The 144,179-nt window shown below is 37.9% G+C and overlaps 3 protein-coding genes and 1 long non-coding RNA gene across 7 annotated transcripts; 3 read left to right on the forward strand and 1 right to left on the reverse strand.

The window, feature by feature from the left end:
- Nucleotides 1–3,196: 3,196 nt before the first annotated feature.
- Nucleotides 3,197–75,888, forward strand: LOC132141101 (PDZ domain-containing protein 2-like). Of its 4 annotated transcripts, none has more exons than XM_059550335.1 (25): nucleotides 3,197–3,414; nucleotides 13,270–14,167; nucleotides 34,754–35,243; nucleotides 42,752–42,897; nucleotides 47,197–47,329; nucleotides 47,631–47,801; nucleotides 52,402–52,501; nucleotides 52,799–52,947; nucleotides 54,321–54,440; nucleotides 54,674–54,788; nucleotides 54,950–55,023; nucleotides 55,209–55,425; nucleotides 56,505–56,622; nucleotides 58,244–58,376; nucleotides 60,498–60,570; nucleotides 62,922–63,025; nucleotides 63,736–63,910; nucleotides 64,017–64,876; nucleotides 66,270–66,414; nucleotides 68,813–71,591; nucleotides 72,257–72,374; nucleotides 72,754–72,855; nucleotides 73,037–73,310; nucleotides 73,445–73,606; nucleotides 74,409–74,540. In XM_059550335.1, exons 2-25 carry the CDS (start codon nucleotides 13,662–13,664, stop codon nucleotides 74,417–74,419), a joined length of 7,275 nt encoding a protein of 2,424 aa, XP_059406318.1. In that variant the 5' UTR covers nucleotides 3,197–3,414; nucleotides 13,270–13,661; the 3' UTR covers nucleotides 74,420–74,540. The 4 variants fall into 4 exon arrangements, with proteins under 4 accessions (XP_059406318.1, XP_059406317.1, XP_059406319.1 ...); XM_059550334.1 differs by having other exon boundaries at nucleotides 3,198–3,414; nucleotides 73,445–73,579; nucleotides 74,517–75,888; XM_059550336.1 differs by lacking the exons at nucleotides 3,197–3,414; nucleotides 13,270–14,167 and adding an exon at nucleotides 24,145–24,630 and having other exon boundaries at nucleotides 73,445–73,579; nucleotides 74,517–75,888.
- Nucleotides 75,889–82,978: 7,090 nt separating this feature from the next.
- Nucleotides 82,979–116,596, forward strand: LOC132141102 (protein mono-ADP-ribosyltransferase PARP8-like). The gene is made up of 26 exons (XM_059550338.1): nucleotides 82,979–83,570; nucleotides 84,114–84,168; nucleotides 91,024–91,061; nucleotides 93,235–93,324; nucleotides 94,782–94,852; nucleotides 95,022–95,090; nucleotides 97,813–97,907; nucleotides 99,923–99,983; nucleotides 100,095–100,185; nucleotides 101,048–101,114; nucleotides 101,201–101,329; nucleotides 102,460–103,030; nucleotides 105,136–105,189; nucleotides 105,604–105,699; nucleotides 105,805–105,897; nucleotides 106,008–106,133; nucleotides 106,240–106,305; nucleotides 106,637–106,704; nucleotides 106,947–106,995; nucleotides 108,649–108,761; nucleotides 113,939–114,011; nucleotides 114,774–114,843; nucleotides 114,953–115,026; nucleotides 115,170–115,239; nucleotides 115,326–115,410; nucleotides 115,587–116,596. The coding sequence occupies exons 1-26, from the start codon at nucleotides 83,480–83,482 to the stop codon at nucleotides 115,687–115,689; spliced, it is 2,568 nt and encodes an 855-aa protein (XP_059406321.1). The 5' UTR covers nucleotides 82,979–83,479; the 3' UTR covers nucleotides 115,690–116,596.
- Nucleotides 116,597–119,536: 2,940 nt separating this feature from the next.
- On the reverse strand, nucleotides 119,537–121,668 carry LOC132141103 (E3 ubiquitin-protein ligase DTX3L-like). Its single transcript, XM_059550339.1, has 4 exons — nucleotides 121,336–121,668; nucleotides 120,166–121,113; nucleotides 119,835–120,052; nucleotides 119,537–119,702 (listed from the first exon to the last, which is right to left on the reverse strand). The coding sequence occupies exons 1-4, from the start codon at nucleotides 121,351–121,353 to the stop codon at nucleotides 119,633–119,635; spliced, it is 1,254 nt and encodes a 417-aa protein (XP_059406322.1). The 5' UTR covers nucleotides 121,354–121,668; the 3' UTR covers nucleotides 119,537–119,632.
- A 1,487-nt stretch (nucleotides 121,669–123,155) lies between these two features.
- On the forward strand, nucleotides 123,156–141,091 carry LOC132140377 (uncharacterized). The gene is made up of 3 exons (XR_009433786.1): nucleotides 123,156–123,598; nucleotides 140,399–140,684; nucleotides 140,798–141,091. It is a non-coding gene; the product is annotated as an uncharacterized LOC132140377 (long non-coding RNA).
- The last annotated feature ends 3,088 nt before the right edge of the window (nucleotides 141,092–144,179 follow it).

The raw sequence follows: 144,179 nt of genomic DNA on the forward strand, positions 1-144,179 counted from the left end.
CCAAAACGGTAGCATTGTGAAATATTAGTACAATTTACATTGCTTTCCTATTTAAGTCTCACATGACCCTTCAGAAATCACTCTAATATGCTGATTTGGTGCAACATGCATTAATTAATAAGCATTAATTTCTTAAAAAAATAATAATAATAAAATTACAAAGCATTTGCAGCCCATCTTCATCCAGAATGTTGGAATGTTGCATTTTCCGAAGCACAGAGGTATATACTTCCAAAGTTAAGCATTTGAAGTTATGCAAACTTATACAACCACTAATGAGCATTTCAGCTATGGAAATGAATGTATGTTGGCTTCTAGATTGCTGACTATCCATTTGTATGTATACATCATTGCTGTAATTCTAGATGGAAAAACCCCAGATCCAAAAAACAAATTGAGAATAGGTTTGTGTTTACCCTGTTGAGAGTTTTTATTCCACATTAGTTGGTGAACAGAGTTTCTCTTATGTCAGGGTTCTTGTATTCACACGCTCTTCTTTTTTGGTCATTTTACATTGTCTTCTCCCAAAGCAGTGGATGCTTGTTTACCACCAACATAAAGTGTTGAGTGTCCAGTCTATTCTTGTGTCTGGCCTGGTGTGCTGTCTGGTTTCTGCAGACGTTTGGCCATCTGGGCAGCTGTGGTGGAAGGTTGTATTATGTCTGCTTGTGCAATAGCCTCACTGCACTAATATTTCAGCTTAGCTCATCTCTTAACACTGAAAGAAAATGCTCAGCCAAGGGGTCAGAAGCGAGCATAACACCTTCATCCTTCGATATGGTTGAAACATGTTGCTCTGGCATTGTCAATGATGACTCATAGTTATGTAAAATTCTGTCTTTTCCTTAAAGGGAAAGTGTTTGACATGCATATTCCCGTCGGGAAATGTTGAGGCTTGGAAGCTTGTGATTACGTTGACTTATCCAACGTCTTTGCTGATTTAAAACACAGTCCACCCTGCTAGCTGACAGAATTCTGCTATACTTGGTGTCTTTCTCAGAAAATTAACTCGTAAGTTCATGAAAGTGTGGTCGATATGATCTATAGATTAGCAAGAACTGCTTATTATCAAGCGAGCTGCAAATGTGATGCTGGCTCCCGTTCGCATCACAGATAAGAATCTAGGCAGTGTTATGAAATATGTGCTGTGAAGATTCGATACACAGTAACCTCTTATTTGCTGTAGCCTACCAACACTGGAAATATTTATGATTTGTTTATCTGTTTTGGCAAAGTTCTTAAGCAGACCTAACAGTTATGTGTTCAACTCCTTGACTGCAAAAATAAATATCAGTGTTAGTTTCATAACTAACAACAGATCAGAATATACTTTTGTAGTCCCCTTTATATACATTTTATTTTAAAAAGCATGAACATAAATAAAAAGATTTATGTTTATGATTTAGATTTGTTTTTCAATATCAAGTGACAACATTAGATATAAATGGCATGTCACTACTAAGACACAAATTTTTTATTATTATTGAGTATTTACAGTCATTAATGCCATAAATAAATTAAATAATTCCTTAATTTTACCAATGAAACTCAATAGTGATGATTTAAAAAATAAACCTATGTATATAACCTCTGAAATGTAATGGTGATGATTACTTTGTGAAAAAAAAATACAATCAGGAATGGTTCAGTCTGTGCTGAGACATTCATCCAATTGAATATTTTTGGTATGACCTGAACACTGCTGCAAGCCAACACTTTCTAATTTGGCAGAGATTGGAAGGAATGTTTTGAAAAACTGAAATGTGGAAATTTCATGCAGACATAACTGAGAATACTGTAGTTGCAACTTGAGGAGTAGGTCTACAGCATGAACTCATGGGGGTGATTGCTTTGTGTTAAATTAATTATTTCAATACAATCTGGAAGTAAAACAAAATGTAGACATAAAATCAAGGGGAGAGTACTCTCTCAAGGTGTGATGTCATTTTTCTTTTGCATTAATGTCTATTCTATTTCTATAATTTTGCTTTGTGATTGTTACGTCTTCCAAAATGTGTCTGCTCGACTTGGCATGACCTGTGGTCAATCTGTGGGTGTCCAGCAGTCTGAAAGTGCAACATTGTCTTCATTGTTAATTTCACTTCCCTTGAAATAATAAATGACCTAAAGGCACATAAGCGCCTCCCAAATCAAAACCACCTGGGCCCAAGAATGCCTGTGTACCCCATTGATTCTATGGATTCCTGCAGTTGAAGAGTACAGTATTTCATCTGCAGAACAGCCTTCTGAATATTACATTTAAAAAAAATCCACGGTTTGTAAAACAATGATTTTATGATTCTCCACCTCCAATCAGTGGTATTACATAAAAGTGAATAATAAATGAATAATAATGAATATTATATGCTGATATAAGACATAACTGTAATCAAGTCAAATCAAAGCTAACAAATCTACAGCCCCTGTCCCATTTCTAATCAGGATTTCAATCATAAACAGAGATGTTCGCATGCTTTGCATTGTTTTTGAGAGCAAACGAAAATATTGCAGCAGTTTTTTGGAACATACAGTTCCTCACAAAAAAGTTGCTGCTTTTAACAAGGTATTTTGTTTATTTAAGCTTCGAGGCATTGATTCTGTTTGTGAGGACACTGCATGAGACTAAAGGCAGGACAAGTCTGGTCCGAAAAGGAGTTGGGAGTCTTAAATCTTGGTTTTTATGATCTAATTTGCCATGCCCTGACAAATCTCATCTGGGGATTTCCAGAGGTTATGATTCATACTTTTAGTAATTGTAGATTATATTGACAGAAACATACTTATATTTAAGTTTATTCACTTATATAAGTAGGCCTACTTGAATCGAATGAATTGGAGCAATTAATTTTTACAAATAAATCTCCGTAGCTAATTACTGCTGTTATGATAAAACCAAAATATAACAGATTAATATAAATTTTGTAAAATAACTGTTTAAAAGTTATTACCTCTTAACATTACACAGTGGTCTCTCAGTTTGAAGTCATTTTTAAACCTTAAAACTGCCAAATATGGCTCTAAAAGATCAATTTACCTCGAGGCATTTAACAACTGCTCTGTGTTTATAGACTGATCCAGCAGCAGCTAATTAAACAGCAGCAGCAGCAGCAGCGGTGTTGCTCCGCCCACTCCCTGCGTCATTCCCCACTGCGAATCGCGTGTATGTGTTAAAACTGAGCCTTTACTGTTACTGCTGCATCCTTTGTGAAAGAGTTGTCAAAGTTGACCAAAAGGGAGGCGGATTTCCACAATAACACTCAGACGAAAAAAGTTCAGCTGTTCGGTGTGCATGTGGAAGGCTCCTCTTTCCCAGATCACTCGACTTGTGAATCGGATTTCATTGATTTGGATTAAAATTTCTTCTAGTAATGGAAATGCAGTCTGCCAACACTGTTTAATGCAGTTGTACGGATGGTAAGTTTTAGTTTATATAGTTTATAGCTTCACTGAGTCTCCCTTGACTAAATTCCTTTCGCATTTTTGCCTTGTGGCTGGCTGTGCCAAGACATTCATGGACAAATGTTGTCTAACGGACATCTACAGTATGCTGATTTATACATAATGGGTTATTAGCCTACTACTAAACAACAGTGTTACTGTATTTGTCATTATAACTGAAAAAAAAATCACTGCCTTTCCTCTGTTAAGTTATTAACCTTACATTTGTGAAACTAACTACTTTTAAAAATGAGTAAGTTAGCATTCATAGGTTTCAGCACTGGTTAGTTAATTTGGGTACTGATTTTTAGCTAATTTGTGCACTCAGTGTACATTTATTTATTTATTAAATAAATAAAACGAAACGCTTGAGAAATTGGTTAAAAATTATATACATTGTGTACATTTACATTATTCATAATATTAGAGAAAAAAAGTTCTCTATGGAATGGGTCACCCCCATGCCATGTTGACATCAAATATCATTGAATTGACTACTATTACTAGTGCTACTAATAATAATTATACACGTTATTTAACAATAAAGCATATGAAAGAGTGCCATTAAAGAGATTAGTCTTATTATTGTCCTTGAATCCAAAACCTGCAGCCTTGGCATACTGTAAGTTGATTTATATATATAATAAATTAATGCACAATTTTGTTAGCTACTTATGGACATAGTGATATGCCTGTCTGTGTTGTGTACACATAGTTCTCATCCATTCACCTGAAGTGTGAGTATGCATTACCTGTGTTTTAATGCATCTCTTTACATCCGTGTATGTGCATTAGGTGACTGTTTGGCTGACAGTTATGTGCTCCATCTGATGCGTTCACTTATGTAGGTCTCCTCCCTTTGTTTGTGTCTGTTTCTGCTGAGGAGGGAGAATTTCACTCTGTTGTCAGTCATGGCAGTCAGCGTTTAGACCTCACATTACCATTATACCATTGTTCCTATACCTCTGGGAAAAGCAAAAATATCCAGTCATTTAATGTGATCTAATGACCTGTTTCTTATTGTGTACTTTAAATGCAACATGCACTTGCATGCAGATCATGATGGTCAAACTTCTGAACAAGATCCATCTTGACTCCTTTTTTCGTGTAATATTCTCAAATTCCCAGTTATGTTCATATAAAAATATATATATATATCCAAGCCAGAAGCCTTAACTAATAGTGCCAGTCTGCATTATGACATTGTAAATTTGGAGGCATTTATTCATCATCCATCTTAAAAGTTATCAGCTATCATGTGATCATTTTTTAATTTGCATAGTTTCAAATTCATATGACAATAATTATTTTGTGCCCTGTAAAGTCCACAATGCATTAGAATGCTACTGACCTGCTTGTTTTCTCCATAGTCACTTCATGGTAGTAAGCTATAGATCATGAAAATACCAATTCTTTTTCTTCTTAATGCGTCATACATTAAATATCTTTTCACGCATGAACCCTCAGCAGCATCCTAGTGCACTGAAGCAGAGTGGTCATCCTGGAAAAAGTGAACAGCAGTGTGTATAGTCTAAAAAAAGACCGTAATGGTGCGTCTCAGAGAGAATGGGGAGACTGGAAGCAGGGGAGTGTCAGTGGGTTGTGGTATAGTTGTTGTTTTTGGTTTAAGCTGCACGGCATCTGGCACACCGCCCAACAGCAATACATGGCACATCCAGTGGGGAGACCACAGGACTGAACCAACCCGCCCCCTCTAGATCAAATTCTCTTCTGGAGGATTACATCTGTACATCTCATACTGCACCATTAAACAAAGAGTAAGGAAGGACAGCCCATCTCATAGAGAAGATTGCAGCTTCTGGATGTGATGTAGAGCATCCAAATATTTGTCTTTGTATGGTTGACATTAGGTGGTTTACATAAATTTTGCCTGTGTGGTTATCTGTTAAAGGAATGATGGCCAAAGTTCAGAGATGAATGGGGACACATTTGAATGGATCTCTGCTTGTATGAAATAATCTTATAGAAATAGATTAAACCAAAGCAGACTATTAACATTTCCTACACTTAGAGCAGTGTTGGCATCGCTAAAGTCATTTTTTTCTGTATATTTATGAATTTCTAGTTTGTATAATATTCAAAAGTGATGTGACATACAGCCAAGTATGGTGACCCATACTCAGAATTCGTGCTCTGCATTTAACCCATGTGAATTTTGTGCACACACACAGCAGTGAACACACACCCGGAGCAGTAGGCAGCCATTTATGCTGTGGCACCTGGGGAGCAGTTGGGGGTTCAGTGCCTTGCTCAAGGGCATCTCAGTCGTAGTATTGCCGGCCCGAGACTCGAACTCAAAAGCCAAACTCTCTAACCACTAGGCCACGACTTCCCCCTGTGATGGCAAAATCCCATAACACCCAAAATCCTATTACACGACTTCCCCCAATTGCTGTGATGTGTTGTGGTTAACTTATTTACACTGTAAATTCTTGGCATTTCAGCAATCCTGTTGTGTTTTCCATGAGTTTTTTTAGGATCAGAACTTCAGCGATGCCAGATCACTACCGATCCAAACAAGTTTGCAGAAAGGTCTGAAAGTGATTGTCATTCAGTTTGATTCATTTGGACAGTTCATTCATGCACTGAATCATTTGTAGTGGTTTACCTACAATCCATTGTTAACAACATAATTCACATCTACTTGTATCGTTCAGTATTACATTAGAGTTTCAAAATATGGGGACACATTGTTTAATTGGGCTGCCTGTACCCCAGTTTGAAAGGCTAGAAACTCAGCGGGTTTCCAGTGTTACCTTATGTTAAAATGGCAAGTAAATGAATTGCTTTTTCTTTTTTTGGATGTTTGAATGTTTTATCTGAAGTGAAAAACCTAAACTTAACACTGCCAATATCCAGCAATATATGTTTTTTTTTTTTTTTTTTTTTTTTAGAACTGATCAAAGACTAAAACAACCTAAAAAAATCTCTTAAAACCAGATGCATTACCAATAAAGGGCCCAAAAATAATCAGATTTAGAGCTTCCATTGAAAATCCTTCCATTCATTACTGCCCTATTTCAGTCCGTATTGGCATCATTGTAAATCACATTGAAAACAGCCATTCATTTGTGGTTGGCCATCACTATATTGGTCTTTATGGCAAGTATGGGTACTTGATGAATTGTACCCTGTCTAGGGTTTCATTTACATATTAGAGCCCCCTGTAAGTGCATTTCATTGTCTTCAATGAGAACGGAGAGTGCATGAATGAATCTGAATGAGGGGGTCTCACTCCTACAGTGGCTCACCTCTGACATCTGCGTAAATTGCACTGCCACTGTGCCCACCCCCCACGGCCTTCTCTCACATTCGGCTGGGAAGTGCCCCCTCCTGTTTTAGTTCCTTCACTTTTTTCGCACCGTAAGTGTTTCACAACATTTGAATACTTTAAGTATTCAAGTTTGTTTGTATTGATGCTTAAAGTCAATCCTTTAAGTGCCAAAATCTTTGTTGAATCCTTCCCTAGAGGTGACCTCATTAAAACCTGAAAACCATATGCTCAGCTAGACTACAAATATGGCCCTGCTAACTAAAAATATTATGTTGGCAAGCAGGTAAAAGGTTTTGTATGTTTAGGTAAAAAAGCAGTTATCAAAGCATTTGAGTAGGATATTATGATCTTGAAGTCAAAATCTTTCCTTGAATGGCTCAGATTTTCTGTAGGTTACTGTAAGCGTACCCTTCTGAACAACTGGCAAAGGCACATTTTGAAAACACCTGTCAAGTCTTTCTGGAAAAATCCAAAGATGTTTGTGTTAGTTGAGACTGAATTGCTATTTTGGGCTGTAAACCACAAAGTGCTTGTTGACTCGTGAGACGTGAGGATCATTTCTTACACTGTTTTGTAGCTGAGAGTCAGACAGGCGTTCTCCATGTGTTCGCTGAAAGGACTGAAAGAGCGGGCAGGTGTGTGGAAGGTTCCAGACTGTATGACTCCAGATACTGCTACCTTATGTTAAAATATGAGTACAACCAATGAACACAGACAGTAGCACAGCATGGTGCCTGATGCATAACATTATTCTGATGCAGCTGTATTCTATTAGTGTTTTATTAGTCATTAAAAAGGCAAATAGTGGGCTACCAGTTAGAATGGGTTAGTGTTTATTTTTATAAGCCCTTACCGTTTTAATATAGTCCTGTTTAGTTTGATAATGAAAAATGAATTTAATCCAAAAACAATTCAAAGTCATTCTTGATATTTAAAGCAATCATTATAACATGCTTAATAGAGAATGAATAGGTCTTTTACAGAATTTTTAATTAAACGTTAGTTGTTGTTGTTATTATTTTTTAAAATATATTTTCTATTTAGTATATTTTTAAAATGTAATTTATTCCTATGATGTCAATGCTGAATTTTCAGCAGCTTTTACTCAGGGGTGTGATTCTTTTGGGGGTTTTGGGGGGGTCGGGGTGTAGGCGGTTGCGATGGGTCGGGTATTGGTAAACGTAGATCGCTCACCGCTGTTAACGTTTTTTGTGCCTTTGAATCATGTCGTCATGTCACTCCGCAAGTAGTCCAATAATTTGTCACGATTGAAGTTCAAAGTGTACGCGCACCGTTCTGAATGCCACACACCCAACCATCCACTCACGTGAAAAGCTTCAGTTGATTGACGAAGACTGTGAACACGGGTGATTCATGTAAGCAAATCCAATATATTGTCTTTCATTTTTATATGCAGGTCTAGTAAAATTTGACCAATCAATTGATCACTTTTGTCATGATTCCATAACATTAATGTAAAACGATTCTGGGCTAACTTAGCAAAGTAATGCCATGTTGGTTATTGCTTACTTCTAGCTAGAAAGTTTAGCAGCTTCTACAAGGCTTGAAATTGGCAACATTTTTGTCGCATATGCTCCTGAAATTTAATCTGTGCGACCTAAAAATATATTTGGGAGTAACGTTTTATGCGCGGAGCATATGAGCATATCTGTCCACTAACGACTCGTCCGATTTGCGAACTAATGACTCCTTTGAACCGATTCACTAATGAATGCTTAAATCTGATCTGGGTCGAGTTTCCCGATAACAATGTATCTTAGCTCTGAAGAGCGCTCTCAACGTGCAAGGTTATAAACGCTCGCCGCAATTCCACGCGCTTTTCCCAAAAACTTTACTTGACATGAACGCGTTCTACGTGCTACTAAAGAGTCGCTGTCCATTCGCGAAATTCATGCTGAAATATAACCTATGGAATCGTATTCTGAACGTTCAACCTAATAATCGTCTTCTGTTGTGAATTAGCAATCCTAGAAGTCTATAATAAAGCACTGACAAAATGGCTGAACAAAAACACAAGAAAAGATACCTATAATAAAAAATATTTTTATCATCATCAATTTTGTAATCATTTGTGCTGCTGAATATTTTAAATGAAACCATAATACTTATGTTTAAAAAAATTAACATATTTTAGTATGTGAAATTAAATTTGACCCTGGACCACAAAAAGTCGCACAGGTATATTTGTAGCAATAGCCAACAATACATTATATGGGTCAAAATTATCGATTTTTCTTTTATGGCAAAAATCATTAGGATATTAAGTAAAGGTCATATTCTCTGAAGATATTTTGTAAATTTTCTACCATAAATATATAAAAACGTAATTTTTGATTAGTAATATGCATAGCTAAGGACTGCATTTGGACAACTTTAAAGCCGATTTTCTCAATTTTTTTTTTTTTTTACATTTTTTATGCACCCTCAGATTCCAGATTTTCTAGTAGTTGTATCTCAGCCAAATATTGTCCGATCCTAACAAAGCATACATCAATGGAAAGCTTATTTATTCAGGATTCAGTATTTTGTGGATTTTGGTTTTGTGGATTTTGTGGAGGTCGACTGATACCGATAGTTAGGTTGGACCACAATGGTCAATATACAGATTAATCAGCCAGTAGTCTTTAAAATAGATATTAGCATCCATTTCTTTTCTCAGTCTAACAGTATACAGTATGATTGTATCCACAAGGCTTTAGGATGAGTTAAAATGGGGGTTCAGTAATCTGTAGCCATATGGCCTGGAGGAAGAAGGGGAGGTGTTTGATACTTGGGAAATGGAAATAAAGGTTGGTAAACAAATACTTCCAACGCTCATCAGACAGTTACAGTGGCCATTATGTATGCCAGGACAGTAGTTGGTGCTGTCACCTTGTAAGTAAACAGTACCAGTAGGGAAGTGACGATTATATGTTGTACTGTATATTATGCATCTCTGCTGTTGATAGTAATACTGGTGAAGTAAATCCACACTTTGCTGAAGAAGCATTAGCAAACTCTTGAGAAGCAACAACAGTACCCTGTACTCCACCATTGTTGTGTGTGTTTGTTAGCGCTTGCCTTTAAAATCGACACGTACTGCTAATGTCTACATACCTAACACGTACTACAAAAAATGAATAAATAAATAACATGTACTACACACACGCATGACGTCACTGTTTTCAAAGATCCCTGTATTGGGTGTTTACACGGAAATGACAACAGTGGCGTTTTATCGATCCCGTTTTTAAAAATATGCATTTTCAGTCCCCAAAAATGCCGTTGTAGTGTAACCGAAGAGACAAAATGCATAAAAAGTTTCCCGTTTTTGGCTGAAAACATTGCCGTGTAAATGGCCCCTTAGTAGATTGCCCTAATTGATATCCATCTGCATTCACATTATTAACAAGCAGCAGTGGACAGATTTCTTCTAGAATCAAACTGCTTCCCTTTCAATGTGCTACATTTTCTCAAATAAGGATTTATAAAACGAGTGGTTAGTTACTGAATCAGTTTCTTATAGACACATTAAAGCTCCAATTTGTTGCTCTATTAACCAGTCTTTGTTGGCAATCTGACAGTAGCCTTTGTGAACTAGGGTACAATAATACAGCCACACTGTATCCTGTACTTCTAGTGCCTCATTAACTTGAAAAAAAAACATACTTTTTAGCATTTCAAAAAGTTCAGTCCCATGAATAGATGTTGTTGAGCAAGATCTATTTATTTTGGCAACTCAAATATTTTTGTCAATAGTGATACCCATTACTTAAGTTATAAAGAATCACATTTGTCAGATCAAAGAAGAGATGAAGTCCACCACATAATCGATGGCTGTAGATTATAAAGCACTGTCGTGGGCCTGAGGGCAGAACCTCATGCTGGAGTGAACCCGTTTACGGCTGCTCTCAGCAAGACCTCTATGATTAGTGGCAGTACAGCGCTTCTTTAGAAAACTCAAGTTAATTCATGTTTCCACAGTTGGCATCCAACTTTATTATTTGTCAGTCAGTGTTCTCCGACCGCAGCATTCATTTCTTAAGATATTCCTATTTTTTTTTCAGGAATCACTTCATGGCGTGAGCTCGTTTGATTTGTATGTCAAGTGTGCGTATGCGAATTAAAGTAAAGGAAAGTTTCAGGATGAACACATCCATGTCCATGATAAACACTTCTATTAAATGACGAGAGAGCTCAGTAATGTGATCCTAATGGATAAAACAAAGAGGAGTTGAAAGAACACCCTCACAGAGTGACAATTTCTGTTGGACTCTGGAGTTGGAATGCTTCTCTTTGAAATATTCTCTCATTTCTTTTTTTATTATGAATGTATTTACAGAGCTCTGAACTCATTGTTTGGCTAAGCTGGAGAAGTGTTTTGTTCTAGTATAATCAAAACAAAATTACTGTTTTAATTAATCTAAGGGACCCAAGCACAGAGTTTAATGGTCATTATTAGCCATATAAGACATCTTTAATCTTTTTTTATTGTTCTTTTTAAAACCTATGCCTGACAGGCCTGATTTTGATGATGGTAAATCTTGTTTGTTTTAATATGAAAGGATGTTTTATTCTAGCAATATGGAACTTTTTTACTGTGATAATAATCCAGTGTTGATCGCATTTTTTCGATTTAACTAGTGCCACATGGTTTTCCCGTCACACTATCAAATGCAGTGCTTTTATTATTGTGTCTCTGCTGTGGATAAAGCCAAGTACGCCTGTAAGTGTGCCTATTTAATAAATATCAAAGAAAAATGGTCCTCTATAGCTTTAATCCCTCTCTATGGGTCTTTAATATGGGTCAATTCAATGAAGAACACAGCAGCTTTCTTTCTTTATCATGAGGCTGTTCATGGGGATGTTGTCATTGGCTCTTCTCAGTGTCAATGGCTTAAGAATGTTTGCAGACACTTTTCTGCCACTGGACTGGGGGAAGTAGCTCCTGATGATTAACATTCATTTTAAAGACACATTTCCCTCCAAACATGACATTTCTCAAAATTCGGGTTCATCAAGGATGTAAATTAGCACCAAAATTTAGCATATTAACAAACATCTTATTTAATGTGTGCAAGTGTTTTATATATCTGCATTTGCTTTGTTAAAGAAGTTCTTAAGTGAGGAAGGAAAACATCAATAATCATGAATGACACGATGGCAGAAATATAAACACTTGAACTGGCCATTCAGCGACTCAACCAAAGAGAATATGGGAGGTCATTGTGTTTGTAAGTGGCACAAAGGAGGGGTGAGACTAATCCTATTACATGTGGGTCTTTTCAGAGGGTAAGTCTGGGGTCTGCAGACCTTCTGTGTCACTGTGACAGCACACCACGGGGAGGGTCATAGCCTATATGTGCTTAAATGGAGTAAGGAATAAATCCCATAAAATGTGAAAAGGTAGGAGAAATATCTTGATACATTGTGATATTTTTCATTTTTCATTTTGATGCAATCTAGTAAATTGTAGGAAACTGTTGTAGTGTATGTAAGGACATCTCTTAACAGACAAATAAGTGTGTCACATTCCTGTGGAAGGCAAAGCTTCCCTGTAAGCATGTTTTCATATGCAATATTGTCATTTTGCTTTCGTTACTCATATTTTCACTGACATGATTGCATATTGCATGTCTGGTTGTTGATAGAAATGTTTTAGAATTGCCATTTATAAATTACATGTGACTTATTGAGGTTAAACTTTTGAAAGGGGTGGGTGGCTTCTGTATTCTGGTATTGGCTGTCATTTACTCTTCTAGTCTGATCCATATGACTTCAGCTGACAGATGGTTATATTGTTTAAATAGTTTAGTGGTTATATTTGTTTAAATAGTAGCGCTAAGTGATCTTCTCACAGTTTAATAATTTTTTCCCTCATAATGGACATTAATGTAATGTTGATATATTGTTACACATAAATGATCCATTATCTCGCTGAAAGATTTTGCTCACATATGAAAGCCCTAGTAGATTGTGTGACGCTCATAGAAGCCAAAATCGTGTTATTTTGAGCAAAACCCCAGAGTAGCAATTTGCTTGTGGTCTTTGTCTACAACATGTACTTAAATAAGCCAGAAATATGGTCTGCAAGTCCAATAGTTTGAGCTACACCATCACAACATCTTGCTGGCAGCTCCAATGTTTATTGTCAGGTTGCATTCCACAAGGTTAAGGTGAATAAGAACTGAAAGCAAGTTTGCTTTTCCTTCCTATCTACTCGCCGTGCATTGAATAATCTCAACCGCAGTGATTCTGCCCCAACTGAATGTCTATATAAACAGCCAAATAACACATCTGTAAAAGGCCCATAAGGCTATTATTAGAACCGTTTCCAGTTCATGAATTCTGTCAGTCAAATAAAATGGCTGGTATATATAGGAAGCTTTCTTTGTTGCCATACTTAACGCCAATTTCTGTTCCTGTCCGTACTGTGGCTGAGTAGCAAATGATCCATGACTGCAGTACTTTAACATGAGTTCATGCCTGCTGATTTGCTTTGTAATGGCATTTCTATTTATTTTCTTTTTGATTAGGTGGACGTCTGTGGCGCCTGTGAGTCAGGATAGATCTCGACTCCCAGCTATCCACTATTCTCCACTTTAATGGTATTGGAAATCAGATTTGGCACACACCAAGACGACCCGCTAATGGCACACGTTCTCTTGTTACCCCTCAAAGCATAAACGTGCCCTACTTCCTCAATCTCTGCGCTTTCCTTTTGTTTCTGCGGATGACATCATGGAGCTCTGTGGGCTAAGTGTATTATCGATGGACGGCAGCGCTCTGGATCTGAAGTCTGTGAGGTCACCGTGTCATTTCGAGAGGAATGTGAAGCCATTTTAATGCGTCTGATTACAGCCACCACTGGAGAGCCTTGACTCAACATGCAGGGGCGGCCCAGGCAGGCCCAGCAGCAACAGCTAGGATGCCTATCACCCAAGAAAATGCCCTGAGCCATCTACCTCTGCTGGAGAACTGGCTTTGGGCACGAGAAAAGGACAGAGATGAGGGCAGTGAGCCTCAGATGAGCACAGGCTGTGTTTGCAAGGCTGCCATCCGCAAGCTTGTGGAATACATCCAGCTAAATTTTGCTGAATTTGAAAGTCCTCTGTACGCTAGCAGGCAATTCAGAGAGGAAATCGATGTTGAGGTGAGAGCAGTCTACCTGAACAAGTCTGAGGAAGATGGACCAGAGTTTGGACTCAGCTTTGGAAATATTCCCATTTTTGGAGACCCCGAGGGGAAGAAGAAAGGGGTCAGGAGGAGGCGCAGGAAGAGCGATAAAGGTCCTGTCTTGGACGTCGGGTGCATTTGGGTGACTGAAGTGAAAAAGAACAGCCCAGCGGCCCGTTGTGGAGAAATCAAACTGCGGGATGAGCTTCTGTCACTAAACGGACAGTTGATGGTTGGGGTCAATGTCACCGGAGCCAGGTAAGATGTCTGGATTTGTTTACAGTCCCGTATAAAGACGTGAGCTATATGTCATATTCGGGCTTTTAAAAGATAATTCACCCAAAAATTATAAATCTGTCACTAGTTACTTATGCTCATGTTGTTCCAAACCCATAATACCTATGTTCATCTTCAGAACACAAATTAAGATATTTTTTGATGAAATCCGAGAGCTTTCTGACCTTTCATAAACAGCAACGCAACTGACACATTCAAGTCCCAGAAAGGTGGTAAGGACATTGTTAAAATAGTCCATGTGACAGCAGTGGATCACTACAGGAATACTTTTTGTGTGCAAAGAAAACAAAAATAATGACTTTATTCAACAATTCTTCCATTTTCTTTGTGCACAAAAAGTTTTCTCGTAGCTTCATAACATTAAGTTTGAACCACTGATGTCAGATGGACTATTTTAACGATGTCCTTACTACCATTCTGGGTCTTTAATGTGCTAGTTGCATTGCTGTCTATGCAGGGTCAGAAAGCTCTCGGATTTCATCAAAAATATCTTAATTTTGAAGATGAATGAAGGACTGACTTGTATGAAATGACATGAGGGTAATGAGTAATTTAATGACAGAATTTTCATTTTTGGGTGAACTATACCTTTAACACTTGGTTTGGTTCATTGTTCATTGGTTCAAGTAAGCATATGGCTTTTTCTGATTTACAAGACATACTGATTTATTCAGTTTTTCCTGTCATTGAATCTCTCAGTTTTATATGGGAAAAACTGTGCAGTCACTGCACTGAAAGCATCCCTTATTAATCATGTGATGTGAGTGTGCTCTGACATATTAAATGAGAACTCCAGGTTATTTGCAACTTAACATCTATTGACATTATATGTGGCATATCTACAGTTCTGTATATGTACATTTTCTCTCAGTTTGTAAAAACGGATGGGAAATGTATGGAGCCAAAAGAGTCTCAATAAAGATAAATGCACACACTACATTCACATATGCACACATAGGATTCATACATGCACACACATAATTCATAAATACACACACAGGATACACAAATGCGCACAAAATTCACAAATGCACACACAAAATTTAAAAAGCACAGAAGATTCACAAATGCATACAAAATTCAGAAATGCACACAAAATTCAGAAATACACACACAATTCAGAAATGCAAACAACATTTACAAATGCGCTCAAGATTCACAAATGCACAGGACAAGATTCAGAAATGTATTTCTGATGCACACACACATATATCTTGATTTACAAACTGCCTGCGGTCTGTGAACTTCACTGCATTTGTGTGTGAATTTTGAGACTCCCCTGACTTGGCTCGACACACAAATGCCTTTTTTTAAACAGGGAATGATCTGCAACCAATCAGATATCTCCCTTGTTTTAGCCAATCACAAGAATGCACCCCACGTGGGGGATTGTTTACTTATAAGCCAATCAGCGAACGACTCACTTTCCTCAGCGAACGATTCACTTACCTCACGAGTCATGCAGCGAACGACTCACTTTCCTCTCGCAGCGAACGACTCATTTTCCTCACGCAAAGAACGATTCACTTTCCTCACGAGTCACGCAGCGAACGACTCACTTTCCTCACGCAGAGAGCAACTCACTTTCCTCAGTGAACGATTCACTTTCCTCACGCAGCGATCAACTCACTTTCCTAAGCGAACGACTCACTTTCCTTACGCAGCCGGAGACCCACTTTTCGCAGTCAGAGAGTCACTTTCCTCTCGCAGCGGACCACTGACTCTCTCTTCATGTAGGGACCGAATATTATAATTAAAGTGACTTCTATATTGCATCCAAAAGAATATTTAGATATATTTTAATATTCAAAAAGGTGTACTTTTTTTTTTTACTTTCATTAAAATTTATCAATAAAATGAAATAATTGCCTATTGCAAATTTATGAATCCATGGTTAACTTTTTTTCTGCAGTCACTGGGCTATATGTATTGAGACATTTTTAAATTTATATTTTGTAAAAAAGAATAAAAAATAAACCTGAATTGTAATCTAAACATCTGTATTTTCATACAATTTCATAAATAAGTAGGCTATAATATGCCGCACCACAGGCATATCGCGCTGTGTGAACGCGTTCATGTGATTGGCTTATAAGTAAACAATCCCCCACGTGGAGTGCGTTCTTGTGATTGGCTAAAAGAACGGAGATATCTGATTGGTTGCAGATCATTCCCTGTTTAAAAAAAGGCATTTGTGTGTCGAGCCAAGTCAGGGGAGTCTCAAAATTCACACACAAATGCAGTGAAGTTCACAGACCGCAGGCAGTTTGTAAATCAAGATATATGTGTGTGTGCATCAGAAATACATTTCTGAATCTTGTCCTGTGCATTTGTGAATCTTGAGCGCATTTGTAAATGTTGTTTGCATTTCTGAATTGTGTGTGTATTTCTGAATTTTGTATGCATTTGTGAATCTTCTGTGCTTTTTACATTTTGTGTGTGCATTTGTGAATTTTGTGCGCATTTGTGTATCCTGTGTTTGTATTTATGAATCATGTGTGTCGAATAAGTGAATGTAGTGTGTGCATTTATCTTTATTGAGACTCTTTTGGCTCCATAGAAATGAGCCTGCTAAGCTTCCATTGTAAAAGTATTTCTGAAAATGTTTCTACAAAGTGCATAAATGTTGGTGGTAACTGAACTTAACCACAGATGAGAGCCTGTTTGTGTCTGAACTTGTGTGAAAGACATGGTGACGGTGACAGCATTGTACATTGCTATATCAAGATCGCATCTCTTGAGGATGTCAAGGTTTTACAGTAGTTTTCAAAAAGTTGACATCAAGTTTCAGAAAATCTGACTTCAAGCCATACTTCAATGAAATATTTTAGGTCAAAGGGGTTCAGCTGACAAAAAAATAAACAAACAAAATTGTTTAAGGCACACTTAGTAATGATGTCACTGTTCTCCAAACAAAGGAAGAAATGTCAGACAGACATTTTATTCTGGGAAGTTTAGACAATTGAGTGAAATTAGTAAACATCTACATTGTACAAGGTTAATCAGTGGGATAAATGTATAGTATATAAAACCTTTTTTGGAACAGCTCCACATCTGACTAGGTGGCAGTTTCTTGTTTAAGTATCCGGGAGATTCACAGCTGGTCAGCAAGAACAGAGTCTCCTGTGTGTTAGTGTTCTCCGTGTCCATGTACAGCATGTCAGCATGTGTCCTGCAGTTGACTGTTTTCTGCCCCAGAGCATGGTACTTGGATTTTGGCCAGCGGGTCTTTCCTTGTTTGTTTCCTCATGTTGACAGCTCTGACAGACGGCTGCATACTGTATGTCAGTGGTGTGGACAGTCTAGTGTCTGTCCGTGTTTGGCCTCCATCTGGACCAGCTGACACACTCAGATTTCCCTGAGTCCTCCAAATGTCTGCGTATAACCAAAACAAAGGATGGACCTGCTTTCTGAAGTTCACCATTCTGCAGTGCCGTGCCTTTTTTGCCTTTTCCTTTCTTGGCAAACAGAACCTTGGAAAAATGTGTGACATTACCAGTACTTCTCTCTCCCGTGTCGCCAGTAAGTTTAAAAAACATGTTGGAATGTTTTTGGACCATTTTTCTTCATTTTAAAATACTCTCTGGCTCCCTAAAAAGAACAATTTTAGCTGCTTGTTGTTATTTCCAGACTTCTAATTCAGTTTGCAAGCCTTTTTGATTCAGAATGAGAGTATAATAACATTACAGACAAATTATATTTTCTGTACAACCCTGATTGAATCTTGTACAGCTTTGATAATCCGGAAAATCAGTCACTGGCACCATTGACCAGACAGATATAAATGTGCTCCCAAACAACAGTATGGTGGAATCCAGATTTTTTAAAGGGATATTTCACCCAAAAATTTGATTTAGGCATCATTTACTCACCCTGCTGTTGTTTCCAACCTTTATGTCTTTCTTTCTTCTGTGGAACATAAAAGGAGATATTTTGATGAATGTTGGGAACCAAACTGTTTTGGTGAAACTTCCAATGAAAACAACAAACACTAAGACTATTTTTCTTAATTTCTTCTTTTGCATTCACAGGAGAAATAAAGTCATATAGCTTTGGAGCAATGTATGGTGAGTAAATGATGAAAGAATTGTACATTTTGGGTGAACTATCCCTTTAAAGCTCTGTGAGCAAATTTTAGGGATTTGAAGAAAATTGAAACCAAAACAACGGGCATAAATATTTTAACTGGTTAAACTAATATAGCACACATATTTATCCATATCCAAAAAATCACAGTGTGATTAGTATATTCTTCATATTTCTAGAGTAGAAGTCACATATCCTATAAAATCCTATATATAACCAAGATGAAGACTGCTTCCTTTGAATGTTCTGTGAATGTTGTGGTCTGTAAGAGTTGAATCCATCGCTGTAACTTGAGCTCTATAATTAGGAGTTGTATTGTGTGACAGATAAATGATAGGAAGTTTTACAGGGTTCACACAGAATCTGCTTTGGGACAACTGATTCCCGTATGGATGGACGGCAGGATACAGACGGGGAGGAGGTTCCTGGGAGTGGCACATGGTTTTGATTAAGAACTGAAGTTGTCTTCACAGACATATCATTTTCTCAAGCTAAAGAAAAGCTGTTGATGTCAAGACGTCTCGGGAGATAACTGCTATATTTCTTCTAGTTATTCTGATATGGGAGCTCAGTCTGTTTCCTGTTGGTATAAGCTGCTTAGCCTGTGTAAGACCTGCAAAAGAAATGAATGCCTGTGGTTCTTTATTTGTAGTTTTTTGTTATGCTAATATATCTGTCTGGGATGATTTGAGATCAGGATAACTTTACTGCTAATTACTGAGGAAAAACTGTCAGGAAAGAATAATGTAAGCTGCTCTGCCTCGGTGTGGACAGAATAGCTTACATCTGGGCTAATTCTGTCCTTTCAAACACAGGCTTGAAGTTTAAAATTTTGAGCAAATCTCTGAGATAAGTGTGTCTTTGTAAGATTTGTGACAATACTGGTTGGTGAGGTAAGATCTTCAATTCAAGTAATATTCCAGAAGAATTCATTTTTAGACATTAAGGTATAGTTTGCCCGAAAAATACAATTCTGTCATCATTTACTTATTCATGTTGTTCCAAAGCCATAAGCCTTTCTTTCTTCAATGACATGTAAAAGAACATCTTTTTGACCAGTGAAAATCTTTGGGTGAACTGTACCTTTAAAGCTAAACTAACAAAGATTTTGTCAGTTAAAATAGAGTAAATGTCTTTATTGAGATGATAAGGAATTATTATTATTCTAACCCCAACCTCAGTATTCATTAATGAAGTTTTTAACATTTGGGGTTGAATTTAGCAGGAAATTTCAGATTTGTTTTTTTTGTTTTTTAATGCATCCTTGTCGAAAAAAGTATGGATTCTTTCAACAACAACAACAAAAACCATACGGAATGAAAACCTTATTGAATGAGAGTGTGATTCTGATTTGTACACAGGCCACTAGGCTTTATCAGATCTTTACTGAAGACACCACAGACAATTTGTTTTTCTAGAAGTCTAGCTGTGCATTAGATGTTTTCCTCTTCTCCTCACACAAACCTTTGGTTAAACATCAGTTTAAGGGAGTTTTATGAGTGTACCTCGGGGTTATGTTTGCTCATTACTGCATTACTCTTGTTTCCTGAATCTGTAAGAGTGAAAACACTGAGAACGGTTTCAGTGGAAGGTCTGCTGTGGAGTGGAGTGGAGAGAAAAGGCTTGGACACGGTTCAAAAAGCAATGGACCGAAGCTTTCAAACACAAAAAAAGAGATACATGATGGAAACTTTATTTTTCATCAAGTGCTTTTTATGTTAATGATTTCAGTGCAGAATTTCTGGGCCCGAATGCAGCTCACCACAAAAAGCCTTGTCGGTTTAATGTGTCTTCTTGTAATTTTGGTCCCGCTGTATTTTTTTTTTCTTCCTTTAACAGCCTGGCCCCAGCATCTGTCTGTGGGGAGCATGGAAAAAAGCTCAGTGGCACTGCTCCAACCGGCCCATGCAAAGTGTTCTCCACGTGGTCGATGAGAGCGTATCTGAGAAAACAAGGTTAAGAACGATACACTTCCCTTGGATTCAGTGCAACAAGGATAGCTGTTCATCTTAAAAAGCTAAAATCAGCTGATCTGTTTTAATATTAGCTGTATAAATTAATTGAACAGATTTTTCCAGAGATTTAGCGATCCAGAAGCCACAAGAATCTGGGAGTCTATAGAACTGAGGTGTGAAGAAATAAAGGATTGCACAGAATGAACATTTTCCCTCCACAACTGTTTTTACAGACATATACTGTGTCAAAGTGATTAACTGTAGTAGACTCTCCATCTGTCCTATCAAAACCACAATGAAACATTACACATTTGAGTTTAAAAGGCTGCCTAGTCGCTGTCAGTATAAAGATCAAAGCTTTTTAGTCTGTGTTTGCTTTGAATTGATTCTCAGAGTCCTGAACCGGCCGGCCAGCTCTTTGTGGTTGGTTAACTTGCTGCTTGGATGAATGAGAAAAAAGACTGCCATCTTTTCCCTGGCATTAGCTATGTCTGAGTTTGCAGTTTTCTCATAGGCAAAAGAAAGCTTTGGCTCTTTCGTTTTTTAGCAAAGAGATTGGTGCCATGTTCCCACAGTAATGGATATGAGCCTCTCAAATCAGGCACTGTGGTCTGGTTAAGACACACAGTACAAGAATGTTCCTTGATTGAAAATAGCTTGTAATCATCAGATCAAATGTTTTGTTCACAGTTGTTTCTTAATTATGACCAGAGGAAATCCTAGATTGTGAGCGTGTGAATAAAATATGCATAACCATTTAAAATCCAAAGGAAAAGAATTTAGCCAGACATTTGGATGAGTCAAACAGCATAAAACTGACAGCTGTGGTTGCCGTATAAATGTATAGTTATATAGTTGGGATCAGTAAGATTTGTAATGTTTTACAAAGACGTTTCTTGTGCTCATTATGCTTATGCTCATATTTTGAGTGAAATGCTGTTCTTTTAAACTTTTTATTCATCAAAGAATCAAAGATAAAGGTATTACAGGTTCCAAAAAATATTAAGCGGCACAACAGTTTCAACACTGATAATAAATCAGCATATTAGAATGATTTCTGAAGAATCATGTGAGTAATGGCTGATGACAAGAAATAAATGATATTTGAAAGTATATTAAAATAGGAAATCAATATTAGATATTTCAAAATAGTATATACAGTTGTGCTCATAAATATACATGCCCCTTGCAGAATATGCATATTTGTTGACCTAATCTTATGAGCACAACTGTGTGTGTGTGTGTGTGTGTGTGAGTGTATATATATATATATATATATATATATATATATATATATATATATATGCTGTTTGCCATATAACACAACTTAATTTACCATGATTGGCTTTCTATCAATTTTTATATAATGATAGCCACCAAAATTACACTAAATTAATGCAATAAATATTAACTAACCAACATAAATTGCAACACAAAAACATTACTGATAAAAATACGAAGAAACAAAACAATTTAAATAAGATTTAATCATGTGTTATTATGCAGGGACTTACTGTTTTTCACCATGATATTTGGTAATTCATAGTTTTAACCTCCAAAAAGCATAAACGTGACAGTATAAAATTACATATAATGTGACGTTTAGATTTCAGAGTATGATAAGGTAACTTTAGTTTTAACTGCAGCGTTTTTATATTTTTTTTTCTGTTAAAAAAAAATAAATAAATAAAGTGTACAATTGTTAAACAGATGTTGAGATGAAAGATGATATTACTCAGATATCATGTTTATTTGTCTCAAATTCCTAAGTGCACTTGCTTCACTGTAAAAATGAACGTCCATGTATAAACCCTGTGCCATGAGAATAACCCCCCAGATTTCTGTGGTCACAGATGGGCCTGAGGATTAGCTCTGTGCAATCCGGATATTCAGGTAATACTGTCTGGTTTGTGGAACATAGCAGTTTGAAGCCCCACAAATTACATTCCACCATGTCTGGCTCTGAGATTTTCAGTCATACACATTGGGGCTTTTTTGTGGAAAGCGGTGGTTTGTGATTTGTGAACACACAGACCCATGCACATACACATGACAGTGCCTTTTTTATGAATTTAATATCTTAGCTTAGTCTGTGGAATAACACAATTGAATTGAAAGTAAGTGAATATATAAGCAGGTCACACATGTCCTATTAAAGTTATTACAACACAAGGTTTCAGTTTTTCAGATACAATCATGCTTTAATTTTATTTGAAATCCTTTTTTTATTTTCAAGTTTAACACTCCTGAGGTGTGATTTCTCAGGACACGTATAACAGGGATTTTATGTCTGGTGAGAAAAAGGCTGTGCAATTGTTGCTTTGTCCACTAGAGTGCAGTAGAACAAAACGTTCCAGTTATTCCAGATGGGAATCTTTTTCCTTGCACTAAACTAAATTGTGCTTAAAGTCTGCTGTTATTTACATAAGCATGTAGCTGTACTGTCCTTTAATGCAAGTCTCTGTTTTAGTAAAACATAATCAATTTGAACCATATTCCAGCCATAGCTTTGTATTTACTTTTACTGTTGTCGATTCAGAAATAAAAATCAGTTTTTTATGTGTTTAAAATAAATTTGAGCACTATGCAGGAGCTACGTTTTTAACATTTGTATGTGTGTGACAGTAAGAGATAAAAGTTGTCATATTTCTGCATTTTCTAGATAAATATAGTCAGAGCAGCAGCAGCCAAAGATGCGGTGGATTGAATGTTCAAGTCTCTGAATATTGTGGAAGGCTATAGAGTGCAGTGAATGATGCTACTGTCTTCTGGATGTTTCCCCACAAACCCCTCAGAGTTATGTTAAGAATGTGTGCCAGACTGCTGCCCGCGACCGGATGTCTTTCATAATGAAAACAGGCTTCAGGAGGAAACGCCCGGCTAGTGCAGACTCAGGTGCACTCTGTTACAATTTATGCTATTTATTTGTTCATTTGATTTATTCATAACCTGGTGGAGACACCTTTCCCCTCAGCAGTGGATGAAGTGATTTTTCCATCTGTTTTGTTGGAATATTATGATCCTGCCAGGAAGGAGGACAGAAAAAATTTGGTTTCTTTTCCAAATCTCTCCGAATCTATGATCAAAACATTTAAAACTAGTGAGTTAATCATGAGGCTCAAGGCAAATGCTCACCTCCTTCAGAATAACTGACACTGCTCAAGGTCGGTCAAAACTGTCCCCAAACCAGAAAAAGTTTCAATATGGATTATCATTTGAAATCTACACAAAACCTAAATTCTCTGTTTAATAACTTTCCGCATTAGTAAACTATACTATCATTACACAAACCAGGTGAGATGAAATAGAGCACTTGAACAAAAATACCATAAATATTGTACTGTAAGTAGACAAGTGGTCAAGTGCAAAGACCACAAGTGTGGGTATTTGGACAAGGCCTAAGTTTCCTGTAGTAAGCACCACTACTGACTGAATCTACAGTTAGACGAGGCTTATTCTGTAATGAAAGACTCTTGTGAGCCGGTTCTCTTTGTGATTCACCAACACTTGTGAATCATTCAAAGGAGTGATGAACTTTTGTGAAAACTAAAGGGAAACTAAACTGAATTTAACGTTATTTTTGTCTCCGACATGATTAACCGTGTTATGTTGAACCTTATGCTCCTGAGAGTACAATCGACATTAAGTCATACTTGCTGTTCATATTTCTAATATAGTTGTTTTGCAATCAGTGGTCATTTATAGGAATGAATGTATAAATCTTATAATTTGGCAACAGTTGATTGTGTGAATTGCACTTAAGATATTTCTTCCTCAATTTTTTTTACTAAAAAAGGCTATAATGGGACCCATACAGTAATGTTAACATTAATCAGGACCGTTTATAGCGCTATCCAAATGTAGGCAGCTGACTAGACTTTGAAACACCGCCGCTGTGGTAGTTAGCTATTCCTTCTTGTGGCAATGTATCCGAGATTGACTGTGAGCGTCTCTCTTCAATTGGGAGTTTGAAGAAGGGGCGGGGCGATCTGAATAATCTCACAAACGCTGATGTACAAGACGCTGGATGGTGTATAATGCATCCCAGACGCGCGTGCAAAGTTTGCGAGCCCCGAACCGAGACGTATTTTCATTTGACAACCTCAGAGCAACGGACACTGTCCGTGTCTACGACAGGCTGTCCTGTGGAAAAACAGCAGCCATGGACTTTAATCTAGCGCTGAGTAGATCACATGAAAGGGGCGAGTCGCTGGAGCTGTTAGAAACATTTTCATGAACACACAGTGAGTCGCTCAGGGACTTTATACGGATGATTGCAATGATTATTGAACTCACGGGAGCCCAAACAGCGCGTGCCAGCTGTCTGGAACTGACCTTGCTGCAATAATGATGATGATGAAGGGGTGCAAGTGAACGTTTCAGGTACAAAACACGAATTTTCAAATTAGAATTACTGTATTATGCCTGTATTAGTCTATGCCTATTAAGCTACTTAAATGTTAGTTACATGTTTAAGTGAAGATTTGTAAACTACAAGTGTTTTAACGTTTGGAGGAGTAAGAAATACAAATCTTACAGATTATATAAAATCTGTAAGAATATATTCAATGATACACTTTTTGTTGCATTGGCTAATAGGTATCAGATAATAATGGCTAATGATGTCAGTGGGGTAAAGTGTCAACAACAGCTTTTCATGCTTCTTATTTTGATTGATTTGTTGCAGAAATGCACGTGTAAGTTAAAAAATAAGTATGCTTATCTCTACCTTAACCCATTAAATCTGATTGAATCACTGCCAATAGCATTAATTTATGTACTTAATCATGTGTTGCTCTTTATTGGCAAAAATAATAAATAAATAAACATTTCTGTTTGGAATTTGGTTTGCTCCTAAAATGGCCCTCTACTACAGTTGTTATGTGTTTAATGTGTTTCCTAATTTCATTTTTTTCAACATTCAAGCTGGCCGGTATTATCTACATGTCGACTTGTGGTATTATCTGAACTCATAGTGGATGAAATCAAAAGGAGACCATCTACTGCAAATGCTGCTGTGTGAATGGAAGTGTTCTATTTCTGAGGAAGCACTGTGTAAATGGAGACTATAAATCTACTTATCTCTGAGTCACATAAGCTCCCCAGCAACACTACACAAAGAGGGATACTCTATATCCTCGCATTTCTTAAACTGCTTTCTGAAACCCATTTGACAGGCACAAATTTATGAATGAACAAAAGTGCTTTGGTCAACTTATTGCACTGAATGTTTCCTCCACAAAATGTGCTGCTGCATTTCTGCATCTTAAGATTTGAGTAATGTTTACAGAAGGGAATAGGGTTGTTTATGCCATATTCTTTGGAAAAATCTGACACTTTTCTTCTTTGTTGATGTTGTGTATGAATTATTTTTGCACTGCTTTGAAAGTCAGAATCCCCATGCTGTTTTAGAGCACATTGTCAGGATTTGGCGAAGAGTGTCTCCCTGAATTCCTTTAAGCCCCCAAAGGGAATAATAGATTTGAGCAACCAATTGGAACAGGTTTTGTGGTAACTAAGATCTATTTAAAGCACCGGGTCATGTTTGGGTTGTTTGACTGTCCCAAACAAACAATTTGGTTTTGCTTTCCATGATCATGGTTTAGAGATAGATAACCATCTGTCTCTATGATAATCTGAGTGAGGGGATATGGTTCCCCATTTCATTATTTTGTATAATCTGCTGTTCAGAAGTAAGAGATTTCTTTCAAAAACATCTATAAAAAAATCTTACTGACCTCAAACTATTAAATGATATACATCTTTGTTTTTATGGGCTGTTGAAGACATTTGACTAGAGATTGACCTTACATAATGGTGATCAAATCAATATTCAGAGCTACCAGTATATTAAACTGTTTTGAAAACCTGTGTCCCAACAAACTAAATCACACATTCCCAATTACACAATATGCAAGAAAAACTGCACACACAGAAGATATAAGAAGCTGACATCTGTCTCTCCATCTGAGAGCATTCAAATACAGAGCCGCTTGTGGTGGGCTCTGTTTCCCCTCTGCAGGCTTGTTCATGGGGAGATTGCTGACTGAGGTTATTACTACAGCTCTCCACCACACTGAGGAATGTATTTACTACAGTATGTGTGTAGGACTGCCATCTTGTCTCCATTTGCAACTTATGAGGCTTAACTTGTTTAAAATGAAATCAGGAATTGGAGTTATTTTAATGTAGAAGCATAAAATATGATGGCAACAGGTGGATCCTCAAATAAGGATTCCTTGGTACCTTTTTTTTTTATTTTTTTTTTAGAATCGATCCAATCTTGATACCAACTGGACTAATCGAATGCAGAGTTTGCCTTTTGTGGGGCATAAGAATAACACAGAATAGGGTGACCATATGAGCCGTTCATACGGGACACGTCCCAGCCAGGATTTTAATAATGCCTAAAACATCCAGAGCAGTTTGACTAATAACATGCAGGTATTGTACATAATCGACCAATCGTGGGGCTGTGTGTGAGAAGGTGAGATCTAGAGGGAACGATCAAAGTGATGCAAATATCCGCACGTGTTTGTTTGTTCATTTGATTGACTTGAACTTGAGCGTCGCTGCGCACAAATCCCCCCCAAAAAAGTGCGCCACAATGCTTCAAGTCAAACGAAAGAACAAACACGTGAAAGCGATTCGAAAGCATACGGAGCCGTCTGCTCTGCTCTTTATAGCTCTCATGAATGTTACACAATGATCAACCTGCACAGTGCAAATAGCCAAAACCTGGATATTTTAGGCAATATTAAAATCCTGGCTTGTTAGCTGGGGACTGTTTTCAGGTGCTGCATAATATCATTGCTAATAGTCTAATCAGATTCATTGATCTATGCTAAACTAAGCTAAAAGTGCTACCGTGAGACCCGGAGATATGTTGAATGGATTCAAAATCTCAACTATTTAACTCCTAGGGGAGTTGGAAAATGAGCCTATTTTCAAAAATAGTGGAGTGTTCCCTTTTAACATTTCAGTCTGTTTAAATGCTCTGATGTTTCTATTTCCATGTATTTCCTTTTAGAAGTTGGTCACATATTGAACTCTTCTAATCCACATCATTAGCTAATCAGCCCAGCGAGAGCATGATTTTCTTAAATTTCTGGCCAGCATTAGCTCTTAGATTTTCAGTAAAGACCTTTTTTCAGTTGCCCCGGATGAAGCAAGAGGGAAGGAATTTCACACAGTGTTTAAAAGATTATTGTGAATATGGGAAATTTGGGGTCATGCGGAATGAGAGTGGTTTACGATGTCTAAGCCAGAGTTCATTCAGGCTTTGTTTGTGAATGACATGAATATATTTGACACATTTGCAACACATTTGAAATTCAGATTATGTAAAATGTTTACTGTGGTCCATCAAACACTCTGTATTGCATTTAACCATTAAGTTTTAGTTTTTTATTTTATTTTTTATTTTTTAATACAGTGACTGCTTAATAACTATGCTAACAAAATATCTAGGACTGCTTTTCAGACAAATGTCACAAAAACACGCTTGTTGGGTTTTCTGTTTAAAACAGTACTTCAACATATTTTTTTTAACATTTTGGTTATATTATGCATTCAGACATTTATGTTCAAATAATTTTAGGGCCACTGTATGTGACCTAATATGATTTATTACAAGAATCACATGATACTGCACAATGTCTTCCCCGTGTCTTCACAAATAAGACTTTGGAATAAGATTGTTTGTTAATCTAATTGTTTTTTCAATATCATTAGCTTATTGTAATATCCGTTTCTTGTGGTAATTTTAAGGCACTGAGCCTAATCTTAATCCTGTTTTTCTAGTGCTTGTTATTAATGTGAATGCTCATTCACATGTTGTTCCCTTCAAGTTCGTCACATGATGCTCTGACAGTTTCTTGTGTTGGTCACCACTTTGTGTCCAATGTAAAATCTGGATCCCGAAGCAAAACCAACCAAGAACCACTAACGTAGATGCAGTTGGACAGATACTTTCAAAATAGCTTTTGAAGAAATGTCAGTGTTTTGGTTTTGAGTATGTGCTGAGTCAGACTTTTCTGACCTTAGATGGTTTTTGATGTGTCTTTTGCACTGAGCAGTGGTCTGTGAAAAGTTTCAAAAGAGTTTTGGAGCATTATATAGATCTCAGCTTGGACATAGAACTACATGAATCCGAGTTTTTGTTAGGAGCCTGAGCAATCTTCATCAGACCCTACAAATACATGAAAATGTGGAGTTGAATCAGCATCTGGATAGAAGCGCTTATATAATAATACTTTCAGTCATTGCATAATAATCATTGATATCAGATGTCCATAAACCAGAAATCAGTTTATAAAAACTGTCTCTTAGCTTGACTCTTCTTCTCTTTTATGTGGTCACCAATCTATTTATTGTGTCGCCATATCTCATCTTTTGGTTTCATTACACAAATCATGACAAACACTAGACTGTGGGTGTGAAGTGGTAGAACAGTTTTCTCCTTTCTTCTCTCCACCAGACTGATGGAATTCAACCCGTTTGCCAGGAATTCCTAAGTGCATCTGTTTAAAGACTAAAAGCATTATCCTGTCATGGAGCCATTGCTTTACTCCTGTCCTGATGATGACCATGATCAGGGTTCTTTGCATTCCTCTCTTGCCCCCTGTAATCCAATATGGTAATGTGACAAAATATCTTGCGCCTAATCCTTAATGGTATTTCTGTGCGAGTCGTTATGGTTATGGCAAATAAGATGGAAAAGTATCTAAATCTAACCCAAGAAATGGGATTTCCTTACTTGGCCTGTCACAGTATTGGTTTATTCTTGTGAGTATGCAGGATCCATTGCAACATATGATTTCCAGGTCCACAATTTTATGCACATCTGCAGTTGCTTGGCTTACAGCCATGGGAAAAGATTTTTAAGAGGTTTCAGCAGTGCATATAAATGGGCGTCTTCCCAACCTGACGTCTGCACCTTCGATATGATTCCCACGTATGCGCTACTTTGAGATGTCTACCAAATCCAAGATTGCAGAAAAGCAAACATAGTGCTTATTTAGCCAACACTGTATGGGAAAGGTCTTTGGCATCCCCCAATCCACGACAACAAATCACTCCATGTACTGTAGCTCAGAGAGACTTTGAGGACTTCAAGATCATTTCAGCCAGTCTGTGTTGGTCGCCGTTCTGCTTAAATTGTGCTTGGCTGGAATAGATGGATTTCCCTACTGCAGCTGTGGTTTAGTCTGAGAGAGGCAATGTATGCCTGTTGCTGGGTTTCTCTGAGACCCATTAGCTTTTACGGCAGCTTAAATTCCTTGTCGATGTGCCAGAGCTGAGATCATGGCTTGTTTTTCTTCTTGTTTGGTCTTTATCAGATGCTGATTTGCTTGACAGGTCTTCAGAATGGCAGGTTTTTATCTCATTTTTCACTTCGGTTGTTTCTCTTGGGTGTAATAACAAACACGTGTCTGCTTCGGTGGGACACTGATGTGGGCGATCTCTTGAAAGTGCTCCATCAGTGCATGGCACACACCTGCTGTGAAAAACCACGGCTGCAGAGCTGGATGAGTTTATTTATTTTTTTGTAATCATTCATCTGCATCCACGTTTCTTCTTTCCTTCAATACCTCCAATGATATACTTTTTTTCCATCCCCTGCATTTTGTGCTGTGGTTTTCATCCATCATTCTAGTTCTGAGACGCAGATGGTAGTTGGCTGAATGTTTGGCTTTTGATTGATATGAGGTTGATGAGCACCATTGTCTTGTTATATCACTTTATTGTGTGGTAATGTAATGTTTATGTTGCCTTGTGCTTATGATCCAGCATGTGTGGGTTGGCAAAGCTTGAGTTAAATGGTCTAGCAAAAGTAAGTAATGGCATGAACAGTAATGACTGAACTTACATCATGACATCATGTACATAAATCACGTTTGGAGCTGCAGACTCATTCACTGCAGACTTAAGACACTCCTTCTCTTTTATTAAAGAGGCAGTTCACTCAAGAATTAAATATTTAATTATTTATCCTCATGTGGTTCCAAACCCTATTGACATTCTTCCTGGAACACAAACTGTGAAATTTACAATTTTGTTTTCTATATAATGAAAGTCAAATTTAAAATTGAAAAAGCACCATTAAAGGCTCAAACGCCAAAAATTCAATTTGTTATCCATTGAAAATATCTCGGCTGTATCCTACAAATCGAATATTTTATTATAGATTTTATTTCAGTTTGTTCCTCCACACTTATTTTTCAGTCTGGTCTGGGATTTCCATTGTTGGGTGAACAGGCATGACATCAAAAATGTACCTCATTTATTTTCTAAATCATGTTCTCTTAATCTTGTTAACACTGTATCCATGCATATGTTTGATTTATAGTTTTGAATCAAAATGTCTGGAAACGACAAACTTCTCTCTGGTGATGTCTGTTGAACTTTTAGTCCTCTTAAACCCCATGCTCAATCAAAAACAAACAAGCATTGAAATGAGCCTGCATTTTTGAGTGCACCGATGGAAATAACGAAGTCCCTGCCCAACATTTTTTCTTTTTCAAATCCATTACTGCCGTTATTTCCGTTTCATTGCAACTTCCGATATTGTAAAGAAAACAAACAGCTTAACCTCAAAAGATTTCACCTTGTTTTTTCTGTTTTGGCACAATGTAATTGCAGTTACACAGGGTGCAGTTGTTGGGACATGCACACCAATTGTACACATGTGACATTTATACCATCATTTGCATTGTGAAGGTTTTAAGGGCTACAAGGAAGACAATAGTGCTGCAGTGTGCAATAAGGTTTTTACGCAGCCGACAAAGTGTCATTTATCGGAATCATTTGGAATGCAGTGTAACTTTTCCAGACTGCCTTGAGATTGGGACTGTCATCAGAATCCAGGAAAGCAGATCTGGATTTTGCTGTGGCAGATTTGTGCCAAGATAGATTCGGTTGAGTTATGTTGAGACATTTCTCCTTTTTCCATTGATTTTCATGTGGGATGATTTTTGTCTCGAGTCCCACAACATTACAAACTTTGTTCTTATCAAAAAGGGAAGCTCATGGAAAACAGATCATGACAGAAATGGGTCAGACACTTTCCATTATCAGCTAGATGACGGGGAAAGAAACACCACAATAAAGGAACACTAGAAGCCTGAAATCCATTGTCTCCAATTGAATGAAAATGAGACCACAGCTGCTTTAATGCTTCAGACAGTGTGTCAAACCAACAAATTCCAGAGATTTGCTTTTTTTACCTGAAAATATCTGAAACATCCAAGCTGTCAGAAACTGCATAAAACTACCATCTTCTTCAGGGAATTGTGATCTTCATTGACATTTCCTGAACATTCCTCACTTTGTTGTATTTTTAACTTGCCAGTACTTTCTGTCCTTGCATCTTTTAGTTCCAGAAGATCTAATATGACTGCATTTGCATACCGCATTGATCCTGATCTCCAGAGAGGATCAGACCTGAAGCTATCATGCATGTCGTTTATTTTAAAAACAGCTCATGCTAATTTTAAGGATGAATTAATGTGGTATGTTTGCATGCCCATGCTCTGCAATCATGTAAAGAATGGGTTGACCTCGCTCTGTCATTAGCAGCTGCCCAGAGTGCAGAATGCATAATTTTTGACACATGATTTGAGCTGAAACTTAAATTTTCTCATATACATGACTACTACTTTAAGAGAGGCATGTCTCGAAACAAGTATTAGGAGGTCAATAATAGCAACATATACTGATAACATTGGATGCACTGTACGTAAAGATGTCAACAAGCAAAAAACAACTGTGTCATTGGACTTATTTTGTAATTGCTCTGTGTCTAAGTATGAGTGTGTTTAGAAAATCTTTTGATGAACAAACTGGAAACATCAGCATGTACTTATGATATTCCATTCATGACACATTTAATCACGGTCTTTCTCTCTAAAACAATTAGTCTCTCTTTCGTTTCTTTCATCTCCTCCATTGTCTGGCTTGCTGTTTAGGGGATGTAAGCAAATGCTTTGTTTTGGACTGACAGTATGGCTAGTCACTGTCATAGAAAGTCCACTCCCCCATGCTATTGTACAGCTGAAAGCTTGGAAAACTAGGGAAACAAATCACTCAGCCACAGTTCATTAGATCTGTGTGCAGCATTGGATGTAGTGTTTTCATTATATTGAAGGACATTCATTTGACCCTGGGACCCTGACATCAGTTAAACTCAAGGTGTGTGTGCTCTTTTGACTTAATATAACATTTCTTAAGGCTAGATGGTTGTTCAACAGTTTGTCTCTGTCTTTATTTGGTCTGCTTTAAAAGGATTGTACATCCAAAAATGAAGTTCTGTTGTTATATATTCATTGCCATGTCATTTCAAACCTGTAATTTCTTCTACTCCATTATGCTCTATAGTCATACTGGTTTGAAATGATGTGTGGGTGACAATATTATGAGAGAATTACCTGTTAACTGTTCCTTTAAGGATACGTAGATGTGATCCAGCATTTAAAAACTTGATTTAAGATACATAAATCCTTGGTGCTTTGTGCTTTTTGGTCACCTTTCATATGGCACCATTAAAACCAAACTTAGCAATACAAGCAGCGCAAATGATTAACTTTGATCATTTTAACTTGTTAATGTATAATAATGTTTCAGGTCTCAACCAGCTGAGATAGTCAGACATGTTCAGTATACAGCTAAATATGTCAGTCTAAGCTCTCTTTATGAGAATCACATGAGAGAAGAGCTAAAATGGTGGTCATATAAGATAAGTCTGTGAAAGTATTTTCTGCTGCTAGCAGTTAAAATTCTGAGTGTTTTTGGGACATGTCCCTGAGGTGCCATATATCACTATATCAGTATATCAGTTTCTTCTGTCATGACTCTGTTTTTGCACTTGTCTGGACATGGTGTAAAACATGCTCTGCACTTTTTTTTGCATCAATGCCCTTCCTTATTTCCAAAGCTCAGATAATTTCAAAACTACTACTACAGATTTAAAAACTCCTTTGTTTGCTTTCTGAATTAGACAGGCATTGTTCACACAAAATGATCCCTCCATAAATCACAAAAGGTGCAGTATATACACTGTGGTTAAAAAGGGCTGGTAAAAATGTTAATGTTTTTGAAAAAAGTCTCACCAAGGCTGTATTTATTTGATCAAAAATACAATAAGAACTGTAATATTGTTATATTAATAAACAAATATTAACATATTAATAAATATTCATATAGATTTAATATATTTTATAGCCATTACCTCAAGCTTCAGTGTCACATGATCTTTCAGAAATCGTTCTAGTATGTGACCCTGGACCATAAAACCAGTCTTAAGTGTAAATTTTTCGAAATTGAGATTTATACATCATCTGAAAGCTGAATAAATAAGCCTTCCATTGATGTTTGTTAGGATCAGTCAATATTGGCGGTGATACAACTATTTCAATATCTGTAATCTGAGGGTGCAAAACAAAAAAATTACAAAGAAAATCACCTTTTGAAGTTGTCCAAGTAAATTCTTAACAATGCATATTACTAATCAAATATTATACGTTTTGATATATTTACGGTAGGAAATTAAAAAAATATCTCATGGAACATGATATTTACTTAATATGCTAATGATTTTTAATAAAAGAAAAATCTTTAATTTTGACCCATACAATGTTTTGCTAAATACAGTATTGCTAAAAATATACCCCAGTGACTTAAGATTGGTTTTGTGGTCCAGGGTCACATATGCTGAATTGATTCTCAAGAAACATGTATTATTATTATTTTTAACAGTTGTGCTGCTGATTTTTTTTTTTTTTTTTTTATAGATTAAAATAAAATATCCAGTGTATGCTTGTTAGTATAAAGACTGGGGCTGTCAAACACTAAAATGACAATAAAGCACCATAAATATGTCATTCAACTGGAACAAGTGTGTTATATTCTATCTCTACCAAAGTCATACAATAACCTTATCTGAAAAACAGAACAAAATTTATGTTGTTAATCTTCCTGTGGGTCAGTGTAGCCAGATCACTGAGTCATTGTTTGAACTCAAGAACCAGATCAGATTTATAAACAAGAATTTGGATTGGTTTTGTGAACCGCATGAAAAGATTTTAACAGTTTAACAGAACCCCAGTACCTCTCACATGATCTCTCTTGAATGCACAAAGAAGAGCAACAGTGGATGTCAGAATTTGTAAATAAAGGCTTCGTAAGACTTTGAATATAGTGTGCAGGTCATTTAGTTTACTTGTATGAACAAAAATGTATATATGTGTATATATAGTGGACAATATATTATTTAAAAAGAATAATCTTTGGTGTTCCACAGAGAAAATAGGTCACCTGGGTGTGATCTGTAAATATGTATCTGACTGTAGGGCAGTGTATTCAGTGTGACTGTAAATCTTTGATTTAATGGACAGCTCTGTAATCCTCAGTATTGAAGGAGAAATGTGTTTATTTTGGTATCAATCTGGTTGATTTACATGCATTGTGATCATTAGCAGTTGGATAATTGTTTTTTCTTATTTTTCAGTTACTTGGCGGACCAGTGCTGGAATGGAGGCTGCATCTACTTGATCATGTTGCGAAGAATTAAACGCAAGGCTCCTCTCCCTCCATGCAATGGCAGTGGGGGCAACTCTGTGGACGGCTCTATTGACCACCGGCGCAATGTCTCTTCTGAGCCTGCAGGCAGCCCCACACAGAATGGACAGAACGGCAAACGAACCCGCAAATTTGGTGTCATTTCCCGCTCCTCCTTCACTCGCGACAGCAAAGACAGTAAAGATAGCCAGGACTTTGAGCATGAGAATGGCTACAGCTCCATGGAGGCAGAGGTCACGTCCCCAGAGAGCAGCACTCCTCAGGACACACCTACCGATGATAGTCCAGTCATTGGCTCCTCAGTGCTGATGTCCAGTCACATGAAGGTGGGAAGCACAGCCACCCTACCCAGCCGCTCCCACTCTCGCCTGTCTGAAAGCTACAAAACTGAGTCAATAAGCAGTGAACCTGCCAGTCAGGTAAGAAATATAACAGCGCAAAAATATTAGATTAAGATATCTTATAAAATGTAAAATAGCCTTAATTCTAATACAGTCCACATTATGATATATTATATATCATAAAGCCAAACTGTTTGAAATCTGATGTGTCTGGGGAATAGTTGCATAGATTATGGGCTAAAGGTGTAAAAACGGTGAGCGACGGTCGGGCTACTTTGTGTGTTCCACTCATTGGCTCCCGTCGGGCTCACATCTGCGGCAGTTTGCGCGCCAGGGACGTCAGCACGAGTGAGGGCTTTGATCGGATGTTCAGTTTATCAAACGAGTCATTAGCCCAGAATTAAAGTGAAAGTGATGAAAACAAATACGTAAATGAAGGCGGTACAGACAGAAGGCTCTTTAAATGTTACATGATCTTTCCCAATCATTCTAATATGCGAATGTTTTCATTACAACATGAGCCGCTTAAAATTATTAAAGTTATCAACGTTACCGATATTCAAAATGGTAAGCAAGTGCTGCTTTGTTTATGTTTCGTATATCTGCGTTTATTTCGTATATCTTTGTTTTGGTTTCCCCTTTTGATTGATGAATATTAATAGCCGCTGATATGGACAGCTCAGTCATCTCACGCAAGCGCAGAACGCGCATGTTAGTTTTCCGTCAGCTGCAATGTGTTCAAGCGCAGCTTTTTTGTCCAACGCTGCTGATGCGAGGCGACAACACCGTCGGCTTTCGTCGCCACTAGTTCTTTGAAGTCGGCTTGGTGTTTCCCGGCCTTAAAATGTCTCTGCAAAAAACTAAGCAAACAAACTTTGAAAGTCTTTGGAAACGCCCTTTAAGTGCACATATTTGAACATTTGCTCACTATGCTGTTAACTTTGCTTTGAGGTTGAATGAGTGGTTGGTTGATGCTCATCATCTAATTAGAAGTTTGGACCCCACAGTGTGGCTAACTGCATATGTTTCCCATTTGATTCTCCATTGGGACCGCTAGTGTTCCTTGGAGCATGTAAGCCTTGTGACATCAAACTGAGGGGCTCACTCAAAATAACCATAAAGGTTCTTCTAGATGTATCCATGTGTCAGTGGTTAGAAGAACTGCTTGGAGGGGTCATCCCAAAAAGATGCATGGGTTTGATTTTGAACAATCACATGGGATTTCGAAGGCAGACAAGGTGCGGCTTCCATGAGTTCTGCAACAAGCTATATTTGTAAAGCCACATGAGAGGATGACAGACTGAATCCATATGCTTAATTGTATAACTGTGTCCTTAACTAACATTTGAAATAAAATGTAAAAACGTTTTCCCACACAGATATATTTTGATGTTATATTTAATAGGGATGTATAATATATTGGTACTATATTGGAGTTTATTTACTTGATATATTATTATTATTATTATATATTTAATTTAGCAATTTAATTTCTGCTATTAAAATTTGACTTTTAAACATAATTTAATAAAATAAATTACAATTAAATGTAGCCTAATCTTAAAATTAAATGTAATCTTTATCAAATTTTAAAATTAATATTCTTTTTTTTTTGTACTGTACTTTATTATATTATCATGTTTAAATTCATGCCAATTGATTTTAGTTATTTGTTTTGTTTTTTATTTATTTTAAACCAGAATTTTATTCCTTGTCCATTTACTGTATTGGCTAAATTTAAATATCGGTGCATGTCACTTATTAAAGACAAAAATATTATTTTAAATGACTAAATCAACTTGACTAAATTAGGTTACACAAATTAAAGTTGTTTTTAAAGGTCAAGGAATTAAAAAAAAAAATGTTTTCACTAATTTCATCGGATTATCTAAATGATTGAAAGCATGTAAAATATTGGCACTTTTACAAGCAAATTAAAAATCATTTTAAAATCAACATTATCTCATTGAGCCACTGAAATGAGTCATATTAACTTGTCACCAGTGTTGTAGCTCACCAACCACAATATCAAAGAACAATTCATTGTGTATTTTTCTTAAAAAAAATATTACTCATGCAAACACACTGATGACTAATCAGTTATGACTTCACAATCCAGATGACAGAAAATATAATCTATGTCTAACATTAATGATGTGCTCTATCTTTTAAGTACACTTATCCAATGTGATAAAATACATTTTCTGTACAGTCCTACAGAGTAATGTTAATTTCGTAAATGAAGACTATGAAGAAAAATGTTCGTTGATGAGCTTTTTTGCCATGACAAAGACAAGATGACAAATAATCTTGATAAACGATAACTAAGACTATATCGATCATATAGCTTTACTATAGCTTTCATGAGTGCAGTTGCCAGATATCAAGGGTTCTAATCCCCGAATCAGAGCTTCTCTGTTACATGAGCCCCTTTCATGCTGCACGTTGGACCCGGAAAATTGCCAGAACATTGCCAGGTCGCCTTCTGTGTGGATGCAAACATGTCCCAGGATTGATTCCAGGATTTATTCTGGGTTGGGGACCTACTAACATTGCCGGGTTCAGTCCTGGAACGAGTGCTGTGTGAACAAAAGCCAGAACTAATGCCATAAAGGGTGTGTCGTAGTGATGACGCACGTTATCGCGCAACTCTTTTACCAGGTGTTTTGAAGGCAGATCTACGTTCACGACAAAAATATGTGCAAACTGTAATAAAGCAGAGATCAGTTAGTTCCTCACTTTCCACGCTGAAGATGAGATCGTTTGCCAGCTTAAGTGAAATTTAACGTACCTAGTGTTTTCGACATTATTTCGTACAGTATACGTTACATCCAAAGGATCAATTGCCAGGACACATTACCCATGTATATTACCCGGATACATTTTCTTCATTTTCTTGAAACTAAATAGGATAATTTTGACTAAATATGATCAAATCTAACAAGGACACTTTAACACGAGACTAAGACAAAGACTAAGACTAAAATGAAAATAGCTGACAAAATTAACACTACTACAGAGATTACCAGGCAAGTAATTAGTAGGATTAATGTGTCTGTGCAAGCGTTGGGTAGGAACATGTCAGTGGGAGGATGTGCAAGCTTAATCTGACAGTGACAGAGGTGGGTAGAGCACCCAAAAACTGTACTCAAGTAAAAGTAAAAGTACTTCTAGAAATATTTACTCAAGTAAAAGTAAAAGTACTAGTCTTGAATAGTTACTTGAGTAAGAGTAAAAGAGTATCGGATAAAAAATCTACTCAAGTAGTTAGTTACTAGTTACTTTGGGTCATATATACTGAGCCTATTTTTATTTAGATATATAGATAAAATGTATGTAATGTATGTGTGTGTGTATAAATGTATATATTTCATCAGCCTTTACTCCAATTTATGTAATTTATTATAAAACCCTGTCTGTTTACTTAAGTAACAGATATAGGTGTCATGCCATAACATATTTTTAATACGACTGACTTTATATTAAATGTGAATTTAACATTAAAAGTTAATGTGATATAAATATTGCTACTAATCTTTCATTGTTCAGAAAGAGAGCAAATAACACTTACATTATTAAAGATAATTTTAACTGACAGTCTAGATTTCAATCACTCTCAGAAACTCCCATTAAAATCACTGAAACTGTTAACACTGTGAAATCAATATCTTAATTAAAGATTCGTACACACATCTGCACTTTGTTGTTTCTGCGAGAGAATTCGCCAGAAAGAGGTATTCAGTCAGTGAGCGAGTGAAGGAAGCACCGGCATTTTAGCGGTGACTCATCTGAACGCCTCTGATTGGCCAATGCTTTAATAAGCTCAAAAGAATCATGTGTGATTGTTGATGATTGTTATAATGCGCAGCGCTGTATAAACGCATCTATCTCTGGCTAGCGCCAGCAAGCAATCACAGATCTGAATTTAGCAGCTGATGTTATGACTTGCTGAACGTACTTGCACCAGTGTGATTGTATTAAAATTAATAAAATCTTAATCGGCTATTTTTTGTCTTTTGGAAGCTGCATTCAACTTGACTCCCCTCTGTTATAAGCCACACGTACAACAAACTAATGTCACAGTGGTATCGTGTACTGTAATCGAATGTAGCCCAAGTTATTACCTGTTAAACAGTAGACAGCACACGCGGTGATCATCTAATAAGGATCTCCATCGCTAGCAAATAATAACCTTTGCAGATTTGCTTTCAATTCAGTGCAGTTCCAGCCACGTTTTCAACGCTGCTGCTGTTCTTAAACGTTACAACTCCGAGTGAACCACTTCAGACGCTCAGCGCGTGCGGCAGGGAACTGAACGACTCATTCAAACTGATTCATGAACCAATTCACTCGTTTGCCAATTGGTTTGATCAAGCCTTTGAACAGAATTGACTCAGAATAATGAATCATTCGCGAATGGGCATCGCTCATTGTCCAAAGAAAAGTAGACGGCGCGTTTGGAATAAACTGAAGCATTATAACATTTATTGCATTAAGATAAAGTAACGAGAGGAGCGTCGCCCACAGTAACGAAGTAAAAGTACAGATTTTTCCCCAAAAATTTACTCAAGTAAGAGTATAAAGTACCCATCTTTAAATATACTCCGAAAAGTATTCGTTACCCCAAAAAATTACTCAAGTAAATGTAACGAAGTAAATGTAACTCGTTACTACCCACCTCTGGACAGTGAGCAGGAAAAGCGTGAGAACCTGAGAAGAGAGGCAGCAGACCATCTCAGTCAGATATTTTGTTTCAGTGATTCACTCAGCCGACAGGCTTTCCTTGAGAACATGCCCCTCTTCTAGACAGATTTCAAATAAATAATGAACAAGTGGCAGCATGTTTGTAGTTTTGAGGTGTGTGCTAACTCAACTGTCATGTTGGGAAGGAGTTATAAAGGTAAAGTGTGTTTCTGCACCACAAGAGGCACCAAGCAGAAATGCAAAAATAATGAGCTCTTCTAAGCAGGTTATTCAGAAACCTCAAGCACCTTCTGTCTAGGCTGAATAGTCAGATATATGCAACCACTCAATAGTTTGTGGTCAAAACCTTTTTTCCATGATCCTTTGATGCATCGAAAGTTGAAAGGATCCATAGTAAATACTAGCAAAGACTTAAATTGTTACAAAAACATCACATTTAATCAAATTAATGCACCTTTACTGAATAGAAGTAATCATAAAAAAAAACGAAATCTGATATTTTATATAGTAGAATATTTAGCTAATATGTAAAAAAAAAAAAATTGGCAAGTCTGGAAAAAAATCCCTTTTTTTTGTTTTGTTTTTTATCTTCCACCATGTTAACATCTTGCCAGTGTTTAACCATTTTAACATTGAAAATCCCAATATTTCCTTTAACTGTGTACGTACAGACAAAAACAGAGCTTTGAATGACAAAATGGTAACTGATGATAGAATTAACAATATGAACAGTAGTGTAAAATCAAATTAGTATGCTAAGGGAATAATTGTCAGAATATTGTTTAAAAATATATTTTAAGGCAAAGTCATGACACGTCTTTGAAATGGTTTTTGAAAATTCATGGGCTTATGTAATAGTGTAACTTTTAGAAAAGCTTTGATGTCAGTCACAATAGCTATAAATGGCTCGGTGGCTGAAATGAATTCATGCATTTGAAGAACGCTGCCTTTCGAGTAAGACTGCTACAGTAGTCCTGCAATTTTACAGATGATGAAAACAGTATGGATTCATCATGTTTGTATAATTAATTGCTATTTGTGTTTCTCAAATCTAGTAGCATATTTAACTGCAATTTTGTGTCTAGTCTTCTTATTTAATAATATAAATATTATTTTTAAATCACTTTTTCCATTGCCTAAGTTGATTATGTAAAGCCTGACTTTAAAAAAATAAATGAACACTGAATGCCATGACGTTATGATATATTATGGCCTTATGTTATATATTAAGTTCAGTCAAGAAGACGGCTGTTTTTCCTGCAACTGGAGTAACAAGAGAAACAAGATTACATCCATTTAACCTCATTTTGAAGCTGTTATTTATTTTGCTGTCAGTTATTCATTCAACATTCATTCACATTTATTGTTAAAAGCTATTTATCCATCATAACAGACAAAAAAATCACAAAAAGTTCACCTCATTGTTTTTTTTTTCAGTTAATGCCAGAGCAGACAGAAAGAAAAAACAGTAAATGTCACTTGATGAACCTGAATTCATATTTTAGACCGAACGTAATCATTTATCAAAGGACAAGAACATTAATGACAGTAATGGCAATGTTGATGCCGTCATCAGTAGAAGTGGCTGTTGAATCTGTCAGAAACAGGTAGGGTGACCACCTGGCTATTGCTCTGTTGCAGGTCAGCAGACCTGATTTTGCGGGACAATGCGGGACACGAGGGAGAGAAATTACTATTATTATACTAGGTGAATAAATATTGATTTTTTTTATTAGATATCTTTTTGCAGTGATGTTAACATGTTTTAAACTGCTAAAAGGGTTTATAAAAATGTTAATGACGGTGCAGGTGCTGACCGGCGCTGTGAACATCACTAATAATATTTAATAGTAATATCAGTAAAAAATTATTTTAACAGCACGTGTCTATTCAATCCAAATAATTAAGTGAAAATAATAATCCAATCGCTACAAAGCACATTTCCAAATAAGCACATAAATTCCATTAGGAAAGACTAGAAAGATTAAATGCGTTCTTACGGGATTCAGTGAGAAAAAAATTGTCATGCTAGCGTTAGCATTTTTTTGTTGTGCATTTCTCTTGTGACTTTCCTCATCTCCGTGCCTCCTTACATCCCCCTCACCTCCATGTGTGATGGTGAAACTTCGGTGACATACACTGCAATCTCCTTTCTTAGGGTCACCTGTAACTGGTTTTAACTATGTATATTTTTTCTCCCATTCCTTATTATACGAACAAAGACGCTTTTTCTTCTCGGGAGCTCTGGATAGATCCATTTTTCCGGTCCTTTTTTTTTTTTTTTTTTTTTTTTTGTCTGTGTGGGGTTTTTTTTCTCAGTGTTTATTTTCCCGCTCTGGCTAGAACCAATAATAACGGCTGCGCTGCGCATGTTCAGTGTTTTCTTATTAACATTTTTTTTTATTGTAGAATTGTAATTTAAAGGACGATGAAATAAAATGACGAAGACAAAATTAAAATGCGGGACACTGCTTATGACTTGCGGGACAAAGCTTCAAATTTCGGGTGGTCACCCTAGAAACAGGTGCTCCTAAAGTTTATCTTCTTTTGATTCATGTACTCTCCAGAGGAAGTGAGTCTGAGTTAAAAAAAAAACAACAACATGGAAAATACATCAGTTCTTCCACATAACCTTTTTAATTGTTTGCAGGAAAATACTCTGAAATTGTATAAACAATGTTTCCTAATTTGCTGAAACTACAGAGATGATTAGTTATTCTTGAAAGAAATGCTGCATGAAATGGAAACCATTTTGAAGACTGTAATGTAAGTTAAAACCACAAAACAGCTGCTGCAGGACTTGCAGTTTATTTAGTGTTATATAGTGAAGAATGTTCCTGATTGTTCCACCATACGGATAAATACCCCCCTCTTCTTTGCAGCCCCATGAGGGCAGCCGGATCTGGAAGATGCACATGGTGAAGGGTCAGGATGGACTGGGTATCCAGATCACGGGCGGGCGAGGGTCCAAGCGCTCTCCTCATGGTATCATTGTGGCCCACGTGGAGGAGGGAGGAGCTGCACAGAGGTAAATGGCTTTCATTTGCCTTTTTATTTACGGCTTTCAAAAGGTTTTGATTTGCTGCCGTGGCAACAGTAGGTGCTGTGGTGACACTGCTCAATCAGCATCTCATGCATATGCGAGCGCCAGGGAGTCTTGAGTGCCCTCCACGATACTCATTAATCTTCAAAGCCATTGCGACACCCTTACATGGGTGCACAGAATATATCCAGCCACGCTGCCATATATACAGTAATGACCGTCAGGTATCAGAAGTTTATTAATTATTATATTAATATGGTATTGGTAATCAATTTAATTATGAGCATGCATAATTAAATATTTAATTTGTGAATTACTGAATTTGTCTTTGAATTATCGAATTATTAAATACTGAATTATTTGTGAATACTGAATATTTAATTGAAATGATTTACCTTTTTTATCATATTGTCATATGATGAAATACCATATCCAGATATCAATGAAATACCATATATCTGGCTTTCTGACGATTTCCGCATCTACCAATCTGCAGTTCCGTGGTATGTGAGCAAATAACAGTAATTTTCCTAAGCTGGACAGACCTAGCATATGACTCTTACATATATAATATTCCTTAACTTGTACAAACACTGATTAATAATAAAATTCTATAAAAAAATATATATATTTTTTTATATATATAAATATATATATTTTTTACGCTCACATGCGAATGGTAGCTGAGAGAGCTCAACACGCTGCAACTTAAAAAAACAAATGCAAATTAAGAAAACATCTAAATATACAAATACAAATACAAATACAACACAACCAAACACAGAAACGCACTGCAAATACTCACAACACAACCAAACACAGAAATGCACTGCAAATACTCACATCACAACCAAACACAGAAACGCACTTCAATTACTCACAACACAACCAAACACAGAAATGCACTGCAAATACTCACAACACATTCGAACACAGAAACGCACTTCAAATACTCACATCACAACCAAACACAGAAATGCACTGCAAATACTCACAACACATTCGAACACAGAAACGCACTTCAAATACTCACATCACAACCAAACACAGAAATGCACTGCAAATACTCACAACACATTCGAACACAGAAACGCACTTCAAATACTCACATCACAACCAAACACAGAAACGCACTTCAATTACTCACAACGCAACCAAACACAGAAATGCACTGCAAATACTCACAACACATTCAAACACAGAAACGCACTTCAAATACTCACATCACAACCAAACACAGAAATGCACTGCAAATACTCGCATCACAACCAAACACAGAAATGCACTGCAAATACTCGCATCACAACCAAACACAGAAACCCTCTTCAAATACTCAACAGAAATACTGCAAATAATCACAACAACCTTTCTGTATTTGCAGTGCATTTCTGTGTTTGGTTGTGCTGTGAGTATTTGCAGTGTGTTTCTATTTTGCAGTGCATTTCTGTATTTGTTTGTTGTTTTTGCAGTGTGTTTCTGTTTTGCAGCATATTTCTGTATTTGGCTGTGTTGCGAGTATTTGCAGTGCGTTTTTGTTTTGCAGCATGTTTCTGTATTTGGTTGTGTTGTGAGTATTTGCAGTGCGTTTCTGAATTTGGTTGTGTTGTGACTATTTGCTAAAGCTGGGACGATACGCTAACCTGATGATACAGTACTATCCCAATACGTGTGTATCCCGATTCCCGATTCAATATATATTGCAATAATTTTGTTTTTGTGTGATTCGGTATTACAATTTATTGTGATTATTGTTTGCTTATTAAAGGTTAGAAAACGTAAATATACTTAATCATACCCTTAAAGAGACTGTATATGATGAGTCATATTAACAAAAACAATGCGTCACATCTTTCTTAACTTTTATTTCAGGAGCATACGCATACACAGTGTATTTTTTTACGTACCTTGAACCATGAAACTTTCAAGTACCAAAACCCTGAACTGGCACATGAATATAATAGTCAAAAGTTTCATTAAAATGAGTAGAAAAAATATTTTCTATAATAAAATAAAGTTTCATCTTTTTATTATTTATTTATAAAAATTTTGTCATGTTTTCATGGCAGTGTGTAAAATCCAAAGTGTTTCCGCACTTGGGATTCAAAACGTGAAGGTGCAGAAAGAGTTCTTGAATGCCTCCGCCATGGATTTGCTTTCTCACACCGGCTTGAAATGTATACGACGTCATCTAATACAGTAGCGCTGCAAAGACCGATCATTGTATGATGTCATTAAAGCACCGGTACGTGATGCTTCAAGTCGAACACACCTATACACTTCGCCCTCTGTTGGAATAAAATCTTTAACTTCTCCACACCACCTCTTAGGAAAAGTAAAATTATTACATATAAATAGATTCTGAGATAAACCAGTCGATTTTTAAATCATTTTAAAAAGATCCACTATAGTAAGGTGAATCGTAATATTTTTATTGGGTTGTATTGGGAGTATTTGCAGCGTGTTTCTGTGTTTGATTTGCAACACTTGTTGTTATGCTGATGTTTTTCATCTGCAGCGTGTTGAGATCTCTCAGCCACTGTACATGTGTATTGCCCCTCAAACTCCATATAAGCTGCAATATGTTGAGGAATTTGCTGACTTGCTTCCCTTTGTGATTCATTAAAACACACTTTAAACAAAGTTTGGAGAAAACACAACAACCTGAGGGTAATGAGCCAAAAGCTGAAATGAAAACTTTGTTGCCTCAACAAATTTGAATTAATCCCTCCAGTTTATGTGCTAAGTTAAATAGACGTGTTCAGGGAAAATAGGCCCTTGTGGCTTTGCCTTGGGACCCAAAAAATGAACTGATTTCAGATATACAAATTCATGAGATGTTGCACATCTGTTGGAAAACACATACTCGGCTCCCCCACATGACCTACAGTCAGAGACTGCTATTTTTGCTACTGTATGACCGGCACTAGGGTTATGGTTATAATTTAGCAGTACAACATTTTCTCCCACACAGTTTTAATGGGGGGCCATTTCTGAGAAACCTGTAGACATGAATCATGTGTATTGGTCAAACTGGATGCTTTCCAAATCTTTCTTTCTAGTGAGGTGCAAGTGACATGGTTTTCCATGGTGGTCAGATCAGGGCCATCAATACAGCATGATGTGGGTAGTTATGACGTTTGCTGCTCTTATATAAGAACTAACACTGAGATAACCTCAGATTCCTTCATCTGTGACTGAAGCCCTGAGGATTTTGACCAGAGGCTTTAAGATTTTGAATCTTTCTCTCTTCACTGCACACTGTTCATCGTAATGAAACTTCAGTTCAGTGGTCAGGATCCAGACTGTCTTAGGAAATTTGGAAATAGAAGAATGCAACTGAGACAGACTTTGTCTTTGTGGGATATTATGACTGTAATTAAAATTGTTTTCTTGATAAAATCATGATGAAACTGTTGTCCTTTTGCTCTGAGCTCAATGGTTGTTGCATCCTTTGCACCTTCTAGATGGATAAATAGTTAAAATGAATGTGGATCACCCAGAAATAATATTTGAACCTCTAAATGTAGATAATTCCTTCTCTTGTCCCATGACAGACGGTCATCAAGGACATCAAATATAAAAATAGTTTGAAATGTGTTTTTGTTCTCTCAGTTCAAATAGGTTTTATTAATTTTATTTACTTTTTTAATAAATATTCCTGGTATAATTGCAAATTATTTATTGGTCCACATTATCAGGGACATCGCTAAAAATCACTGCTTCTTGAAAAAGGCTTGTGAGTAGGCAGAACCATTGAGCATTTTTTCCAGAAATTGTGATAGTAGTAATATTTATGGTTTTATTAATTTTATTAATCATAATCACATAGATTTCAGTATTTTAAAATATTTTTTACAATTTTATACTTCAACTTACACCTGTTTCAACATTTCAGATTTTCTTTAACTATATATAAATGTGTGTGTCTATAATATTATATTATGTGTGTGTGTGTGTGTGTGTGTGTGTGTGTGTGTATAGTATGTGTGTGTGTGTGTGTGTGTGTGTTTGTGTGTGCGTATTTGCATATATTGATTAAATTATGTTTTAATCCTTTCCTGCCATAAAGGATTCATCACAGGTTGTTGCTGTCTCTGGCTGACATTACTTACACCAAACTGTCATATTGAAACCACTTGACATAATCCAACCAATTCTTGATTAACATTCATTAACATCCCATTACCATTTCACTTTAATAGCTGCAATGTGACTTCAGGAGTGTCTGCTGCTTGTTACGCAAGGACCTGATTATGCTTTCTCTGGTTGTTTTTTTTATTTCAGAGATGGCCGTCTGAAAGCAGGGGATGAGTTACTGATGATAAACGGTCACTCCCTGGTAGGACTCTCACACCAGGAGGCTGTAGCTGTCCTCCGGTCCACTGCTGGACTCGTACAGCTGGTAGTGGCCAGCAGGGTGAGTTTGAGTTTGCTGGCAAATCAGCTTCATACTAAATCAATAATTGTCTGTCATTGTATTGGGAAGCATCTTCATGCTCAAATAATGAGCAGTTCTTGCTGTGGTCCTTGTATAAAGTGTGTCAGCCGTTCAAGCACATAAAGATGTCATAAGCAGATGCTTGTAGCAGTTAAAAAATTGAACAGTGAAGCACTGATGGGTTCGCCGCTAGGCTTTCTGAGATAAAGTTAAAAATACTCGCAGGCTGCTCAGCGGCACACAACATGCTTTCTCCAGCTGCTCTTCCTTCCTTCCCCAGGATGAATCTGAAGTGGACTTCCACAAGTACCCGTCCACCAGCTTGCCCGACCTAGTGAGCACGTGCTCTGGTCCGGACGCCTCTCCCTGCCCTGGGGAGGAGAAGGAGAACATGGAGCCGGATGTGGAGGACGTGAGGGCCAGCAGCCTTTCACTGCCCACCCAGGACTTGGTACGTACGTTTGCTATCACCTATCTGCCTGATTATCTGCCGCTTTCATCTGGTGCTGCCTCAGCTGCACTCAGATCGAGCTAGAACAGACTGTTTTCTGTTTTTGGTAGCGTTTGTGATTAAAAGTTTGCTTCGGGGAGAAATGTCCAATGCTTTTATAATCATAATCTGTTTTTTTGTGCGAGTATGTGTTGTCTTCCCTTAAACATTGAAAGGAGCCTCGATGAGGTGTTTGATAAAAAGCAAACACACTTCCAGGGTTTGTCTGATAAGAATAAACAAGACTTTCCTGCTATTTTTTTGAAAAATCTAAATACCTGCAGCGTGTTGTGATTTAAGATACAGCATTTCCTTTTAAGGAAAGCACAGTTGCTTTATCTGTTTGCCTCGTTTGATCTGTGTGCCAGGGCCCCATTTATGTTCTTCAGGTTTTTATCTGTTGTTTTGCCAGAAAAATATTAGTGCCACGGTTTACCAAGCCATTGGCTCAGCATTTGTTCGTTTCATCACAGAAAACAAATTATTCATTTGCTCTGCGCAAGCAGGCGTACATCAAATCGCTAATGCCACACAGCATTAATGCTTAATCACACAAAATGAGACATTGCACTGGTTTGGTGATCAGTAATGACAACATAGCTAATGCAAGTCAGTAGGACACTGGCAGGACCACACAACTCAACATATTAGGATTAAACTCTTGCTTGGCTGTTTCAGAGAACAGCGCCCATGATGCTTTGCTTGAGATGTTCTGCGGTGTGGAGTAAAGTGGGTCATTCCACCCCCCGACTGTGTCTATACTGCGCACACATTATTGCTTTCAGGACAAAAAAAAAAAATGGAAAAGAGCAACCATCCCACCTTCTGTCTAATTACATTAGCATTCCATGGCTCCTGCTGGTCGTGGATGTGAATTTGGGGAAGTTAAGACTGGATTTGTCTCCCTGAAATTCTAACAGATGCTATTTTGTCATCCTCTAGTCCTTATCAATAATTTACTCATAGTGATCATAGTGACACCGTTCCAGCTTAAAAATAGCAAACAAGGTACTGTATGGTATATGGTTCTGTGTGTGTGTGTGTGTGTGTGTGTGTGTGTATATCACTGAATGATTGGATGGGTTGGAAAGACAAAAAAGGTACAAAGCTGTCAACTGGGCAGAACATTTGTACCTCATTTACCCATTACGGGTGCATATCAGTACCTTAAAGGTACATATTAATATCTAAAAGGTACATATTAGTTGGTACATATTGTACAAGCCCCAATGACAGCTTTTATACCTTTTTTCCTGAGAGTGTAGATAGATGGATAGGTGTGTAGATGCATGGATAGAACTCTAGATATATAGATAGATTTCTTTATTCTTTATATATAATTTAAAAAGTTGTTTCTGAGAATCTTTGCATTGTTAGACAAAGACGATCTTAACCTAGTTAAACATCAGTTGGATTCACTTCGTCACTGCATAGATGAACACGTGTAAGTAAAGGCTTCTGAGACATGATGAGGTTTGAGGAGCCTGTGGAGCTTCCTCTCATCCTGTGTTCTCTCGTCTCCCTCCAGGCTTTAGTCTCTAATGAATGACAGAGTGGGAGCTCTTACAGGGTGATGGGGGCTGGAAGAGGATTGAACAATATAGTTTGCTCTCATTCTAATTTCCCGTGATTTACTGTCCTGGTCACATGCTGTTTTTGTTTTTAGTATTACTTTCTCAGAATGTTTTTTTTTATCATAGGTCCTGCGATATTGAAATGACAAACTGTGGCGTTCTATTGGGTTTTCACTTTATAGGCATCACATCGAAAAAATGTTGAAAAATAAATCTTAAGAAGAATTTTAAAATTGTGGTTTTTTTTTTTTTCAGTCTTGGGAAAAAAAAGTGATGGGAAATTCTGATTCGGAAAATTGCATCATCTACACTAAAACCAACTTTTTTCCTTCCTATAATTACGGCATATTGCTTTTTTTTTGAGGTGTTTAGGCAAATTAACTTTCCCCCCTTTTTTAAATAATAGTATTCATTAACAGTCAGTAAACAACTATGACAAATTGCACTGAATGCTCATCTTTTGCAGGTTTGTGCTGGAGCTCAGCAACATTGACACTAGTGTTGCGCCGTGCGGGTCATCTCATAACTCGGGTTGTGGGGGGGTAAAGAAATTGTCACTTTATTTGTGGGGCAGGTCATTAAAAACAAAACAAAAAAAATCCATATATGTTGTAGTGTTGGGCGATATGGTCATTTTTCAAATCAGATCAGATCGACGATACACAATATTATCGTGCATGGGTGGAGCAAGAGAGAAACTCTTTGTTCTTGTCATAGCATAACTATTTGGTGTTTTAAACAGCCAAGAGAGAGTAATCAGTAATCGAAAAAATATACTTCCAAACATACTGATAAACTAACGTTAAATATAAAAATACTGTATTTAAAAGAGCTTGTTCATATATAGTCGGACGCAACTGTCAAATCGCGCGTCCTGTGACAAATTTGCAGCATCTGCACTCGGAAGTTATCAGCCTAAAGTTATCAGTTCTGCAAAGTCAGTCAACGGGGAAAACAATAGTAGATTTAATTTAAAGTCCAAAGGTTTAACACTAATCTTCGACATAAACAAACACGTTTAATATAAAGTATTCAAAAAAGGTAAGTTCATATAATTGGAGAAAAGTTGAATTGAACTGATTTTATTTTATTTGCGGGGCAGGCCAAATCATTTCATAAAAGCAGGACCCGCAGGTTGGGAGAAAATCAATTCACACCCATATAGCTTTCATTCATAGCTCTTGAATGTGCTATGCAAGAATCATGGTCCATCAGCAAATCATTTTTCCCCTCTACTCTGGTCTGCTTTAAAATATTTCACCAGTTAGAAATGTTTTGGGAGCTCAGTCTCTATAAAAAGATTTTTCAAATTCTTTCTCCAGAAATTATGAATGACTGTAAAAGTCATGAAAGTTCTTTGGTCTGAAAGTGTGAGAACCCTATCATTAAGTTAAGTAGAAAATGAAATGGAGAGTGTAATTGGGCCAATTAATTTTTTTAGTGTGCCATATGTTTTTTCCCCTTTCACTCTTCCAAACACCTGTCCAGACTGTTCTTACACTCCCTTTCAGTGCCCTGCCACAGCAGAAGAGGGCGATTATGCTATTATGTGGCTGTCCAGTGTTGGATGTGTCTTCAGATCTGTTCTGAAGAGTTAGGCTCTGTGGCTTTGATGAGACAAAATGGAGGGACGGAAAAGCACGTGAGGACATTTAAAAAAAAAGAAGAAAAAAGAGAAGGGAAGGATCTGGAAGAAGGATGCAGCAGTTACTGTCACGTTGAGTCCTGTGAGGCACAGAGGTATTGGGTTTGAGGAAGCCCATGGGCTCACCTGCAACAGTGTAACGTACCATAGCTTGTTCATGCAGGAGACAGATCTCATTTCTGACAACGGAGGGAAGGGCTTCCTGTCTGCATGCCTGAAAAGAGAGCAGTGGATCTTCCCTTACATGTTGCTGTTTGAACTTGTTTCAGGATGCATGATCTGTGTGATAAACCGAAGCTCATTCTTTAAGCTGAGACGGTTAGAAGGGGGAAAACACTGCAGTATTTTTTTTTTTTCAAAGCAGACGAGGAAGAGTAGTATTAATGTGGTGCCATGAAGTAGGAGGTTTTCTGACTTCAAAATGCCATTGGCAATTATTACAAACACAATCCAGTACTATAGACACATACAATGAATATTTAAAGAACCTTTAAATCAACTTAATATCAATGAGTATTATGCAGGATTTTCCTCTGTGATAGCTTACGTACAAAGACTTCTGCATATTTAAAGTTGACTACATAATTGCAGTTAATTAACATAATGACTTAATTGCATTTTATGTTTATAGTTTTTAGTGATCATTTAAGCATGTGTTACCTTTTAAATTTGACCCAGAATTTTCTGCTTGAAAGAGCTGTGACGAGTCAAGCTAACTTAACACCTTATTTAGCACGTTTTGTGGTTACCATATAAAAGCAGTGAGCACAAGAGAGTAATCACAATAAATTGTACTGACTCCAAAAATTTGTAATGGTAAAGTAGGATAAGTTTTTAAATTTTTGAATTAAATTACATTTTTGTTCTATTAAACCGAAGAAACTAAGCAAAAATCAATTGTAATATTCTAATAATAATAATAAAATAATTAATAATCTACTCATTTGATTGACTTTTTTTTTTGTTAGGCTAAGTAATATACATTACAAAAAAGAATATTGGTTCAGTCATAGGCCATAAAGTAAGGGCACAATACACATTTCCATTCCAAACCTCCAAGAGTCTCAAAGAAAACACTGGCTTTTGTTTACATGTAAGATTTGATCTCCCTGTGTGACGATATGAAAGCGTTCACCAGCATAAGTGTGCAACATTCCCTTCAGTCGTGCACAGTGAAGGGCAAACAAATGTTTATGACTTACATTTTTAAGAGGAAGTGTCACAGGAAGCAGAGGAATGTTTACTCCGTTTGCTTTCTTTCTTATGTGGAGCCAGTCTGATGTCTTCTGCCTCTCTCTGTTCAAGGCATGTTCCCTAAATCCTTCTATCTCCTGTCTTCCAGTTTACCGATTTTGACAGACTAGAGGAACGTGGCAGGTTTGAGGGTCCCAAGGGATGTTGCCGAAGCCCCACACCAATGAAGTTCCGTAGCAGATCTCAAGGTTAAACATGTCCAGTTCTATCAAGTCACAACACTGCTGAGCATGAAAACTTTGTTACGATATTAAACTGTATTGGAATATGGCCAAAGGTGGATCCACCCATTCTAATTTCTTTATGATAGATTTCCTGCACCAGATCTGGGTGTACTGAAATTGTTTAAATTTTTTATGACTCTGCTCGTTAATCAGCAGAGACATTTAGACATACGGAGATCAGTTTCTCCCGAATAGAAATGACTTAATGAATTAAGTGTGTGTTTACATTTCAAGTTAATGTCTTGATGTCATTTTGATCAGGTGGAGGAAGCCGCCTGGAGTCTGTTGGTGAAGACGATGAGCTTATCGTGGAAAATGGTGATGCAGGAAGTGATGTGGCGGAAAAGCCTGCGCGAGGAGGACGCAAACATTCCCTCCCGCAGCAGCTGGATACAGCTGGCATTCGACAGGTTGCTGCATCATTCAGCTCACTATTGCTATCATTCTTGATATCGTGGTATAACATATTGCCTGGTACCAGTTCCATGTGTTGTGATGGCTCAAAACAAGAATTATTATTTTTCTTGACCACTTTAAAATCACTCACCCATTCATTACATACATGCAGGTAGAAGGTTTCTCTTAGCTGTGTGGATTACAGTGTTCATCAAAAGTTAAAAGGGTCATGAACTGCCTTTATTTTATGCACTGTTTTCTGAGGTCCTTTTACAATGTTATCAAGATTTTTAGATCAAAAAACATCATCATTTAGAAGTAATAAGCTGTTTTCTGTTTTAACCTCACTCGTTGGAACACTCCGTTTAAATAGCCGTGGCAGATTGTAGACCCATTGCTATGATTGGTTTACAGCATTGTCTTGTAGTTTTAATCTTTCTGAAAATCCTTGTGAAATTGTGCCTTGTTTTTAATAAAGCCACAGTAAAATGAAGTGAACAAAGGACCACATTCTTATTGACACGGTCTGGAACTTCATGAAAAATAAAGTTCATCGTTTGGTTTCTGTGTAGACCTCCTGTTGTTTACACTACAGTACATGTGTGAATCGGTGGGCGTGGCTAAACAGGCAGTGCTGTAGAAGCAGGCATTGATCTTCTTCTGTGGAGGCGGTGTTTAGCCACACTATTACATCATAGAGTGGTACATTCCACATGCTGTCATTTTGAATGATTGGCTTCAACAAAGCAGTTTATAGACTAATGAGAAAATTTTGACTTCTGAATCTTACAGGATGTTTGTAGTCTCAGCCTTTACACAAGTTAGAGATAAAGTGGTGAGCCAAATGCAATTTTCCACTCAAGTGGACAATAAAGTTTTACAATTACAGGCTTTTTTTCCCTTTTTTTTTAATTGCTAAAAATATAATTTTGCATAAACCCTGACATATTGTGTGAAATTTAATTTTATAAATTTATGTGAGAACTATATAGAGGACCAATTTATTTGGGACAGTTATTTAAATGGTTTAGCATCAATTTTAGAAAATTACATTTTACCACAGAATGCATTAATTCACCAATAACAATCAAGTGTTATAGATAGCCCTGTGATAAGCTTAAATGTTGTATACTATTTTTAATACAACAGCCTCAATTTGTTAGCTTTTTCTTCACAATAACATAAGTACAATAGCATTTACATGTACATGATCTCAGCTGTTGCTTTTAAAGTGACTTACAAATGAGGAAAAGCGTTTACAAAGCATTTCATAGGTATCAATTACTCAAGGGAGCTGCTTATTTTCCTCACAGTTCAACGCAATACAAATAATGCTTATTTTATCATCTGTTTGTTTATTCATGACCTCTTTTATCATCCTCTTCAGGAATATCAAATTGTGAAGAAATCGGCTCGTTCCCTGAGCACTGTTCAAGTGGAATCTCCATGGCGACTGGCACAGCCATCCATAATCTCCAACATTGTCCTAATGAAAGGACAGGGCAAGGTGAGGGAGGCCCTGCATCCAGCACAGTACACACGGTCACCATGCGGATTCACATATATAGCGTTTTGGATATAAAATGCTTTGATCTTGTTGTTTTTTATTTATTTGAGGGTGATTCACTCTGATTCAAACGAATTTAACGAATGGGAAACAGAGGTGCACAATGAAACCTCTATGCAGAAACCATTTCAAATATCAAAAAGGCTCACAGAGATGTGTCTTTGAATGTGTAGGGTCTCGGCTTCAGCATTGTCGGTGGGCAGGATTCAGCCCGGGGGAGGATGGGTATATTCGTCAAGACAATTTTCCCCAATGGAGCAGCTGCCGCAGACGGGAGACTGAAGGAAGGTAGATGGACTCTCCTGATCATGATGCATTAGATCTAATGCACTTGGAGCAATTGTCATCAAAGCAGTTGGACCTCAACCACATGGCATGAGGATTTTCATTGTCTTTGGCTTTTATCTTGAGCTTTTTCGCTGGTGAACGTTTCTTTTTCCACCGTTCAGGTGATGAGATATTGGAAGTGAATGGAGAGTCTCTCCAAGGCCTCACGCACCAGCAAGCCATTCAGACCTTCAAGGTAAACTGCTCAGTCAACCCAGAAACACCTGCGGCGGTCAATAAAACCACAGAAAAGAATTAACTCCGGACTGTTACTCTCAGGCACTTTTCTTTGAATTATGTGTCAATGGGGAAAATGGAAATTACTAGGAATTCTTAGGTGTTCGTCCCATTCAGCTTTATAATGGTTTTTCTGCTTTTCAGCAACTGAAGAAGGGAGTAGTTACCCTAACTGTGCGGACCCGTCTGAGAAGCCCAAGTCTTACACCCTGTCCCACGCCCACCCTACTCAGCAGATCCAGCTCTCCAAACTCAAATACCAGTGGTGGGACTCCAGTCCCTCCTAGCTTTGAAGATGGGGACTCTCGTAAAGGGCCAGGTCCCAAAGATCGCATTATAATGGAGGTTACACTGAACAAAGGTACAATCATGGCTTTCTGATAAAACAAACAGCTTTAACATGCAAAAGTTTGGTATCAGTAAGATTTTTATTTTATTTATTTTTAAATCATTTTTGCAAGGACATTGCAAGGATGCATTCATTTGATCAAAGGTGACAGTAAAGACACATAATGTTACAAAATATTAGTTCCAATAAAAGTTGTTTTGATCTTTGTATTCATCAAATAATTGGGGGAATAAAACACTGTTCACTAAATAACATTAATTAAAATAAAGAATATTTGTAATATATAATATTATAATAACATTTGTTAAATATTTGTAATTTTTATTAAACAAATGCAGCCTTGGTGAGTATTAGAGACGTCTTCAAAAACAGGGACATTTGACCATTAATGTATACAAAATTAACAAAAGCCAGCTGTACCACCGCAGTAATAGTTTTGCTTGTTCACGTTTACTTTGTTTGCTTTTTGTAAATTGCTCTTCCAGATTTTATTGTTCTGGGAAGAAAAGAAAGTCTTGAGAAGTAAACATTAGCCCTGTATTAATTTAATAATCAGCTAATTGCAAAGTTATGGCAACACTCCTTACCATTTGAAATTAACACATGATCTTTTTTTATTTTAAGGAAATGTGCATTAAAGTAATTTTTATTAACATAGACAAACACCTGTGTGTCAGGATGAATGTGTGTTTAAGTCTTAAGGCCCATTATGTGCCCAAATAAACCATCCTGCCAAAATGAAAACTGTTATTCTTGGGTCGTCATGCTAATAAATAGACCTTCCAAATGCCTTTCTCATTATTTGAGTTCTGTTAACTTCTTCACTTCAGGGACACTGCATACTACTTTGACATGAAGGTTGTTATTGCAGTATGTGTGTATATTTAACTTACAAATATACAAGTCTTTTAAATCAAAGATTCTAATTTCATTTAGGTTCAGTGGGTAATTTTACCTTGAAGTTTATTCTATTCTATTTAAGGACGCATTTAAGATTTCCCACCTGTTGCAACAGAATATCTAAACTCCCTTGAATCCCAGAAATAAGACTCAGAAATCATTTGGCAATGCTGTTTTTGTGTGTGTTTCAGAGCCAGGTGTGGGGCTGGGTATCGGTGCCTGTTGTCTAACACTGGAAAACAGCGCTCCTGGGATCTACATCCACAGCTTGGCTCCAGGATCTGTTGCCAAAATGGATAGCAGACTCAGGTAGACTTTTGGTTATAAAGTGGTCATGAGGATCAGATTCACATGTCTCATGTACAGTAGTTGAGTGGTAAATTAATATTCATTATTTCTTATTCAGGTCTCAGTGTTTTTTTTTTATATATATATAATGTTTTAACAGCGGTTAATCAGTAGAAAGCCTGGCTTGAAGCAAATCTGAATTTTTAGTTTAGGTGCGCTTCTAAGAAAAAAAACCCATTGCTATTTCTAAGAAAAACTAAACAAAATAACAGTATGTTTCTATAAATAAATGTAATTATAAAATGGTTTCATCATGGCTAAAGAAGTGAAATGTCCTAAACTTTATATGTACTTAAGAATAAATAGTGCTAGTTTGTCTGATTTAGCAGACACTGTACCCCTTAGAGCAATCATTCTTCACTTACAGTTAATTAAGGAAGGGAGCGGCAGGAATAAGACCCCACTTGGGAGAACAATCACATAGATCTTCATTTTCCCTACAGAGTCTACAATGTGTCTGTACACGTGTTTGAAGCTGATATTTTTTTTGAATGTGTAAAACATCAATAAACCTAATTTGTTCTTCGTTGTCTGCATTTTCGTTTGTGATTTGCTAGAGTTTGTGTGTGCTTGCTGCTCTTTAGATGAAACACCTCACAGACTGTAAAAGAATGTGCAATAAGAGCCAGAAAGCCATGAATGGGGTCTTTATGGCAGGAGATTGAGGTCCTGAATGTTAGATCTAGTTGTGAAAGTGGTTGCAGCTGTCTGAAGGGAAAGATAAGGCTGTAATACACTTTCAGGCATGTCTATTTTTACAACAAATGCAATTGGGTTGACACTTAAAATACCTTTGGATTGCATACATCAAATGGCAATCCCCATTATCATGTGATATATATTATACTCTATCATTCAACAGTCTAGGACTAAATATATTTTGAATGTGCTTATTGGATATAAACCTAATAAATCTCTTAAATCATTAGGATTGAGTCGGATAAAAATATGTAAGGTTCACTCCAAACATGCTGAGACAGCTTTAAGTTATTATGCCACCCACAGCTGGAACCAGCTTCCAGAAAATATCAGAGGTCCTGCAGCGTATCCACATTTAAGTCCAGGCTGAACGCATGAATGTAAAATTTGCCAGTTTACACTATCATTCAAAACTTGTGGTTGTTAAGATTTTTAATTTTTTTAATGTTTTTGAAAGATTCTCACATCTTATTCTCACCGAGGCTGAATTAATTGTATCAAAAATGCAGCAAAAACTGAGTAATATTGTGAAATGTCATTACAATTTAAAATAATAATTTAAGATTTTATTATTTTAAAATATAATTTAATCCTATGATTGCAAAGCCCATTACTCTAGTCTTCTGTGTAACATGATCCTTCAGTAATCATTCTAATATGCTGTTATGCTGCTCAAGTAACATTTCTTACCTTTATTATGAAAGTTGAAAATACCTCTGGAATAGAAATACTTCTTCCTTTTAAAAATATTTTTTTTATGCAAAATGAAGCTTTTATTTCTTTTTTACTATCATACAGTATAATTACATTGTGCTACATTAATAAATTTGCCTTGTCAATATGTTTGTGATATCGATGACTAATGTGTGTATGTATGTATCAGTCGAGGAGACCAGCTCCTGGAGGTGGACTCTGTGAGCCTGAGACATGCAGCGTTGAGTGAAGCCTATGCTATCCTGAGTGAATGCGGACCCGGCCCAGTCAGCCTCATTATCAGCCGACATCCAAACCCCAAAGTAAGCCTCAGTATAGAAATTACTGTATTTACAAACTGTCATCTCATTAACAACTGAGAATCTGTGGTAGTATAAGGGAAAGTTCACCCGAAAACCATTCCTCACCCTCACGTTCCAAACCCATAAGACCTATGATCATCTTAGGAACACAAATTAAGATATTTTTGATGAAATCCGAGAGCTTTCTAACTCTCCATAGACAGCAACGCAACTTCCACATTCAAGACCCAGAAAGGTAGTAAGGACATGGTTAAAATAGTCCATGTGACATCAGTGGTTCAACCTTAACTTTATGAAGCTACAAGAATACTTTCCGTGCACAAAGAAAACAAAAAAAATGACTTTATTCAACAATTTTAAGTTGTCCGTCTTCAACAAGTTTTCATGAGAGTACCACAATGCATGCGTGTGATGGAGCTGATGCAGGAGCTGGCGTTCTGTAGTAGAACCCAAAAGGGAAAAGAATGTTGAATGAAGTCATTATTTTGTTTTCTAAAAAGTAATTAAGGTTGAACCACTGCTGTTACATTAACTATTTTAACTAGGTCCTTGCTACCTTTCTGGGTCTTGAATGTGTCTGTTGCATCGCTGTCTATGCAGGGTCAGAAAGCTCTAGAATTTAATCAAAATGATCTAAATTTATGTCCTGAAGATTAATGAGGGTCTTACTGGTTTGGAACGCCATGAGAGTGGGTAATTAATGACAGAATTTTTATTTTTGGGTAAACTATCTCTTCAATAGTTTAGTTCAGAGGGTGCAACTTTTTTGGGTTAATGTTCCATGAAAATTAAATGTTGTAATGTCTGTAGAAATATTAATAATGTAAATGCCCACTAGATTTAGAACCTGATTTAATTTATGGATAAATAAACCCCACGCATCGTTGTGGTGATGTGGTCACACTCCTTCAGTCACAAGGGCCTCTTCCTCTGCCAGAATGCTGCAAGTGGAAATCAAAAGCACCATCCACCTGTGAAGTTGTAATTTGCTCCTAGCATGAATCATTGAAGCCTGACAAAAAGTAAACAACATTCCTCTCTCCCTTGTGCTGGCACAACTTGGTTTTCATCCACCTAATGAATCAAGATGTTGAGAATGTGGCTGGGTTGGGGTACAGCGGGAGATTTTTGGTGGTTAGAATATGCTGACTGTTCACTCGGCCTGATAAATGAGAGCCAGTGCTATTGTGCCATGTGAAGAGCAGTGTTAGGACTAGCTTAATACTTACCATATGACACAAGGTCAGAAACCTTTCACAAAGGGTCATTAATTACTTAAATCAGCACCTGACTTGTAATTTTATAGATATTTCTTTAATTCTTTTATTATTATTATTATTATATGTTCCTATAGACTTTAAAGTCCACGTTTTGTCTTGGCGTAAACACATATTTGGCACAAGGCTCATGGCTCAGATACAGAGGAGCTGGAAAAGTTTTCCTTGGGTGGATTTGTTGTTAAAGACAGCAATGTTTTTAAGCGTGTTTTTGCCATACAGGTGCGTGTGGCGTGAAGTGTCTGTTTTTGCACTCAGATGATGAGTGTTTCTTTTATTATGTTACATTTGATCGATTCTTTTGAGTTGAGAAAGACCTGAATTGAAGTCAACAATAAAAGTCAACTGAAATAGATCTAGCAAAACCTGATCTCATCTCGAGTCAGTCAGGCCTTTTGTAGCAGAGTTGTATAAAGGCAAAGTGGGATCTGCCTGCAGCTGAGTGCTTCAAAGTGTGGTGTCAAAACAACTAGGTTAAATGGTTCACATTGTTTAAGTGTAATTAGTATTCCTGAACCAGAATCACACATTTCTTATTGTATTTCTCAGTGAATGCTTTAATTTGGTGTCTGAAATTATCATTGTATTTTTTTATTGATTGTAAGGTAAGACATAAAAATGGTTAAGGTTACATTTAAAGTAAAATAAAACCGAATTATGAAGAGGGGTCTAGGCAGCTTACTCTGCTTAAATCACAGTGCCGCCTGGTGGTCAGAAAATAGATTTTGTCATCTGCCTTACTTTATATTTGATATTTAATTAAGACTAAAGCTTAGGATATAGCAACGTTTTTCCATGATTCGGTGGTTGATGGGTGCTTTGTTTCGTCATCTCTCACCCTCAGGTGTCTGAACAGGAGATGGATGAAGTGATCACTCGCTCCACGCACAGAGATAGTCATTCTTCCCACACGCTCGGTAAACTGCCTGCTCTGTTTTGGTTTGACTGTGGCCACTTTTCTCAATAGTATGTTCCTGCACAACCAGGGGGTTGCAGATTCAGGACCGCAGATCTAGGACCACATTTCTAGGACCCTAGTTTTTCATGACAGCGCCACCTACCGTACTGGACGATATAGCGATGGCTGCAGTTTCAGGACCGCAGTTCTAGTACCCTGTTGGTTTAGTTTGCAGTCACGTTACTTTGTATATAGCATCAATATATTAATCTCAGTAGTATTTGTTTTTAAGTGTGATTTTTTTTTTATTCAAAATGCAGCAGAGGTTAATTACTAAGTGTGCTTTGAGTCACAATTTTAAATTTAAACATGAATATACAAAAAATATAAATGAAATATCAATTTTGTAAAATTGATGTATATCAATTTTAAAACAATTGTAAAAAATGAAGAACCTTAAAAGTCTCAGTCTCTTGAATTATACAGTATATTGATTAACCTCCTTAAGGTGAATTAGCTCATTATCAGGTAAGTTAAAGTTGGAATCAGCGTATGGAGTCACTAAATTACAGCCAATATTTTAAAAGTTGTTGAAAGGCAAGACAAGACACAAGAATGATTCAAGCATGTTTATTTGTATATATATATAATTTTTGCGACAACATCACAACAGCACCAAAGTGAACCCCTTTTCCATCAGTTGCTGCATGGATAGAATGGCTGTAGGCTTCAACTCTAGAGAAAGAGAGAGCGAGAGACAGAGAGAGATAAATAAGAAACATTTGTTTAACATAATCAACTGGTTTATATATATATATCAAATCCATAAAATCACTTCATATTGGCCATGCAGAACATGACAGAAACTAACACATGATATCAATGGACTGTATGTGTGGAGTAGACCTGCAGATTAGGCCAAATTGTATCAAGCTATTAAAATTGCCAAACGCCTCATTCATCATTGCAAAACAATGCCAAAACAACAGGCTAACACATACTGCAACTAGGCAGTCAGTGCAGTTTAATTATGAAAGATATTTAATACATAAATATGGTAAAACAACGACTATTAAGCCAGTATTCACACTAATACATTAAGCTGCAGGTAAATCTTAAAAACCTTACATCAACCATGCTCTTGTCATCTGATAAGTTTAATTAATGTGCAGGCTAGATTCACTTATAATACTTCGTCATTAAAACTCAACATGGATTTATGAAATCATGGCCACGAATTAACGTCGTAGTTTAATTAATAAAACTATCTCACAAATTCTTAATTTTGTGGGAATTAATTATTAATTCATAGTTAGCAGTTCTCACTATGTAAACTTTGCACCGTTTTAACGTTATAAAATAAAACTTAATTAAATATCGGTACTCACCGTCTGATTGCTGTCCACATCGTCCATCTTTAATTAGTGTTGATCCAGTACGATAGGTGGCTCTTTCACAAAAAAACTAGGGTCCTAAAGCTGCGGTCCAAGAGTTGCAGTCCTGAAACTGCAGCCTCCGGTTGTGCAGGAATACCCTTCTCACTTTTCTCAGGGCTCTAAAATCCACAGCGTTTAGTTTATAGGTTTTAGTTAAAAAAATTAAATATTAGTTAAATTCTGAAAAGCTCTGTTTTGGCTTTGATTTATTAACGGAACACTCCGCTTTTTTTTGAAAATAGGCTTATTTTCCAACTCCCCTAGAGTTAAACAGTTGAATTTTATCATTTTCAAATCCATTCAGCCGATCTCCGGGACTGGCGGTAGCACTTTTAACTGAAAATAGTCCCCAGCAACTCTGCTATTGCTGCAACTACATAAACTAACTGGGGGCTATTTTCAGGTGCTGCGTAATATCACTGCGTCTGCTGCACCCATGGTATGGCAACAAAGTTAATTGATTAATACGCCGGAATGAGAGTATAGTTTCTAGACATATCGGCCCAGAAAATCGCAACTTTTCATTATCCGTTGGTCTTATTACACAATGTAACTACAGAAAAGTCAAGCTGTAAATAGGAAAAATATAGAAACTCTTTGGTCATTTTTGAGCAAGATGCTAATGGTCTAATCAGATTCAGTGACCTATGCTTAACTAAGTTAAAGTGCTACCACCAGAACCGGAGATCGGCTGAAGGGATTCGAAAACGCTAAAACACAACTGTTTAACTCTAGGGGAGTTGGAAAATTAGCCTATTTTTATTTTTTTTTAAGTGTAGTGTTCCTTTAAGTTCATTTTAAGTTTCCAAATATTTGTTTTAATATTCTGATGCAACTGTATCCACTGATTAGATAACTGGAGATCAGTGGTTTGTACCTCAGCAAGACATACAGGAATTTTTTGACTAAGTTTTTTTTGTGCTCTCTTTCACAGGGCTGCCGTCAAAGAGTCCATCTCCTACTGTTAAAGTCAAGCAGGGTGAGGGTAATCCTGCTCTCAGCTGGACCATGAAGAGATTCCTTGAGCCAGCCAGCAGGGTAAACTAGAAGCTTTTGTCTACAGAGGTCTCAACTTGTCAGAGAAAATAGACCAGGAATTGATCAAATCCATAATATTTTCATTTAATCTGCATTTTAGGCACAATGAAACAAGTGCTCGGACACTGAATATGAGATGGAAATTAATGTCTTTGCATGAAATAACGAAATACCAAACCAAGTGGTATTTACTGAAAGACAGCAAGAACACACTTTTCAAGCAAACACTTCACAAAAGCACATTTTTGCTAAATTTCAAATGATAAAGCAAGATATTAAAAAAAAAAAATTTTTTTTTTTTTTGAAAAAGAATCCATATACTTTTTTGCCATTTAGGTTCACCCAAAAATGAAAATTATGTAATTAATACTCAGCCTCATGTTGTTCCAAAAACCTTTGTTCATCTTCAGAACACAAATTAATATATCTTTGATGAAATCCGAGAGCTTTCTGACCCTGCATAGACAGCAACTTTACTCATGTTTTATGGACAAGACATGTAGTAAGGACATCTTTAAAATAGTCCATGTAACATCAATGGTTCATCTGTAATCAAATGTTTCAGTTCTGTTGCTGTCTTTGCAGAAAGCTCTTGGATTTAATAAAAAAATATCTTATTTTTAATATCTTAGATTTTTGGCTGAACTATCCCTTTAATGTTATTGATCTACAGAAAGATTTTAATTTTATATCTTCATCTGACCCTGCAGCAAGGTTCGTTGAGTTCAGAGGCAGAGCTCTCTCAGTATTTCTCGGTTCACGATGCACCCAGCCATTCTTCCCTTTCTGAGACAATGGCGATGGGATCCAGTGATGACGACATGCTGCATAGTAGCAGGAGCTGTAATACATCTATGGAGGAATCAGCAGCACCTCGGCCGCATGGTAACATTACAGAATCTAAAGTGTCATGTTGATAAAAAGATCAGTGACAGTTAATCACCAGATCATGTGTTTTTTGTTCTTCTTTTTTGTCCTTTTATCGTAACAGTCTATCAGGATTGCTCCTATAGGGGTTCAGACAGTAGTCCCACAACCCCGGAATGTAGTAAAGCCTCTGGAGGGGCTGGTCGCACTGTAGACACACCCCAACATGCCAGTGTGGGAAGCAGTCCGAGTTCTGTCCGCAGCCCACTTCTTCGTCAGCGTCGGGTCATATGCTATGAGGATGAACCTAGTGACGATGAAACTGGCCTTGAAGAGGACAGTGGCCCTTTCCGTCGCCGCCTTCGCAGGGTCTCTGATGGAGTCCACCACCACCGAGAGGAAGACTCTGGTATTGTAATAGCCACGTCATCTCTTGAGGTCGACGATGAAAGCCAGGATAGCAGTGAGAGCCAAAGACAGATCGGCAGTGAACCAGTCACTCCGCTCTATGGCAGCTCTCTTGAATCTGAGGAAGGACCTAGTGGCTTGCCTAGTGCCGAATCTCCCTCCATGTCCATTCGCTGTATGGAGGCAGCCGGAGGAACAAACCTGGGTGTCAAAAAAGATGCCCATCGAGAAGGGCAGGAGGTTAAACGCTCACCCAAGCTGGAGCACAAAGCTGTGACTCGTGTCAAAAGCATGATGAGCATTGAGTGCCCCAATCCTCCACAAAGAGCCAAGGGTGAAGAACCTCCTTTACTCCCAGCAAACGCTGCCCAGGTTGCACAGAACAGCACACGGCCACCTTGCAGGATGCTGCACTGCAAGAAGGGGGAATCCAGTGAGTTAGCAGGGGTTTGCACTATTGAGACAATAGTGCTCCAGCGTAACGAGACTGAGTCTTTCGGTCTGGATCTGGAGATTAAATCCGCTCCCCTCAAGGTGCTGATCACAGGGCTGAGACCGGGAGGTGTTGCGGAAAGGGTAGGTTGGAAATTGTAAATGTTTTGATCGATTGCAATGTTTTTTAACTTTCAGCTATGGGTGAAAGAGAAAGAGACTTTTAAAAAGAAGTGACCAGAACCAAAAGACATTTACTTCTGTTGATGGTTTTCACCTTTTCATTCTTCCATCAAAGCGACCAGAATATTATACTTCAATACTTTGAGTTTCTTACATTACTGATTCAGTGGTGCCACAACATGACTATTGCTAGGGCTGCACGATTATGACAAAAATCATAATTGTCGATTATTCCCTTGAAATTATTATTGCGATTATTAATTTTGATTATCACAATTGACACTGAATGAGGTTTATACCATTGTTTGATGCAACTGCATGCCTTTTAGTGCAACTTTTAGTGCTTTTCTATAGTGTTAAGCCTCAAATGTCAACTATACATTCAACAATTCATCTCCTCTGTCTCTCCACATCACCGTAGCGCCATTTTGGAGAACATGAGATGAACGCAGGCAGTATATGTATTTCTACATGTATTTGCACTTTGATTTGAAAGAAAATAGCGCAACCCGCATTCAGCTCAGGTTATCCAAAATGGTGCTATGGTGATGCGGAGAATAGTTGAATAAAGTCGTTATTTTTGTTTTCTTCTCATACAAAAAATATTCTCGTTGCTTCATAACGTTACGGTTGAACCACTGATGGCAGATGGACTATTCTGACGATGCTTTTCATACTTTTCTGGACCTAGACAGTGTAATTTACTCGGCGGTCTATGGTACAGTCACAAGCCTCCAGGTTTTCATTAGAATATCTTAAATTGTGTTCCGAAGATGAACAAAACTTTTACAAGTTTGGAACGACATGGGGTAAGTGATTACTGACAACATTTTCATTTTGGGGTGAAGTATCCCTCCCTTTAACTAGTTGCTTACTAGCATGCTTATTATTAACATATTGATTGTTTATTAGTACTTATAAAGCACATATTCTGCATGATACCCAATACCTAAATTTACAAAACACCTTACTAACTATTAATAAGCAGCAAATTAGGATATTATTGAAGGCAAAAGTCACAGTCACCTTAAAATAAAGAGTGGCCCCATATTTTGTTTGTTTAGTACTGATGTTTGATATATTAAGACAAATTACTGAACTACATTTATGGCACCCCTATGTATTTATTTTCTATTTAATTTATATCTTTCTTTCCCTGAAAGACTGAAAGAATTGTAAATGGAACTGTTAAGGTACCAGAATTGTTAAATTCTTCACGATTCCCATCCTCACTGTTGATATAACACTTTTTGTCGGACAGCTGGTTGTGCTTGGAGGCATGGATGAGAAATCTCCAGAATAAATCTGAGGAATGCATTTCACCCATTTCTTTCATATCTTTCTATTCCTTCAGGAAGCCTCAGGGAAGATGAGCGTTGGTGATGAGATTGTAACAATTGGTGACACCCCGGTGTGTACATCCACCTATCAGGAGATCTGTGACCTCATGCACAACCTGCCAATCACATTGACCTTAGAGATAAAGAAGCCAGTCTCAGGTGAGTTACAGCCGGAATACAATATCTGTTGCTTTCTGGAGTTAACTAATGAGAAGTCAATATTAGCTTTGCTGAGTGGCCACCTTCTGGTCTCTCTCGTGACCAATTTTAATGACTTAAAATTATATTAAGCCTTAAAGTTCTTCAAGATTAAGGGAGTGACAGGTGAATTGCCACTGCTGTCGAGCTAGGTGGGTGTGGTTTCAGCAGTCAGCTCCCGCCTTTTTTCCCATTTTCGATTATCCAGGAGTGACGCTGCCAAGATGGTGACAGCCATCTCTGCCAAATTTGAGCTTCAAAAACGCTCTTCAGAAACCTACGGGTGACGTCACGGATACCACATCCATGTTTTTATACAGTCTATGGTTTTTCCCATGTATGTCTGCTCATTTAAATGTTCCAAAAAAAGGATGTTCACCCAAAAATGAAAACTCATCATTTACCCACACTTATATTGTCCCAAACCCATATGATTTTCTTTCCTCGTTGGAACACACAAGGAGAAATTTTGCAGACTCACTCTTTTCCATGCAGTTACAAGAAACAGCAACTGACGTTTCAAGCTTTAAAAAGAAGATAATTTCACCATAACAGTATAATAAAACTTGCTGAGTTTGATTTCTCTCACAAAAGATATAATTTCTAATAGTACTCTTTTCGTATGGACTGCTTTTGTGGTGCTTTTGCATCCTTGTTGTTTCTGTTCTTTGTTCTATGGAAGAAATAAAATCTGAATGGGTTTGGAACAACATAAAGGATTTCATTTTTGGATCAACATAATTGTATAACCTCACAAGATATTTTCCCTAATCTAATTAAACATCTTCTCTACACTACAAAAGTAACTATACTGATACTGGTCCCAATTTACATGGTCAATCTAATAATCAACATATGAGTTGGCTGTGATCAAGAATAGTAGTCAATGCTGTGTTATGTATAGTTTCATATTGCTCTAGAAGGCTTGTATTATCCACATTCCCTCCTACCTTCCCGCAGACTGTGGTGCTCCAGCAGATTTAAAGCCTTTTCCTAATTGTATAAACAATATATCAAAATATAGCAAGGTAAACGGGTCTTGTATGATATATCCTTCACAAGAGATTGTAAGCACAGGTAGAATTGCTACTGCAATAAAGAGACCAGTCTGTCTTTTCCCATGCTGCCGTAAAGAAATAGGAGTACTACAGGCTTCCCCTTTCTGGCAGTACCCTTCACCAGTTCAAAGGGAACTGCAGGCTCCTGGCTATTTGTCAATGGTGACTATTGATTATTTACTACCGTAGCCACCGTAGATGTGTAGAGTAACAGCGCTAAAGCTTCCTAGAGGCCGTTAGTCAATTAGAATCTAGATTTGATGTTATTGCTCTGACTGCCACATTAAAACTTTTGTAAAATTTTGGTCAAAACATTTCTTACTAGGAGATCTTTTGAATCTCATTATGCAGAGCAATAGCCTCAAGAAACAACTGTTATCTAGTGTATTAATATATGTCTGTCTTTGTCTGTCTATACCTGCCGTCATCTGATGTTTGTACTGTATGCAATTGATCTTGTTCATCATATACATTAGAGCATATGCTCATATGCATTTATGTAAATATGAGCATTTATCAGCTGTGTGTATAATGTGTAGAATATCAAGCACTCCATCATGTTGAATATACCACCAGGTTTAACCTTTTCAGTTATGGCCTGTAAAATACCCTTTGAATGCATTCAATATTTCAGGAAATCTTGCGTATTTTAAATTTGTCTGTTTAATCGTGAATGGAATATTCAGAGGTGTCGGCTTCATATAAAAACTGAGCAAAGTCTTAGAAAATATGCCTACAGGATGCCAGTAGTACATAATCAGAAACAATACAAAAATCCTTTCTCTGCGGATTGCCTTTGTCTTTGTGTCCCACCAATCCCTAGGTATGCTTGGAGTGAGACTCACCTTTTTTTCACAGAAAAATCATTTCATAATAGTACAAAGTTTCCTATAGAGTTTTGGCTCTGTGGTGCTGACTTTGAACAACATTAATGAATAACAGAATCCGTGAAATATCAGACTATGAAATGAACTGCAATGGTACTGATCTGGGCTTCTTTTAGTATAATTTGCTACACATATTTGTAGGTCAATGGAAAGGATTAGTTGAAATAGTTTTCCAATGGAATGTTGATTTATGATACAGGCAATTTATAGCTTATCTCGCAGGCTTCAGTGGTGCACTTGTATGATAGGATTTATCTTGATGTAACGTCGTCATATCCAGTGATTCTGTTTAACTGTTTGACATGTTTTAACTGCCTCTTATTGATTTGAAGTCCAAACTGATGTGATGAATCGTGCTGATTGACTGAATATGATATAATGTGTAACCATAGTGTATTTTATCAATATTTGCAGCTGTAGATCGACTTTCTAGCCTGATTATGTCTTCTGGCTGTGAGGGCTCGTCTAAAATGGAGACACCTAAACCTCCAGAAGAAAGGACTCATATGGACAAAACTATTGTTGCAGCTCAAGAAAGCCTTTCATCAGAAACAAATGCGAAACAGGCATTAGATATCCACAGCAACAGCATTCCCATCACTAATATTGATGATGTCATAACTGAACTGAATTTAGCAGAAAGCAAAGAAAAAGACAAAAGTGTCTTGAATTCCACAGATGGAAGTGCAAAAACAGAAGAGTGCTGTCAAGTAGACGACAGAATGACTGCAGCAGAATCACAGCCTAACCTTCTGGATTTCTCTGCCCTAGATGTGGGGAACAGCGCTTGCCATTTACCTGTAGGAAACACATTTTTAAATAGTTACTCAAGGAACTTTAGTAGTCTGGGAGAGGACATTGTCCCTCCAGAGAAAGGACATGGAGAGAAACCAAGTATGTACAGTCTGGTGGAAGATGGTGACTCTGAGAGTGACTCTACAGACAGTGCGGTCAAAGTAGAGCCGTCTCAAGGTCATGGTGAGGGTCCTCAGGACACTGACTCAGATGAGGAAGAGGTTGAGCTCTGTTACAGCACTGTCAGTCAGCCTGCATTCAGCCAAACAGAGGGCAGCTGTCTGCCAGATAGAAAAAGCATGGCCAATTGCCAGACTGTTGACAGTCTTGATAGTGGAGGCATACTTGCTAGTATGGATCTCCACAACCCTCTTTCACTCACAATGCAAGACAAGGATGCGCAAGAGAATCATTCTGTCTCTAAGTTACCAGATACACTTTGTCCTAAAGTTTCAGGTGATGATCTCCTAAATGAGGAGAGTGGACACACTCCCACACAATACGAGGCAATGTGTGCATCTCAGAGAACACCACCGAACTCCAAAACTGATGAAAAATGTGAAACCATTTCAAAATCTGTTCAAATCTGCCAGACAACAACAGGTGTCCCTTTTCCTGCTGTTACTCAGGGTATTAGTCACGTCACCCCGAGAAGTCAAGAGAGGACAACTAAGTTGCTCTCAGATGCATCTCTGTCAGTAGAGAAACTCAATACTGGGCAAGTGCCACTGGGGTCAACTGTGTCACAGCCCAAGGCATTAAATAGCAAAAATAGTGGGCAGGCCTCCTCTACAAATGCTCCAAAAGATAAGGAGAGAGAGAAAGTTCATCCTATACTAGATTTGAAATCATCACTCTCCCAAACCCAGAGTAAATCCACCTCTTCTTGTTTTAAATCTTTGGGAACTAAATCCCCTAATGACACTCCTATCTCGCCCCTGCTGAGAAGTAGACTCAAAGTTGATGATAAAAAGTCAAATACCTCTTCTAAACTTAAGGGTCTAAGTATTAAGAGTAAATCCATTGACCAAGAACAGCCCGTCTCTAGAACGACAAGGGTGGAAAGTCCAGGCCAGAAAAAAGCTCTTAGCTCCCCAAGTCAGTCTCCTAAACTTATCTCCAAAAGAACCACACCAACTGGTAGCCCTAAATCCACCAGGATATCTGAGAAGATCAGGGTTACTTCTTGTAAAACTAACCAACCCACTGTGTCCAGTGTCTTAAAGACCAATTCCATCAACACCACCAAAGAAGAATTCAAGCCTTCCAAGAAGGAACAAGTCTCAGACCTAAAGGAGCAAGTTTCAAAATCAGAGGTCACTGTTATCAACACTCAAAGAACTTTCATTGAGGTACGACTTTCATCTTCTACATCATCTACACCTGTGCTAACACGCAAGGAAGTTGGGAATGCAAGTCATTTAAGCGTGACTTCGATGTCGGTTGATCCAGTCCAGTGGGAGGAATCAAATTCAGACTCCTCTCTTGGAAGACACGCTGTCTCATTAGAATCAACCAATTCTTCATCTATTTCTTCTCATCATAACGGTACTAATAAATCAAATGAAACTTCTTGCAATGGCCAGGAAGAAAACCTGCTCAGGAACTCAAATAATAAAGATGATGCTTCTAGTCTCAAAACAAGCGTATCGAAACTGTACCTAAAGGGACTAGACCGCAGGAGCTGCTCTACAGACATTAGTGGGTCTCTTGACCCAAACCCCTTCTCAGTTCGTCAAAGAATCCAGTCCTTTGAGAATCTAGCCAGCTTTGATCGATCTGTCATAAAGTTTATAGACATACCGTTTTATGCTAATAACTCAAAGCCACCTCTGAACCGGAGGTTGTCTGGGTATGCTGGATCTGTTAGCAGTCAGTCCAGTGACAGACGTTCTTTGAGGAGGAGTTTCAGCTCTTGTGTAGACAATTTGAGCTCAACCCCATCTCCACCATATCCACAGAATTCATCTTCCACTTCAGTTGTCACCATCTCTGAATCAACTCCTCAAAACCAAACCGCAGAAGCTGTTATGAAGGAGAAGGTGAGAAATGAGGGCTCTGTGAACCAGCATGCTGTACACACACCACCAGTACTGCGCTCCCGCAATGCTCGCGCACACGGAGGCCTGTCGCGCTCCAAACTGAGAGAGATAAAGGCACTGAGCATGCCTGAACTGGACAAGTTGTGTACTGAGGATTTCACCAGTGACCCTGGAAATGTGATCTTCAAGACGGAGCTGGAAATCTATCCTTGCAGGTCCATAGACCCAGCATCTCACAACCTGCAGTGCACTGTGGTGACCAGAGTGAGCAGAGTTGATGCTGGGGTTCTTGGTTCAACCAGCAATGGGGATCAACATGAAGGCCAAATCACAGGGCTCTCATGCTGGTCTATAAGGTGAGGGAAGACCTGTTTATAATGTGCAATGAAAAAAGAGATTACAAGAGTTTACTACTCTTACAAAAGCATACTAGTTGGTTATTGAGTTTGCCTTTTTTACTTTAGTATTTTTATGTTTAAAATTTAAGTTTTATTATTCTTTTTTTGTGGTGCTTTATTGTTACATATCGCAGAACCTGATTTTACCAAGTAAGACATGTTCCTGGGACAACATCTTTGTTGTCCCTGGAACAACATTGTGATTAACCAATCAGATTTGAAGAACCAGTTTTAGAGATTTTGTGAAGTTTAAGCTTAAAATCACTGTTTGGTGCTTGTACATCAGTGTCATTCATCTATCATTTCCTCTGATTTTAGGGATTACTCATGGTTAAGGTTAGGTTTAGGTGTAGGGATATGGTTAAGAATACATTTTTGGAGTAAAATGTTGTTCCAGGGTCAACAAAATATGTTGACCCTTGAACACATCTAACTCAGCAAAATCAGGACGTGCGTTACATATCAGCACATATTCAATTTTTATTTCAGTATTGTAATGTGTGACACTGCACAAATGTTCCTGATGAAACCTACATCCGGTATATTCAGAAACCATTAGTTGATAACATTTTACCATTGCTGACCAGGAAAAAACTAATACTGGTGTTATTTTTCTTCAACAGCTTGAAAGATCTTGAATCTTCTCCTTTGGACCAAAATAAAGTGCAAGATGTTCTGTGTTCCCTCACAACCAAATTGGATGTGACAGGTCTCATACAGGAAACAATCACTCTTTCAGAGGTAATTTATCATGTCTCAGGCTTCACAGTATTTTTTATGTTCCAAAAGTGTTATTCAAAATCATTTGTTTACATATCATATTGTTTTAAAGTTTATTTAGAACGCTAATATTTTAAGAATAAAGACAATCTGGCATTTTTTTGATGGTTCTTTTTAAAGATGGGGAAGATATGCCTTTAGATAGTAGTTAAAGAAATGCTTTTGTTTTGGCTTATTAATATTTATAAAGCACAATTTTTGAACTGTCACTTTTTTGTTATTTTTATCTTTTTTTCTAACTGAACAGTCATTGCTTTTATGGACCCTATTTATAGCTTTATATATTTTTCTTTTGATTTCAAAAACCGTTAACCAGTCTTGTACAAATCTTTTTATTTAGGTTAAAGATGACATTTACTTTGTGATCTTAACCAAAGAGCAAGGATCTGGACTGGGTTTCAGCATCGCCGGAGGAGTAGATCTGGAGCAAAAATCTATTACTGTAAGTGTTTTTGTTCAAGCAAAATTAATGATAAATAAATGATAAATCAGTAGCCATTTTCAGTAGCATTTATAATTACACATTATCTCCCTGTGTGGTTTTCAAAGGAACCAGTAGTAAAATATAGCGTCAAATAAGATTACCTTCTAAACTAAGTTTAAGCTATATTTCTTTGTCGCAGGTCCATCGGGTGTTCACTCGAGGGGTGGCAGGCGTGGAAGGTACAATTCACAGAGGAGACCGAGTTTTGTCAATAAACGGGACCAGCTTGAGTGGTATCACACATGCAGAGGCGCTGTCCTGCCTTCATCAGACCAGACTGACGAAACAGGCATTAGTGATCATCCAGAAGGGCAAGAACACTGAGCCAACATCCCCTAGACAAGAACTTGCCCTTCAGACTGGAATCTGTCCAACTCCGGGCCATAGAGACAGCATCAGAGAACATAAAACAAGTGAGTATCTGGAATCATTGTCACTCTCATGGCAAAAGATTAACCCGCTATCAGTCTTTAACTTATTACCTTGGGTTTTTATAATGGAGTACATACCTTTTTCTGTTCCTAATTGGCTTCTTGGTGTGTTGTAGGTGTGGAAGTGGGGCCAGACGGGGCTTTGAGTGTGGAGTTACAGAAGACTACAGCTGGTTTAGGATTCAGTCTAGATGGAGGCAAATCATCTGCCCATGGAGATCGACCTCTTTACATCAAACGCATTTTCCGTGGTGAGTGCTCTACTCGAACATTTAAAGGTCCCGTTTTTCGCGCTTTTTTGAAGCTTTGATTGTGTTTACAGTGTGCAATATAACATGTGTTCATGTTTCCCGTGTAAAAAAACATTTTTTTGCACAGCCCTAACATCTACATAGTTAACAAAGCTAAACAGCGTTGCCCTTTGTGTAATAAGTTACAGAAACTGTTAAACGCACCAACTTAAATAATAAAATACACTTACCTTTTGTGGTCCATAAACAACGCCTTCTCCAGACAAAGAGGGAACTGCTCCATCTTTCAAGAATAATCTTTGTGAGAATCCGGCATTAAACTGATTGAGATTGAGGAAGTTGTCCTCAGCAAACTGTCCTCAGCAAAATGTGCTGCACATAGTTTTACATGTGGAATATAATTTTCGGGAACCGAGTTAAATATAAATTGTAACCATTGATCTCTAAGTACAGCATCCCTGGGAAGGCCAAACAAAAATGATTGGACTCCGAGATGAAAATAATAGCGTTTCGACGATATGGCGACAAACACAAACGCAGCTCTTCCTCTTCTCCATCGGAGCGCAACAAGACCACGCCCCCTTTTTGAGTATTCATGTGGGCGGAGGTTATTCAAAAAACTGTTTTAGTGACGTCATTACTGCAGGAACTAGAGGGCTGTAGTCCAAACGGGTCGTTTTGTATAGGCGAATTCTGTTAAATAAAATATCTCGCTTGGCATTGAACTTTGAGCTTTAGAATTTTACAGATATTATTTATACTCTAACAACAACATTACACACTAACTAAAGTTTAAAACATGGGATCACGAAGAAGGGGACCTTTAAAGATTTCCACTAGAGGGAGACTAGTGTGTAACCTGTGTATCAAGAGGAAGCTTGGCTCATCTCTGAGCACGATAAGAATGTGATGTTTTGTGATTGCGTGATTGTGACAGGAGGAGCCGCTGAACAGTCCCGGGTCATTGATGTCGGAGATGAACTTCTAGCCATCAACGGCAGGTCATTGCAGGGCCTTATGCACTACGATGCCTGGAACATCATTAAAACAGTCTCTGAGGGTCCCGTCCAGTTAGTCATCAGAAAACCCAGGACTTCAGTATGACGTCTGAACTATCTGCACGTGTCCAAACGGTGGTGGACTCTCATTGTACATAGACTTTGCATTATTTTTATATGTCTGTTACAGGATCTCTATGATCTGATGAATTTTTTGCACATTGATTTTTATACAAACAGATGATTCTGCAGATTTGTGGTAGACTCACATATGCGGGCTCAAGCTATTTCTAGTATGTCTTTGAACTTTGTATCTTATGGACTTTGTGCTTTATGACTTTTTGAAGACATTTGAGCCTAATTGTAAGAATTCTAAATGATACAGTGATAACTGTTTCCCTTGTATAATATAATTTAATGACAATATTGTGAAAATTGGTTTAAACGTAATGCTATGATTATATAGTGATGATGCAGACCACTAAAGAGTGTGTACACTCTGCTCAATCTAATGAATTACAGTAGATCAACATATATCAAACTCTGTGAATCATAAAACAAGCTTTTGTTTTGAACTGGTTTATGACTTTAAAATGGATTTGTGAAATAGATTTTTTTTTTCCTGTTATCACAGTAATTTTTTATTGTTCCTGTTGATGATTGCAATTTTTGGAGGGTTTTGGTAATGACTTATTTTATCTTAAAGGTAAATTGTGTAATTTCAGTGCCACTAGCAAACAGATTTGCAAAAATTTCCCAAAAACTCCTATCTCCCCTATCTGTCAGGCCTTTGTACAGAAAAACAGGAAGCTGTACCCCAGACTCACACTATTGGTTGAAGCACAAGATGACGACGAAACACCAAACACCAAACCCCCACCCCCCCACACACTGTGACAGAGCCACCGTGCTTGCTTCACTTTTAAATACTTTAATTCAATCTGGTTATTAACATAGATTGAAAAAGTCACCTTAGCACACCTTAATTAGAATCATGACATTTCAGGTCTTTTGGTTATGTTTGATCATATTCTTTCAGCTGTGAATATTGTCATGTTTACCATCTGAGACTTTCAGTAGTTGTCTCCCTCATAGAAAAAAATATATATCAGTGATGTTGTTATATTTTACTTGAATTGTCTTTTTGTAAATATTGAGGCTCCCACTGTTTTTATTGTAATTTAATTTCGCTGAGTATTAAGCACAAATTTATTAACTATAGCGTATATGAAAAAAGCAATCATGAATATTTCTTCTGTCTATCTGACTTTTTGTTCTGCCCTTGTGAATAAAGACATCAGATATTTTTTACATTTGCTATTAATTTTACTCCTGCACCAATGTTGCCTGTCAGAGCTCATTTTTTGGGGTGAATCATCCATTTAATATGCAATCCTTGCAAATCTTTGTTTGCTTTTAGTTCTTATGCAGCCACCTTGGTAACTGTGTTATTATTGTTTGTTGTTCATTTCTTATATCCATATTAATGAATACTACATGCTCTTAATGAGAGGCACAACGGAGTGAATTGGTGTTTGGTGCTAAACACACTTTCATAGACATCAACCGCTCAAGCATGCAAATGCTTATTTAGACTAAATACATAAAAGTTTGAGGATGATTTTGTTATGTTCTGATACACTGCAAATATCAAAAATAATTGTTTTCCCTCATTGGCTGTTATTTTTTTCATACCTGGCTCTGACTTGTGTCATGCAATTCCTTATTGCATATTCAACATATATTTAATCTTTGTAAAATGATAACATTTACGCTACTGTTCAAATGTTTCTGGGAATTTAAGCATTTTCAACTTTCTTAAAAGAAGTCTCTAAAGCTCAGCAAGGCTCCATTTTTTTAATAATAAAAAAATACAGTAAAAACAGTAATAATGGAAAATGTTATAACAATTTAAAATACCTGTTTTCTAGTTTAATATATTTTCAAACAGAATGTATTTCTGTGATTGCAAATCTGAATTTTCAGAAGCCATTACTCCAGTCTTCAGTGTTACATGATCCTTCAAAAATCTTGTAATATGCAAAGGTGCTCAAGAAACATTTATTATTATCAGTTGAAAATGGTAATATTTATGTGGAAACTGATGCTTCTTTCAGGATTCTATGATAAAGTTCAGAAGAGTTCAGAAGAACAGCTTTTATTTGAGTAGATAGATTTTCTCCAGATTGTTGCTGTAATTTTGGACATACAGTTAACATCCTCTTATAATGGATGATAAAGAGAATGTAATTGACATGTCATTTTGTGGAGAGCTGCTCATCCTTTTCATCAAGCATTTACACCGCTTCAAACTAAATGCTGGTTATATTTATGCCACTAAATCAGACTGGTAGGAACATTTACCACATTATCATTTTTCAGTTTCACTTTTTCCTGCATATTAATGCATGAGCAGCACACAGGGGCTTCGTGAAGGGGGAATTGTTTGCATCTCTTTCCAGTCCAGATGGTGGCCACAGTCTCCTGGGAACCGCCGCCACCTCACTCTACCTGCCAAGAGTTCAGTAATCGCTGGCAGACATCAATCTCCTCATAATACGCCTCTATTCTCTGTGAATGTCTTTCTGTGGCTCAGCCATTGAAAAATGATCTAAACATGGAAACTGCAGCTGTTGTGACTGACAGCTGTTTTCTCTTTGCCAGCAGACAGAATCTGCAGGACTATCACATTACACACAGGTTGATGTAACCATTGTAATAACAGTTCATAAAGAGAAAAAACATAAATCTGCTATACTGCCATGTGTCAATGACAATATGAGCAAAACTGACTGTGTCTGATACAAGTGCTTTACATTTATGAAACACTATAGGCACACAATAGTTAGTCCAGTTAGTTAGTAAGTCCCTAGCCTACAGAAAACTTACAAAAATATTTGCATCAAATTCTGTCAGCTGAGAAAAATGCCTAACCTGTATGTTCAGTTTGTTCTCTGGAACAAAGGTAATGATGGCACTTTTGTCATTTTACAATGTAAGGAGAAAAACTACTGCAGATTTGCATAGCCTTAGGCTACATGAGTTCAACTGTCAATTAAAAATGAGCTGACACTTGTTAAAATGTCACAGTTTCAGTTCTCACCCACTTCCTGTTCTCCATTTTAGGGTCATGTGATCAAAAGCCGCAAAAACGGTGTGAAATACCAGTCAGCAGAAGAAAGCGTGACATATCACACCTGGGCTTCCAACTCCAAAAATATACATTATTTTGTGTGTGTGTAGTTTTAGATGTATGAATTTTTTCTAAGGACTCCAGTGAAACCTCTGATAGATAACTGTGTTTTTGGATGTGACATTAAGACATGTCAGACAAAGAGAAGAGATTGTAACTGTGTGTGTGGGTTCAATCTCTTTGATCACTAGAATGGAAAAAGTGAGTTGGCTTTACATTTAGGGGGTCCAAAAGACCACTAGACAAAATGTTTCCATTTTGCTTTTTCCCAATTTTAATACAATCATTTTTGTATTATTATATCAAAAATGTATTTATTAGGAACTAAGGTTACAGTAAATGTTTATGTCTTTATATAGTGTCTAAGTCTTAATGCATAAGCATTTTTCCATATATAAACATGTTTTTACACTGAATGATATGACATAAAAAAGTAAGAAAAAAACTAGTTTGTTATCATTTGTTTTTTATCACCAGTAAATTAATTCGTATTAATAATCATTTAAACTAACAAACATCAAAAAATAGTTTTTTTTTCCACTTGCTAAGCTCAAAATACTCTAGAGGGGAAACAGCACATTTTCCATTTCACTGTCTCATGCTTTGAAGTAATCTAGCATGTGAAGTTAACTTTATGCCTCCCCCTTGGGAGTCCTGTGCCCCCACTCAATCTTCTTTGTTCCTTTTTCAAAGAAATACTTTTCCGTCACTCTGCAAATTAACTTTCTATAAAATCTCTTATTTTTTTCTTGATGTGCTCACTTTGGTCCTCAGAACCTCATATAGAGCCAGTTTTTATATTCAGATTCTGACCTTTCGGTTACATGGTGAAAGTCAAGAACTATTTAAAAAAAGAAATGCGGTGCTGCCACTTTTTAAATTATTTTTAATTACATTTCTATAATTTGTGCACTCCAAATGGAATTACATGGTGAGAATTATAATGTTTTAATATGTGAGCATGTAGGCCATGTATATGTTTCTAGGGCAGTAGTTTTAAGTTGGTTTTGCTTGATCAGTTAACATCAAGTGATGACCCAAATTGCTATAGTAAAATTGTTTCGTATAAATGACCATAAATCAAACACTGGAATAAACTGTTACCTCAAAATGCATACCCTTTTTATAAAAAACAGCATATGCTGGTTAGTTATGTTTTGAAGCATGGCAGCTGGTTTAACTGGTCCTTAGTTGGCCATGAGCTGGTTTAAGCTGGTCATGAGCAGGAACTAACCAGCTATTGATCAGCACATGACCAGCTAAGGACCATCTTAAACCAGCTGCTATGCTTCAAAATGTACCTAACGAGCATATGCTGTTTTTTCAACATGGTAAGTCCAACAGTTTGCAAAATCTTAACATACTGTAATATTAACAAATATTAACATACTGTAAAAACATAGGCTAAATAGGAAAACATAGCAAAAACTTCTAGGGTGATTTAGAAGCTTAAAACATACACTGGACCAAACCACTATTAGTATTCATATTAGTTGGGGACACTTAATTTCCAGCGATATCGACGACTTGATTGCACAGATACTGTTTCAACTGAACTTAGCTGGATGATGACATCACTGAATTCAATGATGAACTGCCTTTTTGCATTATTGACACTATTTTCCTATTTAATTTTGTACAGTTGCTTTGACATTACCTTTATTGTTAAAAGCGCTATATAAATAAAGGTCACTAGTCACCATTTTACCAAGACACAGATGAATTAATGGCACAAAATAACATGTCTGAAGCTGTCTCATTGTTCTTATTTCAACTTGGAAACGAACAGAAACATCAATATACATTTCACTAAAACAAAGCAACGAAGACTCTCTCTAAAAGGGCACGCTGATTTATAGATGATCATGAACTTTAAATGTGAATAAAGACTTCTTGAGGTTGACATAGAGATTTGTATAGCAGGCAAAGTCTTAAATCTATCAAAATAATGAGACGAGTCATTCAGGAGTCTTTTACAATTTGGGCTTGCATTTTTATATAGTTTTGTTCCATCAGGAATCATCCAGATCTGTCTCCTCATGGTGTGTCACAGAACAGTGATTCCTGCAAGCTAAGCTAATGTTTTACATCCCTCACAGTCAAGGATATTTGGAATGCTGGTCTCATTCCAGAGTAAGTCTACAGAGAGGGAGGGAAGGGAAATGAGACTTTCTTGCGAATGAATGAATCCCAACTTGGCTAACACATTACACACACACGCCTACTGGGGACCGGCTCTTTGCCCATCTAACTGTGACCTCATTGCACATCTGGGATCTAAACACTCATTCAACATATTGCTTTTGAGGAAAGGGAGGTGGAAAGTGACAATTTTCCACAGATCTTTCTTCATCCTTAGACTTTAATTTTGTGAGACATCAAGTCCCAGATTGCTAATGTCGTTCATGATAGAAATATTGCAGAAGTGAGCCACCCGAATAAAAGAGGTCCCTCACACACACACCTTTCCTGCAGAAATGTGAGGATACTCATAACTAATCATAATTCCCATTACGTACCAGGGCAATAAAGTTTCCTGAAAAAAACAAAAAGGTTATTAAATGAAAAGATTACAGTGTTTAATATAAAAAGCCAATTTCCTGGGTGCTGTTAATAAGGGTAAAAATACATTAAAGATGAGCCAAATATACATTTCTAAGGCAAGCAGTCTTTTGAAGCAGGAATGACTCCCAAAATGGACCTGCCGCAAATTCTGCTGATTTACGTTATGCTGAATGATTAAGCACTGAAGACAAACTTGTGTCTCAACTTATACAACGTAAAACCTTTAAAGGTGATGAAGAAAGAGGATTACTGATAAATTGGATGTATCCAGTCTCTTAAACACACTTTGTCTAGCATGCAGACCTGATAACAAAGAGTGCCAGAGTGCATATGTAAGCCTACGCTTACAGTGATCAACTATTTGATTTACTGTGAAATTAGGATTAATGAATTGAGTTCAGCATGGAGTCAACTCAAATGATGTGGGGCACCCCACAAAAACAGGAAATGCTGCTCTCTTCTGTCTACCTGCTTATATTGTTCATTTTTGCACCTTTTGTCCAATTCTCCTCTTATCTTTAGTCAGCTGGCAGTAAATACATACAGTACACTTACAGTATAAGTATGTGTTTATTTCCTGAAGGGGTCTATCTGTAGAATTCCCCTTCAAAATATGCTGCATGGAAATTCACCAGGGCTCTTTTATCATCCTCATAATGGTGAAATCATCGAGCATTGATTGATGTGTTGATGGTGGCGCGGAGAAGAATCATTAGTGAAGTTCTGTATTGCACATCAGCAGCGTTGATTCCATCAACATTGCATCCAGATGAGGTGCCATTAAGGAGAAAGAGAAAATGATGAGTGTGTTTGTGTGTGTATTCATCAGAACATACACTAAATCCTCAATCACACAGTGTACGTAGAAAGGGAAATACATTGGAGGCTCAGTGCAGGAAGATGGATTTTCCTGCCACTGCAGTCATCAGCCGAGGCCTTGCCTGTTTCAGCACAGCTGGGCTAGTGGGGTCTCCTTGGAGCAGCTCCAGACTGGTGAGCCACCAGCCAAAGTCCGGATGGAGCTGTTAATCAAAGTGCCACTAACACAGCCATCCATCTTCAGGCTGGACGGGCTACTCTGGCCTAAACCTTGCCTCTTTATAGCTTTTCCCTTTCTGGTGTGAACACAGTCTCAGTTTCATTCATGCAAATGCTTGATGCTAATTTAGAATAACTAAATAAAAATATCATTATGGTTATTATTTTTCAACAATCAGCTGTGTTCAATGATGAATAAAAACAATAAATCAATGTTAGTCTGTCGTTTGGTTTACCCGTTCTCCATAGTACTATGGTATAGTACGGTTCTAACCGCATAATCATATTCATGTACCATGTCAGACTTTTTCTACAATATGTCAAGTATATACGTGCAAAAAAACATGCTAATTCAAAAACCATTTTGCTAGTGTTATGATACACATTTATCCTTGTAAGAGAAGATGTGTGAAAATTGTAGACTGTAATGAAACCTTTCAGCGTTCACAATGTCAATGTGAGAAGAATGATGGGTGCAAGCACAGTGAGAGAGGGGTGATGAAGTGTGTTGTGATGTGTTCCTATTGATTGCATGACCCATTCCACATACAGTTTAGTGGGAAAAAGCTTTGTCGCTCTGCAGACAAAATGCAATGTTAAAACAATGCGTTTAAGGTGGATTCATCATCGACACTGTGGAAACAGCTTGTCACATACAGTAAAAAAACTGACTGACTGCCTGTCTGTCTGCTAATATTCAACATGACATCTATTTTGGAGTGATTTGTTATTAAATAAAGTTGTTTTATATGAGAGGACATTGTCTTTGCAACTGTTAGGATTAATTTCTGATCAGATATAGAATCTGCAAACAAGGCTAACTGTTAAACTCTGAAAGCATTCGATGGAATCCATGCCATTATATGATTGTGATCCAAGTTGACATCTCAAGGGTTTTTCCAATGATACAAATGACAGGGTTGTCATGTCCTTTAACAATCACTAGTATGACACCACCTGTCAGTGTTAATGCAGTGCAGAGAGGAAGCAGTGCAAACTTTTTTGGAAAATCAGGTAGCAGATGCATGCAACAACTGCCATTTTCTCCATATTTTAAAATGTGAAGAATAAAGTTCTGATTTTTTTTTTTTTTACTAGTGTGACTTGTATTACCATTGACTTAAATCCCCAAAGGTACGATGTTTAGTGAATCTGTTTGGTTGCCGTTTTAAAAACAGCATTACAAAATAATCTACATAGAATACGAGTAAACAATCGCTATGGGATTTGCTGGAGTCTCTCCGAGTAGGGTATTTCTCGTGTGAGGAGAGTGTGAAATACAAAACCTGGAGTGGAGCTCCATGTAACCATGATTGATTACAACAGATTGCTTCACCGTTCCACAGACCAGACCGGCTTTCAGTCTGTGGTTTGATGGGTGACACAAAGTCTGAAGCACAAGTTACTTGATTTTATTAGCTGTTATAAAAGTAACACCCCACTCGCAATGTTCCTGTCGTTCTGCATATATCTTACTAGGTAAACTAAATGATAATGTTCTTGTTATGATTATGCTTAAAAATCAGCAACGATAAGCTGAATATAATCGTTTTCTATTCCACGGCCAGTGATAGCGAGCAGGTCCAGCAGCAGAGAGGGCGCGTGGGGAGAAAACACGTCCGTGACATCATCAGCCTTGTTGTGATTCCCGTTCCCACCGGGTTCGTCTCGTGGATGCTATCACAGGATTCCCACACTGATTTCCCCCGTGTTCCACTTCAGCTCCTCCCTCACGGTCTGAAGCTCACGCCCGCGTTGGTTTTACTTGCGGTATCTTATTTTCGCTCCATGGTTTAGCTTTCGACATCGCCATTCTTAGGTTCAGCAGAAGCGTTATGAGGACGACTGAGAGATGCTTCCGGTGTAAAAGTGATATCTTCATGAAAGCTGTCGCGAGGAAGAGCTCTCCGCTGTGCTCATGCGATCGAGGCTATTGTTAGAGGAGATGAAACGGTGTCGGTTGGCGTGACACACCTGGGATTGTTACAGCAGACCTCCAAACACGCATTTCTTCTGTTCCACAAATCCATCGTGCCTGCAAGCGGAAGGGTTTCGTTTGTTTCGCCGAATATTAGTTAGAGAAGCCATTCTAGTGTGTGTTATTTCATGGGGATGTGTTCAAGGCAAGAGAGGATTCAAAAAGACGTCGACATCGTAATTCAAAGGTGTAAGGCAGAGAAAGACTGTCTGTTTTCGGGTGAGTTTCCATTGTCTATTCTTATTAAGTGAGCTGGCTCCCTTTAACAATTGCCATGGATTTAATCAACACGACTGATGGGCTGTCAGTCTCGCTGCTGATGCCTTTATTTCCTCCACACAAAAGCCCGTTATGTTTAAAACCCCTATGTGGCTAATGTACTCCAGCGTAGGCAATTTAATCTTTCCTGGACCTTATAAATTATGCAATAATAAACTGCAACCAAGGGCCTAGCAAAACGTAAACTGCCTTCATTATTACTGCCACATATTCTGCTCTTATCATCCTAATAAAACCATTAACATTCCTCTCAGGTGTTGGTTTGTGATGTGAATGATTTGTAAATTTAGTTAGCCCACGCCTTACTATTGTTGAGCGTCACTCATTTATCAGCTATCAATTTAATTCTCCTATATTCATTGTCGGTGGACATTCCCTGTTTATGTTGCCATGGAGACTACACTTGTTGAAATTGACTTTTTTTTGTCGTCCAGTGTGTTATATTGTCCAAAAACGCCAAGTTTGATTGTCTGTGTGTTTCAGACTTTCGATTCTCCGACTCCACGTTCACCTTCACCTACTCAAAAGGACCTAAAAGGTAAATATCATAGATCCAGCTATGCTCTGAATGTAAACAGTTGCTGTACACCCACACTCCTGCTGTGTTTTGTTTTGAGTTATTAACTATATTTGTCAGTGTTTGGTTCACAAAAATGAACATTCCATCCTCATTTTATCAGCCTCATGTTGTTCGAAACCTTTCTTGTTCTGTGGAAAACAAAAGAGGCGGAATGACTCTATACATTCGCTTTTATTTTTGGAGAAAGATCGAATGAAAGTGAAAGGAAAGTGAAGCTGTTATCCTGACTAACATCTCATTTGCGCGCCACTGAAGAAAGTTATAGAGGTTTAGAACAACATGAGGATGAGGAAACAATGACAAAAACATGAAACTTTAAAACAATGACAGTGTAATGGGTGTTTTGGTCATGATGTGCGAGGCTTTAACTGGATCGAGGTTCATGTGTGTTCTCTTTTCACATTATACCCCATCAATGAGGACAAACTTCATCTTTGTTGTCATTGCTCACTTCTGTTGTGGTCAGCAGTGTTTATGAATTCCTGTACATTAATGTACCACCTTAGCATAAGCAGTCTCTAGCTGCACTGTGATTAACAATAGATTGTATTTACATATAATTAATTACCTTGGCTTGAACACTGTCATAGACATATTAGACATTGACTAATCACTTTTAGAATGATGAATAGGCAGCCATTTTTAGCTGCTGTGTTCCTCACATAAAAAAGAATAAACTCATTATTGTATGCTAGTAAACAACCCGGAGCAATCTGAAACTGTCTTTTGGAGAAGATCAAGTCATGTACTTTTCTTTCTTTCTTTCTCTTGCTCAAAATGCTGTTTTTAACCCTGTGAATCAGAATCCAGCAGATGGAAATTAAAGTCTATACTAATCGCTCTGTTGATCATGAATGCCAGCGTGTTCACGTGTGGTTGTTTTATTTACATGTCACTCTCCAGGGGTCACACTTTTGGGGCATATTTGTGTAATGATTTGCTTGAAAGCTGTGAATGTTTGATAGATGAGATTTGGTGTCAAGTTTAAATATTTTGGATTGATTTGTTGTAGAATGTCATTTACTTACTGTTCTTGACATTACAAGACCATACTAGAACAGCTGATGGTTTCTAAGTTTACTGAATGAATGTTTGTCTCTACACTACGTTCTGCTAGCGGAAGTTCATGGTACTTTCAGTTAGGAGTGGATTTGGGTTAGTCTGTGAAAGCTTGACATCAGTTGGGCACGTCTCGTCTTACTCATCTCTTGTGTCTAATCCACATTGTCTGGTGAAGGGAAACATGAGAAGAGCACCATTGCTCTAATTCTCGAAAAGGCAGTCTTTTCAATCTACTGACCTGTTTACTATACAGACCTTTAACTCTGCCAACATATTTGAGACTTCTTGACCAGATTTAGATGAGAGACAGACAGTTTTTTCTTTGGCAAAATGGGACTTCACAGTGAAGTCAGATGTGATACCAATCTGAAATTTAAGCTCGAGGCCATTTAGATAAGTAATACCTGCAAAACCACTAGACCTTGGTTAAAACGATCCCTCCCTATAAAACTCGCTCCCTATAGTCTTGCAAATTTTATGAAAAATATGCTAATTAAAAATGAGTTGTCCAGGAAAGCACTTTAGGCTCACTGAAGCAGTACCAGTACTGATAAGAAGGTCCTGGAAAGATTTATGTAAGCAGAATGGTGGATCTCATCTTCCCAATAGTTGCTTTTAAATAAAGTCTTGAAGATTCAATTACTGTTGATTAAAAGTGGTTGGTTGTATCACATTATTTATTGATTTGTTTTCAAACACAAACTCTTAATGCATGTATTTGGCAATTCTAAATTTTGCACTTTCATTTTTGTAACACTGCGCTAGATTGAATGTTTATTTCCATGTTTGCTGCAGCAAAGATGTAATCCATTTAGGTGTTCTGAATAAAAAATGGGGAGTTCCTTGTCATCTTCTGTTTGAACTGGTTTTCAAATGTCACTCTTGTTTTTAGAGGAGGTGCCTTGCATTATAAGCGAGAAATGAGCTGGCAGGCTCTCTATGAAAAATCATTGCACCTTGCCTTGTAGAGGAAGCAGCACATTTCCTGTTTGTAGAGCTGCAACCTGCACTCAATGTCTTTCACTGAGAGACTGACATTTCTACGTAATATAGATGTGGGTGTGGCCTATTTTTTTGCACCCTTTCTTTGTCATTTTTGTGCATTTGTATTTTCTTAAAAGAAAATAGGGTTGCTCTAATATTTGATATGCCAGATAACCCTGATATTTGATGCAACAAACCATTCAAAGATGGAAATTCGTAAGGAGATCATTTTCGTTAGATGTTACCGAAGCAGGTATAAGGTAATTCAAGCAGTAAAAAGAACAGACAAGCCCATAATCACAGAGATGCAGTAGTTCTCATGAAAAATCCATCATGGCAAATTATGTTTGAGTTTCATCATCTTGGTATAACTGACTTTGCATAATTACCATGAGTGCTAAATTTTGACAAGCTCTAATTCAAACAAATGTTGTTGCATTAGATGTGGATACTGGCAGACCGCTGGAAATAAACTTTGGGTCATTTGGTATACTATATCAAAAGGATGTAAACCATTAATTCAGGGAGTTGATGAGGAAGTGCCATAATAATATAAGATCCTATTAACATTGTAGGTGTTGTACAGTGCAGAAAGTGAAAGTATCAAAAGCTGAAGTAGTTTGCCACGCTCACATCACATTGGGTTTTTGTAACTAATTTAGTTATATGAGCACAGTATCTGTCAGTGTGCAGATGTCACAGCTACAAACTGAGATACATATACACATTTAAACAAATCTTTAAGTTTGTGTTTATCATGTGTACCAAGAGTAGTTTGTAGGGCTACAAGTGACACATTGAAGTGTATATCAGCAGTACATTTACACTGTTGCATCATGTTGAGCCCTGATTTCATCACACTCATCACATTACAGTTATTATCTTGTGGCAGTATATGCAGACCACATGGGAAGGATATTCTCTCAGTGTGACAGGCAGTTGAAAAATCACTGTAGATGCATTTGTGAGACCTGCCCGGAGGGTGTTGGGTCATCCGCATGTAGAGGTTGTTTGTTTTCACTAAAGTCCATACATTCTTCATTCCATATTAGGGCTGCACGATAAATCGCATGCAGTGTTTTGCGCAGCTTGTCAGTGACCAACTGCTCTGTGTAGTTAAATCTGCTCCATGTGAAAGCGTGCAGGTGATGGAGATTTATCGCTGATTACAGAACCGGCTTTACTGAATATCGCATGCGATTTATCGTGCAGCCCCTATTCCATATACACCGTAATGCTATGTTTTTGTCTTGGTGAGCAGGTTTCAGGTGTAGAAGCTCCTGTCTTTGCATGTGACCCCGTTTGTCAGCAATTTATAATGCTGTTCTTACAATGTTTTATTTTTTTTTATCCCAGAATGAAGCCAACCATGGCAGGAGATACAAGAGGCAATAGCTGTAATTACCTAGTCATTTTGGATTACATTTTTACATTAGAAATGGATACTTATTATTACTTTATGGCACTATTTGGACCCTGAAAATACTTTCATTGGTCTAACTCTGTGTACTCAGTTTTTTCAGGAAAAGATCTTATGTTAATAAAAAATTGCTGTATTTTTTGTTTATTCGGTTTTTATTTTCTGTTTGTGTATTATTCCAACTCAGTTTTTGCCATGAAGATAGTCTTTGGGATGGCAATAAAAGTAAATAAGTACTACTACTTAATGTGTTAGCTTTTATTAACACCATCAGGTAGATTTAGGGTAAGGTTTAATGTAGGTGGTATGTTTATTTTTGAACTCAATAGAGCATTAACCTTTAGCACCCCTTACTGAAAATGTTATTTCTGAACTGCGACGATGCGTACAAAAGTGAACATAATAGAATGTTGCCAGACTGATGACTGATTTAATGTTATTTATTTATTTATTTATTTATTTTTGACTTAAGACATTTAGATGTTACAATATCTTTTTTGGTTAATTGACAAATATTTTTAGATTTTTTCAGTAGCAGAAATTGATGCTAGGCAGAAATTGTTTTTATTGTAAAATAAGATATTGTGACAAAGATACATTTTTGAGGCTGTGAATATTAAGAGTTTGTGTGATGGAACATAAGCATAAACCTCATTCACCTGAACTTAATGTATTTTTTTGCAGTTATTAGCAATTAGCAAATGTTTTATAACACTTGAGAAAAGTGTGTTCATGTGACCAATAAAACCCTGTATCATGCATAACACAACCCAAGTCATTTTTTAATAAAGTCGTGTGTCATTATGAAAGCTTTCTGTGAGTGGCACCATCCTGTGTGAGACCTCAGGAGGGGTTTCACTTTCACTGAATCAACCTCTCTTCTCTGTGTTATCATCACTTAATTACTTAAGGGCTAGTATTGCTTTCAATGCCAGTAGTCAGAGTCTACATAGAGTATGCTTGTGTTTTTTTTCCCCAAGGAGTTATTTGCCATGATTTTTAATGGTATGTATAAGGTCATTGGCTCCATTAATTCCTGAATACGTTCTCTCATTTTGTGCAATGGAGCAAAAAACATAAGCACATAAAGGTCACCTGCATGATATTACATTTTCACTTTTGCCAGATCAGCCTATATCAAGGTAATTAACATGATTTGGGCAGGTTCATGCTGATCACGATAGGGCTTTTTACCAAGCCACTTAATTCTCCACATTAATTCAAGGCACTTCACAGGAGACAGTGTCCTGTTGTCAACACTGTTCGTTGCAACCTTATTTACTTGATTGCGTGAAATGGATACCACACTTTCCTTAATTACCTCTTACTTAAGTGTTTAGATAAGCTGTTTTCAGGACTTGCCGGCAGCACCCTTCTGGGACCTGATGGTCTCTTCTGTGAAGCGTCACTTGGAATTCATATATATAATCTCCTAATTTCCGTCAAATTTAATTGAGCCCTTATTTATTTTATTGCAGTTTTGCTGCTATATTTAATTGTCTGTGTCAATGCTAGATGGCTTTTCTCTATTCACAGCACTATGCTCCTGCACTGCACAAAACATAAAATGAATAGATTATTATTATTATTATTACTATTTGTAGCTGATCATTTGTTTTAATTTATTCATAAGCCTTTATTTGAACAATTTTGAAATATTCAGTGAGCGATGGACTGTGTGATCCCAACTAGGGATGCAACGATAGGATTTATTTTGGCCGATATGATACTGATTTTAACAAACAAATATTGGCGAATTCCGATACCAATATTGGTCAATTGCATAAAGCAGGGCTTAAAACGAGAGAGAGAGAGAAAAAACTATTTACGCAATAAAAACATTAAAGATTTTTTTCAAGATATTTTAAAATGTTTCAGCTAGGGCTGGGCAATATATCTAACAATATGATCATGCGCATTTAGTCAGTAAATCTGGTTCAGTGATAAGTGCTAAATTGCCATCACCTGTTTTCAAATAGAGCGGCACTTAATAGAGCCGTAGATCAATTACAAGCTACGCAATATCATGTCATTAACGCAGATGAATCGCCTTCGATAATGAACGCGATATTGCGTAGCTTGTCAGTGATCTACGGCTCTGTCTATTAAGTGCCGCTCCATTTGAAAACAGGTGATGGCGATTTAGCGCTAATCACAGATCAAGATCTACTGACTAGATGCACATGATCATATTGTTAGATATATGCCCAGCCCTAGTTTCAGCATTGATTAAAAATTAAATGCTACTCCTATAAGCATTAATTTTGAGTGGAAAAAAACTGCCTAAATTAGTAGCTAAAATAATAGTAAATGAAATCAAAATTACAAACACAATTAGGCTATTTGAGTTCCCTTCTCTCCACAACAAATCTTCTAAAGTTGTATTTAGGCTAAATATAAGTATCAAGCCAAAATGAATTAATTTAAAAATGAAACTGAAGCCTACCTCTCTCATTCTGCATGAATCCAAATATTCCATATTCGTGAAGCTGGTTTGTCATACAGATAGAAGCAAAACATCATTCAAAACTATAAAGCTTTTGTAAAATAAAGAAAACCGCTTTCTGCTGTCTTATTTTTTTTCCCTTGAACTTTGGAGCATGTTACAATTATCCGAAATGCAGCACAATTTTTTTCACTTCGTTTTGTTAATCTGTTAATGATTTTATTTAAATATATTTTGTGTATAGTCCTATATATTCCTTTTTATGTAGCCTATATAGTTTTATTCCGTTTTTTTTTTCGTTCACCGAAATGCTGCAGGTGCGTGATCTGACCTTGTGTAAATCCGTGTCGACCATCGTATCGGCCCTTTTAACGTTATTTCTGATATGCAGATGGCTTTAAAATAATAAAAAATCGGCTGATAAATATCGCCGTCCGATACATCTGTGCATCCCTAATCCCAATATCTATGACCATTTTATCTTAAAAAATCAAACGAGAGTGATAGGGAAAAAAGAATAGAGATGCTAAAAATAGGATGATATAGAAAATGCTAAAAAGCAGTATTTTTACTGGTGATTTTTTCAGTTATTTGCAGAGTCCGTGACATTACTATACTGAGTCAGGTTGAATAAATGAAAAGTTTATTAAAGTTAGTAGGATTAAAACAGGTGCATAAAGAAAAAAAAAAAAAAAAAAAACCTTCTCCAACATCAGTAGCTCCAGCAGTTCGCTGTCACAATGTGTGATATGATAATATTCGGACTGTTTCTGCTTTTATTCAGTGTGATGAAATGAGTCATTTGTGTCGGGTACCATATGTGCATGAATATGTCTGAGAAGCAGTGTTACATGTATCCTTAATACTGTTAATATGTGTTTTTTTTTTGTTTTTTTTTTAGGGTGTCCTACTCTGTTCATGTCTCTGATGATTATCCAGGTATTGCATACACAGATTGACGGATTAATTGATAAATGGATGGATCATACACCCAAACTCTTACTACTCCTCTGCATGTTACAATAAGAAGCAATAGTCATTTAATGCTAGTTAAAACCAGCAAAAAATGCCATATGACTTTTATTAACGACAGAACACAGGCCATATCTTGGGACTAGAATATCATATAGAGGGAGGATTTTATATGGACCAGGGAGGAACCATTCAGAACACTGTAGTAGCATCCACATAGAGATGTTTTAAAAACCATTCAGAACACATAAGCAAATGCATAACAATACCCTGCCAAGCACGCACAGTGTTAGCTCTGTGGGTGTCCAGTTTTTTGTTAAAATATAGTTCATAGTGTAATTTATTCCATATTTACATACCTGACCTGATAGGAAAAATGCTGCAGGGTCAACAGTGTAAAGTGACAGCTGATGCTTATAAATCAGTACTAATACGGCTAAGCTGCATCATTCTCAGCTGTAAAACAGTTGATTCATACTCTTAAATCTTCCAATTGTATTTTTTCTGTGATGTAATTATAACGGCACAATACATTAAAGTGAGTGACAGTGTTTGTTTTCATTCTCTTTTGGTACATGAAATGACAACACAATATTGAAGCTCAGTGGGTTTTATGGGTAAAGTGATGACGCTGGATTTTTGCTCTTCAGTTGCCCAGTGCACTCAGTTTGTCTTTGCTTAATAAGATTTTTTTTAAATAGTACACAGAAGTTCAACATTTATTCCCCTCAAAACATAGACACATTAAAATAGCATTTTGTTGTGAAGCTGTGGTGTTGCTCAAAGCCTAAAATTTGCTTTAATGCTTTGATTAATAAAAAAAAAAAATCACCCAAGAGATTTCCCTTAAATCTAAATCTAGAAGATGCAGACCTCCTTTTTGCAGGACGTAGTGTAGCCTGAATCACAGCATAGTGGCAGACAGTCAGCTTTGCATAAGGATGAGGAATTTGCTTGGCACAGATTTAGACAACATTGCCAAAGAATGCCATGGGATGTGTTAACCTGAAAATAGTGGATTGTCCAGAAATTGTAGAATTGCAAATCTCTTTTAGGGCTGTCACTTTTGTGAAAAAATCATTTTCGATTTTTAAGAGATAAGTGTTCATTGAATCGATTGTAAAATCGATTTTCCATGTCTAAAAAAAAAGACGTTTCCTTTTTCAACATCAAATAACGGACGAACGTAAAGAGAGCGCTGGAAACGCACAAGTCAGCAATATTTCTTATTCATTGGCATGAAGTTTCGTGCAGAATAACAAACAGCAACAGGAGTGCAACATTCTCGAAAAAATATATGTGCAGAGGGGACGGCTGCCATAACAAAAGAAAAACATCACTGCAGGCTTCAACCCGGCTGCATTGATGATTTAGGCATGATTTAACCATCTCCAAGATTATTTTAAATAATGATTAAGCCCATTTCACACAACTGTTGAAAAACATTAAACTTATGTCCAGCTGTTGAGAAGACGTGCTCCAACAGCACTGATGTCCCAGGGACACTCACGTACGGTACAGCCATCATAAAGGCCGGTCGCTGTCAGCTTGCAATGGTCCTTTTCATAACTCAGAATCTCCTGTAACTAGATGCGCGAATGAGGCGAATTCGCATCTCCCGCGCCGCGAGGCCTCCAGATGCGCGTAAACGCGTCTTTACATTGACTTAATCATTCGCGTTTGGTGTGAACGCAGCATAAGAGGTCGCTTTTGACGTCACTAGGTCTTATAGGCGTGTAAAATTGCTGGTATTTTCTGTCTAGCTTTCGCAAGGCATACTGCATTTTCGGAATTCTTTATTTTCATTTTCTGCTTATTTGTGAGTTCTGTTACATCTATATTTTTTAATTGTTTAATTATTTTAAAATAAATAGTGTACATATTTGGTTAAAATCGAATATTTTCATTTTCGAAACTTTTTTTGGTTGGTCCGATCGATTGTGCAATCGATTTTCAAACTAAAAGTGACAGCCCTAATCTCTTTTCACTCTCATTTGTGTTTGTATTTATTATGTATAAGTTGCAAGTTACTGGTTTTGGTTAATACTTGGCTTGGCAGGCTTGGTTACACTGTTAGATGTTCTTCAGGTTTACTTTTTTTAGGTGTTGTAATAGCACCTGCTTGTCTTTGTCTTTTCAGATAACACATATGTGTCTAACTCTGAAAACAATGATGAAGTGTTAGTCACCAGGGATCCAATACCAGTGATCTTCCACAGAATTGCAACAGGTAAGAATCATTACGATCTAATCATAAAAGAGCTGCAGCTGAATATTTTAAAGTCACACCTACGGGAAAAAGAAACCAGTGTCTACTTCAGGAGTATTTCAGTCATTTTAAAATTTGGTCAAGTCTTTGTCAGCTGAATATTTTTGCTCCAAACCTAAACTACCATGATGCCAACACTTACACAATCAAATTTCATTGAGTTGGCTCAACGATTGAACAATAATTTTTCAGATCTTTTTTTGTTTATTTTTTATGATGGTCAGTAAAGTAAGTACTGTGGTGCATGGAAGCACATGGTACTGTATGAATAACATGTTCACGTAAATGCAGCTTTAGATTATAAATTTAGAGTATCTGAGTATAAATTTAGATTATACTCAGATATAACCATGAGGTAGGTAAACAAACACTACCTTTTTACAGTTTGTTGTCAACGTATTTTTTTCTGAAAATGTTTATTTTGCTCACGCAGGATACATTTATTTCATCAAAGTACAGTAAAATGTTATTAAATAAAATTAAATATTGATTTTTTTTTCTATTTTACTTTACATCTGTTTTATATTTTAATGTCTCATTTAAATATAATAATTCTTCATTGCTGAATAAAATCAGAAAAAAATCTGATTGTCCCCAGACTGTCAAATGATAACGTATGCCAAAATTAAATTTTAGTACTTTGTTTGTGTAGGATAAAAATTATCTTAAGATCCTATTATTGCAGTATTCACATAGTGATAGCCAGTCTTTCTCTGTTTTGGAGCTCTTTGATTACACTGGCAGTAATCCTGGAAATAAATTATCCTGGAATCATACTGCATTTCTTTTGTTCCTTTTTAGAATCGACCAAGACAAAGTGGCAAAAACAGAGGAGATCTTCACTAATTTCCCCCAGCAGTTAGTTAAATGCTTAATAGATGCTTGTTAGTTGTCATGCGCACCTAATATTTTTCCAATCCACACATTTAATACAAATCTTCCGGCAGAGTAAATTACAACTAATGATCCTGTGTACAGTACATACTGCTGATGGATCTCGGATGTGCACACTTTTTCATTTGTAAATTTTTTTCTGACTCAGATCTCTGCATAAACAATCTATTTTTAGGTTCTGAGAAATGCAAGTACAACTTCTTTGGTCAAGACCTCACTGTTCTCTCACCACTTTAATGTGGCAGTGTGTTATTCCAGATTTTACAGATTTGGAATTCTGAGCAGTTATTGTAGGTTTTGTAATTTAGGATTGTAGTGGAGTTAAAAATAAAAATGAATCTTGTAGTAAGATCTGCAGTGTTTCAGTTGAAACAGTTGTATTGCTGTCACCATACACGCCAACAAAAAACAATGGTTAGTTGCCTGTTCCAGGAGTTATGTCAGTTATGATCTAAATCTGAAATTCTCTGTTCACAATATCATGTCAGCCACACACATCTGTGCTTTCACTCTACTTTCTTTAGAAATACGCATAAATAACGATGCCACCAGCTGTCTGTCTATTAGATCAAAACTTCAAACCGACAAAAACGTGGTAAGAAATTTGACCGTTTTTTGCCTTTATCATAAAATGTGTATATATATATATATATATATATATATATATATATAATTTTTTTAAAAAATTTTACACACATCAGGTATGGAAATGAATCACTTTTTACTGTGACTAAAGTTCTGCCTTGATTTTGAAACCTCTACAGTGCCATTATGCTATAGAGGAGGATTCAGAGGGTGACAATGATTCAGAGGAGTTCTACTATGTTGGACAGGTAAGTTCATCTGAGTCATTACACTGCTATATTATTATATCTCCACTACACTATTTATTTACATAACATTTCAATCTGTGCAGTCTTATCGACTAAGCACGTACAATCTATATTAATTGAGTAATAGCCTAAATTGTGTTGAAATGGGTAACTGAGCTGTGAGTATTCCAGTTAAATTGTTGTCAGAAATGTCAGTGCAAACATGCTTTCTTTTTATATTAAAGCACAAAGTTGTGGAGGGATTTTTTTTTAATACTTTTATTCAGCAAAGATGCGTAAAATTGATACTACTATTTTTGTAGTGTGCTGTAAACAAAACACAAGTACAAATCATTCTTATTGAATTCTCTCACAAAAATGAGAATGAACAATAATACTTAATGGCTATGTTATGACACTTATTGGTGCAGAGTGAAATTTAGAAGCATGTGCAAATGTGACAAATAATGAAAGTTTCAGAGTTGGAGTTTGCTAAACAAGGTCCTGACTCACATGGTCACTGTAACTAAACTTCCTAAGGTATTACAGGTATAAAACCAGCTTCAAACCCACATCACCTGGGGCTTCAGACTTTTCATTTCATGGTAAAATTACTTAAAGCAGTTTGCAGCTCATATAAAAGAACTTTATAACTCTCTTAACTTTTAATGATTAGTCCCTCACTTTTCTGAGAAAGTTTCCATCCTGAAAATGAATGTTTGCACACATGGATTGTGCTTAAATTAATCAGGTGACCATCCACTGGAGCAAATCCATAAAGCTGGAGTGAATGAGTGAGCGAGTGAGCAAGCTTTGTGTGCTCTGTGAGGACCAGTCCAAAGGCAATGGAGATTCATACCCTAATGCCTGTGCCATGCTGTGAATGCCCTCTGGCTCTTGCTGACTTTAATGTGACAGTTTTGCAATCCTTTGCTGTTTTGATGGTCTCAAAGCATTTGGGAGACACTTCTTTTTTCTTGATCTCTGTTGTACTGAATATCTGAAAAGACCAAACTACATCCATCGTTTACATAGACGAAAGCGTGATCATTGTACGTTCTGTAATAGGCTATATTAAGAAACACTTTGTAACTTCCATTCCACTAGTGTCACCAAAGGAATTGCAAACATGACTGCTTAAGATTAAATAATTGCACATTACCATTCTTTCAAACAGATATTCCTGTCCTGAACTAATGCTCAAGTGTTGCGGTGAGGGGCAAGGTTAGAGCCTCACACAAACAGTTCAATATTTAAATAAAACAAATGAAAAAAACACTTCACTTACTCAGTATTAATTAAGGACATTTATTCAAAATCTGTGATTCATATTTTGCCGGTTCAAATTAAACTTTCCTTTTAACTTCTTGCAGCAATTATTGCTGACTAGATTTGTAGGAGTATTATGATTACTCTTGGATCTCTTGAGAAATATAGTCACTGCATCCTTCTAAAACACAACATCTCTGTGTCTTTTAATCAGCTCAGCTCAGCAATACAATCAAAGGATCAAAGAAAACAAAATCATTCAATGATAAAATCAAATAGTCTGAAGATGCTGGTATGGCAAATTAACTTTCACAAGAAAGCCAGATAGGTTGTTTTGGACACAGTCTGACTTGATCTTATAATGGAGTAATCTAAAGTCAGGGCTTAACACTAAGGAGTGGCCCTTTTGGAGTGGTGGTTCAAGTTTTTACTTGCCCTGCCAACATTTTTTTTTGAAACAATAAAATACTTAGACTCATCTGACCTTGTATTCTAATAAATACAAAATTTCAACATTTGTAATCCCCACATTAAAGACCAGTGAACAGTCATTACAAACAAATTAACAAATTAGAAGCAACAACGCAAATAAATGTAATAAAACAAAACTACAAGTTAAACAGTGCTTAAAAATGTTTTCGGGTAGGTCTAACAGTAGTATTTAGGTACATAAAATTAATAAACAGATGTGAAAAAACATTGCATAGTCTTCATTAATAAATTAAACATAGATTTATCCTAGTTAAAGCTACAAAAGTTATTCACTTTAGAGTAGTGATTTGAATTTCTGTCTATTGCCGTTTGATTCACATCAATGATAGAGACAGCAGTAGGTTAGGCTGATGTCAATAAGGCACAGACTCAATATGATTTACATCCAATTTATTTTTTGACTGTTGGCTTTACTTAAGAAAACCAACTGTGCTTTCGAGGATACTGGCCAAGACAATAATTTTGTATGTTTTTGTCTTTTCATGCAAACCCCCCCCCTCCCAAAAAAAACAACAACCCAAAAACAAAACAGTGCAACATTCCAGTTGTCCTTTGAAATTGTGTCAATTGGGAATGATTAAAAACAAGTGCAAATGATAAACTTTTGTGATGCCGCATCATTGGCCTGATTGGGCCAGTGACAAATGTAATCTGTCATGAGCGTCTTTAACTCTGACCACGGGTCATTGGGCAGTCCTTATTGTCAATCCCTGAAAGTGTATGACATGTATGAATTGTTAAAAGAGTGGAGAGACATCAGGTTAAAATGAACATGATTAATGTCTGGAAGCGTGTTTAAAATGCTCTGGATCTTATACTGATTGAAAGCTCATTGTGTAGCCAGTAAAAAAGCACCTCTGAGGCCTCAAGGTAGAAACAGTCATGAATGGAGAAGTGGTTGAACAGCTGTCCGTGTGTTTCTTGATTTTTGAACTGATGCTCCTGTTTATCAACCCTTTGAGCTGTGTGTTTATGCGGGCAGGTAAATTATGATGGAGAGCTTCACAAACACCCCCAGCTGGAGGCTGATTTGGCAGCCGTGAGGGACTTATATGGCCATCATGCAGTATCTCTCAGGTATCTGACCATTCATTCGTCTTGATGTTTTGATGTGAGAATAGTTTGAAACTTTTGCAAATTAAACTGTTTTTTTGTTTTTTTCACACAAAATGAAAATCATTCAATAATAAAAGTGCAAACATTTCATCAGCTCAGGAAAAATTTTATTGAAATTGTGACTTCCTTCTGAAATCCCCCACCACCATAGAAGTGTCTTATGGGAAACAACCCAATCTTTAGAGGTCTGGAACTGTTAACCCATTCGAGGACATTCTCTGCCTGAGCCAGGTCCCATATCCCTCAGGTGGCCAGTTCTCTAATTTGTCATTTAGAGAAATGCTCTGTGATCAACTGAAGAACTGTCTGAGAGTCAGAGCAGTTTCAGTTTGATTACAGGCCTGTAATGGTGTAATGATTGCTGTGTTTGTTGTAGCTAATCTGTGCTGCAATCAACTTTGGAGCAAATTTATAGCAAGAAATAACAAATCTGAATCTTCTGCTTTTAAGAATCCTGTGGACATCAGCAAAAAAATTACATGCTCTTGTATGTGCTTAACTCAGATTGAACATGTCAAAGAACATGATTCACTCAAAATCTGGCAATCTGAATGGTGTTTCATGAGACGACAGCTAATAAAAGCTTTGTCCTTGAAAGTTTATCTTGTCAAGCTGCTTTTGATAACAGCAGACAGTCAGATGAAAGAACAGCATAAAAGACTATTCATAGCAGCAGAAGTGTGTTTTATAGTCTGTCTAGTGTGTGATCAGTCATGGATGGAAAACTATTTTGAGTATTTATTCAGCATTCTGCTTGAAAAATGACCTGGAATGGTTTTGCTGAAGTCTCTATGAGAGGGGACACTGAGGCTCCCTTTAATAATTTCATTCCACTAAGTGGTTTTTGCCTATTTATTGAACTGGATTTTAATGAAAAAGCAAAACTGCTTTTAGGTCATTGCACAGCGTTTTTGATAAACAGTATAACACATCTTAAATGAATCCTTGAAGTTACTCTGATTTTCTTTTACCATAGTAAATACATAATTTTGTGTGTTTACATGTGTCTGAATGTGTTTTTTTGGCTGTATGTAAGCTGTTTCCTCTTGACAGATTATTATTTCCTCAAACCTTTTGCTTTTGAGACACAGAGATTGCATTTGGGAGTGAGGAGTAACCATGGTAACAGTTAGCCCCGAGCAACACAACAAACTCATCACAATGGTTTTTTCTGAGAAATAAATGCTTTAAGTAAATGGTAAATGGACTGCATTTATATAGCGCTTTCAACAGACCACATGGCCATCCAAAGCGCTTTACAAGTTGCCTCACATTCACCCATTCACACACTCATTCACACACCGACTGCGGTGTCAGCCATTCAAGGCGCCATCCAGCTCGTCGGGAGCAGCTGGGGTAAGGTGTCTTGCTCAAGGACACCTCGACACTTGGTCAGGTGGAGCCGGGGATTGAACCACCAACCTTCCGGTTTGTAGACAACCTACATGAACCACTGAGCCACTGCCGCCCAAGTAAAGCACAGCAACAGAGCTAGAGCATCAGACTGCATCCTTCCTGGTCATCCTTCCTGGTCATTTAGGGCCACACATTAACCAGTAGCCAAATATTGATATTTTGTTAGCAAATTTGCATTCAGTCAAATTTTATCACTAGAAAAAAAACAGTCCTGTCTTATTTTTCCTTTTTTTCCTTCCAACCCATTTAAAATAGGGTGAAAAGACTATTCATGTTAACTTTAAAAGAGAATGTTTTGTAAGCCGGCTGTATAAACAAAGTGAACTGCTTCATCGTCTAAATTTGTTGTGAATTCCCCTTCGAATCCTAAAAGCTTTTTGCTTGACTGTCAACAACATATTCTGAGTAATATATTCTAGCAATTTTCTAGTCTTAATGAGTGTGTATTTTAAAAGCTACTGTGAATAAAGAATAATCACACTAGCAGGATTTATTGTCAAAGATGGAATTTCATAATGACCAAGCCTGAAACTGTATCTATTTTTTCCTCCAAAATACAGGGAATATGGTGCAATTGATGATGTGGACATCGACCTACACATTGATGTCACTTTCCTAGATGTAAGTGTTATTGTTCAGTGTCTTATTAAAGATAAATGATGATGCCCAATGAATATTTTTTAATTTTGTGTGTGCACGTGTGTGAAACTGAAATGATGTTTTTGTTTATAGGAGGAGATTGCACTTGCCTGGGATGTGATCCGGAGTGAACCTGTTATTGTGCGGCTTCACTGCTCCCTCACACAGTATCTGAATGGACCAGGTTAGTTCTCTCTCTCTCGTTTTCTTTCTCTCACACACACAAACAAACGTTCTGTAATAGAATATCAATCTTATGAACATCTCTTGCCCTTAGTCAGGTTGGAAGCCATATTGAACTGAACATGAATGAACACAAGGCTGTAAGGAATAGACTTGCAGTCTTTACAATGGCACAGACTGTATAATGATCCTAAATTGTGTACTCACATTTTTCAAAACCGCTTCATGGAGGTTTTGTCTACTAAAAAGTCTTTTGTAAAGATTTTGTTGTTAAACAACAGTACAGTCCATTGAGCGCATTGTAATTCTTTGCCTCACAGCTTTATTTTCATTCCTGTCAAAACTTCAGTCTATTGCTTTGATTCCCAGCCAGGGCTACATAGAAGTTTGTTAAATCTATAAAACAGTTAAGGAATCTTTAAGAAAACCTGCAAATCATTTTCTTGTCAACAATATTAGACTCGTTTGGCCAATTTGCCTTGTTAGATGTTTTTATTTTATGCTCTTTTTGCATACAGTATGACTCGTTTTCTCAGTGAGAGTCGTCTTGGTGTCTTTGCACTGAGCTCTCTCTCTTGATTGTAGATTTGCTTAGAATTACTTGCCTCAAGAACATGACCACTTCAGTTTAGATTGCAGGAGAAAGAGAGAAGTTACTTGGACATGTCCATAATACCGGCTCTTGTTCCCTTTTCAAGATCTTGCTCATCATAAGTGGCTACTTTCAGAGTGATCTTCTGTTCTAGTGTTTTAAAAACCTCTGATACACTTTGATGGCCAAATCAAACGTCTGTAGCAAATGGTTTCATTATGTGCTTCTTTGCAATACCTTTCTCATGGAAAATGTCATGTCCTGTTTCCAGTTCCCACTGTTGATGTGTTCCAAGTGTCTTCAAAAGACAGATTTGGACTTGGACATCAGTTGAAAAAGTAGGAAACTACTGGAAATTGTTTTCTAGCCTTATATAGGGTTTTCTAGTGTCATTAAACTTCATGAGGGTGTCGTTTCTTGGCAGGGTAATGCAAACCTTTGTCACACAGCAGTGGAAGTGTCAGAGCAAAGATAAACTCATCAGCCCACACAGTAAAAAGCAAAACGAGAGGAAGGTGAAGTCTCCCCTGCACATTTTTTCAACTCTACGCAGGTAAGAAAAAAAATCACTCCACTACACCAGTACTGGACAATTTATTTCCTACAGCATAGTCCTGCGTTTTATTTGTAGCTCTTCATACCCAGGACCAAAGAAATTTTCACCAATTTGAATGGTAACATTTAACTAAAAACACACATTAAAACTCTTCAACTCTTTATAGATTTTTTTTCTTCTGTTTTTACTGTTTTTATTGCTTTGTGCATGCTATTACATAACAGTTTTTCAAACATTGAATCATTATTTATGATTAAGTTTTAACCAGTCTTAACCTTACTCTTAAACTTGCTTGTGTGCTCTTCTGTGGTTCATCTGTTTGACTGGGTTTCTACAATTATGAAATTTTGTGTCTTGCAAAAATTAATTGTAATTCCAATATAAGGCTTCTTTTGAATAACCATCTATAGAAAATATGTTTTCTGTCCTCTGTTTTACTGGTGTAAATTTGTCTGTCAATCAGAATACAATATAGGAGTAAATTTGGTGATAATTTTTTCAATACATTTCACATTTGGTGTGATTGGGCTAAACTTATGCCTTCAAGACCAGCATTTACTTTTATGTTAACAAGTGTGCCAGCTTCATGGTCTTCGTGAGCTTTTTAGACCAGCTGGAGAGTCTGAGATATATTCTAATGAATGACCTTATGATTATTCGATGGTTGGTTAGCAAACTGTTGGAACTGCTAACAAATCTGATGTTTCACTGCATAAAAAAAAGACTCCAAAAATCCCTGATGAAATTGACATTTGGTTTGGCATTTTAAAACCATAAAGAGGAAATCTTACCTGAATGTCTTACCTGTGTGTTCTTTTTAAATGAATAATAAAATGATCCAGAAATGAAATTTAAGATGCAGAAAAAAATGTGAAGCAATTTGTCAACAATGCTTAATGCTTTGTATCTCATTAACTCTGGCACAGCCTACTGTAATTCATTAGTGCAAAAAACATGCATTTCTACTGCAAACTATGCAGACCTCAACATGAAAAATGAAATGGTGTGAATCCGCCAATTAAGCATTCTGAAATGTGCAGGATTTGCACAAGCATAATTGCACAACATATTTCTGTGTTCCTTAATTCATGTTGTTTGATTAATGTGCTGTGCTTGTGCAAACTCAGATCCCCCAGCTACCCTCCTCCTGGCTGTGTGAAGAGCAAAAAGAAGCTCAAACCAGAGCAGGATGGCATGTCGAAATCCCACCGTCTGTTACGGCGAACATGCTCCAGCACGGTGAAGCCAGAAATGGACGACTGCATCGGCAAGTCGCACAAGCTCCTGGGCCATTCCCTCTCCAGCGACCCGCGGATGGAGCAACATCAGCCCCTCAAGCAACCCCACCGGCTGCTGTCGAGGCCCTGCTCGACCGCTGTTAAACCGGAGGACTGCCCGCCGCCGCGGCCTCATCGGTCGAGCGCGGCAGAGCCTCGTTGTGAACAAGCTGCTGGCAGTAGCGATGGCGGTGCTTTGAAGCCCCACCGGCTCTTGGGCCGCTCCTGCTCGGGCAGCGTGCGGACTGAAGAGCTGGATGGCCTGAAGCACCACCACCGTCTGCTCAGCAGGTCCTACTCCAGCAGCACCAAGATGGGTAAAAACGACATCTTTAAAGAGCCTGTCACTGAGAGCAGACGCCTTTCCCTTACCTCAGGGCTAATCGGCATCCTGGCCCCATCACTCTCTTCCACACCTCAGGTAAGGATGTTTCCCATAGGCTGCTTGGGATTTTGTTGTATGAAAGTAGTTTCTTGGATTACATAATAAATTACACACTTGATGTGTGTTTTGGAAATGAAAGTATTATTTAAAAGGCACTTATTATGCCCCTTATTACAAGCTGTATTATGAGTCTCAGGTGTCCCCAGAATGTGTCTGAAGATTCAGCTAAAAATAGATCATTTATTATATCATTTTGAAAATGCCTATTTTGAGTGGAAGCAGAAACATGCTGTTTTCGTGCATTTATCTTTACATGCAAATGAGCTGCTACTTCCAGCCCACTTTTCCAGTGCCTTTACAGCTTCTGTCTCAGAACATCTGTTTGGTATTTATGTCCATCGTGCTGAAGTCATGCGTTTTAAAGCCTGATATAGTTTAAACTTATAATATATGGTACTGTGCGCGCACATTCTGTGAACAGCTTGATCTGTGACACTGCTTATGATTTATCTGGATCTGGATCACACAGATCCTTCAGTGTGTCTTGGAGGGGTGATGTTTCAAGGTCACACCACCTTGCTACAGGGGTTCCTCAAGGCTCAGTACTTGGACCACTTCTCTTCTCCATCTACATGACATCATTAGGATCTGTCATTCAGAAGTATGGCTTTTCTTATCACTGCTACGCTGATGACACCCAATTCTACCTCTCATTCCAACCAGATGACCCGACAGTAGCTGCTCGCATTTCAGCCTGTCTTGAGTGACATCTCTAGCTGGATGAATGACCATCACCTTCAGCTTAACCTTACGAAGACAGAACTCCTGGTGATTCCAGCTAACCCATTGCTTCATCACAACTTCTCTATACAGCTGGGCTCATCAACCATTACTCCTTCGAGGACAGCTAGAGACCTAGGAGTTGTGATGGATCATCAGTTAAGCTTCACAGACCACATTGCTACAACTTCCCGGTCCTGCAGGTTTGCCTTATACAACATTAGGAAGATTAGACCCTTCCTGTCAGAGCAAGCAACCCAACTTCTTGTCCAAGCTCTTGTTCTCTCCAGACTGGACTATTGTAATGCTCTCCTGGCGGGCCTTCCTGCATGTACTGTCAAGCCTCTGCAATTGATCCAGAATGCAGCAGCGAGGGTTGTCTTCAATGAGCCAAAAAAAGCTCACGTTACTCCGTTCCTCATCAGGTTACACTGGCTACCAGTAGCTGCTCGCATCAAATTCAAGGTACTGATGCTAGCCTACAAGACGACCACTGGCACGGCACCAACTTACCTAAACTCATTGGTTAAATCTTATGTGCCCTCCAGAAGTTTGCGCTCTGCAAGTGAACGACGCCTTGTGGTACCATCCCAAAGATGTTCAAAATCACTCTCACGGACCTTTTCCTGGACTGTGCCCAGCTGGTGGAATGACCTCCCAATCTCAATTCGTACAGCTGAGTCTTTACTCATTTTCAAGAAACATCTAAAGACTCATCTTTTTCGCCTGCACTTAACCAACTAACACTAGCACTTTTCCTTTTCTCGTCTTTTAATTTTATAAATTAAAAAAAAAAAAACCTACCTATGCGTTCTATACTAGACTAACTGAGACTTGTCATGGCACTTGTATACTGTTGTTGTTCTCTTGTTGACCTGACTGCTTCTACTGTTCTCATTTGTAAGTCGCTTTGGATAAAACCGTCTGCTAAATGATTAAATGTAAATGTTATGGGGATTAATAAATAGATGATAAATAGATAATAAATAGGATTTTTATCATTATAGGGTGGTTGTGTACACACACTGCCAACACATGTTTATGTTCATACAACATGTAAAAGTGAATTTTGCTAATAGGTGCCCTTTCAAAGAATTTATTTACTGCAAAAATAAAAGTAAACAATTTCACAGTTAATTTGTATAACCAGGCTGAGATGAGAGAGTATAACAAGTTGAGGACAGGACGATTTTTTTTTTTTTTAAAAGAGAGAGAGATTCAGTAGTTTTTTTCTTTCCCCATGAGTTAAATTTTTGGCTTGAGACATTGAAAACAGCTTTTGTGTACTTGGCTTGTGAATTTGGTTTGGAATGTAGAGGTTAGAGTTCAAACTTATTTTTTTTTTCTGTTTTCTCGAGTAGCCAAACATCGGAGCCAAATCCATTCCAGTCAGAGACAGAGGTTTCCTTGTTCAGGTAAAAAAAAAACTTAAAACAAAAAAACTACACTTCCCCCTTTGCCTTAATTCATTATTCAAGCAGGATTTGAGGTCTGATTAATACAACTCTTTTACTTGCAAATACATTCTGAATCCTTTCCTGAAGCAAACTGAGCTTGAGGGCATGTGATTGTTTGCAGTAGTTGATATTCTCCAGTTATTAGTATTCTTATGACCAAAACTGAATGTGCAAGAAACATTTCAGGAAACATTCCTTTCAATTGTTTCAAACATGATGAAAATATATTATTTTTCAGTGGACTATCCTTGTAATCTGAATTAGGGATTTGGTGGAGCTCTTCTGGCTGCTGCTGATGTTGTATTAGTATTATAGAGGGGAGCAATGTTACTGAACAGATGCTGTATGTGTTAACCTGATGTGTAATTGCAGACTATGGAGTATGCCGAGCAGCGTATACCTGTACTGAATGAGTTCTGTGTGGTCTGCGATGAACCTCATGTGTTCCAAAATGGACCAATGCTAAGAGTGAGTCTGATTGCTCTACTAGCAATCTTGGATTGATAGATGATGGGAATTCTTTGGATTAATTCTGGATTGCTTCTAATGATCTCATTTATGCGTGTCCTACAGCCCACAGTGTGTGAGAGAGAGTTATGTGTATTCGCCTTCCAGACGTTAGGGGTCATGAATGAGGCTGCTGATGAGATAGCCACTGGTGCTCAGGTACACAAACAAACAACCAAAATAGACATTGTTGACTGTAAGCACTCATATAGTCAATCTGCACAGATGTTTCTAACCAAATGTCTTATGATTTCTGTTTGTGATTACAGGTAGTAGACCTACTGGTCTCCATGTGCCGATCTGCACTTGAGTCTCCAAGGAAAGTTGTCATTTTTGAGCCATATCCCTCTGTGGTGGATCCCAATGACTCACAAGCACTTGCCTTCAACCCCAGGGTACTTAAAACACTTAGAGCATTTAACTTTAGCTTGATCTGTCTCTCTAATGTAATCCTGCTATTCAGAAAGGAATATTACATTGATTGTTTGAGTTCTTCTTCAGAAAAAGGACTACGACCGAGTGATGAGAGCACTTGACAGTATCGCATCTATAAGAGAAATGACCCAGGTATCAAGTAGAATTTTCCAACAAGAGCATGTTTTTTTTTTCTCTGATTGTTGTATTGTTTTGAAGGCCATCAGTCAATTAAAATAGAGTGGGTTTAATCAAATAAAAATATGATGTAAATGATTTAGAAATTTATTACGAGGTATTTTTAGAATAATTTACTAAATTATTTAATCTAATGTAATATTTCATAAATGGATCATATATATTGTATAATAATAAATTGCATTAAATAGACAGCCCTAGTTGTTTACAATCTTACTACAATTGTTACAATTGCTATAACATATAATGCAATAACACGTTGACCATTGACATGCCTTCTGCACAGGCTCCATACCTGGAGATAAAGAAACAAATGGACAAGCATGATCCCCTGGCTCACCCACTGCTGCAGTGGTATGACAGAATGACATTTCAGTCATTATCTACTCCACTCCTGCATTTTAACGATGTGTAAATGTGATGGTGAGCTCTCCCAACAGCTCCGATTACATTGTCTTGGAGAGTGTGTACATCCATCTATATGATCATGTGATGAGCTATTACTCATTTATTGAAATACGTCTATAGTCCTGCAGTAGAGGGTTTCAAACCTAATGGGGAATATGACATGATTGATAAATCCATTTTCTTTACAGGGTGATTTCCAGTAACAGATCACACATAGTGAAGCTTCCTGTTACTAGAGTAAGTCTTGTATCTATTTTATTAAGCATTTGTAATGATGTCCTTGAATATTTCTGCTGTCAAATGCCATAAGAATGTGCACATTTCTGGAATCTAGATTAAGATGATCAGGGTTAGACTTTGGGTGTTCAACTTGAAGACGTCTTTGATCAACTTTTCAAGGAAACCGTAGAGATTGTGATCTGTCATGTCCTCATAATAATGTCAAAACTACAGCAATGACTGCCTACTAGTAGATGACTGTGGCTGGTCAAATTATATCACTTTATCATGTCTTTTATGCGTGCTGACATATAAAAAAAAAACTTTAAGTAAGCTAGCATTAGTAGTGAAATAAATCAAATCTTAGTGTCAGGTTTTTCAACTTTCAAATAAGTCAAATTATGTAATGTGACTCATAAAATGCAGTCTACTGTGGGACATGCTTTATTTTAAAAAGTGTTATTAAAAGCACACTAACTGGGAAACAACCTGTTCCTTAGATCTGTACATTCGACCTTAAAGAGACATCCTAATAAACCTTCTTCTGTCTGTGTCATAAATGTTCATCAAAGAACAAAAGACAGAGAAAATCACTCACTACTCTTAACTAGATCACTGTATGATTTTTTTATGAATCAGTGTTTATTTGTTTCATACAGTATCTATGTTTCCATCTAAAGATTCAGATTAAACTTGTGCGCAAAACTGAAATATTGCATAAAACATTTGCAAATAAAGCACCATTTCCATCCAACGAGTCAAAGAGAACAGAATCCTCACTTCCTGCAAACTGGCACTAAATATCACTAAGATAACTAGGAGAAGCCACTGAATATAATAATTTTCATATATGATAAATGACTTGCGCCTGATAGCGAGCAGACGAAACACAACAGATGCAGTCATTGCTTTCGGAGGTGGATGTCGTTTGGGATTGCAGTCATGTAAGACAATTATACAGAAATACTTTGATGACAGACTTTGCTCAGGCATTTCAGAATGACCATAACAACATATAGATGCTGTGAACGAGATCGGTCCGCTGCTAGTCAGTTTATCCCGTCTCATAGCTCATGACTTTTTCAATGCGCATGGAGGAATTTATTTGGTAAATGTGTTTCTGTCGTTGTTTATGCACATTTTTCTTATTGGATAAAATGTTAATCCTTCTCAAATGTGCACATATGTTTTATGCACATTTTTAGAATTTATGCGCATCTTGGCATTTTTATCTTGCATTTTTTATGCGATATTCCAAAATGTGCAAAAAAAAAAAATAGATGGATGGAAACATAGCAAGTGATACAGTGTTTTAAAGTAGGCTTTGTTTTCCATTTTGTTTGTTTAATGCAATACTGTGTTGTTAAAACAGATAAGCCATTGGCTTGTTCCAGTCTGTATATTCTCATTAGTAAATCTCAAAATTGGTAGATCGTGGTTTTGTGTGATCTGATCTTTTTGGGAAGTTTACCCATCCCTAGGTTAGACTAACTGGCATCACCTCCCTAAGAGAGAACCATGACTCCTTTAGAAACTATCTTTCAGTTCTTCTGTATTCCTGAAAAGTTTTAAATTCAGAGGAATTTTCGATATCTAAGTCTCAAGCAGAGAAAATTATTAAGGCTTAATGTCTCAAGTGTATGCTCTTACATCTTGTTTTTCTCACAACAGCAACTGAAGTTCATGCACACACTCCATCAGTTCCTTCTGCTCAGCAGTCCGCCAGCCAAAGAATCCAACTTCAGAGCTGCCAAAGGCCTCTTTGGGAGTACCTTTGCTTTCCAGTAAGTTCCATTTTAAACACTCAATACAGAATTTACCTAAGAATCTTCAAATCTGACCCACATCATTACAAACTCATGATTCATGACAAGGAAAATGTGTTTTATCTGGTCCCTAAGTAAGTATATTATAGTATTTTTCTATTCTTGCCATTTTTGGCAAACTATTGGCAGTTTTGTGTGTAATGTGAATCAGTCAGTCTATGAATGGTCTGTAGGTTTGTTGAACAAATGTTGTAGATGTCACAAGCCTGGTTTGCACTGCAAGACATAACAGAAAAGCAATAATTTCTTTCTTCAAATGTTTTATGGCATTGTGATTATGTCCACTAATAATTAATGTAACCCCGGACCACAAAACCAGTCTTAAATGTACATTTCTGTTAATTGAGATTTATGAATCATTTAAAAGCTGAATAAATAAGCTTTCCCTTGATGTATGGTTTGTTAAGATAGGACAATATTTGGCCAAGATACAACAATAGGTTACTGTCGTAACCCCGGTTCTCTGAAACATAGAGTGGAGAGATCCACCTATGGGAAGGGCATCTGTACCTGACCTCTGCAGAAGCATCCAATTGCACCAAGTCTGGCTAGAGAGACAGAAGCGCGCAGCCAATGCCAGGTAAGGCTGCGTCCCCTTACCTAAGGGCATATAATGGCTGTGGTGCTGCTATTCTCCAGTAAGTATATTCACTTCTCGTGCGGCAAGCGGGACAAAGCTGGTGGATCTCTCCACTCGATGTTTCAGAGAACCGGGGTTACGACAGTAATCTAATGTTCTCTTTCATCATCTCATGTTCAAGATCCACCTATGGGAGAGACATGGACAGCTCCCCAATTGCCCAATACACTCACAGTAAGGTTCTGAAAGCCAGAGAAGGACGGTCGACCCCAAGGAGGCGGTGTCTGACATGTCCCATAATCATGAAACTTCAATGCTGATGCACACACATGACTGCTATGCACATGCAGCACAAGAAACATGTATGCAGCACACACATGATAATAACTCCAGCAACACCAATGTGCATATAAATACACCCAGAAAAGGAAATGCATGCTTAGTGACAGGAATGTGCATGCCCTGCCGGCCCATTCACTCCTTATTCGTTACTTTCAACGGGGTTGCAGGGAAGGGTTAAGAAGACCCCACCCCTAAAACCGAATGTGCTACCGAGGTTCTGGTGACATCCAGCCGGTAATAACGCACAAATGTATGAGGAGAAGCCCAACTGGCAGCGGAGCAGATGTCCTGCAGTGACGCTCCCCTAAACAAAGCCCAAGAGGCGGCTATGCCCCTCGTGGAATGAGCTCTGATGCCCCTGGGGGCTGCACTCCCTTGGATTCATAAGCCAAAGCTATAGCATTCACAAGCCAATGTGAGAGACGTTGCTTAGATATGGGATTCCCTCCATGAGGGGGTGCCCATGAAATAAAGAGCTGGTCACTCTTCCCGAAAGTACTGGTCCTGGTCATATATGTCTGTAAAGCATGGACGGGACACAGAGCATTTAGCCTCTCATCCTCTGGGGAGGAAAAAGGTGGAGGGTGAAAAGCGGACAGCTCCAACACCTCCGAAGTGAACGCAGGGAAGCACTTCGGCATGAAGGCCGGATTAGGCTAAAGGGAAACCTTGTCTCCACTAAGAGACAATTTAGTGCACTAGGGATGAACCGAGAGTGCATGTAGCTCACTGACACATTTAGCCAATGCCAAAGCCAAGAGCAAAACTGTCTTGAAAGACAGCCCAGGGAAATACATCCCAGAGGCTCAAAAGTATATTGAGATAGAGCCTCCAGCACCATGGAGAGGTCCCACTCGGGAACAGTTTTCCTGATGACTGGCAAGGAGCGACGGGCACCCTTCATAAACCTGCGGATTAGAGGATGCTGCCAGACTGTTGAGCCCTCAAAACCCACATGACAGGCCGAAATCGCAGCCAAGTAGACCTTGATTGTGGAAAAAGACCTCCCTTTTTCCAATAGGTCTTGAAGGAAACACAAAATATCAGGAACTGAGCACTGATAAGATGTGAGACCACGCCCATCGCACCACCCTTCGAACACTTGCCACTTGCAGCTATACAAGGACCGCGTAGAAATGGCCCTGGCATTCATTCATTGTATTCATACTATTCATTGTATAGTAGCAATCACACGCGGCGAAAGCCCCAGTGTGCTTAAGTTTGTCCTCTCATGGGCCAGGCCACGGCTCGGAATATAACAGAGGGATTATCTCCGCCAGCCATGGTGCTTTGGGCCACCTGGGTGCTATTAGAATGAGAGACAGGCCCTGCTCTCTCACCTTGGCCAGTGTGGGAATTATCAGGCACAGGGGAGGAAAAGCATACAGCGGCACTCTGGGCCACGGCATCCACGTCCTTTAGCGAGAAGAACATAGGACAATGGTAGTTTTCGTGTGAGGTGAATAGATCTACGGTTGCCTGTCTGAATCTCATCCATAACATATCCACTATCTGTGGGTGAAGAAGCCAATCTCCATAGATTGGGTTTCCCCTCGATAGAAGATCCGCGCCTCTGTTTGGAATGCCCGGAACATGAGTCGCACTGGAGAGGCAGAAAATGATTCAGAGCCTTCCATACAGTTAGAAGCTCTAAATAAATGATGTGCGCTGAACGTAGTCTGCTCGGCCACAGATCGTTCACTGTTCTGTCCTCCTGGGTGGCGCCCCAGCCTGTTAAGGACGCATCTGTCGTCACAACTTTCCGCATCATAACCATCCCCAGAGGGGTTCCCTGTGCGTAAAAGTCTGCGCTCTTCCAGTGGCGCAAGGCTGCCGAGCAGGTGCGCGTCACTATTCCAGAGCGACAAATATCGCGCGTCGGGTTGAAATGTAGTTACAAAACCCATTTCATGAACGCTCTCATTCTCAGGAGTCCCAGCAGAACAACCTGGATAAATGAAGCCATAAGACCCTGCGGTTCTGGGACAAAAAGAGAGTCCGAAGGGCTCGTGGCCCGTGAACGCGGACTCGATGCCCCCATCAACCGAACATCAGCCAGGCCGCTTACGTTTCGAGTCGACGGGGGTGGGGTTAGATAGTCTTCCAGCCGCGGCGGGAGTTGATTTCCCCCAGCACTTAGCAGGCGGTGGATAATTCTGCCGTGGAGGGGCTTTGATACGGGGCCTTTCCTTGCCCTGGTGGAAATGTCGTCCCGTAGCAGGAGTGTTCGTTGGTCCGCCATCCTATGAAGGCATAACCTGAAGGCCTCATCCTCCTTTTTGTCGTCACACTGTTGTTGCATCAATGCAACGGCGGGGCAGAAGAGAGCCCGGCCGGGCTCCACCGACGCGCCCGCGATGCGCCGCTTCTCGCTGTCAGGAAGGCCTGACAGGTTAAGCCACAGCGTGCTCTCCCACCACAGAAAGCGCCATAGAGCACCCTCAGGCTTGGACGGCCTGCCGAGCATTACGGAGGATGAGGTCCTTCACCGTGAGGATCTCCTTCCACAAGGGTAGAGAAGGAGTTCCCTTTTTTCCAACTGTTGCCCTAATTAGTCCAAAATCTCCGCCTGGTAAGCGGAGAGGAGAGAGGAGATGTTCAATGCTCTGACAGTCAAGGCAGTGGACCTGTATGCGGCCTGGTGAACCGAAGCAGAAAAACGGTCCATCTTGTTGGGCAAGACCGGCTTAGGGGGAGCGAGCAGCCCACTGTGACCTGGGTTAAGGTGCCTGGTGATGGAAGGCTTGATAGCGGGGGGGTCACCCATACCATGAGCTGCCATATCCTTTACCTCAAGGCCTGTAAGGCTGTGTTTGAAGTCGAGCGGGCTGCTCCAATTGTGCCTCATGTTCTTAGCGCACGCTGAAAGGAAGGGGAAGAGTTGTTTCCTTGGACCGGGAGGAGGTCCCAACACTTTTCCGTCGTAAATATCCCTCTCCTGGTCAGTGGCGCTCTGTGGAGCCGGCCACTCATTGTTGAGGCGAGTGGCCGCTCGCTTACAAACTTCCAGGAGGATGGACTGAGGCAGAGCTACGTGGACGCTAGCCTGGGCAACGCCAGAGGGCGGGATGGCCTCCTCGTCCTCTAAGACCCCAAGAAGGGCCGCATCATCCTCATCGCCAGAACCGGTTGGTTCGTCGGCGAGCATGAGGTTGCCCGCAAAGATGTCCTCTTCGGGGAATGAGGGATTGGGCTGGTCAGCCTAAATAAGTGAGGAGGAGCTCCGGGAGTCCCCCGGTAGACGGCGTAGTAATAGCTTCTTTGGCAGCATAAGTATGGCAAGTATAAAAAATCCGTGGCAGGCAGCCGTGGAAGGAGGAGCAGGTGAAAACGGCGAGAGTGTGGGCGGCTCTGAATGCAGAACACAGCAGAAGGCTGAAAAGACGACTGTCACGTCTGGCGGAGGCTGATCAGGCGATATGTCCTCCTGAAGACACGAAATGAGCAGCGTAATCCAACCGAACTGTGTCAGTGCAGAGATCGTGAGAAGCGAATGTCAACTGGAGAATAGCAGCGCCACAGCCGTTATATGCCCTAAGGTAAGGGGGCGGGGCCTTACCTGGCATTGGCTGCGCGCTTCTGTCTGTCTAGCCAGACTTGGTGCAAATGGATGCTTCTGCAGAGGTCAGGTATGGATGCCCTTCCCATAGGTAGATCTCGAACACGAGATGATGAAAGAGAACTATTTACAAATCTGGAATCTGAGGGAGAAAAAAAGTCCAAATACTGAGAAAATCACATTTAAAGTTGTCCAAATTAAGTTCTTAGCAATGCATATTATTAACCAAAAATTAGGTTTTGATGGTTACAGTAGGAAATTTACAAAATATCTTCATGGAACATGATCTTTACTTAATATCCTAATGATTTTAGGCATCGATCATTTTAACCCAAACAATGTTTTTTTGGCTATTGCTAAAAATATACCCCAGTTTGACTTTTTGTGGTCCAGGGTCACAAATATTCTACATTTGGAAATACATTTCATTGTCACAATAAAAGGAATCCAGTTCCAGCTGTCTTAACTAGTTCAGTTGATTTTCAACTGTGCAGCAACTGTATTTGAAGGACTCATAGAATTCCAATCTGTCTTTTGCACAAATCTAATTAAAGCTACAGGCGTGAAGTCTCTTGCTGAGTTGAAAACACTGGTTGTTGATTTTCCAGATTTAAAAAGACAAACTGACTGGCTCTTTCTCCTTCTCTCTTTCAGTGGATCACACATAGAAAACTGGCACTCCATTTTGAGGAATGGTTTGGTCGTGGCATCAAACACGAGGCTTCAGGTACTTGCATCTAATTATGATGCAGATGCATTACCCACGGTGTCTGGTTCTTTAAAGAGACTGATCATAAAAAGGGTTGAGGGGAAAGATGTTTTTATAGAAAACAAGATGAGATGAAAGTGTGGATGAAGCAGGGTTTTTAAATAGTGGAAATAGATGTAGTAAGATGTAATAGTGTATACATACATGCATAATGTATTATGTAAACCTCTTAAACATCCAAGCAGACTGATGTACACTGACCTTTTTACACCACATCTCTAAATTTATGTAAGAAAGAACTTAAGAGGTTTATTCACTGGATGTTTCTTACAACAAAATATAAAATTTAAATGTCTTTAAATCCAGTTGTGTGTACTGTATGAGATTAGTGAGATTATTTCTGCAAAAATATTTCACCAAACATATTTTATAATTAATTAATGCAATTGTATGTGTGTGTGTGTGTGTGTGTGTGTGTATGTGTAAAGACCTCTAACACTAGCTTGCTCTATTCTTTTTTATTCTATCTGTTTTCTTAATATTATATTATTTAAAAACCCATGCTAGGTGTACTGTGTTAACCTAACTGAGACTTGTTATAGCACTTATATATCATTGCTCTTTTTGTTGTTTTTGATTGCTTCCACTGTCCTCATCTGTAAGTCGCCTAGGATAAAAGCGTCTGCTAAATGAATAAATGTAAATGTAAATGTACATATTTTGAGAAGTAAAACAGTTTGCAGTGATTTAACTCAATGCCATACTGAATCTTGTTTGCAGCTCCATGGCGCTATCTATGGGATTGGAATCTATCTCAGTCCATTATCAAGCATATCCTTTGGCTACTCAGGTCTTAAAACCTTTATGAGCAAAACTCCTGTACTTTCTACATAAATATATGCAAAAAATTTAAAAACATGTATAATTGCTTGACATAACTGTGGATTTTTGTGGAACAGGGATGAATAAAAAACAGCAGAAAGTTGCTTCAAAAGATGAAACTGCTGCCAACAAGTCCAATATTAATTTGCAGGTATGTAGCTTTTTTAACATTTGCTACTTTTTACCCCAAATTTCCTGACACACTCATTATTAGAATGCCTTTCTTAAAAGAAAAATGCTTTGGATCCTGAAACCTGCAGGACATTATCCAAATTTTTCTGTTTTTGCTTTCAGTCACAGAGGAAAGGTCAGAACCCACAGTTTCTGCAAAGCCGCAACCTGAAATGCATAGCCTTATGTGAAGGTACACATTTAACAAAGATTTATGCCATCATATGCAATTCTTATCATGTTAATAATCACTTCTTTTTATGTATATATATGTAACAGTTATTACATCTCCAGACCTGCACAAGCATGGGGACATCTGGGTAGTTCCAAATACAGATCATGTCTGCACACGTTTTTTCTTTGTGTAAGTACATTTGTCTATCTCTGCATATATCTGTAAAATTAAATATTGAGTGTGTATCTCACATATTGAATGCATTCATTCCATCAGAACATAAGAAGGAGAATGCGATATTAGCAGAAGTACTGAACCTAAATTGAACTGATAGTCTACTTCCTTTTTTTTTTTTTACGAACTAGTTATGAGGACGGACAGGTAGGTGACACAAGTATAAACACACAGGACCCTGGCATTCATCGGGAGATCCTGCGAGTCATCGGCAATCAAACGGCTACTGGATGAAAGAGTTTGAACACAATACCGCTGCCTTGACCTCTTTCCCAAAGCTGGACATTTGAGCTTAGGAGGCCAATACCACATGTATTTTTGGTAACCACAAATACACACACACACACAAACACAAAAAACAAGAAGCATATTCGCAATCTTCAGAATACAGTATTTCTACTGTTCCCCTGCGATACATGCATATTTACACTGGCTATTCAACTATTACCATTTTGCTAAGTTTATAAATACAAGGTACATTTTGAAAGAACATGGTATGTCTCTCAGTTCAACTGATAGACTACTTATTTTTTGTAAAGAATACAAAAAATGAAACTTTTTTGAGACTTTCCTGGAGAAAATCCAATATTCCTGTGAGGATATGCGCCATCTGACCTGGTTTACTAAGAGTTGTACTTGTTAAAGTACATTAATTTGTGTATACAAAAGGTGTCTACTGTATATGCACTTTATTTTTCTTAATTGTATGATAGCTGTTTCAAACTTCCATATAATCTTAAATGCCTTTGAAAGACAAACGTATTTATTGTTTGACAGTGCTGAACACAAGCGAGCAACTCCTCTTGTTGACTGCATTTACAGCTGATGGAGAGCTTTGACAAGTGTAGTTTAAAAACAATATCCCTGTTCTACAGCTAATATTTTCTGCTACTTAAAAGTAGCTGTCAGTTTACAATTTCTTAAGGCCTCAGTTTAGAATTTGCCCAGATGTACTGAACCTGCCACTTCATTAACATCTTCATTTTAAACGTACAGTATTGCTGTAACGTTTTCATTTACCAGTGACTATACCAAGTATGAAAAAAATATTTTAAAAAATTTCAAAAAAGACTTTATATATTCAGCAGCGACAACTAAACATAAGATGCATGCTGCTTTCCTTACGTTTTCAGATTTTTTTTTTTAAATAATGGACAGAAATCGGCACCCAATTGTAAAATGTCTTTGAATATTACAATATATAACTTTTTTTGTAAGGTGATTTTAAGGCAGAATAAGTGTTTGCTGCTTGTTGTTTATACATTGTAATGTATTAACAGAGGGTTCAAATGTGAGTATTCTGTTCAATTTTTGCAGTTCTTTATAGTGATGTTTAGACACCTGTGTGGTTGTTAACTTTACTTTCAAAACATTAAATTGTTCGATCATTAAAATCACTAAATCTTTTTTTGAGAATGATCACCCAATATAGGTATAGGAAAATGTGCATAAAGGGTAATGGGTTTGGTTAATATAAAATTTGATCCAAAATACTAAATGAGGAAATGAAACTTCTACATAAAGTCCAGATGTAGCACCACATTGCTTTTTTTTCCGCACTTATGGTTAGAATTATGGGTTTTATTAAAATATGGACACAATAAATATGTGGTATTATTTTGTGCAGAAAAGTATTTTGTATTTTACCATGGGATTTTGAAATGCTGGTAAATTCACATGATGTTCACTGCAATATATTCCATTGACTATAGTTTCAAGTGAATGACAATAACAATACATTAAATCTGAAGTGAACGTTTACGTAATCATTACACATTGTCAAGTTCGTCATTACTAAAAAACTATGTAAATCAGATTAATTATATTTATTCTTTCAAATCCACAATCTAATCAGTTAATAAATAGTTTAAATATCTTTCAAGGATTAAGACGGGGGTCGTTCTTACATGCATGTACTCTCATAACGGTTGCAAAACATCTAACAGCAACTTATTTTTGTGTTTATATTTTTTTCATTGTGATAGACCATGTTCATATGTGATAGGTCTATTTGTATAGTTTTGTACATTTTCTGCACAATTTGGTAAAAAATAAAATTAAAAAAGGATCATGCTACTTAGCATTTGGTGCCTTATCGATAAGGATTTAATGGCAAACATGACAGTACTGTCATATATGAAAAGACTGTATATAGTGTAAAAAATGCCACAGCAACATGGAGGCCAAATATTTTCTGTAGTACGTTTTTACTTTTTCCTTATTTTGCGTACGGAGCAAGCTTTTTACAAGTTATGGAAATAGTAGCTTATGTATCTGTTTATGTTCATTAAATTCAGATTTGCCAATAATTCAGATATTTGTCTTTTTTCTTTCTAACTGAACTAATGTGTAAAACCCTAAATACTGCAGAGCACCAGTTTAAGCACATACAGTAGACCAAAAGTTTGGACACACCTTCTCATTCAAAGAGTTTTCTTTATTTTCATGACTGAAAATTGTAGAGTCACACTGAAGACATCAAGGGCTATTTGACCAAGAAGGAGAGTGATGGGGTGCTGCGCCAGATGACCTGGCCTCCACAGTCACCGGACCTGAACCCAATCGAGATGGTTTAGGGGTGAGCTGGACCGCAGACAGAAGGCAAAAGGGCCAACAAGTGCTAAGCATCTCTCGGGGAACTCCTTCAAGACTGTTGGAAGACCATTTCAGGTGACTACCTCTTGAAGCTCATCAAGAGAATGCCAAGAGTGTGCAAAGCAGTAATCAAAGCAAAAGGTGGCTACTTTGAAGAACCTAGAATATGTCATATTTTCAGTTTTCACACTTTTTTGTTATGTATATAATTCCATATATAATTCCACATGTGTTAATTCATAGTTTTGATGCCTTCGGTGAGAATCTACAATTTTCATAGTCATGAAAATAAAGAAAACTTTGAATGAGAAGGTGTGTCCAAACTTTTGGTCTGTACTGTACATCTGCAGCCTTACCAGCCATACTCACCTTTGATCCAGAGCAATTTTCCAAACGCAAGAGCTGTTTCTTTTTGTTACAATTATTAACCATTAAACATCTGGCTAGTGCACAACATCAAACAACTTAAAAATGGCTGCTGACAGCATTAAGGTGTAGTCAAAATGTTTATGAGGGGAAAAGCAGTGCATGGGGATGTAGAAAGTTGTAGAATGGATCAGCCATTTAATTTCAAGTGTCTTCCCTCTAAAGCACAAATACATTTTTTACCAGTGTTCCTATTGCTGTTTTTCTCATAAAGTGTTATTTGTAACTAATTTAGCTGTACCTCTGTAAATCAGTGCTAGAACAGGCTAATCATTGACTCAAGTTGGCCAAAAGCCAGGACACTTGGGCCAGGTAAGTCATTTATTATTATTATTATTTGTATATGATGCCTAAATACCAGTAAATCTTTCTGCAATGTAGCACCTTTCTGAGAGGGGAAAAACAATATTTGATGAACCATTTGCATTTATTTAATGTTCATGTACACTTTTGCATCATTCATCCAAGTTTTAATACTACAAAAGGTAAACAATAAATGATCCAGAAAAAAAAAAATCAGTTAATATGAAAAAGCCTGATACCAATGGAAATGGTTTAGTGTTACTAAAATGACCTGTTTTTGGTTTGATTAAAGTTTCTCATGAACATTGCAGTTTTTTTTTTTTTTGCTGCTGAGACACTATAACTTTCTATACACTACATGACACTTAATTTTGCTGCATGTTCATCCATCTAAAAAATCTAATCACGATATAATATAGCAATGATTATTTTTTAAAGTAAAACTGATAAGATTTGATCATAATGACATGAAACAATAAGGTTTCATTTAAAAGCACAAACAAGTTATACTGCATGCATAACATCATAATAGTAGATTTTCTTAGGGGCATTTTGAAAATGCCGCCCCGTCACACACGTGATGCTGCAAAAGACATTAAAGCAATGGTCAAACATCTGTGTAAAAAGCAATGTTAAAACAATGAAAAGGGAGTGCAGTGGAGTTTCTCTTATACTGCTACATGAGATTCATACATTCAAAACTGTGTTAAACATTAAGAATGCCTGTAAAAAAAGAAAGAAAAGTGCTTGACCTTGATTAGTGACCACAAGACTACAATATCACTTTATTCTTGTCCCGGTTTTAAAATGACTACTGGTTGTAATAATAGTGTCTGAACTGATTAAAAAGTAGTTAGTCGATTCCTTTTGCTTTCAGTTCATCTTGTACTCGTTTCAGGTAATCTGGATCTGGGTAACCATAACTACAAAAAAGAAAACATAAATACGACACTTATGAGAACTACTGTATATTAAACACTGCTAAAAATAAAAGGGCTTGTCTCAGAGAAGGCAACCACCCAAAAATGATGTCAACACCCAAACTGTGTACTCACGAGGTTGGCCCTCCATAACGAGACGTCTTATGATGAATGTCATTCCAGGTCACCACATTGTTCTGTCCAGTGGTAGATGAGCGTCCGATGGTGAAAGTGAGTCGCTGGTCGAATGCCCTCTGCAGAAGCTTCAGTACCTTATTCCCCTCCGATGAGTCAGGGAGGTAAGCTATGCGGGACGCACCCTGGTACAGCATGCCTGGGTTTGGGTGTTCATCCTGCAGAGTATGAGGTAATCAAAAGACAACATTTCAACTGTGTAACTGATTGTTGTCATAACGAACAGCTTAAAGCTGAAGAATATCTTGCATGTCATTGCATTTGTACTCACCCCCTGATATCCACTTGATATATGGTAGTTAATTATTATTGTACCATATGTTTCATATCCAGGGAGAGAGGATCTGTCCGATGAAACAGTCATGGTTCCTCCTTTTGGTTGCGTCCCTGTAAGACTGCCATATATCTCTCCGCATATCGGACAAGTTGGCTTCACTTGGAAAGCTCTCTCCAAACAGTCTTTACAAAATCTGTGTTTACATTTAGACAAGACTGTGGATTCAGATATCTTGAGTGTTTCCAAACAAATTGGACACGTCTCATCTTTGGCTTGGTCTATTGAGGTCTGTTGTTTCACAGGTTGCGTGTAAGGTGTGTCATTGACTTTTGTTTTATTTGGGGTTTGGTAGTGTGAATATGTCCGTGTACTCCCACTGGAAAATGTCTCAAATCTTTCAAGGCTAAGGAAGTTGCCAGTCAGTTGCAATCGCCTTTCATCTTTTCTAGTGATTTGGAGTTCTGGAAATTCTGCTTGGCAACGCGCAACAAGTCCTCGACTGTAATCGTATGTCCTAGTTTGCAGCCCCGTTGCAATCTTTTGATACAATGTTATAAACTGTTCTCGTGCAAACTGAGCGTAAACCCGCTTACCAGACGTATTTATAAACGTCACATATCTATCATCTCGCTTCATGAGAACTGCATTCCTTTCTTTAATTATGTCAAGTTCCTTGGATTTCATTTCTTTAATGTAATCCATAACAATGCCATCAACCTCAACTTGTTCAACTACTAAAGAGTTGCTTTGAGCTGGTCTCTCCTCTTGTCTGAGATCCCTACTTCCATCCCGTGTTATTTGCACAATTGTACTCCTGTACATATCTTCAGCCTCTCGAAACGAGCCGCTGGCAACACCATTCGCGTCTTCATATTTGTGTTTCGTAGTCTTGCTTTTGCTTGAAACTGAATTTGGCGGGTGCAGTCTCACTGCAGCGAATATCTGCAATGAATTTGAAAATAACAATCATAGCTGATTAACTTACAGGGTATCTGCATTTGCTTTAAAATCAGGACTTTTTTTCAGAACTGACTGACGTCACGCTTACGTCTAAAGACACTAACAAACAATACGCATTTTAACTAACTGGAGTCGTGACATTAAATCCTCAACTGATAAAGAATTTCGTCGACAGGGTTTTAGTATGACTGTTAGCAAACTCACCTGTGGCAGGCTCGTCATCTCGATCTCCACTGATGGCGTCGTTCAGTTGTCAGGGAAATCTAAACAAAGCGGGAACAAAACGAGCCAAGAGCTAGCGTAACCGTCAATAAGTTTGTTTCAGTAAAAAGGTAAAGTTATGCATTGTTTTCTAAAGAGTAACGTTAGTACAAGTTGAAGCGCTTTTTGTTTGGTCCAATATATAATCACAGTGTCACCCAGAACACTGTTAATACTTTTTGAATGTAACGCTACACACACTGCAGTTTGTTTCACTTTTTCAAGCAGGAAGTCATTATCGGGTTGCCAGGTCCTAGTAAAAAACAGTCCAAGGCCTCCTCAAAACCCGCCCCAAAGAAATAAAAACTAGCCTATTTTCCTCCGCCCAGAGTTAACAGATGCGGTGTCAAAAACAATATTTTGCAGTTAGTGTTTAATTACAAAGGCACGGTTTTCAACTATTTAAAAAAAATTAAGTAGGTAATTCTACCAACTTAACATAATAATCTAAAAGATCAGTTAATGTATACGAGTATCGTTATCGAAATTAGTCGTTTAGAAAATCGTCCATTTTGATTGTAATAATATCAAAACTGCAGCAGCCTGCTTTGAATAAAGTAAACAGTTACAGTGGAAATGTATGCATTCCTCACTGAGTAGACGACGCCCTCACTTATGATAAAGTAGAAAAACATTTACACCACAAGAGGGAGTTAGAGGTCCATTCAGGTAAAAAGACCTTGTTTCAACAAGAATGATATACATTACACACGTCCCGCTCTCGGTCCTCTCTTGTGAACTACGGCATCACAAGACTATTTCTGTGCCCGAGTTAAATTATGCATTTACATTTATACCTGACAAAAGAGATTACTATATGCTTGCTCACCTGAGAATATTTATCCCTGTCAAATTTAGCTCACCTGTGATGGACTGGCCATCTGTCTGGGGTGTCCTGCCACCCTATGGAGGACAAGCAGTCTAGAGAATAGATAGATGGATGGATGCCACTATCCATCATCACTTTCACCCCAAGCCCATCCACATTTTATTTTAAAAGGGTCCTATTATTTCTCTTTTGACAAGATGTAAAATAAGTCTCAGGTGTCCCCAGAATGTGTCTATAAAGATAATTTATTATTTGGTGCTGTAAATAAAAACCCTTTCTTGGGCAGAAGCAAACATTTTAAAAAAAGAACTGCTGAATTTGATGATCAGTTCTGTCAATGATTAACAGGATGTGTAATTTTCCCTTAAAATAAGATTCATATAATATTATATATTAAGATATATCATAAGGGACTCTTCAGAGAGGAAAACATAGCAAAACATCTTCAGAGAGATCCAGCAGCTAGAATCAAGGCATCACTGCACAAGAATACCAACAAACTCTGAACACCACCAAAGACCCCAAAACCTAAATAATCAGTCCTTTTAAATATAAAGACTAAAACCCAGCATTAAACAGACGTTGAAAAAAAAAATCCAAATGACAAAAAAAAATTTAAATGGTGTTTTTAGTCACTTCTTTTCCAAATCAGCTAAATGTAAATTTTCTTGAGGGCTATAAATGATAAACCGTCCAGAGAGCTGACTTGTTCAGACTAGCAGACTAATGCACACTTTCAGACGATGTTCAACATAAGTACACTAGATGGCAGTAGAGTAGTTCACAATAACTTAACAAGGCAGCCTCTGTTTACTTTATCACTAGATGGCAGAAGAGTTCACGCTTGTGACTAACTAATAACACCAATCTGCTTTTTAGAAATAAGGTTGCAGTTAGACTTACATTTCGACAACACACATCAAGCAAATTCATGCCAAAATCGATTGTTACAACACCTTCTCTTAATGTTTTGCCTTTATGACCAGGGGGGAATATAGCACTTTGCCTACTACACGACACGCAGACACAACTGTCACCCAAAACCCACATTTCTTCTGCACTGAGTCATTGCTGTTTGCGTTCATTTACATTAAACTTAAGGCTGTAAATGGGCAGGGGGGGAAATAATTCGAGTTACATGTTTTGTTTTTATGTTGGCTGTTGGTGGCTTTGCACGTCTGGCTAACATGAAATTCTTAAAGGGGACCCTAATTGGAGTGAGACTTCACCATTGAGATGCTCCTGTCGGATATCACACAATCGGCCACCTGCACATGACACAAATTATGTGTCCGTACAAGACGACTTGTCAACGACTCTTTGGGACATTTGTGAAAACAGGAGGACAGCCAGCCAAACCGACTCCAGTTTATCACAGTATGTATGCTTGCCTCCAGAGAAAGTAGATATTTTAATCTATTTATTAGTTGGGGACCTCTTCATTTCTTCATCTTGTATTATTCTTTGAGATTTTGTTCGCTTATTATTTTATTATTATTATTTTTATTTCATTTTTAGTTAAGACGCGGTTTTAGTTTTTTTCTTTTTTCTTATTCACTTCAATGTTAGGCTACGCATGAAACTTTTAAAATTAAAATTACTTTACCAGAGTGCTTCATTTGTTTTGATATTATTGCAAAAATATATAGGCCTATATATAAAAAAATGTTTGACCAGGGTATGTAAAGAAGAAAAAAAAGAGTTGTCTGAAATAGTGATAGCATCTGTAAGATAGGAAGCCTATATTTTGACAGGGCACGCGTCTATTTAGACATAACGGATTTGATAATAGGAGTTTTTTTTCCTTTAGAATTTCTAGAAGAAAAAAAAACGTTTTTAATAAAAACATTTCATTCAGTCATTTTTTGAACATAAGAAAGCAGGCACGTTTATATTGAGCGCGCGCGATTAGACTTGGGTTACAACAGGGTGGAATAGTGTTGTGAGGGATAAAATATAATATTTTTATAAGTTAGCAAGACACTTAAAAGACAATTTATATTAAGGTTGATGCGGTCAGAATGACTATTTAATGAATAACACGTAGCTTATAATGAGCATATCAGCTTGATATCAGCTATAGTATTTTGTAGCGCTCATTTGAGTTAGAATCTTGAAGTAGCCTATAGGTTAGCCTAGCCTACTACTAGCCTAATATAACAAGTAACTTTTGTTAGTTAAATACTATTAAGTAATAAACTTAACAGAATCATATTAGCTTAATAATAATATTAAGAAATAATATTAGCTGTTGTTAATCTATTAACAGCAACACCACCAATGGGATATCGACTACATTTATGTTTCGCGGATTTATAATTATTCTTTAGAGTATTAAGAATAGTTTTTGTATTCTACGACTGTTCGCATAACAAAATGAAGGTGTACATTTTCTTTTCCATTTGAACCATTATTTACATTTCGTCTTGACATGCTGGCAGATATATGTTTCACTCTTATCGATTTGCGCAAAATGCTGGAAATCACTGTGTTGCTAAAAACAAGACGCTGAGTCTGCAAACGCATGTCTCACAGAGGAAAATATCAAGCAATGCCCCGGTCCAAGCATCACTGCCAGTCCTCAGATAGCACGGATCCCAAAAAGGCCACCAGTGTGGATTTAATGGCAGTGAAAGTATTATGTGGAATCGGATTGAGGGAGATCTAGACATCTGTCAAAAGCAGCCAATAGAATGTACATTAGTAATATTGAACCAAGAAAGACGTCGGCAGATCGGGAAGGATTAAGTAGGCTACAATTCATAATCTGATCACGAAAACTCGGCTGCTTGAAAGCATCCATGCGGCCACAATGCATATGACAAAAGGGGCACAGATCAAGATGCCCTTCTGCGTTAGATTCACAATCCAACCTGAATGTGATCACGGACTAGCCCATCAGACTGTCGCCTAGCCTAATTCCTTCAACCATTTTCTGTTCGGAAATTACGCAGGCTAAAATTAAGATAGCCTACTTTTCATGCATGCATAGTGGAATGCTCTTTTTAAAAGAACACTTTATTGAAAAAAAAAAACCGTTTTGTATTATTCTCGACACTAATAATTTTACTAATATCTTAATTTTTTTTATTTAACCTATTTATTATTATTATTATTATTATTATTATTTTTACTTATGCTACGTGTTGTATTAATTGCACCAGAATATCAAATAATTATCGACACTGAAACTAAAGTTGCCGTTATTTTTTAATTTTAGCAAATAAGTAACAATATCTTCCTACAGAACATCCACAATGACCTCCTGATGCCCATAGACCTCAAAGCAGACTACATATTGGTGTCAGACAATGGACACTATAAGCAGGATAGACAACAGACAACAGACAGCAGAAAGGGACAGCTAATCTGATCTAAATATGACAGGGGCAGTGGGGTGATGGGATGGGGTTGGGTGGGGGTGGAGGGGGGCTTAATTGTTGTTGTTTTGCCTTGCTGTTTTTTTTAAACCCTTTATATGAAAAAGAGGTCCATGAGAATAAAAGAGATAATTATACATATTTATGTGTTTTTGGTTTTCTTTCTGAAGTCAGCCGAATACCCCCAACTACCCCGCCCCCCATGCGGACATTCTATTATTAAAGATGCTATTGTTGCTGCTACTTTGACCAAAAATGCATAAATTCTCATGTTTTGGACAATGTTAGAAGCTACAGGAGCTTGCTTAGTAGGAGTTATTTGTGACTGGGCATCTTTTAAAAAGGGCATTGTTCTTAATGATCACAAACACATAACAATTAAGTAATGTAAAGAAAACTGTTTTTGAAGCACCAGATTCCTGCTAGTGTTGTGACCAATAGCTAATAGAAATGTATGAAACACATGCTTGCTTACATAATATTTGTTTTCCTTTTTTCTTAAGAAATCATAATCAACCACCCACTATTTTGCATTACAGAATAACTACAGAATAATTACCATCCCTATTATCATTAGAATCTGAGATATGGATTTTCCTCTTTAAATCTGAATATGCCATTTGTCCAAACGCTCTACATGTTCAGATTCAGATCACAGTCGTGAGGAATTTGTAGATTATGCGGTACATTTTTAAGCCGACGATGACTCCAAATGTGTGCGCTGTAAGAGCTGCTTAATGTACATACAAACAAGGCAAACATCAAAGACTCGTCTGAATCCCATATATTAAACTGAGATGGATACTTTAGAAAACTAAAGAAGAGATCCAAAGCCTATTAAATCTATGAGAAGTAGCCTTGTGCTTAGGTGAATCCATCTATATGATTGTTACCTTTGGAATGGTCTGAAACATTGTTCAGTGACAGGAGACGTACCACGTAGAAGCCATTTTCACTGTCAGCCTGTAATGTGACTGCCAGGCTTAGCATTGCTATCTCTCTATCTTAGAGTGTCTATATAATTTGATCCTCAAAGATAAAATACAGTAGATTCCCATGATTTCCATACTTGAAACACCTTGTATAAGAATCTTACATTTTCAACCCTTTCCTTTTATGTGTCAAATTACAATGCAAATAGTGACAGTTTCTTAAAGCCAATAAAATGAATAGAAGATGTTAGTGTCTGGGAAAGAGAGAAAAAAAATTGCAGTGGGTTTTAACGTTGCTAACCTCAGAATGACCCCTGAGTCTGTTTTGTGTACAATATCCCCACACCTCTCAGAGCACTTGGTCTTCAGAGAACCTTATATGTGGTTACGTGCTTCCATCTATACAGAAAAGCATCTCACAAAATGGGGCTTAACAAAATATGGTCATCACTGAATGATGCAGTCACATGCACGCAAACATCCAAAATATCTCCTCCCTCCAAAACAGGAAAAACATATTATTGTTGATAATTAAAAAAAGAAACTTAATGAGACATAGCACATTGAATTTAATTGTGAAAGGGAGAACTTTTGTACAAATTTATAAAGTATTTTTTAAAACCAATTTTTTTTTTACCTCAGTATAAATAAAACAATACATTGTATTATAAACTAAAGGGAGACATTGCTTGATGAGAAAGTAATCTCCGGAAATTTGGCTATCAATTATGTCAGACAAAGCAGACTTTAGCGAACATGTCAGTGTCAGAGAAAAAGGCTAATCCTTCTCCTCTGGATAATTAGTTGACTTGATTATTTTTCATGCAGATTAATTGATTGCACTTGAGGCTAAATAAATAAATAACATTAGACCTTACAACTTATTTTTTAGTTGACTAAATGATTTAGGGGAGAATGTTTATGCTTTTATTAAAAGCTCTCTGTTAATTAGTGATTATGGCTCTGTAACGACTGGGTGAAGGGGTGGCAGGAAGCAAGTGCGAGATGAATGAGATTTAATGAAGACAATGAAATAATACAATACTGAGACACAAATAACGCTGGGAAAAATGCACAGTCCACGATGGTGGTGATGAATGATGAATCCGGAAGGCGGAGGTGAGTTGGCAGCAGGAGAGGGTGACACAGGAACTGCGGGGAAGCGAGCCGTAGAGTTGCGTAGAGTGGACGGGGTTCTGGGGAGACACGGACATCCAACGCAGAAACACACAAGAAAGCAAAGCATAGGTCACAAACATGAAACAACGCTCTCATGAACACAAGACGCTAGACAAGCCAATATATAGAGATGAGTAATGAGTGACAGCTGTTGCTGATGACAATTAACGGAGACGCCCACAAACTAATCAGTGCTGACGCGTAACACACAGACTTCACCCACAAAGTGCAAAACCCAGAGATCACGGTTTACCAACTGTGACAGTACCCCCCCCCCCCCCCCCATAAGAACGCCTCCTGGAGTTCCCAGAAGGGCCTACCTGCTGATTGTAATCATCAATAAGGGAGTCCACCAAGTACTGGAATCCTCGTCCCCTCCGTCTCGAGCCCAGAATACGATTAATCGAATAGGTCGGTTCCCCATCTACGAGTCGCGGCGGCGGGGGAACCGGGGTAGGCGGATTAATACGTGAATAAAACACGGGTTTAATTTTGGACACATGGAAGGCGGGATGTATCCTCCTGTACGCTGGAGGTAGTTTGAGGCGGACTGTCACCGGACTAATGATCTTGGTGATAGAAAACGGGCCAATGAATTTGGGAGCTAATTTGTTAGAAACGGAACAGAGAGGAATATTGTTCGTAGAAAGCCACACTTTTTGACCCACGACGTAAACGGGAGGCTTTGACCGGTGGCGATCGGCCTTGGCCTTAGTGCGCTCCCTCATCCGGAGCAGAGTCTCGCGGGCTCTGGTCCAGGTGCGGTGGCACCTCTGGACATATGCGTGAGCGGAGGGGACCGCGACTTCAGATTCCAGACTAGGAAAAGCTGGTAGCTGGTAACCTAAGCTGCACTGAACCGGAGAGAGGCCCGTGGCTGACACTGGTAACGAATTGTGAGCGTACTCCACCATAGAGAGTTGTTGGCTCCAGGAAGAAGGATTCTTGGAGACCAAACATCGCAAGGTTCTCTCTAAATCTTGGTTGGCTCGCTCAGACTGCCCGTTACTCTGGGGATGGTAACCCGAAGACAGGCTAACCGTCGCTCCTAGCAACTTACAAAATTCTTTCCAAAATTTGGATATGAATTGGGATCCCCTGTCAAGACGTGATCTAGGACAGTGACCGCTGTCTCCTTGGCTGTCGGTAATTTGGGCAAGGGAATGAAATGTGCCGCCTTCGAGAACCGGTCCACTACGGTCAAAACGACCTTCATGCCATTAGAGGGCGGGAGGGCGGTAACAAAATCTAGTGCGATATGTGACCAGGGTCTCGAAGGGACAGACAGCGGCTGAAGAAGCCCATCAGGAGGCCGGTAAGACGACTTACCACTAGCGCAAACTGAGCAAGCCAAAACAAAATTGTGGACGTCACGAGCCATAAGTGGCCACCAGAATCGTTGTTTAACTAACCCCTTGGTTCGGCTTATCCCTGGATGACAAGCCACGTTAGAGCAGTGACCCCACTGAATAACTTCGGACCGTAACTCTTCCGGCACAAATAAACGATTCGGTGGGCAACCGGGCGGAGGAGTTACCCCTTCTAAGGCCCTCTTGACCTTCGATTCGACCTCCCATACGAGTGCTGAGACGACTATTTTCTCAGGTAAAATACACTCCGGAGTCACCAGGCGGGCGGAGGGATCAAAAAGACGTGACAAAGAATCGGGTTTGACATTTTTGGAACCCGGGCGGTACGACAGAGTAAAATCAAAACGACCGAAAAAAAAGTGCCCAATGAGCCTGCCTGGAATTGAGTCTTTTGGCAGTTCTAATGTACTCTAAATTCTTGTGATCGGTCCAAACAATGAAAGGTATCCCTGAACCTTCCAACCAGTGACGCCACTCCTCTAAAGCTAATTTGACGGCCAACAATTCTGTTACCAATGTCATAATTGCGTTCAGCAGGAGATAAAACGATGAGAGAAAAACGCGCAGGGATGCATCTTATCGTCCGAGGCAGCACGTTGGGAAAGAACTGCTCCTACCCCCACCTCTGATGCGTCGACCTCCACCACGAACTGCCATGTGGGATCAGGGGCTACAAGGATGGGAGCTGAAATGAAGCGGCTCTTGAGGTTGGTAAATGCAGTTTCGGCTGCATCCGACCACCTGAACGGAGTACTGGGGGAGGTCAAGGCCGTCAGAGGTGAGACTAGTTGGCTGAAATTACGAATGAAACGTTGATAGAAATTGGCGAACCCCAGAAACTGCTGTAGGGCCTTACAGGAATCTGGAGATTGCCAATCTATCACAGCCTTAACTTTGTCAGGATCCATACATATTCCCTCGGACGAGACGATATACCCTAGTAAGGGGACAGACTGTGCATGGAATACGCATTTCTCCGCCTTGACAAAAAGCCCATTCTCGAGTAATCTCTGGAGCACTCGTCTGACGTGTTGAACATGTTCCTGGAGAGATGAAGAAAAAAATCAGTATGTCATCCAGGTAAACATATATAAACTGATCTACCATGTCTCTCAACACGTCATTAACGAGTGCTTGGAAAACCCCTGGCGAGTTGGAGAGCCCAAACGGCAGCATCAAATATTCAAAGTGCCCTCTAGGGGTGTTAAAGGCGGTTTTCCATTCATCCCCCTTCCTGATGCGGACCAAATGATAAGCGTTACGTAAATCCAATTTTGTGAATACGGATGCTCCCTGTAACCTCTCGAAAGCTGAAGACATCTACGGTAACGGATAGGTGTTCTTTATCGTGATGTTTTTCAGCTCTCGGTAGTCAATACAAGGTCGCAGAGAATCATCCTTCTTAACCACAAAAAAAGAATCCCGCCCCCGCTGGAGAAGAGGAAGGGCGGATGAACCTCGATGCCAAGGAATCAGAAATGTATTTCTCCATGGCCTCCCTCTCCGGAATAGAAAGAGAGTAAAGTTTGCCTTTAGGCGGAGACTTACCTGGCACTAAATCTATAGCACAGTCGTAGGGACGACGCGGAGGAAGAGAAGCAGCACGGGACTTACTGAACACCTCCTTCAGGTCCAAGTACTCTGCGGGCACATTTGATAACACCATGGTCTCAGACAGAAACAGGCACAACAGGACAAGCAAAAACCAGACAAGACTCATGACAACTTTCACTCCACAAGGTGACTGTGTTGGAACCCCAATCCACTCGTGGATTATGTTTGATTAACCAGGGGTGACCTAAAACAATGGGAGCTACAGGGGAGTCCATGAGGTAAAAGGATATGGTTTCACTGTGGTTGCCTGAGGTGAGCAGAGTTATGGGTTCAGTGTAGTAGGTGACGTGTGGCAGTTCCTGTCCTTTGAGTGCGGTGACATGGATGGGATGAGACACAGGAAGGACAGGAAGGTTCAAGTGACGTGCAAGGAGAGAGTCAATGAAATTACCTTTGGCCCCAGAGTCCAGAAGGGCGTGACAGTCGTGAGTGTGATTCTCCCATCGCAGTTTCACCTGAAGGAGAGTCGATGATGTGGTTGAGGACTTCCCGGCGGAGATCCCACCCGATAGTAGCCTCAAGCTTACTACCGAGCTGGCTCTTTTACCGGGCATGAATGGATGGAATGTTCCGAGCCACCTCAATATAAACATAGTCCTTGGGACCTCCGCCGCTCTCTCTCCCTCTGGGAAAGCCGAGCTCTACCCACCTGCATAGGCTTGTGATCGTAGACGAGACCGACCATGTTCTCTCGACTCGAGCGGCCCCTTTCCGGAGAGACGTAATGGCGTGTAGGACTGACTTGTCTACCCAGGCTGTTAATCCGAGCGTCCACCCGGATTGCCAGGTCGATTAGGCCGTTGAGCATTGGGGGCAACTCGAGGAGGTAGATTTCCTTCTGAACACGGTCAGCCAGCCCATGCAGGAATCGATCCCACTGTGCTGCCTTGTTCCACTGGCACGCGGCCGCCAGGGTGCGGAACTGAATGGAATAGTCCGCCACTGATGATTTTCCTTGTTTAAGGTCCGAGAGCTGGTGAGCGGCCTCCCTGCCGACCGCGGCTCGATCGAAGACCCGTTTCATTTCTTCGGAGAGGGAGTGGAACGAGGAGCAACATGGATGTTGATTCTCCCACACCGCCGTCCCCCATAAGGCGGCCCTGCCAGAGAGTAGGGTAAGAGCAAACACAACCTTGGACTCCTCTGTCGCGAAGGTGCGGGGCTGCAATGCAGAATGCATGGAACATTTGTTAAGGAAAGTATTGCAAAAGTTTGGCTCACCGGAGTAACTATCTGGCGCCGGAAGTTGCGGCTCTGGCCGGAAGTGGTCCTGGGAGGTCTCCCGGGGGACGGGCGGTGCAGGCAGTGCGGTGGGCGCAGTGGGAGAGGTGAGTTGATGAATCTGCTGGGTGAGCTCGGACACCTGTGTCACCAGCGCTTGGATCGTGCATCCGGTGTTCACGATGCTCTCCTGCTGCTGATCCATGCGGTTGCCGCTGTGGTGAATGAATTCAGACAGTGAAGTGGTGCCCGCTGCTTCCATGTTTGGGTGAGAGCGTTCTGTAATGACTGGGTGAAGGAGTGGCAGGAAGCAAGTGCGAGATAAATGAGATTTAATGAAGACAATGAAACAATACAATACTGAGACACAAATAACGCTGGGAGGAATGCACAGTCCAAATTGGTGGTGATGAATGATGAATCCGGAAGGCGGAGGTGAGTTGGCAGCAGGAGAGAGTGACACAGGAACCGCGGGGAAGCGAGCTGAAGGTAAGTGGTGTTGCTTGGTGGTGGGTTGCGTAGAGTGGACGGGGTTCCCGGGAGACACGGACATCCAACGCAGAAACACACAAGAAAGCAAAGCATAGGTCACAAACATGAAACAACGCTCTCACGAACACAAGACGCTATACAAGCCAATATATAGGGATGAGTAATGAGTGACAGCTGTTGCTGATGACAATTAACGGAGACGCCCAAAAACTAATCAGTGCTGACGCGTAACACACAGACTTCACCCACAAAGTGCAAAACCCAGAGATCACGGTTTACCAACCATGACAGGCTCTTTGATTATGCAAATGAGAGTTAAATGTTGTTATTAATCTTTATTAAATATATGCATATATATAAACTCCATATATATATATATATATATATATATATATATATATATATATATATATAGTTACATTCCGGCTCAAGGAAGTAACAAAATAAAGGGATCAGAGTCCAAAATTAAATTAAACAAAATATTTATTTTACATCTAGGGGTTATATGATAAAGAAAAAAAGATGTTCGACAAAAAATAAACAAACAATAAAGAAAAAAACAATATGAAGGTCCAGCTCCTGAGCACAACTGCAAGATAGGGGTCAGAACCGCTTCCCACAAAGGACAGCCATCTTAAATACTGCTTTCCAAATTCAACACAGGTGTGGATCCTTATCTGGCAACCTATAGGAAAAAGAGAAAACAACAGAACAAACCCAAAACAAAACTGAGCCGTAACAATATATATATATATAAATATATGTACACAGGACAAATCTGCAATTCAAATCTGCATTAAATGGAAATGATCACAAATGTAAATCTCAAAGTTCAACAAAGTTGAGCAGTTTCTTTGAAATTTAGTTCAAATGAGCTCATTCAAAACTCAAAATATGAGAATAACACTAAAAGGTTATGGTCCTTGAGTGTCCAGTGTGCCTTAATCTTATGCATTTGCATTTGTCGAGAGCGTTTCTCCCATTTGATTCAAAATCAGACCATCAGTCTAAGTAGAAAATTCAAAGTGGTAATGACTGATGCAGTTGGAAATGGTGTTTGGTTAATGCAGAACCGCTATTACTGCTGGGGTAATTATGTATATGTGCACAGGACTGTTGAATCTGAAATGTCAAATGGAACACTGAATGTGCTGGGCTTTTACTGATAGGTTCTTAATATCTTACACTTCTACTCACTTACTGTGGACATCTGTCTTTTATATCTATATCATCACATCAATAATAGTGGCTGTTTCTTAAAATAAATGCACAATTTCTATGTAATATTTTACATTTTTTTTATTTTATATTATCTACATTTGAAACTAATTTAATGAAATATTCTAACATTTTGCATTGCTCTTTAACAAATAAAGACAAATGTTTATTTGAAGGGGTCTGCATTACAGAAATGCCACCCTGTTGCAAAGGTAATTTTTTTTACTAAAAAACATATGTACAGTTTTGCTTTATATGTCTTACATATCAATAACAAACAATAGTATTAAGGTTATATTAGACTAATGGATGGCAATACATTAAGTCAGGCGAGTATGCTGCTGTCTATTCTCAAAGCCATTTCAACCAGCAGATGAAAGCAACAGCTGGATGTGAGACATAACAACTGGTCATAAGAGGAGTGATGGGAATGAACACTGTCTTGATCCTATATGGATTGTGGGGGTTTGAAGGTGGTCTAGAGCAGGGCAGTCCTTCTCGATTTAGAAACCTTTTAAATACATTTACTTGCACAAAAAGCAAATAAGGTTCTATTACAGGTGTTTTATTTTAAACAACACCATAAACAAATTCTTTCAGCTTACTCCAAACTCATTCAGAATAGTCAAAACAAAACCTAAAATTTGAATTGTCATTATTTACTTACCCTCAGCTGTTCCACAAGTTTTATTTATTTCTAAGGAACACAAAAAGAAATGCTTGAAAGCACCTTTGTATTTCAAGTCTTTTAAAGCAATAGGATATCTTTGTAATACTTGTAATTTTCTTTCTTTCCTTTTTTTAGGAATCAAAATCAATATGATATGTGGTTAGGATGAAGGTAAGGGTGAATAAATCAATAATAACAGAATGCTTCTTTTTAGCAGAAATCTTAAGAGACAATGAAATCCTGATATATTAGTCAATGTTTAATCTATGTCCAGTAACTTGGTGCCTGGTAAATGTTCTTGTCCGAGCGCAGTCTGATAAAGAACAGACATCCTCCTGTTAGGAAAAAAGGACTTGCTCCTCACTTTTGGCTTCTAACACCATGTTAGAAAGACTTGAAGCAATTGCATTAAGGTGCTGAAATGACATGCTGACAAATGTTATGTTTAGACTAATAGTTAAGACGGTCTGTAAGAGGAGCTGTGCTTGTCCCTCTGAGTATGCTGGAGACAAATTTACAAATGGACTTAACCCCGATGACAGCTTTTAAGTAAAGGCTACATCAGTAAGACTGCAGATAGTCTCCATAGTAACTTCCACAAATTAAACACCTGCAAATAGTGAAAGATTACTGGGGCCTCTTCCTCTCTTTCTGCTTCTGAAGTGAATGGAATTAACGATGGAAAGTCTAGGGAAAATTCTCTCTATAGTGGTTTATAAAATGGTTTAGCAGAACATGAAGGATCCCCGTGTGTTTAAGATTGCCTGCTTTCAGGACTGAACAGCATGGATTGAAAAATATGGAACCATGGCGAGCAATAGTTAAAAAAAAGAAATAAAAAAAAAACCTTTTTATATTTGTTTATATTTTCTTCTTTTGTAGGTGATCTGAATGATACTAATCAATAATATGAAATCTAATTGTAGGGTGCATTTATAAATACCAAATATATATATATATATATATATATATATATATATATATATAGTGTACAGTTGTTATTTTCCCCCTTTTGTTGCAGATTAAACATTTCTTGAAAGTACTGCATATGCTTGCTGCCTACATTTGCATTTGATGAGAATTTTATTTTTGAAAGTTTTTTTATTTTTTATTGTTTTTATACGAAACAGCATATATTAAATAGAAATACTGTAGAAAGATGGAAGAAAACCAACTTTTCACCAGTTATATGACTCCTTTTACAGTTATCTTATAGTCTATTATTACTGTAAGAGGAACGTCTTATGTGTGTGATGCATGAGGCATTAAATCAGGGATACTGTGTGCATGTTAAATCCTTTCTAACAGTTGCTGGTATTAAAAAACTGACTCGTTTACTGTACAAATGCATGGATGAATATATAACCTTGGGGGAAAAAAAAGTTTCAAAAAAGTTTCAAGGTGCAGCCGAAGAGAGTTACTAATGCTGCAGCTGAAGGTTTTTTATAAAAAAAAAATTATCCATAAGTGGGCTTCCTGCCATGCAGAGACCCTTGGTTGTCTGTCACGTCTCATCAACACAAACTAAGAAAGAGACTGACATGTCTCTGACCACTCATTCAGCTCTATAAATATCTAAAAATAATAGTGTTTTTGTGTTCATTTTGCATATGGGATGTATATATGGTCGATGAAGTCATATTATTTTGGTGATAGGAAATCAGCCTTGTTAAAGGGGTCATGAATTGCCTCTTTTTTTTTTTTTTTTTTTTTTTACTGTTTTTTTTTTACTGTTCTCCGAGTTTTTTATTTTTTATTTTTTATTTTTTTTTTTACATAAACTTAATTTAGAAGTAATAAGCTATTTTCTGTTCTGTTTTAACCCCCTCATCAAAAAGCTCTGTTTAAATAGGCATGGCAGATTGTAGAATCAGAAGTAAACGCGACTGCTATGATAGGCTAATAGTTGTGTATGTATGAGAGTGTATTGCTCATACAGTCATGGTCAAAAGTTTTGGTAGTGACATAAATTTTGTGTTTTGCAAATTTTGCAGCTTAAGCTAGGTTTGCTCTGATTGGTCAGCTATCCATTGCTTTGTGATTGGCCAGCTCTCCATATTTTGCATGTTTCACTTTGTTAACACACCTAATTCAGATAATCAGCTCGTTAGAAGTGAGTTTCATGCACAAACTGTGTTCCCATTGACATGGTCCCTACACAGTGTTCATTGCTCCCTACGGGGAAATCTGTTGAAGTTTACCTCACTTCTGAACATTCATTCAGAAGTGATTTGTCCTGCACATTGACATTTCAATGCACTTTGAATGGAACATATACATTCACTTTAACCTGGAATCATGGCAGAATATCCTTTGATGTCCACTTTGCAGGGCACTTGCGTTCAAATAGAACAAACATCTGAAGCCATAAAAGAAACATACAAAATGTGTAGAGCAGGGGGGCGAGAGGACAATTGAGAACCGCTGCTCTATAGACGGTTTCATCGGACGTACGCGCCTGGAACTAAGTTAACTTCCGGTCTGTGTTGTGTATATCGGTCTGGCTGCGGTGCCTTCTACGAATGCAGTTAAAGTCAAGGTGATGAGTAGACTGAAGTTGGGCTCAGGTGGTTGTGCCGCGGGATGTGTTTCCCATACATTTATTTATTTTTGGAGACTCACCACAATTTTAAAACTGATCGATTTTCAAAAAGGCTTAGTTGAATAAACATGAGTAACGTTACGTACTGCACGTTTAATAATAATAATAATTCCTTACATTTATATGTTTAAATATCAAAACGAGGCACATGTGTTTTTTATATCGCTGTATTTCTGAAGGAAGACTTGCATGTTATATGCCTGATAAAGCAGCGTGTGAGCGTACGAGCTCTGCTTTGTTTACAGCTGTTACTGGGGAAACCTCTATTTCTCGCCCTTTATGTCTATGCTTTAAAACATCTCCTGCTGGCAAAGAATGAATTTTCATTTTCATTAAGTCCGCCTGATCCACGCAGCAAACATATTTTGTTTGTTATCAAAAAATATCTGCTCTAGAGGGACTTGGCTGTTGTTATTGATTCTATTTGGAAGTCTACCGGAAGTTAAGTTAGGTCCACAAAAGCGCACACACGCAGTAACGTTTGTTTATGTTGTTGCCGTTGAAACTGTCTATACTGCTCAAAACTCGAGTTTGAATTCTCAGTGGCAAATCCTTTACATATGTAAATGTACTTACAGACTGTGAGTCAGAACAGCTGGCATTGAAGTCTTCTCTCCCAGGATCAGGAAACAGTCCTCCATAAAATGTGCTGTACACATCTGAAGATTTGGGTTGAGCTGTTCTGGAACATTGTTGTAAAGACAACTTATCCACTGATTTCTAGTTGTGTCCTCTGTTGGAAGGCCAAACAAGGTATTTTTGCTTTCACAACAAAACAGTGTCTCCATGACACGACGCTGGCAGCAACAGCAAGAATCAAAGTTTACACCATCTTTCTTTGCGTGAACATTTGGAAGGCATTATGCAAATCTTACCACATCTTGATGTAGACATGTGGGGGTGTGTTTAAACAAGGCATTTTAGGAGGGTGTGGAAGAGTCTTAACTTTTATTAAGAATATCTCAAGGAAATTGCTACAAAGAATATTGCACCTGAAAGAACCATTTACCTGATCATCAAGAACTTCAAGGAGAGAGGTTTGACTGCAGTGAATAAGTCTTCAGGATGTCCCAGAGTGTCCAGCAAGCACCAGGACTGTCTCCTCCTGAAGAGTCGGCTACAGAATCGTGTCTCCAGCTGTGCAGAGCTGGCTCAGGAATGGCAGCAGGTTGGTGTGAAAGCATCTGCACACACAGTAAGGCCAAGACTTCTGGACAATGGCCTGGTGTCAAGAAGGGCAACAAAGAAGCCACTTCTCTCCAAGAAAAATGTTAAGGACAGACTGAAATTCTGCAGGAAGTACAAGGATTGGACAGCAGAAGACTGGTGCAAAGTTATTTCCTCTGATGAAGTTCCCTTCCAAGTGTTTGGGATATCTGTAAAAATTGATTATTCTGAGAAGAAAAGGTGAACACTACCATGAGTCCTGTGTCGTGCCAACAGTGAAGCATCCTGTGACCATCCATGTGTGGGGTTGCTTTTCAACCAAGGGAGTGGACTCTCTCATAATTTTGCCCGAAAACTCTGCCATGAATAAAGAATGGTATCAAAACGCCCTGCAAGAGCCACTTCTGCCAATGATCCATGAGCAATTTGGTGATGATCCATGCATTTTCCAGCATGATGGAGCACCATGTCACAAAGCAAGAGTGATAAAGAAATGGCTTGAAAATCATTACATTGAAATTTTGGATCCTAGGCCAGCCAGCTCCCCTGATCTCAATCCCATAGAGAAACTGTGGTCAGTCCTCAAAAGGCGAGTGGACAATCAGAAGCCCACAAATTGTGATCAACTCTTGAGAACTAATAAGGCAAGAATGGATTGTCATCAGTCAGGATTTGGCCCAGAAGCTAATATCCAGCATGCCAGAGCTCTGTACAAATTACCTTAATATATATTTTTTTGCCAAGAAAAGCCTTTAAAACCTATGATAAGCTTATCTTTGTTTTTCAGTATAGTAAACGTGGAAAAATAATCTACTAATACTGAGGCAGCAGACTTTGCAAAACACAAAATTTATGTCACTACCAAAACTTTTGGCCATGACTGTAGCTTGACACTGTTCTGATTTAGGTAAAAAAGGCATAAATAACCCAATACATATCAAACAATCTATAAGAAGAGACTAAACAATAGTTGTGTTGTGACTGTCAGATAGAAATATAGTCAGCACAGCATCAGCTTTTAGTTTTAATCTTTTTGAAAATCCCGTGTTGAATTATGCCTTGTTTGTAAATGAATCTGTGGTAAAATAAAGTGAGCAAGGGACCAAGTTCTTTCTGACGCAGTCTGGATCTTTATTGAAAATAAAGTTCATTCCTGCATTTCTAACATTGGGATCAGAAGAAAGGCAACGCAAACACTGTTTTTCCACAACTTGACACTGCAAGCATCTTGTTGCCTTCAGAGCATCTTAATTGTTTGGTATCTGTGTAGCCCTGCAACTTCACCTCTCTTGTAAACACAAATTGCAAATTGGTGGGCGAGGCTGAACAGGCAGTGATGTTGAAGCAGGCGTTGATCATCTATGGAGGTGGTGTTTAGCAACACTAATACATCAAAGAGTAGAACCTTCCAAAAGCTGTCATTTTGGCAGACTGCCTTCAATATAACCTGTTTTTATACTAATGACAAAGTTTTGAGTTCTGAAACTTACAGGATGTTTTTATAGCACAATAACCTTTTATACAATATGTCAAAAGATTAAGGAAATTTTGATTTCTCAGTTCATGAACCCTTTAAATTCCTATTAACAGAAAGAAAAAAATGCATACATTTTAAGTTATATTTTACATGGAAGAAAAAACTCACCAGAGCATATAATAGAATAACCTCACAAAAGATCATGGTTTTTAATTAATAATATTTGAATTCATAATTAACAGCAGCATGCCTGAAGCAGGTGAACAACATTGAACAAAAACCGTATACATGCATCAAACATTCATGCCAGTCAAAAATTCTAAATCCATTAGCAACCTCGTGGCCCACTACATAATGAAAACACACGCTCACTTTTACCAGAGTCAGATAAAAACACCACTTCAAGTCTCTTGGGACAAGAAGAGCCATTTCATGTCTGCATGAAAAGCAGCATTGTGGACACTGGAAATTATTCTTTAATTAAGAGATTTTATGTGTGCTACATATTGAGATATCTCCACAAGCACCATTGTGGATGGGTGTAAACCAAACTGTGCTTGAGTCAGCGCATTGCAATTACTGTGAAGGTTAGGTGTAGCAATGGGGGGTCAGCATCATGGCTGGGTTTCTTTTCATACCAGCACTTTAGATGAACTGTTGCCATGATCTGAATTGCAATTAAAAGCAAGGCCTTAAATCACAATTTTAATTCCTCTGCTGGCACAAAAGCTATGCAATTGTTGTGCTATTATGCGTAAAATGTTGTAGAATATCATAATGAAGTTCCCTCGACTATTAGAAGTACTTCACAGGAACATGAATCTTCTTGTAACACAATCAATTTGTTTCATGCAGGAAGAAAGTGAACACGCTCAGAGTCCCTCAAGGTGCTAACTGAACACAAGTCTTTTCCAGGGCAGCATCTGGAGACTCCGTATACAGCATTTGTGACATGCTGTTGCCCATGGCTGCCTTCCAGCAGTGCTTCTTCAGGGATCCGAGCATGTAGAACAGTAGCTGGAACAACCGCCCGGAATCTTCAGCCATGCACCGCCTGAAACTTTAATGGTGACACGAGGAACGAGGTGTCCAGATGTGAACAGGGAATACCTCCGTGATACGGACAGCAATCCCACCTCCTGTGAGTGTTGTACGAGTATATGTGCATGCGTTAGCAGGGGTATGTGGCAGAACTTAGGGAGCGATGACTGCTTGAGTTAATTTCTCTTACTTTTTTTGCTATTGTTTTGCCAGATGACAAGTTTCATACCATCTGCTTCCTTTCCCCTGCTAATAAGTGTTCCCAGCCAGCTGAGTGCCCAATCAAATATTTAGTGTGGCGGGGCTGCTGTCAGATCCACATCAGCGCTTCCATGTCCATCTCCATCTCATTGAGATGCTGCACTGAAGTGCTCACAAGAACTTTCAAGGGTGATTTTCATATTGGAATCCACCAAAGTGACTTAAACCAAATGGATACAAAGTTTTCTTGGTTTACAAATTACATCCTGAGCTGATCATTTCTTTCAATGTCTATGAATTGTTGTAAATTCTTACAATTCTTACAAACAAGCTTTATTATAAATATAATGATTAATAAATAACTACTTTCATTTCTAAGTTAGAAAGCATTATACAATGGTCTTTATTCAATATTCTAGTGCTCTTTATTTTGGATCGCGATTAATTGCATCCAAGATAAAAAGTTTTTGTTTACATCATACATGTATATGTACCGTGTATATTTATTATGTATGTATAAATACACACAAACAGTATAAATTTTGAAAATATTTAAGTTTCTTCATTTATATATTCCCCAGACAGTAACATGTTGGTCCAGATTTATTGAATATATAAATGTATATTTTTATTTAATATATACATGCATGTGTTTGTATTTATTTATACATAATAAATATACACAGTATTGTATTTTCGATGCGATTAGTTGCAATTAATCGTTTGACTGCACTATTTTTTATTTTCAAATATCAGTCTATTCAAATGTGTACTTATAAATCTATTATACATTTATATTTTTTGTAAATATTATTATTAAAAGTTCCCGAGGTGTTATGGACATCTGTAGCAATTTGAAATAATCTCATTGTTCACTAACAATCCTTCCAAACCTTTGAACCTTTGCGAATGTCACTATCATACGATTAAGTTGAATTTGCATCAAAATATAAAACCCACATCATCAGCAAATGTGTTATGGTTGCTTTTGACATCTCATCAGCATTTCCAAATAAATATTCAGAAGATGTTCTTCATGTGAAAGTGGATTTAGAGTGATATGATGTTTTTCCACTGAACACTGCTCCACTCTAAAGTCCTCTGCCAGGATCATCGCTCACGCTGCCAAGCCCTTTATTGTATTGGCTCTTGCCGTTGTGAATTGTGATCTGAGATTGGCGCTGTAAAAAGCCAGGACCTTTGATGTGTTGTGCTAATTTGATTACCATATTACACTCTTCTGTTTGCATGCACTTTGCCATGTGTACCTCATAAAAGCAAACACTAAACTGCCTTTACATGACAGACAAACAACACAGCATTGTACACCATGGACTACTAGTCGTATTGAATCAGAATAGAAAGAAAAAGTAACAAAGAGAATGATTTATTTCAGTTTATATATGTGTTTTTTGTTGTTAGGCTAGTTCAAAGTGTCCCAACACACAAACTCAAAACAGTTGGGTTTTGTTCAGTGAGTGTGTTAACCTTGTTCATGTTTTTTGTATATTTATACACCCACATACATTTTTTTTTTTTTACTTTATATTTACACCTTTCTTGTTTTTAATTAAACTGAAACACTTTAGCAAATGTGAAGATGCAAATTTAGAACCTCAAGCTTTACTTTCTAAATGTAAACATATAGTTCAAAGTAATTTGTAAGTTCTTTCTTTCAGATTTAGAATGGTAGCTTTCACAGGATGTACTTGATCATGACACCACTGGTGTGTTTATGCCCCAGTAGAGATCACAGGGGTAAAAATCCTCCTCTAAGATCTACCTTAGTCCTGCATTTTTTAGCAAGTTTAATTTAATTTCAAAGCTTGCAAACGTTACATGTGTTGATCAAAAAACATAGTTTAATTTCACTTGTGCTTGAGATATTGAGAGATAAAGCACCATATGTGCTGTTTTCTAACCCCCTTAAAATGGTGAGGGCAGATCACAGCACATGGAGGTTTCCTTATCAATTTTTAATGACGCTGCCCCAGCAATTCTGTCAACAGTGATTCACAACAAACTAAAACCCCTGGCACATTCTCTCCTTATGACATCTCTGATCCTTTTCCTGCTCTGTGGAGTTTCTTGACCTTGACATAAATATCAGACATGTCAAAATATCTCTATGCATTAAATAATTCTTTTTTAGCGTTTTAATACAAAAAAATAATTAAACATAAAATAACTATTCAAGACAAAAATATTTCATATGACTAAATTGATCTGACTACTTGAGGTTACACAAACACACATTCTGTAGGTTTAAACAGCTACTCGCATTGTCACTTTTTGCAGTGTATGTTGCAGTTTTACATTGAAAACCCCAGTTCATAAAATAATAAACACTGCCAATAGAGCATTAGATAATTAAAATGACAACACTTCTTAAGCATAATGTCATTAATTGTTACATTATATGTGAATCCCTGTGTCTTTCACAGCTCTCATTACAATGGCGACGGTCAACACCAGCATGTAAAACATTTATCCACTCAGACTCCAGTGGAAAGAAAGAAACGGAGCGTATTCTTTATTCAAATCTCCCAGGATTACACATTCTGGCTCATATTGTAACAGGATGTGACACGTAGTCTGCTTTAATCAGCGTTTGAGCTGGCAAGATGGCCTCGGCTGGGAAAAGGGCATCTCCACCGAATGCCAATGGAAGAAATCTGCACTTAAACAAAAAAAATACTAATGCAAAAATATATAGGCCTATATGTATATGTTGCATTTAGACATTTAGACTTTTGAATTAGCTTGATGAAAAAAAAGAGTGTGTCTGAGGAATGGAGAGAGAGACAAAATGAAACAGACAGAGGAAGAGGGAGTCAGTCTCCTGTGACCTACATGAAAGCAACGGGAGCGTAGCTGTGCCTCGCTTCGCTGGGCTAAATGCACTTTCATATTAATATTTTAAAATGCCGTAATGTGACGGCGAAACCCTCAGAGGACAGATACATCAATTTACAGGGGCCTCGGCTTCAGGAAAGAGAAACGGATAATTTGCCATTAGGAGAAATTGTTCATTATGGGCAGCTTCTTAGGAACACATAAACCAAGTCCCCTCTCTCACTTGAGCTGCAAATCCACACTCTTGCGTGAATGGAGACATTGCCCCAGAGCTTTAATGCTCCTGGGTCATTAGCACAAAAAGGTTTGTTGTGCTGTTAAATCTGCAGCATGTTGCGGTGATCAATCAACATGAAAGGGGCTTCTTACTAAGACCGGATCACTGTAAATAAATCAATTAGGCCATGAGAGTCAAGCTTTTATCAGAATTGTTGTCACACACACATTTGAGGGCTAGCAGCATTCAGGTAAACATTCCCACTCAGATGCAACATACTGTATAATACATCTGAGAAAGCATAATGCTGGGTTCATTGCT

The sequence above is a fragment of the Carassius carassius genome, chromosome 5 (assembly GCF_963082965.1).
Source record: "Carassius carassius chromosome 5, fCarCar2.1, whole genome shotgun sequence".
NCBI lineage: Eukaryota > Metazoa > Chordata > Actinopteri > Cypriniformes > Cyprinidae > Carassius > Carassius carassius.

Bases quoted from the DNA above. Each gene is read 5' to 3' on its own strand.
- LOC132141101 (XM_059550334.1), top strand. From the start codon at position 13,662: ATGCCTATCACCCAAGAAAATGCCCTGAGCCATCTACCTCTGCTGGAG. The intron at 64,877-66,269 runs GTAGGTTGGAAA...CTATTCCTTCAG, and splicing joins CGGGAGGTGTTGCGGAAAGG to GAAGCCTCAGGGAAGATGAG. The intron at 66,415-68,812 runs GTGAGTTACAGC...CAATATTTGCAG, and splicing joins GATAAAGAAGCCAGTCTCAG to CTGTAGATCGACTTTCTAGC.
- LOC132141102 (XM_059550338.1), top strand. From the start codon at position 83,480: ATGGGGATGTGTTCAAGGCAAGAGAGGATTCAAAAAGACGTCGACATC. The intron at 103,031-105,135 runs GTAAGGATGTTT...TTTCTCGAGTAG, and splicing joins CACTCTCTTCCACACCTCAG to CCAAACATCGGAGCCAAATC. The intron at 105,700-105,804 runs GTGAGTCTGATT...CGTGTCCTACAG, and splicing joins AAAATGGACCAATGCTAAGA to CCCACAGTGTGTGAGAGAGA.
- LOC132141103 (XM_059550339.1), bottom strand. The intron at 120,053-120,165 runs GTGAGTACAAAT...CATACTCTGCAG, and splicing joins TATCAAGTGGATATCAGGGG to GATGAACACCCAAACCCAGG. The intron at 119,703-119,834 runs GTGAGTACACAG...TCTTTTTTGTAG, and splicing joins CGTTATGGAGGGCCAACCTC to TTATGGTTACCCAGATCCAG.